The following is a 117,500-nucleotide window of genomic DNA, read 5'->3' on the forward strand; positions in this document are numbered from 1 at the left end:
TAAAATGCATTATTGTCTCCACCAGCCGAAGGCTGAGGGAGAGTATGTTTTCCCCTCCGTCCGTCCGTCCGTCCGTCCGTCCGTGCGTGCGTCCGTGCGTCCGTCCGTGCGTCCTCGCAGTTTGTGAGCGCCTAATCTCAGTCGCCGTTGGCCCGGACGCTGCCAAAGTGAGCACACACACTCCCTGGATGTCAATCTAGAACCTCTGCCCTAAATCTTTCAAATGGGCCTTTCCTAGCGCCACCTAGTGGCCGATGTTCGCAAAACACATTTCGGTGCACTACTCTTCCAGATTTTGTCCAAAAATCCTACAAATCGGTAGGCAGTTTCTCGACAGTCATGTGATCGACACGGATCTGTCCGATTTTTCATATTCCATCCTGATTGGCTAAGATTGGCTTCCAAAGTTTGTAGGATTGAGCCGTTTTGAACAAAATGCCTCAAATCACAAACGCAAAGTGCAATTATCATGAAATCGCGCACACACGTTCCCACTAGGCCGAGGAAGAAATGCCACTTAATTTTTTTTAAATCAGCCTCATGGTGGCGCTATAACAGGCCGATTTGTGGTTTTACCTATAACTCCACCGATCAGTTTCAAACTTTGTAAGCGCACTCCCTAGAGGCTAAGGATAAACCTTTGCCCTGCATTTTTCACATCAGCCTTTTATAGCGCCACCTTTGGGCCGACATATGTAAAACACATTTTTGGATATTACTCCTTGAGATTTTATGCAAAAATCACGCAAATCGGTACACAGTATCTCTATAGTCATGTGATCAAGTCCGATCAGTCTGATATTTCATATTCCATCCTGATTGGCTAATATTAGCTTCCAAATTTTGCAGGATTGCTCCGCTTTTGAACAAAATGCCTCAAATCATCAACGCAGCTTGCGATTACCGTGAAATTTGACACACATATTCCCACTAGGTCAAGGAACAAATGCTACCTTTTTCACATTGGCCTGTTATAGCGCCACCATTAGGTAGACTTTAGCAAAACACATTTTTGGAACACAATGCTTCAAATCATGCATGCAGCGTCCGATTGCCATGAAAGATCTAAGGTGAGGAACATATGCCACCCTTTTTACATTGGCCTATTATACAGTAACACCACCAGTACGCACGGCCTGGTGGAGACCTGTGCTCGGAAGAGCACTGCTTCTAGTTATATGTGTATAACACTGTATGATTATAGTTACAGTATAAGCACTCATAAGTACATAATGCAATCATAATCATGTGTGTGTGTGTGTGTGTGTGTGTGTGTGTGTGTGTGTGTGTGTGTGTGTGTGTGTGTGTGTGTGTGTGTGTGTGTGTGTGTGTGTGTGTACCTGTCTGGTTTGTCTCTATGCGGGTGTAGTTGTTTTGGAGCTGGGGTCCGATTAGCATCACAGCATCCTCCACTACCTGAAGCAACTCAGTCACCATGTCACTGTTGTCACTGTTGTCACTGTTGCTGAAGTATCTGGGGGACTCCAGCAGGTCTTCCACTGCTGTAAACATCTACACAACAGAGGCGGAAACAACAAGGAGATGTGAGAGAAGATGTGTGTGTGTGTGTGTGTGTGTGTGTGTGTGTGTGTGTGCGTGCGTGCGTGCGTGCGTGCGTGCGTGCGTGCATGCGTGCGTGCGTGCGTGCGTGCGTGCGTGCGTGCGTGCGTGCGTGTGTGTGTGCGTGCGCGTGTGTGTTTCATCCATGACTGCTACCTCCAGTAGTACATCTCCATGACTTGGCTTTCCTTCAGACAGGTCAGTGCAGCTGTTCCTCATCAGAGACAAGATATTAGACAGAACTGATGAAGACTGGATGGATGGATGGGAGACAGAGAGAGAGAGAGCAAACATGTTTTGACATACTTCAAGTACTATAGTTACACTGACCAGTGACTGTACTACTTATGCAGCAGAGCTACAGTATAATATTTGTCCACAAAAGTTAGACATTTTATTTATTTATGTTGTTTATTTGGGTTCATGCCATCTATTCTGATCTTGCCATTTCTGGCAGGCAGGCAGGCACGCAACACTATTGGCATGGCCAGAATTTATATTTGCAGCGACCATGAAAATAAAAATTAAAACCTGTAGTGCCCTGGGTACCAAACAAACGTCCAGTTGCCCCTAGCAGACCCTCAGACCTGTATCAGGCTACCTCAGACCAGGCACAGGCACACAAACTAGAACAGATGGTGGTAGTAGAGGAAGGCATAGGTGTAAGCCAAGGGCTAGGGAGGAAGGGTGGCCGGTCCCAAGAAGGTTACGCATCCCTCTTACAGATGAAGAATGAAATTAATGAAAGAAGAGGGAGCGGGACCGGTGTTTGATTCCCCAATGGGAATGGGGAGCCAAGAGAGAGTTTCAGCCCATGTAAGGGCTGGCCATCTGTTACCTATACTGTATGTTCTGACTTCTGTATAAAAACCTGACATTTGTAAGGAGGCTTGAGGATGCTGCTTGATGATGACTACAAATAAGGAATGGATTGATCCCCAAACATGGGTTTGCTGCGTGCATCTTCCGATCTCTGTGTTTGAGAACGGGGAAGATAACGATGTGACGTGAACTGACAGGGGTAGGGTTGGATGCATACACAGGGGTTACTGGAGTTCAGAGGGGAGGAAAGTTATTTAAACCCAATGCTTGGTAAACTTGACTTTTAGCTCTGTACTGGTCTAGTTCTTTTCCCCTCTACACAAAACCAAACATTGCGATGTGATGCAAATGCCCCCCCAAACATTGCGATGTGATGCAAATGCCCCCCCCCCCCCACGCTAGAGTTCAAGTGAAAAAAGGTCTTATGACACAAACAGCTTAGCAGGAAATTGACTGTAGATAACAGGAAACCACAGGCAGGGTCGCACCCACAAGTGCCAGACACTTAAACAATCACCATAGAATAAAATAGAAATACATAGAAGACTATAACATGATACATGGAAGGTATGGCCTATGACTCTTTATGGCAAGCTGAATGACACTTCCAAAGTCACATAGATGGTTGTGATTAAATGTCAAATTAATAATAATCAAACCGTGAAAGATGAAAATGTAGCCTATATAATGAAGTTGAAGAAAAAATATTACAATCGTATGTCTACATTTTGCAAGTGGTTAATGTTGATAATATCTTTGTTTATTCTGAAAACAATGCCAAGTTAATCAAGAAATGGAAAGATTGATATAGATTTGACTAGCACCAGTTTAAAATAATGAAAGCTATACACATAGCAAATCATTCATTATGATCTATACTACAGTAGAGTCTATTACAGCCCACAAAAGAGCTTATGCTGTAAGAACTGCAGTATAGACCAGGACTATAGAATCTGAATAAGGTGTGTGTCTAGGAATCATCTAGGAGAAGCTGACATAAGTGTAGTGTTGTCAACAATATTATTGTCCTCGTTGCGTAAGGTCTGAGTGACAGTAACGTAAAGTAGATTATAGGTTTCATCAGTAATTGTCAGCAAATTATTTGATAACATTTAGTTTAAAAAAGGGAGGTGTATCATTATTATTGCTAATGATTCTAGGTGGGAAAAGAAGGCATTCATTTCCAGTAAAGAACACTATAAGGGGACAGAGCATGGCAAGATAGGTCAAAGAGTTAGAGGGAGGTGATAATAGGCCGGGTCAAATAAATCAGACCCTTAAAAAGTTGTGCACGAAAGGAAGTTTGGGCTCTTGCACACCGAAGTTAGATAACTATTTATCTGTTAGGAGTAGTCTTAGCCATATTACTCAGAATAGGGACATATCTTGAGTTGTGCGTGCGTGCGTGCGTGCGTGCGTGCGTGCGTGCGTGTGTGTGTGCGGAAGAGCACACACACACGCACACAGACAGGGCTCCCAATGTATTGATAGGCAGGATAATCATAACCGATTATTAGGTGGTAAACAGGTGAGGAAAAGATTGATCCCCTTATACCTCCTCCTCAGGTAAAGAGTTGAGGAAAGTAAGGGAGATTAAGAGGGTAATGATTTGATTTTCATTACTTTCAACTTAAAGGTAGGGTAAGTGATTTCATTCTAATAACTAGAAGCAGTGCTCTTCCGAGCACAGGTCTCCACCAGGCCGTGCGTCCTGGTGGTGCTACTGTATAATAGGCCAATGTAAAAAGGGTGGCATATGTTCTTCACCTTAGATCTTTCATGGCAATCGGACGCTGCATGCATGATTTCAAGCATTGTGTTCCAAAAATGTGTTTTGCTAAAGTCTACCTGCTGGTGGCGCTATAACAGGACAATGTTAAAAAGGTAGCATTTGTTCCTTGACCTAGTGGGAATATGTGTGGCAAATGTCACGGTAATCGCAAGCTGCGTTGATGATTTGAGGCATTTTGTTCAAAAACGGAGCAATCCTGCAAACTTTGGAAGCTAATATTAGCCAATCAGGATGGAATGTGAAATATCAGACGGATCGGACTTGATCACATGACTATAGAGATACTGTGTACCGATTTGCATGATTTTTGGATAAAATCTCAAGGAGTAATATCCAAAAATGTGTTTTACATAAGTCGGCCCAAAGGTGGCGCTATAAAAGGCTGATGTGAAAAATGCAGGGCAAAGGTTTATCCTTAGCCTCTAGGGAGTGCGCTTACAAAGTTTGAAACTGATCGGTGGAGTTATAGGTAAAACCACAAATCGGGCTGTTATAGCGCCACCATGAGGCTGATTAAAAAAAAATTAAGTGGCATTTCTTCCTCGGCCTAGTGGGAACGTGTGTGCGCGATTTCATGATAATTGCACTTTGCGTTTGTGATTTGAGGCATTTTGTTCAAAACGGCTCAATCCCACAAACTTTGGAAGCCAATCTTAGCCAATCAGGATGGAATATGCAAAATCGGACAGATCCGTGTCGATCACATGACTGTCGAGATATTGCCTACCGATTTGTAGGATTTCTGGCCAAAATCTGTAAGAGTAGTGCACAGAAATGTGTTTAGCAAACATCGGCCACTAGTTGGCGCTAGAAAAGGCCCATTTGAAAAATTTAGGGCAGAGGTTCTAGATTGGCATCCAGGGAATGTGTGTGCTCACTTTGGCAGCGACCGGGCCAACGGCGACTGAGATTTGGCGCTCACAAACTGCGAGGACGCACGGACGCACGCACGGACGGACGCACGGACGGACGCACGGACGGACACACGGACGGAGGGGAAAACATACTCTCCCTCAGCCTTCGGCTGGTGGAGACAATAACAAAACAGGTCTATGTTCTGATAGTACTAGTAAATATATGCATGCATGCATGCATGCATACATGCATGCATACATGCATACATGCATACATACATGCATACATGCATACATGCATACATGCATACATGCATACATACATACATACACACACATACACACATACATACATACATACATACACACATACATACTAGTAAGACGCCTCAGGGCCATCTGGCCAGTGATGTATATCGGACCAGTTACCCATGGAGACCCCTGGTACCCATATATGGAGATCCATGTACTGTATATGGAGATATGCTGTGAGATCCCAAACATGCTCACTCAGTTATTCGTTATGTGAAAGTCCTATGACATCTATGACATCTGACATCATACATACAATCCCTCTTATGCCCATACATGGAGATCCCTGTCTGTAGAACCAGCCACACAGATATGGGCTGTCTTGGCCATCTGTCTTGGCATATATGGATTCTGTTAGTGTGGTATGTGGCCAATGTGGCCTTCATATGGGCATTCCCTTATGAAGTCCTGTTACAGTAGATATGGGCTTAATATTGATGACATCAGGGAACTCCATATGTGGGCATAAAAGGGATTCTGTTAGGTGTGGTTCCCCTGACATCATAGTGATGTCAGAGGGTAATGTCAGAGCAGCAAACCCATTCTGTTAGAGTGGTTCCCCTGACATCACAGTGATGTCAGAGTGGCAAACGCGTGAATCAAAACAGCGGCGGAGTTCGGACAATGGAAGCTTGTGATTAGCTGAACCGGAGGTAGGGAGCGCTCCGTTGCATTCGCCTGGACCGTGCGGAGGTACCGATTGAGAGCTCACTCTTGTATAGGTTATAATACAGGCCTCCATGCGATCTTTCATGACATATAACACAATAAATAATCATAAACATTTTATATTTATAAGGTCAAGTATTATACTTAATAATTGGGACTTACAAGAAGTTAAGAACCATTATCATAATAGGCCTAAATCTTTGCAGTAGTTTAGGCATTTTGGTTTGATAAGGTTGTGGGTAGAACAATTTGTCCTTGCTTGTTATTTACTTTAATTATAATTAAAGACACTTCATAGTGAACTAGTGATTATAATAAATAGCCTATGTCGTGATTGTTGTTATAATTATAGCTACATCAGATTGTGTTTATAATACAACGCCGGCGCGCCTCCGTCACCTCCACAGAAAACAAGCGCTCCCCCCTTGTTCCATTGTCCGAACTGCGCCGCTGTTTTGATTCACGCGTGGCAAACCCATAGACCGTAAAAAAGTGTACACGTAGAGGCAACTCACCTGTGTACTATCTGCTTTGAACTGGTCACACTGCAACTCTGCATGGAAGAGAAGGGGAACAAACTGATTAGAGCTATACTGTAACACATCAATATATGATCATACAATTAACATACAATACAAGACTAATACAATAAAATGAATAATACAAATAAAGTCACACTGTGTAAAATTATTATTATTATTATTATTTTCTTTTCTGGGTAACACCTCTGGTAGCTCTCCTATTATGGAAGTACCGCTCAAAAAGGAATGCTACAGGGTCCTAGAGCCAAGCCCCCTGGACCGGGGGGGGGGGGGGGGGGGGGGGGGGCTTTTGACAAGTGGTCGACTCTTTATATTGCAAGTTTTACCAAAGGCCTTGCCACACAGGCTCGTGGACTTAGTTGGTGACGTATAGGATGCATAAAGTACACTTAAGCGCATGCATTACAACAGGGGCGCAGGAGGCATTTTAAAAGTGAAGGGGACATATCTGGGAGGTATGTGCGCGCGCATAGCGCGCGCGAACATTTTTGGGGTATCCCCCCACTTTTGGTGATATCCCCCCACTTTTGCCCCGAGGAGGGGGGGACATATCCCCTCCACTTGAGCTGAATTACACAGTTGTTTTACGCAGATTTCAAGGCAGGCAGGCCACTGCCTGCCTGCTTGTCACTATCGCGTCGCATTAATTAAACTCATTCAGAACAGCTGAGCTGAGCTGCCGACTGCACTGCACTGGTGGGACTGTGCCTCTAGAGGGCAGTAATACGCCTTGAAATGAGAACTACTCAGTGTGTACAGTATAATCGATCATATTTGCGGCTTTTTCTTGGACCTGAACACTGGGGGCAGGGGCGTCACTAGCAATTCTGGGCCTCTAGGCCAGAAATCTGTATGGGCCCCCCCATGCAAGCGGAGAACCGGCCAACCGGGAACACTTTGTTACTGTTTGAATGACATGTCTCACAATGATACGGTAGCCGTGATCGCCTCAGCAATCATGTTCACCTTATTTGTCAAATTGTAACACCATTTACCATTTTTTCTCACTCTTTTAGTTTTACTATTGTAGCCTAAGCAGGCTATAAACAGCAATGTGGTGTCTGGTGTAACAATTTGACAATGCTAGCTCTTGAAACAAAGTCCAGGAATTCTAGCTTGATCTAACCATGATCACTACACATAATCATCCATTACATGCACACTCAGATACAGCTACTGTATTATTAATGCAGTATAATAAAAAGTGCAGACCACCATCATCACCAGCAAGTGAATGAGACACCAGAACTCTGACTTGAGCCCAGCCTCCCATGCAAGCCAATATAAAACAGTATAACAATAAAACACTACATTGTATTTTTAGTAGCAGCTTAAATATGTGCAGGTGTTGTGCAGAATATACAATCACTAATCAATAGCAGCAGTGCTCAAGCAAATGCACATGAGGAGTGAAGCATATAGGCTATACATAGGAAATAGAATAGGAGGAAAAATAAGCAGTATAGGACTATTCAGATTGGGTGAAGTATGAAAATGATTAGCCTACATGCAAAAATGAGTCTGCATGCAATCAGAACTTTGGCTAGTTAGCTAAGCTATGGAAAACAAGGGTTGGCTATAATGATCTGAGAATACATCTACTGTATAACAGGCTAGATCATATAAGGCTATATGAGAATGGCATAACATGACATTCTTGTGTGTACTGTGTGTATGCACATACATTGTTTTAACAGCAAAGTCAGTCAGTGCGTTTAATCTACAGCAAGATCCTGTGAACATTTTGGGAGTTCACAAAACAATAATACTGTGACTGACTGAAACAAAAATATTGTGATGCCTAGATTGTTAATTTTGTATGACATAATCATATGACTACTAGATAGATGATGGGATATTATACAATTATTGTTATTACTAGGGACATCCAGCAGTTTAGTTTCTAGTATCTCCATCTATCTCTCTGGAAGAGGTTGCACATGAACTCTGCAGCGGCCGCACTGAGGCGCTCAAACACAAACACTCTAACATTAATCCTCACACTACTTGACACTATTACCATACTTTAGATAACTAGTCATTGTTGCAACAAACCAAACCATTTTTCACTTTTCACAATTTGGGAACCTACATACATTCATAACGTGATGTGATTGTTATCAACTGATCATGTCACTAGTTTGGGAGTGCTTCCTTCCAGAACTTAGCAAACAGGTGTTTCGTTCGAAACACTTGCGTTTGTGCTTAAAACGTTATCCATGCTTATTGCTTAATGGTGTTGGATAAAGAAGGAAGAAGGAAGAGGGGAGAAGATTTTCTGTTGCATGCTTACCCACAGACATCAGCTGCTTCCTTGAGTGTAAACAGTCAAGCTCTCCTCTCAGTTTACAGTAATGAAACATGCTGCTCTATGTTACATTACGTCTTTTTTTCTCTCTCTCCCTGTCTCTGTTCAATGCGTGTTGTGTGTGGAAGAAGCCGGGGGAGGGTGGAGCGAACAGAACCTGAAAGTTGATCTTATGTTTGCAGTCTTTTTTTTTTTTTTTTTCTCCCTGTCTCTGTTCAATGCATGCTGTTGTGTGCTGAAGAAGCTGCTTTACAGTCAGGACCGGGGGAGGGTGGGGCGAACAGAACCTGAGAGTTGATATTATGTTTGCAGGACCAATGAAAAGACTTTTCCATTTACTTCAGATGATCATAATTATCCTTTATAGCACACCTAAGTTTCACAACCATAACATGATGCAAGCGGACACACAAACCGCAAAGCTACTATAGTTCTCAAAACAACGTGAAAGCAGGAGAAACCATTTTAGCTTTATAAGGGGTGAGTATATAATATAGGTACCCTCAATTATTTAAATTGTATCGCTCATTGGTTTTATTCCAGCAGTAATTTTAAGTTTTTAGACACAATAAACATAATAATAATAATTATTATTATTGGGGGAAAAAGAGTTTTAATCCAGACTTTTTGACTGGGGGGGATATCCCCTCCACCCAAAAAAAGTGGAGGTGTTAATCCCCCCCGTCCCCTCCTATCTCCTGCGCGCATGCATTACAACCCTGGTGACACGACAAATATACCACAATGAGGCATATATTTGTGCTGGGTGAGCAATTTTCCTTGAAATGAGTCAGAGGGGATGTTCTGGCGCTTATATCATTTTGGTACCAGTGTTGAGGCAGACACTCATAAATAAAAATATTGTCAGGTACAAAGACTTATGACTTGGTTCTGCAATAGTTTCTCATTTCAAAAAAAGCATGTGTTCATAAACATTAAAACACTCAGGTCAACTGTGTTATTGCCTGTAGCCTTAAACTACCCAAAGGAAGAACCTGTATACCAATTAAAACAGTGGTTCACCAAAGAGGTTACACAGAGGTACTACAGGGGCTATGTGTGAGAAAATGGAATATGGGAAAATGTGTTTTACTCTTATGTTTCAATGATAAAGAATTGACAAGCTTTCTGTGACCCTCTAGACTAGAGATCTGTAAAGAGACTTGCACATACATTCCAGTACATATTTGTCCTAAACATTGGACTACCTTGGTGACCATAATTTAAATAAACCTGCTCAGAGTCAGGAGGCACTAAATGCAATAGGAATTGAAATCATTGTTTGTGTCATGGATCTCACCTGAGCATGGGGTCCTTTCGTTGCCGTAGTTACTGTACCCAGCTGAACAATTGCACCAGTAGCTTCCTCCACGGTTTTCACAAGTCCCCTTCACGCCACAAATGTCTCCATCTTTCTGACATTCATCTATGTCTGGATGGTGCAGGAGGGGGTGGAGGTAATGGGTGGTGGGGGTTGAAGACAGAGAACATTAGGTGCTGTGCCGTTTAGGACAATATTCAACTGACAACAATGCAGTAAAGTTTTATCATCATGGCAAAACAAATTAATTAATTAACTTAATGTTTTTGTAAGTGATTTATTTTAAATAAGTGCTAAATAGCTCTGTATTAGATAGCAAATCAAATATTGTTGTTTTGTTTGTTTGAAAACGATAACAAAAAAGAAATCTAACAGCACATCAGTCTGCCTGCTGAAGTGTACTTGTGTTTTGAATACGGTTGAGGCAATGCTGTTGTACTATTATTTTAACATGTCAATCTTTGTCCAGTCCAGCAACAGCGACCAAGATGTGCGCTACCTTCATTTTTTAGACAGAGACTTGAACAGAAAACCGGTTGCTGTGTGTAGAATAGTATTCAAGCTGCAATATGTAACTTTTTATCTTCCAGGTTTGAACCCCGGTTTCCTGTGCACGTGCTGTGTGTATTCTGAAAGACTAACATTAATTTTAATAATTTTCGTCCATGCCGTACCCCTCAAATTCTTTGCCTTTTCTTACTATTTAGAAAAACCTCTTAAAATACTTGAAATAGCCGATCTACATAGTTAAAAAAAAAAAAAAAAAAAAAAAAACGAAAAGAGTTTAGGGATAAGGGGTAAGGCCAGGACGAAAATAGGGCCCATAGTCTTCCTATTTTGGCAATTTACTGTATATAAACTGTGATCCAAGGGAATACTGTGAGTCCGTAACATCAACTGTCATCAAGTGAATGACATGAAACATAACAAATGATCCATGGTAGACAATAAAACATGAAGCTTACTTGAACAGTTCACACCAGCATCCTTAGCATGGGTGCAGTTATGAACCCTGTGATATCCCCTGTGATGGCAGGCAGCAAGGGATGTCTCGTTTCCCCAACACTGCATCTGATCCAACCAGATTTGACCAAGGCCTTCACCAAAGAATGCCTTCGATTTGGCTTCCAGAGCTGTTCCACAGCCCACCTGTCTACACACTACTTGAGTATCATTGAGATCCCAGAGATCATCACATATTGTTCCCCACTGGCCGTCATGATAAACCTCCACTCTACCAGAGCATCCATCAGTGCCATTCACAAGTTTTACCTGCAGAGGAACTGAGGACAGAAATATAAAGTTAACAGATATTACAGCATGAAAGCTATTAATGTTATATTTATTATTAGTATTGGACACACAGCCTTTCAGAATTGCCTAAAAATAAATAAGCAAAAACTGGATAAACATACAGATCAACACACATTTTCCTTTACCATTTACTTTCCCAATGCCACTGCTGGAGTCACTTCTTTTCAGCAAACACAGTAAACCTGTGGAATAAGACACTATTAATCTGTGATGTTTTTCACAACACATGACAAGCAGTCAGTGCAGTATATCCACACCACAAACATTATAATCACAAAGTGATGACAACTACATACGGGTACATTTAAGTTACAGTATCACCCTGCCTTCCTCCCCATCTTTTAAGCTCTGAAGATACTATTACTCTCTCCCCCTTCTTAAACGGACTGTTTCTGTATATTCACTGTAAGATAAGGTGCTACGTTGAATGGGTATAGTGTGTGCAGGGGCGCTGGAAGTGGGGTGCTGAGGGAGCTGCAGCTCCCCTGGTGGTGGGGGAGCTGCAGCTTTTTTTTCTTTTTAATAAGCCTATATATACACACACACAGAGCTATATTAAAACAATAATGTGTTTGACTTTGGGGAATAAAATATGTTGAAAAAAGGTATTTGATTATCACATGGTGACCTAATCACATGGTCACCTTGCCACTTCCGGTCAGAAGGGAAGTCAAATTTAAATCCCGCTTTGATGGCACACCAAAGTCTATTTATTTGAGAACTAGAAACCGTCTATAGCAGTGGTGTCCAAAGTGCGGCCCGGGGGCCAAATGCGGCCCGATGACAACTTTTATGCGGCCCCCAGCTTCATTCCTAAATTGTCAAACAGTCAAAAACAATATTTTATAGTATGATTTGTCAGGATGCCTTGTTCCTTGTTACTTATCTCATTCTGAAGGGGTCAAAGAAAGGCTATTTTGTTGTATTCTTTACCTTGCACGTCTGGTTACATTTGTATTTTGTTCAGAGCAAATACTTGACAAAAGACCATTGATATTAATTATTGATGATAGTTAAATCAAATATTGTAATTGTGATGCATAGCCTATATGACTTTGTTACGCTCCGACTGAAAGTACATTTTGCCTGGAGATGTAGTCGGCCCTTTGGTGTTTTATTATTTTCTAATGTGGCCCCCTTTGAAAAAAGTTTGGACACCCCTGGTCTATAGGCTCATTGTTGCAAACTAACACCGTTGTATATGGGGAATAAAAAACAGTAGAAAACTGTTACAAAAATAATACCCGATGTTGTAGTGTGTGCGTGAGTGACTGTGTGTGTGCATGCGTGCTGTGTGTTGCACTGTGTGCTAAAATAACTAGTAACTATACAGCTCCTTGTTATACCGTTGTGCGGGGAATAAGCACCCGAAACCGTAATAAAAATAACCCAAAACCGGATAAAAAAACGTGAATTTTTCGGCGTCGCATGAACTCCTCCAGGCTCAGCTCCCCTTGGGATTTGGGAGTTCCAGCGCCCCTGAGTGTGTGACATTTTTATAACTATTCTATTTAATCTATAATAAAAAAAATATTGATTTGAATCATTATTGATTTTGGAGGGGGAAAACTTTCCCCCAAAATGTTCTCCGAAAAATACAGAAAAAGCAGATCTACAAGCTCAGCACCTTTATCGAAGTATAAAATAGGGCTCAAGTGTTTAATTATTAGACTAATCGATTTAGTCAATTATATACAATAAAAATCTATTCAAAATCTCAGTTGATGTAGGCTATAATAGCTCTTTATGATTATTTAGTTAAAAACGACTGGATTGAATAATCGGTAACTTAAAAAAATAACCAATAGATGCATCTAATTGATAGACTCACCCATAATCAGTAAGGCCTTCCAAAGCCCCATGTTGAGTTACTCAACTGTTTACTGTATCAGAATCCTACCACAGCCTCTGTCCCTCTGACAAGATGACTAGCTCTAAACATATATATGGAAAAAATATATATGGTTTGTATTTGTATAGAATCCTAACTACTGTGCAGCTACAAATTCAGTGTCCATAAAATGTCAGATGACACAGTGGAAGAGAAAGCGAGAAGTTACCAGGAAGACGTATGACACCCACATACTGTAAACCACACCCAAACACACCCAAACACAACCCCTGTCAAAGATGTCTTTTTCACAAATGATTTGTGATTTGTCCAAGTTCCCTTTCTTCTCCATGCATCACTATTCTGTGCACTTATGACTCATGATGAGACAAAATCATTTCCCATTTCACATTATGACAAAACAAAAAACTGTCTTTTGTCTCGTGGCAGCCGTTCCCAATCTCATTTACTGATGTGTTGTGTTATTAGTTGTGATTTAAAAGTAGCAGCAACCTATTAGGCTACTAACTGTTCATTTACCTGGACTATTGATATTCTGCCAGGGTCCTGGGTTTTTGTTTACTTTATTTGAAAAGTCATAACAAAAGTTAAAATAATTCTAGGATATGACACAATAAAGTCCAGGACTTATTTCCATTGTGATCCATACACATAACAAGCCAGAGGATATGGAAAGCCTTGGTAACACCCAGTCTAGTTCATATCGTCACTGTCTGGTCAAAACCTCTTTTTGAGGTTTTTGATTTTTTGGCATAAATCAGGGCTATTGAACACTTACATCTGAGTGTTGGTTAAAATAATATTGAACCAATGAAAAGTAGTAAAGAGCCCTTCGGTCAAAACCTCCTAACTCCACTTGAGCTAATTTCCCAGAAAATTTACATTTTGGAGTTAGGAGGTTTCAGCCCGACAGAAGAGATATAGTAATTGCAAATATGAATGATAATGATTGACAGATAAGCCCTAATAATTGTGTTCAAAAACCTGTTAAAAAGCGTGTTACTTGCATAATGTCCTGTAGAGTAATTCACACTCCACATACAGTATGACAAATGTTTATATTTCCTTCTTCTGCTGTGTCAGTGTGTTTTTAAAAGTGTTGCATTGCTAGTGCTGACAACTTAATTTGCTATGTTCGTGCCTTTTATACTCTGGTTTTAACAAGAAACATTGAGACTGCCATGCTCAACTGAAACATTTTCAGACCTGACCTAATCTAACCTAGATAGACATTGTATTGAATGAGAGCAGGGTGGAGAGACCAATATGAAAGCAAACAGGCAGGTGCTTGAGCAGTGTTTGGCTCCTATGATGGAGACAATGCATGCTACACGGTGTACAAACTGCATGCTACACAGTTTACAAACGTCATGCTACGAAATTACTTGTCTGAATTGCTGAATTGTCAGATGTCATGGGACCCAAACAGTGGCCCAGAGGTTTAAGAAGTGGGTTAAACATTGTCGTTGTTTACAGGAAGACATGGTCCATGAGGGACAGTCCCTTCAGGTCTGGGGACAGTCTGCTGGTGCCACTGTGACCCAGCAGGACACTGAGGATGTGATGGGACAGATCAGAGCGCTTCAGCTTAGCGCAGCATGCAGAGATCTCTTCCCAAACCTCCACCGAACCCCTACTGTCTGACACTATGGTCTGCTCCAACACACCTGGGGAGGAGGAGAGAGAGAAAGAGAGAGAGAGAGAGAGAGAGAGAGAGAGAGAGAGAGGTTAGTTTGTGTAGCCAGACTATATCACTGCGTGGATATCAGTCTGGTATTTCTTTATGGAAGTTTTTTTTCCAAGGGGCGGGTTAAAAAAATGGCTCTGGACACAAACCAATACTGGGCCCTGATTGTTCACCCAACTCTTTGGGTGAGGAAATGGATTCACAATTGAGCAGGGCCAGAACCGAATCTGCCAAGGGCAAATGTTTTTTTGCACCGGCAGATTCGTCTGATTCCAGTTTAAGTTTGTGTGTGCGTGCATGTGTGGTTGAGTAAATTCAATAAAGTTCAAGAAACAATAGGCTCACACAGCAAGCAGATTAAGAAGCAAACCATGTCTTTTTGCTCATGGAGAAAACAAATACTAGCGCACAGATTTGTGTGTGTGTGTGTGTGTGTGTGTGTGTGTGTGTGTGTGTGTGTGTGTGGGTGTGTGTGTGTGTGTGTGTGTGTGTGTGTGTGTGTGTGTGTGTGTGTGTGTGTGTGTGCGTGCGTGCATGCATGTTTGACAGCAAAAGCACAATATTCTTCTGTTTGCATTTTAAGTTAATTTTACCTGCGATATTTGATTGTTGTTGTTACACAACTATGGTTACACATTTTATTTAAGTATGACTCCTTAATTGTACACACATGTTTGTCTTTGCTTTTATTACACACTTGCTTCAGCAATGTATGGAGTCAGATCAGTGATCAGTCTCAAAATGAACGTTTCCTCATGTCAATAAATCATCCAAATAAATTGGATGAGACAGAGACAAAAGGGCATATAGATGATAACATAATTAAATTAAAGACAGTAATTAACTAATTTAATATGCCGCTATAAATAATATTCAACAACCTCTCTAAGCTTCAAAGAGTCTTCAAACTATAATTATGTTGCAATCCAGAACATATTTGAATGAATACAAGATTATGTTAACCTATGTGTATGGTAGCGGTTGTGAGTTTGTGTGTGTGTGTGTGTGTGTGTGTGTGTGTGTGTGTGTGTGTGTGTGTGTGTGTGTGTGTGTGTGTGTGTGCGCGCGCGTGTGTGTGTGTGTACTCTCGCATTGGACTTTACAGTCATTCCAAAACTCACCAATAGAAGAAGTAAAAGTCATCATCGGATACAATGGACTACCATAAGTAAGCAAGAGTGTGTGTGTGTGTGTGTGTGTGTGTGTGTGTGTGTGTGTGTGTGTGTGTGTGTGTGTGTGTGTGTGTGTGTGTGTCTGCCAGTGTGTCTGCCAGTGTGCCTGCGTGCCTGACTGCATGTGTGCCTGCCTGTGTGTGCAGACCTGTTCCCTTGCTGCAGAGGGTGTCCAGTAGCTGTACGGCCAGCAGGTGGTGCTGTTGGTCCAGCAGCAGACTGTAGCAGGTGTGTCCCACAGACAGCATGGCCTGTTGACCCTGGAAGCTCTCTGTCAACATCTGGAGGAGAGGCAGGCTGGGACACATGGACAGACACCACATACTGTCCTCTGGATGGATGGAGGGAGGGAAGGAGAGTTTGAGCTTGTCGATCTGTTACTTTTGCAATTTCTTGAACCGTTTTGGACCACAATACGACAGTAGCAGATCTATAAGTTCAAAACTTGTGGCTTCGTGCCATGTTTCGAGCTTGTGGATCTGATACTTTTGATGCTGTAGTATGATCGAGTAGTCTGTATTCACTGGGAGGCCATGTTTGCAATTTGCATTGAAAAACCATGGCGGCAACGGGGTGGTTTAACTTAATGGCAACATGGCCACCGTCACGTGTGAAGGTCTATCTATGGCATTCATTTACAAAAAATCACACCCAATGTGAAGTGAGCGGTGGTCGTGCTTGCATAACGTCAGACTAGGATTTGAGTCTAGGATGTACAGGCTATGCTACACACACACACGTTTTGCTATGGCAAAACGCTGAGGAAAAAGGCTACAGACATACGACATATGACATCACTAGACAAACATGATGCTACGTACACACACATTTCTATGGCAAAACGCTGAGGAAAAAGGCTACAGACACACGCACAGCCACTCTATGGAGCGGTTTACCACCGCTCAAAAATACACAAAAGGTTAGATAGAATATGGAGATAGGGGGTTTCTGCCCGACAGCGACAATACAGTTGCTCAGTGTTTGTTCTTGCATACTAGTGATTGGTCCTTGGTGATTGACTTCAGAGAACTCTGACCATGTGTATAAAATGAGTTGAATCTATGTGATGTGAAGGCTTATGAGAGCTCATAGTGTGTGCCAATAAAATATAAATGGAAATGTGAGTGAGTACCTTGTCCTCCTTTGATTACAAATGTGGGATCCGAATGTGCTACCTTTGGGGATTCTTTTAATTCCTGTTTTTGATATACCGGGATTGTGGGTCTAACACTCCACTGAGAAGTGAGAATACCAATGTTTATGAGCAACCTCTTTTTAAAATGTAGATAGAGTGTGTGTGTGTGTGTGTGTGTGTGTGTGTGTGTGTGTGTGTGTGTGTGTGTGTGTGTGCGCGTATTTACGTGTTTACCAGTGGTGAAGTGAGGACACTGGTACATGTAGTCCACGGCCGCGTGGAGCATGCCCCTCCTGCACATGCTCAGTGCGGCCTTCCTGTGGTGGCGGCAGGCTGAGTAGACGGCGTGGGCCAGGGTCAGACACATGTCCGCCGTCCCGGGGTGCGTCTGAGCACGCTCCGTCAACACGTCCCCCAGGGCCTCCGAGAATGCCAGCCTATGACAGATAATGTAGCATCGTCGTGATACATTTATGTCATAGGCACGTCTATGACGTCAGCTGTCTGTGACATCTATGACGTATGACTCCACATTTGGTCAAAGGTTGATCCAGTGCAATCAGAGCCCCAGTGACTTCCATTATGAAATGAAAGTTAAATATTTCAAAAACTATCAAATAAATGTGGGGGGGATAGTGGAGGTAATCATAGTAGTTGGACCCTTTTGGGGTAATTGTCGTATCTCATTTGTCCATTCAGTAGCATCTTGACCTTAAAGTGTTAGTCTGGATTTTTATTAGACCTAAAGCTGTAGGAAATACTTGCCATTAACTGGTTGCCTGAGTTTTAATCATGTATTTTATTTTAATAAAAACTATTAAATAAAACTAGTCACAATAGCAGATTATACAAATTCACTATTTGTACAAACTTGTGAACTTCCCTTGCAGGTCAGACGCAGTGTGAAAGGAGCCCTGCTGCCACCCAGTACACAATATAGCCACCGCAAACCAGTAAGACCCCCTAATCGGGAGATAGTGACCAAAACATCTGTAGGAACAGTGTCCAAAAATGTGTTTGAAAAAACCGGCCTGATGGTGGCGCTAGCCACCGCAAATTACACTTGAGTCGGAGTCGGACTGCGTGAAGAAGGGCCGTCAGTCGGGGCGGAGGACGCGTACAGATCGTCACCCATTCTCATGAACTCCACCCAGTTCTGCCGTAAACCTTGGGAGTGGACCCCCGTGTCCACAACGAGTCCCCAGCAGCCGACACGGGCGGTTTTCTCTCGGGCGGCGGCACGCGCCTCGCGCCCCGTCACGTTGTGGCTGATGTTGATGACCTGCTGTACCAGCAGGTGGAGCAGCCCTGCCGCCGCCATGCTGCCGTACCAGGCGCAGGTGAAGCCCAGCGCCGCGGCGCGCTGCTCGTACACGCCGGGGCAGTGGAGCAGGGCGGTGAGGAAGCTCTGCCGGGGACACACGCTCCGCAGCGCCAGGCCGATCCCGTACAGCCACGTCATCAGGAAGAGGAGGAGCATCAGCAGGTAGCTGCGGTGATTGGCCTGCCCCACGCAGCCGTCGATCCAGACGCAGTGGTGGTCGAGGCGCCGCACGCACGCGCCGCAGATCCGGCAGTGGCCCGCCCTAGGGGGGCGTTGCCCCCCGCACGCCGAGCACCAGTCCCTCCTGCCGCCGCCGCCGCCTTCCGCCTGTCCCGCGCCCGACAAATCCGCCCACTTGGTCACCGAGGTGGCCGCTTCCCGCCAAGCCCCGTTGACGGAGACCTCCGTCTTGGCCGAAGAGCTGCAGGAGGTCAGTGTCCGATCTTGGATGTCCCCCTGACTCGGCCGCACGACGCCCGGTTCCTTCCTGGTGTGGGCGAGCGCAAAAAGGCCGAGGATCATCCCGGCGGTGAAAACCGCCGAGCGCGCCGACCCCACAACGCCCCCGTGTGGAAACACCTCCGCGACAAACACGTAGGACACGTAGCTGACGGAAAAGAGCGCCAGGCTCAGGAAGAAGCGCGTGCGTCCCTTCTTCTGCCGGTGGGTGAAGTGGTGATACCACGCCACGGCGACCGGCAGGGCCGCCAGAACGGCCACTCCGAGGAGGACGTGGAGAGCCGCCACGTGCAGCAGGACGGGAAGCAGAACGAGCGGTGGGATTGTGGACGGGTCCACCTTCTGGGCGCCTCCCCACAGCCAGGGTATGCGAGCGCGGTCCGACACGGTGGCGAGCAGCCGCGCCTCCGTGCCGGGTTTCTGCGGCCGGCGCTTCAGCCATCTGTCGCAGGCCTCGTCCAGGTCCTCGCAGTCGCAGCAGGAGGCCGCCGCGTGGCTCCGCTCCCCGTGCATGTTCACGTATTCGCAACAGCACAGGCCGTCTTCGTCGTCGTCCTCCGTCGGCAACGGTTTTTGGGCTCGCTTTGTCTTGGCAGGCAGCCTCACAGCCGATTGGCTGCGAGCCTGTCCGTCACCACCAAACGAGTCGGCAGGCGGCATGGCGGCTAACGGCGAAAGGTTTCCCGCCTCCCCACAGAACAGACGCGTTTCACGATTCAAACCTCGCAGGGATTGTCGAGTTACTCGTTTTGTGTTGTGAGCAATGTCGCTTTGTGGATTTTGGGTTTCATGTGGCCAGTCTGTTGTTTATGATGTGTATAAGACGTATGACTCCATATTTGGGGTTTCAACCTGATCCAACCCCCATTGACCTCCCATTGACCTCTATGGTAAAATTAATGTTAAGAAATCACAATAAACGATAATATCGCTTATCGTCCCATCCCGAGACTTATCTATCACTGACACACACACACACACACACTCTCACAATTTGTTGTACGTACTTGTTCAGCGTGATGCCATGGATGACCAGCTCCATGACGTTGTGCTGGAGTGCACACCGGACCCCCTCCACGGACACACTCTCCCCGAGGAGCGGCCTCTCTCCCTGGGTGCCCTGGGTACCCGACACCATCAGAGCCTGGAAGAAGTGGAGGAAGGGAGGCATCCTGCCATCATACTCTTTCACCACTGGGGGGAGCAGGAGAGCAGAGGATTAGAACAGACAATGTTAGTACCACATTAACTCTTCTTTTTCACATGCTTAACTTGTTGATTTTGGTATCAGCGCTTCTTATCTGGTGACTTTTTGTGCATTATTTATATGGCATAGACACAGATAGCCTACACACAGACACACACACACACACACATAGACATAGTCGAATCTATATATGGCCCTGTTATTGATATCAGGTCACACTTGTTGATGGCGATGTCAATAAGAATGCTGGTCGCTCATTGGCTGTTGATGGTGATGATGGTTTCGTCATCATCCCATCATGTGTGTGTGTGTGTGTGTGTGTGTGTGTGTGTGTGTGTGTGTGTGTGTGTGTGTGTGTGTGTGTGTGTGTGTGTGTGTGCGTGCGTGCGCGTGTGTGCGTGTGTGTGTGCATGTGGAGGGTTACATTTAAATTTCTCCATGGTGTGCTGGTTGCACAGAACTCCATGAGGAGACCTGACCGCATGGAACGCTGCTGCTTCATAGTCACCTGACTCAAACAACTCTGTAAACCTAGAGAGAGAGAGAGAGAGAGAGAGAGAGAGAGAGAGAGAGAGAGAGAGAGAGAGAGAGAATAGATTGAGGTCCCAGAGATAATAATCATATCTTAAGTGTGTCCTTGAAAGAATATACAGTATATCCACCTGTTTCCACAGGAATTTACTGTAGCATTATTTGCGGTACACTTCCGGTGAACAGCAGACATACAAGCTCACGTCGCGTCGCAGTTGCAGCCGCTGTGAGCTTGTAGATCACACTTGGCTGCGGCGCCGGAAAGCTGCCTGCACCTTCTGCGCAGTGCACGATGGGACTTTGGAAAGTTGTGGATATATATATTTACTTAGAGAATGTCCTAAAACAGTGTGGATCAGTACCTGTCGACATAATCCACCAGCAGCTTTGACTCCTCCACTTTAGCTGGATCTTCATCTTCCAACAGCACACGATCAGTACTGTCACAGTCAGAATCTGTTCACACACACGCACGCACGCACGCACGCACGCACGCACGCACGCACGCACGCACGCACGCACGCACACACACACACACACACACACACACAGTCAGCACTGTCAGAGAGAGTATGTATTCTTACACATACCGGTACACAACACACAGGGAATGAAGCTTAGGTGAAAGTTCAATAAGGCACGCTTTCTTTCATTGTGGCTTTTTTTTTACCAAGCAGTCAAAACATTTCATTCACAACTCTAAGCATAAGAACCACGACTACAAGCCAATCAGATTATTTTCCAGTCAGGTGATTTTACTAACATTTCTGCTTCTACTGTAATTCTCATTCTCTTTTCAGTGAGCTCAGACTCAGCAGGAAGTAGGTTTGATACAATAAATTGTTTTGCCTCTACTTTAAACTTTAAAAAATAGTGAACATAGCAGATCTACAAGCTCACAACAAGCGTTTATGGGCAAAGGAAAATTTAAATCATACATCTATTGTATGGTGGAAATGTAATAACTTTTGTACAGTGTTGAAGGCGGTATGCACTCTACTGAGACCGAAAGCAATCATTGATTCTATTGAAAGGGACAAGGCTCAAATCATTTATAAAGGCAGCTCTCCACCAACAACCTTTTTCAACAACGAGCACGCTGCTATGCGACGGTCAAAAGCCGATCGAGCTTGCTCCCCAATGCGACAATGCACCCACCGCCCATTCAACAGCAGACTTTCTGCAACAGACGTTTTCCCAACACTTAGCCTATACCGCTGCCAACGTCGGTGCGGTGGAGAGCTACCGTAACACTGGTTCTAAAAGTGTTTTAAGGGTTTTCAGATGGGGATCCACGGCCAAATACATATTCATTTGGTGGTCCTTGAGATGTTTGAGAATAAATGAACGATGGTGATGTGTGAACTCCTGCCTGAGATGTGACTGATGTTCTCCAAGGTGGAGGTGAGGAGCTCTGCCAGAGGAACCGGCCTTCCTGAATCCTTCCACCGGCTCAGCGAGTCACCGACAACCTTCAGACGCCTGTACCTGTACAACAGAGCAGGGGGTTCCATCACACAGACAGAGATTAGACTCACACCTCCTAGTTTTTACCATTTATAAAAGGGAAGATAACAAGATAAGATCACATTCTAGATCAATTGTTCTCAAAGTGGGGTTCCAGGGGGTCCAGTTAATACAGCATCACAATCATTGTGAGGCCTTTTCCATGTATATGTTGGCTATTCAAAAATAGCATATATGTGAGCTATCTGCTTTTTTCATTTTTGAAAATTGTTGAAGGTGTTTGAAAAACGTTGAATAATTTTGAATCTTTTAAAATAAATCTTCTCTTCTGGGGGTCCCTGGCACAAAACATTTTCAGATGGGAGTCGCAGACAAATATATAACAATTTGTGTGTCCTTGGCACGAAAATTGTTAATTTCAAAGATTAAGGAGGATATACGTACAGTATGTCCAGGATGTTTACTTCCATACATACTCTCAACATGAAATCTAAACTCTCACTAGAAATTAAAAATAAGCTTCTTACTGTAGACGTAGGCGGTCATTTTCAGCGGCCAGTGGGTGTGTCTGTGTCTGGGCAGCCTCCAGTTGACTGTCCAGCTGCTGCTTGACCTCCAGAGGAACGTACTGAGTCCTCTTACTGTCCTGCAGCCTGTCTCTCCTGCGCTCCAGACACTGCAGGTGTCCCTCCAACGCCTCCAGGTCCAGAGACTCCTCCAGCGACAGGCCTGGGAGGAGAACAGAAGTGAGGTGGAGTGGTGGAAAGAAATTGTAAAAATGATCCCGTACCGTAATACAGTTTGCATTAGCAAAAATCCTACTCCTTTTCGAACATTGATGTTGCTATGCTATGTTCAAAATAAATTCATATAAATGCCCTAAAGCATGCATGTGCATAAACCGGGCCAGATGTACAGTGTCGGCCAGCATACACACACAATATAATATCGGATCCATATTTCAACTCAACATAAATGAATGCCCTACTCGTGCTACAGCGTCACACAAAAGCATCCAAAGTAGCAGATCCACAAGCTCGAAGTAGATCTGCTACTTTTGATGCTTTTGAATTTGAATTCTGAAAAGTAACAGTTTTGTCTTTTTCCACCCAACAAAGAAGATATTAATTGATACATTCAAAACAGTGCGAGTAATGAGCCTATAATGGTGAATCTTAAATGACTTTAGTATTACTGATCAGTAGATGAATTAATCATGATTTAACAGTGTTTTATAGGCCTATTAGCCTACCAGGTATCTGTTTGGGCAGCCGCCTCTCTGCTTCATCCACACTCTTCCTCTCTGAGGAGGAAGTCTTGTCTCCGCTGGACTCCTGCAGTCTGTCCAACTTGGCCTGGACCTCTGCTGTGTCTCTCTGGATGATGGCAATCCTATATAGAGAGAGGAAGAGAGAGAGGGCGTGAGAGAGGGAGTGTGTGTGTGTGTGTGTGTGTGTGTGTGTGTGTGTGTGTGTGTGTGTGTGTGTGTGTGTGTGTGTGTGTGTGTGTGTGTGTGTGTGTGTGCCTGTGTGTCCTTGCATGCGGGTGTGTTTGTGTGTTCTTCAGACACATTAAACAATTGATCCCTCAAAACATGCGCATAGAAATGTTATTGGCTATTTTGAAAACATTTAATGTCCAAAATTGGGACACCGGGTGGAAGGTGCAGTGAGTGATATTTCGTTGCTCTATAAGCTATTCTGATAGTAAACATTCAAAGTTTGTTCAATACTAGGAGTACCTCTGTCTCTCCAGCTCTTTTAGTAGACAGAAAATGCATTTTCAGGTCGCAATAAAAATATATAGGTCAGGATATAGTGAAAGTGGAAGTGGTGACACAAAGAAATGGGCAAACTAAATTGGAAAACACCACCTGAATGTATTTTCAGTTTACTAAAGAACTGGAGAGACGGGCAGACATCAGAAAATAGAGCTTTAACTTTTAACAAATCCTTTTTGTTTTAACCAAAATATCACTTACACCACCTTTACGACATACACCAATTCATGTTGTCCGTGCTCTCTCACCTGTGCTTCAGTTGTGCGGCTCGTCTCTGGTAGTTGACCAGAGACAGTGCTTGTGCCTGCATGGCGTTGTGTTTGCGTTGAGCCACCTGGGCTTCGTACTGACACTTCTTCACAGCACTGATGGTGTCATCGTACTCCTTCTTTATGGCGGACAGCAGGCCTTTGTACGCTGTGGTGCGCTGAATGACCTGGTGAGCACAGCAAAGCATCATTCATTCATGTGATACGTTAACCTGGTTCTAAAAACTGGGAATTCATCAACAAACATTGGCCAAATTGTCAAATATTACCTAGGAAAGAGGCAAATATTTTGAAAATAGCCGATCTACAAGGTCACAACACCTCGCAACTAGAGGCGTTGTGAGCTTGTAGATTGACTATTTTCACAATAGTTGTCTGTGGAACCGAGTCAAACTATACAACTCCTGCATTCCAAGTGTCAGGGTGGGGCCGCGGGGGGTCCCCAGTTCAAATATGATTATTCGTTATTTGGGGGGGTTGCGGCACTGAAAAGTTTGGGAACCTTTCTATTGTGGTTCTTTCAGTGAGTCCTGGCCCACCCAGGGGTCCTTGAGAGAGTTCCAGAGGGACCCCAGCAAAAATGATGAACAAATAATACATTTCACCATTATTTCACCGGCTAGATGAAGTTAGTTAGTTAACTCAACGAGAGAATGTATAGGCTATAAGAATTAATATTCAGATTTTAGGTTTCACTCTCCACCACTCCAAAGTTGTAGAATTTCCCACTAAATCTAGTCTAATGGCTATAAAATCTTCTCTTATGGGGGTCCCTGGCACAAAATCTTTTTAAATGGGGGTTGGAGGCATATAGCCTACTGTATCAGTGACATTTGTAAAAATATGTGCACTATTAAGTCTATTATTATAGGGCAACTTTGCTAAGTTAGGGTAGCCTACCTCAATTAATATCCAGTGATTTACAAGAATGTGTTTCATACAAGATCACATGTTTAATTAATGCCAATGTATTTTACATTTAATAATAATAATAACAATCTACCTCATCAAATGCATTACTGTAAATAATGTATCGATGCACATCAGGTCCTTGGTCTGGACATTGGAGATGCTCTTTATCACGTTTGATGTTTTCAGAAAGAGATTCCAAAAACCGTCTGTCACTTTCACACAAATCAAGTTCAGTCTCATCTTCATATCTGGACATTCTCCTTTCAGACATTTTAATTTAGTATTACTTTTTATTTATTTATTTAACTTTCCTTGCAAATGAACGTCCGCTTCTACGAGGCCATTTGTAAGAAAAAAGAAAAATTGTACGCACACAAATAGTTGCTAGAGGGGTTGCTATGGCGCTCGAGATGTGACGCCTGGGAAATGTAGTTTTGTAATGGCCAAGAGTGTAGTTCTTAAATAACAATAGTCACAATAATGTATAAACTAGAAAAATATTGTTCCTTCGAAACAATTGTGGGCTCGCTTCAAGCCAGAAAACAATGGCTATAAAAGCACAAAATGTCAAGATCGCAGGCAGTGCTCTCTTTGACGTTACTGACGTCAAAGATTGGTCCATTTTGTTCCAAAAATGTGTTGTGCAAAAGTTGACCCGCTGGTGGCGCTATAACAGGCCAATGTGAGAAGGTTGGTATCTGTTCCTTGACCTATTGGGAATGTGCTTGCAAGATTTCACGCACATCCCAGGCTGTGTTCATGATTTGAGGTGTTTTTGGCTTTGGACACTTTATCGCTGCTTGCAGCTATATTTATTATTATTATTTTATAATTTTTTTGTGTGCACTTCATAGGCATGTTAGATAAAGGTCCTTAGATTGCGTGTAGAATGTTTCATGCAAATTGCAAAAAAAATCCTAGAATAAAAACGGGTTTAAGCGTTTTACAAACTGCTCAAAATTATATAGCGCCCCCCTTTGGCCATTTGGGGTAAGATTGGTTTCAGTGATATTTGAACTAACCCTCTACACTATTTTGTCATGAAAATGTGACTTTGCTTGTATGTTTTAGAGGCAGAAGAATAATTTGCATAAAAATGCAATATTGTTTGAATTATTTAAAAAAGCATGTTTCAATGTTAAAGAAATCCGATCTGACAGATCTTTAGATATCGGTCCAAAGTTCACGTAAAAAAAGTTTTGTGCACGTGACGCGAAAATTCCAGAATAAAAGCGGGTTTACGCGTTTTACAAACTGCTCAAAGTGGCGGAAAATCGAAGGGCGGAGCTTACTTAACAACGACACAGATGTCTTCCGCTTGAGTCAAAGCACGCGTGTAACAAGTTGCATGTCTTCAAACGAAACGAGTCATGACTTATGCCCGTTTGAAGTTTGAATTTTCAGACGCTTCGTATAGCGCCCCCCTTTGGCCGATTGGAATAAAATTGGTTTCAGTGATACCTTGACTAACCCTCCACATCTTTGCCAAATGCCATGAACGTGTAACTTTGCATGTATGATTTAGAGGCCGAAGAATAATTTGCATAAAACTGCAATATTTATTGAATTATTAAAAAATTATATTTCACTTTAAAAGAAATCCGCCGAGATTAGTTTGACCGTATTGGTCCAAAGTTCATGTGAAAAAAGTTTTGTGCGCGTATCGAAAAAAACCCAGGAGGAGATAGATTTTTACTGTTTTTCATATAATTCCGAATTGTGGGAGACCTAAAGGTCAGAGGTCAAAAGTTAGAGGGTAAAAGTTGTTCGGCATGAGGAGAGGCATAAGTGTATACAGGTTTCATGGCTGTAACTCAAACACAGCATGAGCTATACCTGTTCAAAGTTCGCACTTTCGAAGGCTTCCTGCAGCGCCACCATTTGGCCGATTGCTGTAAAAAGTAATAGCACGCGTCGCCACAGTAAGCTGAACACATTGATGTTTTTATTTTCATTTTCTCACTAAGTATGTAGGAGTAGAAAGGAACCGAAATCCCGTCTACTGTTGATTGCCTGCCTGATAGATAAATAATGACAATATCTAAAGTGTGCTCGCCTTATAGGCGAGCCCACAATTACACACAGTCAGTCGAGTTACATAAATATAATATTTACTTTACCTGTAATAATCAGCATGAGCAACATGTCAATAACAAACAAATGTGAGCTTCTAGTCTGATATTAATAAATAATAATAGTTGATTGATTGAAATAATGTATTAGAAGATGATGATTCCTCGCGCCATTCATTCGCACACTGATTGGCAGTGGTGGAAAAACTACTCACATTTTATAATTAAGTAAAAGTATCAATACTGCAATGTAGAAATACGGAAAAAGTCCGGAATTCAAAATGTACTTGAGTAAAAGTACAAAAGTATTGGTATCAAAATGTACTTAAAGTACCAAAAGTAAAAGTACAAAATTGAGCTTGTGGATCGGCTATTTTCAAATAGCCAAGGTATAAAATAGGGTCAAAGTGATTTATGTATGTTTTATATTATAATTTATATCTGCAAAGTAAAGAGTAAAGTTTTCAAATAATTAAGTACATGTGTACTTACTTACTTACTTACTTTCAGAGGCGTCAATTGGGTATGGCAAGCTGTGGCAGCTGCCATACCTTGGCTACAGGGGGAAAATAATGAAATGTACTTTTCATCGCGCCTGTTGCTAAGGTATGGCAACATGACTGTCTTGCACGCGCGCGAGGGCGCGCGTGCAAGACACCAGTCATGTTGCCATACCTCGCGCGTGCAAGACACCAGTCATGTTGCCATACCTTTAGCTTTTGCTGAACTGACGCCACTGCACCACTGCTGATTGGTCTTTACTCTTTTGGATCAGGCATGTTCCACGGCCACCTAACCCCGTGCAAACCGGGGCAGAAAACCCCGTGCGCAGCTCAGAAAGCCCTCTTCTCATGATCCGCCATTAGGAACATACCAGTGGTAATGTCGTGCTCTCTGATTTCACCTATTTTGTCATTCAAATAACACATTTTACACGTTTATGAACATTAAAACACATCTGTATCATGTCTGTTCGCAGGTGGGTTGAACGCCAAGATGCAGATTTTCGTGAAAACCCTAACGGGGAAGACTATAACCCTCGAGGTGGGTGAGACGGCGTTAGCCAGTTAGCATCGTGCTAACGTTACACTTCCCGTGCCTTCATGCTGGGAGTGAGCAGTGAGCACGTTGTATCTTAACCTCTTCATTTACCAACGTTAATAATATAATATGACGATAAACTGGGCTTAACGTATCTACAGTGTTGATGGAAACGTGAAGCGAAGCAGCTACCGGCTATCTAACTCTAACATAACATGCACATGTGGCCGGCTACACTGTATATATCCCGAGTGTTTTTAATGCAAGTGAAGTCGCATCATGCTATGCTCTACTGTTAAATAATTGCATTGAATGTAACTTTGGCTTAAGTCTTATGCTCGTAAGTGGTCAAATGAAAATGTGATTATTTCAAATGGATAATGGCACGGACTTTACAAATGTATGAATTGACTGAGGATGTTAGTGTTCAAAGCTAATGAGCCATCCCTCATTTAGAATCCAAGGCTTTGATTACAATTTGGGCATTTAGCAGACGCTCTTAATCCAGAGCAATTTACAATAACAAGGGAAGCACAAGGTACAATACAATTGGTGGAGTTTAATTTGATAAATGTTGGTTGAATTTGGTCAGATCGTTGAACAACATGTCAAGAAGTCAGTTGTCAGTGAAGATGAAATGACTAGTAGGGTAACTACCTTTCATCCTCTCCTCAGGTTGAGCCTTCAGATACCATTGAAAATGTCAAGGCTAAGATCCAAGACAAAGAGGGTAAGTTTACTTTTGATTAAGGGATGTTAATACGAGGTAGTGGCATTTAACTGATTGTAATTCCAGGAAATGGATACATATTTAAAGTGCAAAATCACTATAAAATCTTGACTTCAATCTGTATTTCAATAGACTATAATTATCATTTATACAGGGTTTGTTCAGTAACAGGGCTCTCCCTGTCTCCAGGACAGAACAATACAGAAAATATTGGAAGTGATGTATTTTTTTGATTGGCTTAAATTGGCACCCGTACCTGAAGTATTTTCTATAAAGAGCTGGAGTGATGAGGAAGATCCATGTTGCAATTAAACACAATAGTAATGATAATTGTCAGAATATAGAGCTGTAACTGACATTATTGAAAAAGATGTCAACACTTTAAAACCCGGAAATAATCTGTCTGTTTAGCAGTGAATCATTCAAAAATGACAATTGTACAAGCTCACAGGGCTGCAAGCTTGTCAATCTACTTTTTAACATTTTTAACTACTGTTTAGAAGTTGTAGTTTTAGCCTTAGCTTAGGGTTAAGTGAAAGCTATATTATGACATGTTGCATCATCCATGTGTGCAAGTGACTGATAGGCTACCACTAATGTCATTTGTATAGCACATTGTATAGCACATCAACAAATGCAAACAAAACAAATTCTGACTATATAACACACATAAACACACAACTCCTTGCATCAACATGTCAACTTCATTTTGACTTTGCTTAACTAATAGAATTTGGAATAAGATGGATCTTCAACTCAACAGGATGTTGGCATTTTTATGAAAAATACATCAAAGCAGTATTGGATTTGTTATCAGAGTAGGCTTTGTTTGCATAGATACATTTTTATTTGCAGTGACTTTTCAGAAGAGTTCACTGTAATGCAAGTCCATGATGAAACAATCTTTTGGAATATCAATTTCTAACTGAAGATGTATCAGTATTTGATGTTAAATAATGGCAAGGTAACTAGACAACCCAAACAACACTACCAAAGTTGTATGTTTTTTTTGTTATCTAAAAAGCAGAATTGTCATTGCTTGTTGAGATCTTGTCTGAGCAAAGATGAATCTTTTGAATGGTCCTTAAAAGATTCCTGCTCATTTGTCTGCAGGTATCCCTCCCGATCAGCAGAGGTTGATCTTCGCTGGTAAGCAGCTGGAAGATGGACGTACCCTGTCCGACTACAACATCCAGAAGGTGAGGAACATTCAACGCTCGGTCTTCCTAATTTAGTCCACTTGTCACAGTACATTTGCAGATCCTATACCATGTTAAATTTAACCTGTTGAGAGCAATGGAAAAATGCCCCACAAGACTGACTGTCATTTTAGATTTTAGCTATATATCGTCTGTCTGGTGGGAACTTCATGTCCAAAACGTAATATTTCTGGATTCCAATAAAAGTAGTAGATCTACAAACTCAAAACTTGTTTCTTCATGCCACGTTTGGGGCTTGTGGATCTGCTACTTGATGCTTTGTGTGACGCTTTCTGCCCGACCAATGTTTTTTTCAGAAGACATATTTTGATTTGGCCTCAGGTCTTAATGGGTCAATACCAGCACCTTGGAACAGTTAAAGTGACAGCTGATATTTTGATTTGGCCTCAGGTCTTAATGGGTCAATACCAGCACCTTGGAACAGTTAAAGTGACAGCTGAGTGTCGGGGCTCTGGGAAGCACAGACTGGTCAAATTAAAAACAAGAGTCATAATTGCAAATAATAGTTTGTATTAAATCTCAAACCTCTGTGTGTTGTAGGAGTCCACTCTGCACTTGGTGCTGAGACTGCGTGGTGGTGCTAAGAAGAGGAAGAAGAAGTCTTACACCACCCCCAAGAAGAACAAGCACAAGAGGAAGAAGGTCAAGCTCGCTGTGCTCAAGTACTACAAGGTAAAATCTGATCTATAACCTCCTAGAATAAAGATGCCACGGATAGGGCACTGCTGTCACAAGTTGACTGTAGTTTAGGTCTGGACCGTAGTTAATGGATTTCCTTTTCTATTTTATTATTCAGCTATTTGAAAATACTCAAATCTTTATTTCTAGAGAAAGTACAGATACCAAGGTTAAAGTGGGTCATGTGAAGGGTTTCACATGACACCCCATAGGTCTGAAACACTGTTAGATGAAACTTAGATCTTGATATCACAGATAAATCCATGTAATCTTTGATTATGCAGAATTCCCAACTTTACCACAACGTAAGCGCTTTAAACCTAGGTCCCTATTTTAGGCATGTCATTCCATACAAAAAATGACGTGGATTATGTGCAACTTTGTAAGCTTGTTGGTAGATCGGCTGTTTCGTTATGAGAAGTATATAGGGCAGGCAGGCCCCTGGAAAGTTTTTTCAGGCCAAGGACCCCTTGGCTGAGAGCTGAAGTAGGGACCCTCACTACATATTGGATTCATGTTAAATGTGTTTTCAAACGTTAGATGTGAGGATTCAAGTGGTTAATGTAAAAAAAGAAAAGTCCCTTTCACAGATTTTGTGCCCCCCCCCTGCAGTATCTCAGTTCCCACTGGTAAAGACCACTGATATAGGGCGCATCATTCCTTAACCAGTACTATAACATAATATTGCATGTCACTTGTCTTCACCCAGGTTGACGAGAATGGCAAAATCCACCGCCTGAGGCGTGAGTGTCCAGCTGACGAGTGCGGCGCTGGTGTGTTCATGGCCAGCCACTTCGACAGGCACTACTGTGGAAAATGCTGCCTCACTTACTGCTTCAACAAACCCGAGGACAAGTAAACCACATGGCATGGTCAGAATGGTGTTAAACTGTTAATAAAAAAATGTTTGACAAAAACCTCTGATCTTGTATCGTCTCTATAATTGGATGTGTAATGTAATGTAAAAACTGTCAGGTGGTGTGAACTGGAAAGCATAGATGATAACTAATAGTTAAACTTAGTTTACACATTGTCGTTCGGATGGAAACCTCATGTCCAAAACTTACTTTTCAGGATTCAAACTTTGGAAGAAAGCTGATGCACACCTTAAAGGGTGCGTAAGACAAAAAGTGCATATAATCAGAAGGGATCTCTGATAAACATGAAAGAAAAAGGCAGCACACTGTCTGGTACCATTAAAAATGTTACTCTTTATTTCGATGTTTTAGACAATCAGGTCCGTCCTTGGCTTGTGTATCCATATTTGGACTTTCTCTTGGCAAATGATTGGCCTAATTTATCATTAGGCTGAAGTGTCAGAAGCAGCAGAAATGGCTGCTTCTGTCAGCCTGATCTGAAAATGTTTAAATTGAAAGTATGTTTTATTTTTATTTTTTGCAATAAGCAATTTTGTACATGGTATTTGCTTCTGGATAAGCCTTTCTGCCAAATTTGAAAAGGGTGGCCCTTGTTGGCTGACATGATGGAATCATTGGGCTGCTGCACAGTCGTTTGAGCATTGTCTTGAAAAAAGGGGAGGCACCAGCCTTGATGGGTTCGATTTCATAATGCTGCTTTGCCATCGCAGCAAAAGCCTATTGGATTATTTCTCCAATGTCTACTCTAACCATGCTCTCCATAAGGTCTGTTTAAACTGTCAAATTTAGTGTAGATAGTAGCAGGATCTTAGCATTTACACATTTGTTGATTTGCTTAATGTGTGCAACATCATTTTATCACTGAACAATAAACAAACCTACACACAGTGTAAGTGTATATGCTTACAAGGTATGCCATCATAACATTTCTAATGTGTGTGTATTTGTATATATCGTCGCTGTCGGGCAGAATCCTTATCTCCAAGTTTCAAATTTGTGATATTTTTTCGCAAAGCAAAGCCCTGCTTCACCATACAAGGCTGTCCCACAAATGTAGTGAAAACGGCAGATCTACAAGCACACGTGAGGCGTTGTGTGCTTGTAGATCGGCTGTTTTCACTTGTTTAAATCATTTTTTTAAATGATAAATACAAAACAAACTGTTTTGGACATATAAGGTTTCCACCCGACAAAAACGACATATATATAGAGAGAGAGAAAGATACTTCTGGAGCAGATGTGGGCAAGTGATGATGGAGAGGACCACTACATATCCATGCAGACTCCAGGGGGCCACCTTGCGTTTTGCATAATTATCCTACCTGCATCACCACCAGTATTTGTAAACCCCATCTATCATAATATTATAGCTTAAAATAGTCTTGTCATTTTATAACGGAGGCATGATATAATAGAGGCATATGACCGATTATTCAGTGTAACATCTTTGGAATTGGAATAGTTGAAATCATGCCAGTATTCACATATTATGGACCTGCAGGCCGCACTAAAGTGAAGGTTGCAAGCAGGCAGAATTTCTACATTTTAGGGGCAAGGCCACTTGGCCTTTGGTGTGTTAAGTTTTTTGTCCATTCAAATAATTCATTTAATTTAAGGGTTAAGGATGAAATTTAATTTGTGGACCATCTGCAGTGAAATAAATTATGGTATTTACATGTGATCTATGCTCAGCCTATGCTCAGCCTTGCACCAATCAAAGTTACTGGATTGGTTTAAAGATGGGGACTCATGGGAGTTAAGAATTCAGAATCTGAATGACGAGACACTGGTGTCTACATATTGACTAGAAAGAGACTGAGGAGAAAGTGCTAAAATCAGCTGGGGCCACTGTGGCCTCAGGGATTAAGGCCAAACTGAGGGGCGACGAATCTGGCCATGGCCTTCGTGGCTTCCCTGAAATTCCTGCCCTAGTTGCAAGCCTCGCAAAGCAAGGTGTTGTGAGCTTATACTGTAGATTGGCAATTTTCACAATGATTGCCTCTTATTTACACAATATTTGATCATTTTGTCTTAAAAGTCCTTGTAACTTTAGAAAGATACCCTGTATACTCTTAAACTGTAGATTGGTTTGTTTAACAAATTGATATGTAATAATCCACAGACCACCCATTTGAAATGTTTTAGTGCCAGGGACCCACATAAGAGAAGATCTATTACATTAATAGATTATAGAATTAACCTCTTTGAACCTGACATCCATATTTTCTGCAGGCAAAACAAAATAGCAAAAATTGCAGATCTACAAGTTCAACGTGTCACATTGTAAATAGTGCTTATGTGGTCATAGCAGCATACAACACTTTTGATTTGTCTGCAGGAGCTTTACATATATCAACACGTTGCATCGTAAATAGTGCTTTACGTGGTTATCCCCATTTTCTGAGCATTGAGATATTGAATATTCTGATTCACAATGGATTTATAGTGAGCCTTGAGATGTTCAGATAAAATAAAGATTGACTGATATTTTTTCAATAGATTTAGGATTTGACACAAACACCTGTAGACAGAGAACATGTACATGGACAGAACACATTAGTGTTTTATGTTTATGGAAATAAATACTTGAAATAATATCTTTCACCTAAAGATACACGTATCCACTGATCTTAAGCACAAAGAATGTTGGACAATGTAAAAATAAAACAGCATCTTGTTAAAGTTCTTACATCTTTCAATGAGTGTGTATTTCTTCAATAATCCAGATCGTCTTCTTACAATACTGAATATTGTGATACTGTGATACACATGGATATTGGTTTTCTGATGTGACATAATCAATAAAGCTTACAATCGACAGACAGGAGTACTTTTGAATTGACCATGTGTTTATTGACAGGCTGAATTTGAACATCATCTGGGCCAACAAACGCTCATCTCTTTAATGTAATGGTAGTACCAATGTTACATAGGATACAGCAGAAAGCCACTGAATGTGTTGCGGTTGTCTGTGTTATCATGGAGCCAGTACGAACCAGGTATACGCATGTAAACTATGTCTCCCACCTCCAGCTCAATATTGATTCCATTAGATACAGATTCATAACCAGCTTGATTGTATGCTCTGTTATAAAACAGTCTCTGGTCATTCTTATACATCATGACATACACATATTTTGTTGATGAAATGTGACATGCAGTGAATCTGAAGAAATAGACTCCTTTTACTGGCGCTGAAAAGACACCTACGAGGGAATAAAATAATGTATTATTATTATTATTAATATTATCATTACACATACACATACACTTATAGGTTCTCTCATACCTACCTGCCTATTGCTTTAAATGGGAAACAGTTAAATATGTATTTAGATTACTGTAATTTTGTAATGTTTGACAGCCTGATATATGGAAGTTGTGGAATTGATGAGAGCTAATTCATTCTGTAAAGTTCTTTGACATACCCGTAGCTGGATTGTATGCCTTGCCGATGTTAGTGATGGCCTTGGTGTAGACCAGAGTGGTTTCTGCATCATATGGTCCAACTTGTCCAGAATCAGTCAAAGCTGCGTAGAAGGCCACTTTTGGTTTGTCTACAGGAGCATTACAAATTGTTTGTAATAATATTTCAACATTGTACAGTATATAATATTATATTAATACACCAATCAAATCTATAGTACAAGATATGGTATCGATAGGAATTCCCTATTCTTTTATTTTAGAGTGAGATCTGAAATCCAAATCATCAGTACATACATTTCAAGTTTTGTCACAGAGCTTATGTAACACCCAGAATCAGGCATCGAATGGGATTGGCACCTGACCCATATTGCACTTTTTGTGCCCCGGGAACATTAGGCTCATTTGTTCATATGGTATGGGAATGTCCAGGAATTTCTGAGTTTTGGGGAAAGGTTATAAGGACTATATCGGACCTAGCAGAGGTACAGTTTCCAGTAGACCCATTTGTGCACCTTTTGAACGATGACTCTTATGGAAAAGACCCGGAAAGTTTGGCTTGCAGGATTGACAGCAGCCAAAAAGTTTATCGTTCAAAGATGGACATGACATTTCAGAAACTCATTGGCTGAGGAGCTTTTTGGATATTTCTTATCTGGAGCTTTCTTCTGCGAGGATTAATCAAGCACAACAAGGAACATTAACATTGTGGACAGACCTGATATCTGAACTGAAAAACCTGCTGAATAGATAATTCTATGGATCGAATGTGTGAATTATATTTGAACGATGGAGGGGTGGGTGGGGAGGGGATTATATTTGAACGATGGAGGGGTGGGTGGGGAGGGGGGATTGAAGTTGACTGATTATTATATGATGATGTATGTTGTTGTTATTATTGTTTTATATAATGTGCAAAAAAAATTAATGATGAAATAATGAAAATCTATAGCAGTAGTGGAAAAAAGAAATGATGAAAAAAGGTCACACCCTGTGTGTGTGGATATATAACATACATACAGTACATACATACATAAATACATAATATACCTGCGTTCTGTCTCTTCAGTTCGTCTACTTCGTTCCCAGTACCAGTCAGCCTTGTTTCCATGGTGGACAGCTGAGCAACGTGGGCTGAAATCAGCAAAACATTAGTATTAGTCTATTTGAGTTCCATTTCATCTATTATCTGAGCTCAACTGAATATCAAATTACCTTCACTTTCTTTCTTCAAGTCCAACACTTCAGCCTCACTAGCACCCAGTCTGGTCTTAAGGTTCTGCACCTCGGTCTCACTAGCACCCAGTCTGGTCTTAAGCTCTTGCACTTGGACTTGACTGGAATGCAAATTGGCAGCCATTTCTGAAAAATATCACAAACCTGTTAAACAATGTGCAGAATAATGTTTTGAACAACACGCATGTAGCCTCTTGATCATCTTCCTAACCTGCACTTTCTTTCACCATTCCTTCCATCTCCTTTTTGGCGACGCTCAGCTCCACCCGAAGATCGGTCACCAAGTTCCTCTGCTCCTTGACCTCTCCCTCGCTGGCTGCCAACCTGGCCTCCATGCTCCTCAGCCTCTCTTTCGTCTCTGCTCTCATTTCTACCATGGTGGATCCCATGCTATGCACCATGTCTCTAAGCACGTTGAGCTCAGCCCAGATGTCAGGTGGTGAAGGGATACCTGTGTCAGCCTTGTTCTCCCTTTCCTTGACCCACCCATTCTCTCCCTGAGCCCCAGCCTGAGACAGGCAGAGCAGCAAGATGAGCAAAGCCCCACGACAACCCTTCATTCTGAAACAGAGTGACTGCAGATACTGGGCAAAAATTCATGTCCTTATATACCCACCGACCTAAGAAACAAACATTGGACACGTCATTGTACCCAGTGAAAAGTGACAAAGCAAATTAAAGTCCAGGACCATCTGAGAGCTCCAACATGTGGTACTCTGTAAGAGCTGGCAAGGTTGAATGTCCTGGCTCTGGACAGAGTGTGAGAATATATTTCATGTAATCAGCTGTTGTTATTTCAAAAGAAAATGTGTGGTGTGGTGAACCTTACTGAGTTTAGAGTGTGAATTGATATTATGATCAGATAAAGGAATTGATCACTTAAAAATACATATTCTTTCAATAGACACATTCACATGTCTGTAAAGGTGTTAGTGTCAAGTCCAGAATTCGTTCTCTTCACTGACAAAGATGACAGGTGCATCTTATGAAAGTTATTTCAGTGTTAGATAATTCAGTTGTCCCAGAGATTGGGATCCTGTTCCTCATCTAGTGCATTCACTGTTCATTTCAATTGGCCACGAGATTGGGATGTCATGGTCAAATCATGTATCACTATCTTGTGACCATGACATAACTGAACCACACAATGTCACCTCACCTCTTCTCTGTGTGTGTTGAGCTGCTGCTGCACTTAGCAGGTTAGATGCAATCCAACCTTACCTTGTTGCTTTTGTATTGTAATATAACATCGTCATAACAGCGCTAATGTATTATTTAACATTCAAAAATGTTTAGGGTTCAAAAGAGAATTGCTAGGACTCACAGTAATGCTAGAACGATACAGAATTGAATTGATGCACAAATATAGACATGTAGAATACATCAATAAATCAAGTTTATTTTGAGGCATTGGGTCTACGGCTGTGTATAAGTATAAAATGTAATGCATAAATGAACTTGACTTATAGCTGGTAGAGTGGCCAGGTGAGTGCATATCTCTGCCAGGAGGCATGTCCTAATAATAATAGTTAAGTCTATGTATGCAGTGAGTGTATGTTCCATATACCGTGGCGTACAGGGACTGGAGGTTAATCATCAACCAAAAAGAAACACCCTTATACTTTATAATACTACTAATAGTCAATCAAAGGTTGCAATTCTGCTATGTGGGAGTCCTGACCTTTGGGAGAGGGCGTTAAGTAACACAAGGCAGTGCACCTGAGAGCTCCAACATGTGGCACTGTACGTGATAAGAGCTGCAAGACTGAATGTCCTGGCTCTGAAAAGAGTGGGTGAGAATATGGTTCATGTAATCGTCGCCTGCTGTTATTTGAAATAAATGTAGAAGGGTTGTTTTATTCTGGTGTGATATGCCTATTAACTGAGTTTAGAGTGTGCCTTGAGATGTTCATTATCAGATAACAGAAAGTACCGGTAGCCACATCACTTAAAAATAACATATATTCGATAGACAGACACAGGCATCATAGCCAAGTATGTGGTATGCGCCTTGACCACCAGGCCCGCGGGCGCCCCCTTTAAGTATATTTTGATAACAATACATTTGTACTTACTCAAGAACATTTTGATTACGGAACTTCTACTTGTAACAGAGTACGGTATATGCAGTATTGAGCAGAAGTGAAACAAGGAGAGTCTTGCATTGATTGATTGATTGGATTCTTTGCACACATCTTCCCCGTCCTGGCTTCATTAATCATTTGTCCCCTCAAGGTCATTACTTGCGCAAGCAGAGAGCGCAAGTCGGCTGGGAATGTATGTATGTCGGTGTTCTCTCTAGTTTAATACTGTAGCCCAATCAGGGACCAGCATCTCTGGCAAAGTCATCATTATCAGGCAATGAGGGACCAGTATTCCTGGTGATGCCAGTGGTGAAGTCATTGGCTCTGGCATATATCATAATGTATAAATGTCTTTTCTTTTTGGATGCGGTGATGCCAGTGGTGAGTGCACCTCATGGCATGCTCCGCTGGCCACCTTGACAGAGTGCATTTCTAGTTTAGATCTGCAGCAGGCAAGCTTGTAAGCGCAGGGGTATCGACTCTTCTCTGGAATGACATCTGAAATGTATTGTTTTGGTTATATGTTTTAGGCGGCGATGGAGACAGACCAAAGATTTGCATGAGGGATGGCAAATAGCTATAAGGAGAAGTAAGCAGGGTTGTTAGGGTTACTTTTAAAAAGGAATCCCCTACAGTTACAAGTTACTTGCAAAGATAATGTAGTCAGTAACGTAATCTGATTATCACAATTTAAAAAGTAACTACTAGTTACTTTCAGTTACTTTTGGATTACTGTTTAGCAAAACTCTTTAATTAAATAAAACAAGTTTTACCATTGATAACTAGACAAGAATATTGAGCCAATGAAATTAGGAAAAGGACAACAGAATTTTACTTGAGCGAAGTGGCAGTACTTTACGCTGATTCGACTTGATTATTTCATTGCTTGGCGTTATAACTTATTTGTAAAATTTATGAGGGTAAGGGGAGAATGTGATCCAGCATGTAACCCCCATCATTCAGATCCGTTACTGTAATCCAGATTACACATTTTAAAATGTAACCTGAGACTTTACAAGTTACCTGTTTTTTGTAATCTGATTACGTAATCCCGTTACATGTAATCCGTTACTTAACAACCCTGGAAGTAAACAAGGTCAGTATAAGAACAAAGGAAGCAAGGAACCTAAGTTCCTATCATTATGGTGGTTTTATCGATTTACTGACGCTGGTGAATGAGGATTTACAATATTGCAATGAAGTAATTTATTACACAAATGATGTAGGCAGTCTTTTCACCCTAGTCGCATACTGTATGTGACGCCTGGGACTCAAACACGGGTTTCCCATGTGAGAGTCTAACATCTTAACCACCAGACCAACAGTCAGTGGACTGAGGCAGATACTTTAGACTTTTAAGGCAATCAGGCTGAGTGTGAGCCACTTTGCTACACATACAATTTATAAAGCTGAAGTTGTGGGTCTGTCTTGGGTGTCTAGATTATTCTCAAATATGTGTATGTGAGAGTACTGAACTCATATATTAATGTATATCATAGCCACACTGACCTTAAACTTAAATTATCCTGGGTACTACTACTGAAGTCTTAGTGCTGACTTCACAGTACTGATGTTATACTGGCCAAACTAAGTCCAAGATTCGATTAGACCCTGTCATGGGTGTTCTTGGATCTTTTACAGTGCAACTTCATTTATTGGGATTAAGCACTATAAACACATTCACCAGACTGTAAAAAGTTTCAGTAATTAAAGCAAAACTGAGCCAAAAAGACACACCTGTGTGAAGTGAGTGCTGGTGCTGATGATGACGACAATTGCCATAGAGTAGAGTCAGTATAGACTCACATGACATCACAGGATAGGGACATACTGTACAATATCAGTATTTGATACAAAGGATAAACACTTGAAAAACTTACAACATCAGTATTTGATACCATAGGAAACATTTGGAAAAACACATGGACATACACAGTCACATATTGGAGGCCAGGGGAATTAACAAAGTAAAAAAAAATAATCCCATTATATTATAACCCACTAAGCAATTTGGGGGTTAAAACGCGTTCATTGCACGTCTTCGCCGTGACGGGACGTCTAGCTAGATCCGGTCTGTGACGAGTTTAAATTTTAAAGTTTTTTCAACGTTAGCGGCCGCCGAAAGTAGTGAAAATGATGGCAGCCAGCAGGGTTTAAAATCACTATTCCTTGGTTCTGAGAGCCGTATGCTACCTGAACCACCACAGCTGATCGTATTTGTATTGCATTCTTGCACTGTTATTATTTGACACTGGGAGCCGACGGGGTTCGAACTCGAGAACTTCTGTTAATGAGACCTTTGCGTTACCGCTGGACCACGGTACAGCTTGTAACTTGCATGTGTTCCAGCAGCTATTAGTAGTTGATATCGCCTCCCGCTGTTCGTTTTAGGTCGGTGCATTTTGTTTGACAACACAAACTAACTTTATATTGATGCATAGCTATAAAACGATTTTATTTAATCATTATCGTATGGTGGGGGTGGGGATGTGGCCGGGGAGACATGCAGTCTTGTGTGTTTGTGTCTGTTGGTGTCAGAATGAATTATGTAATTCAGAGAAGTAATAGTATGCTGTCATGAGCAGCACCACGGCATTATGCCATTATTTATTACACTTTTAGAATTTTTCAAAGGTATTGCCCAGCACGTCTTTTAGTCGGCTAAAAGATGTGCAAATATGGCCAGAAAACTGCTCAGTGGATGCAATTAAACTACAACTATTAAGGTAGAACAGGGAGATACTGTTAGCATCCGATAATGAACAACTTGATAAAAATGTATAAAAAAAAAAAGATGGTCTAACACACGTTTGTCCTAAACGGTGATATATCGTTTAAATGGAAGCGTTCAGATGACGGCTACAACTATACTAGACTATATAGTGAAATTGGCTCTTAAAATTACTTTAGTCCAATATTTGAAAACCAGGTGTGGATATTAAAGCTGTTTTTTTAATCAACAAGTATGGAATAATGGATTAAATGTAATCAGCTACAATCGGTCTATAGACAGACTGACGATAGACGGTTCAAATGAGGGCTAAACATAACCATAGGTCTAAATGACGTCTTGTGTTTACTGGGAAGGGCCGTTCTGTCCATGACATCAGCTGTCTGTCGGACTGTTGGTCGTCCAAAACCAAAAATGTTTGTCTGTCTTGTCTGCAGGTCTATCTGTCAGTGCTTCCCTGATTGAATCAAGCTTTGACCAATAAGAGGCATGTAGCTACAATCGAATGGCATATGTTTACAGAGCAAGAGCTGAACAATCTACCTAGATCCACAGTGTTGTTGCTGTGAAAAATGTTATGCTGGGCAGTGCATAAAAGCACCAATCAACTAGATATGGGAGACGAGGGTGATGCAAGCAAGGTCCAAGTACTGTCTACCCATATGTGGGAGATCCCTGATACCATCATAGTATTGATGTCATAGTTCTAAGTATGGTAATGTGTACTCTGACAACGAGTAGCGGGTTGCGCATGCATTCCCTGCTTGCATCATTCCCTGCTTGCATCATTCCCGAATAGTAACAAAAATCATACCCAGTGTGAAGTGAGCGGTGCTAATGACAGTATGAGTTAATTTCATTAAGCATCCTACGAAGCTTGGCCAATTTGACCCTGGGCGTACAAACATACACCAATTGAGCAATCAGTCTGGACAGACGCAGGACAAACAAAGCCAGATGTACAATAGGAGCGGTTAGCACTGCTCAAAAATTATTCAAGCATGAGCCATTAAATATCTCTAGGTTAGAATCGAGTTAGGGTGGGTGCAAGTTACTGTGTTCGGCTGCATATGTAGGGTGGGGCTGCCTACCCCTGAAAGAAGTCCCAGTTGTACTGTGTCGTCGACGTCATATACACTAGGTGCCCAAGCATCGGGAGGCTCTCTCCATTCCGACATGTCGCCACTCCGAAATGGACTTCTTATTGTCGGAGTGGCGACACTCCCATGGGCCTAAGGTTTAGGGTTAGGGTTAGAGATAGGGTTAGTGTCGGAATGGAGACATGTCGGAAAGGAGACATGTCGGAGTGGAGAGATTGAACCCCAAGCATCACATCCAACGTCACCATCTCCTCATCGTCAGGGGTTCTGTGCTCTGCCGCTGGTTGAAGAGGTCCTACAGGGGTGTTAGCCTCAAGTCGTGTGTGTGTGTGTGTGTGTGTGTGTGTGTGTGTGTGTGTCCGGAGCTAATTTCGCAAAACAGCCCCAAAATGTGCATGCATGCAGCCAGTAGGCCACAGAAGTACCTCTTATTTTGCACATTATGTTGCTATGCTTTTGGTAATATAACTTATTACGTTTCAGGAATCACGCTGAAGTGTCAGATACATTATAGACTGCCTATGTGGTGTTGATCAACCTTGTGATTTGAAGACACACCAAGACAGAAAGACATTATGGATAGCTTCCTACAGTACATGTCCACATCTTAAGAAAATAGAATGGGGATCTCAGGATCCACTTGGCTTCAGTGTGAACGACATGGCTCCAGTGTGGATCGCCTGTGACATGCTGTATCACTTCCTCGAATTTGCCTCTGGGTCACCACCCGCTTCCACTTATAGAGACCGGATGTCAGCTGTTCACTCTCCTTTAGCACTCCACTTCCGGTCGCACACCTTTGTTTACATTCCTAACACTCCTAACTCTGCACGGGAGCTGCCGACAGTTTCAGCTGCGGAGCCTTGAAGCCGTCTTGAGATTAGCTACGGACAGACTAACAAACCCTCTTCTCGACGGCTGTCGAGAAGAGGGTTATAGAGCCATGCCGTAAAATAGAATATGCATACAATATTCACCCAAATTATAATAGCTGTAGAGGATAAGTGGCATCATTGTGTAGCTATACAGAGACAGTAATTCACAAACTCAAATTGACTATGATGTTGTCTCTCTAGTCTCTCGACTGTTTTATTTCTCTATTTTGTTAGATGTGTTGTTAATAACACCAACATCGCGGCTGAGGTAGATGCAGAGGGAGTTAGTTGCACCTGTCTCAGCAGATGTGAGCTCCTGGAGTCAATGGATGGGGTGGGGGGGCACTAGGAGGTTGCTTGCCTCCAGCAGCATGGGCAGCAGACCTTTCTCAGTCAGATGTGCTTTGAGGGAGTTGTAGATGAACATCTGCTGATTTGGAGAGAGGGCCTGGAGCTGCTGGAGCACTTTAGTAGGGTTGGGACCCCTGATGAAACTGGCGATGTACACATTTACAAAAGTGGCCATGAGGTACTGGCAGTCAAATCGATCCATGATCCCACCGTGACCGGGGATCGTGTTTGCGAAATCCTTGATTTTGAAAGCCCTTTTGAAACCACTGGCGAAGAAACCACCAAAGGGTCCCAAGATGGAGGCGAAGGCAGAGAGGGCTATGCTGTGGATCTGAAATGGGTAGAGACGTACCGTGCTCCATCCAGTCACAGTCTTCACTATGCTAGGCAGAGTATAGTTCTGCAGTTGGAAGAGCTCCGAGGGCTCACAGTCCACCTGGAAATGATTGGATTCGTTGTTAAACTCCAGCGGACACACAAAGTAGCGGAAGCCTGACATCGCATAGGATAACAAGAGTCCAAACACAATGGTGGAGACCAAGCCACCGATGAAGCCCTCCCACGTCTTCTTAGGTGACAACTTGATGAGTGGGGTGCGTCCACAGAAGAAGCCAAACATGTAGGCCATGACGTCGTTGCAGATCACGCAGGATATGGGCACAATGAACCAGATCATTCCCTCAAACAGGTTGTGGATGATGAGGTGAGACTGGGTCACGATTATGAGCAGAGTCACGTGAGTCCAGCCGAACATGTAGAACTGCAGGCGGTAATGCTTCTTCTTCAGACTCAGCACGAACAGGCAGAAGCCGGCGAGGTAGAGGGTGAAGGAGATGAAGCGGTGGTATTGGATGAGGATGCGCAGTAGCTCCTCCCTCTGCACCCAGGTGGAGAAGTAATCGGTCACCGTCTCGCCGTAGAAGAAGTAGTTCACACACAGCAGGAAGTACCAGCTGAGTGTTCTGAACCAGGGCAGGTGGTAGGAGTGGTACACGCTGTATCCAATGGTGATGATCTCGTGGAAGCACGTGATCTGGACGACCAGCACGGACAGCATGAATGCAACGGGACCCAGGTAGGTTGTTAGGAAGAACATGAACATCAGAAGCCAGGCCACAATGCCTCGCACCCACCACTCCCTCCATCGTGGGGTGAGTCCAGACAGGGCCTTGTTCAGAACCTTGGGGGTGCTGTCAGCGGGTTCGTTCTGCTCCTGTTGGTGCCTTCGATCTGTCATCTTAGCATCTACACGCAACATGGGTGGTTTAAGCAGTAGTCACTGATTCACGGATATGCCACTTCCTCGAAGGTGTTGGTACATATATGCCTTGCCTGTATGCCGTGGCCGTGACGTAACACTGATGTGGCTTGTGGCACACATCGTTGCCCGAATATGTAGACTGAACAAACCTTTGTTGCACGGCCGAACCAACTGATATGGGCATATATGGAGATCTCTGTATCAGTCAAGCCTTGTCCCTTTGGTGGGCATAAATCGAGGTCTCTGATATCATTATTAGTGTGGCCACACCAATAGTACACTAATATATAGTACTTTATTCCATCGTCCATCTTCCAAGTAAACTTTCTTTTGCTGCCAGCAGAGCGCGCCATGAGGTGCGCTCACCACTGGCGATACTAGTGACACCACCACTGACATCACTAGGAATGCTGGTCCCTCATTGGCTATTAATGATGACGTTGCCAGAAATGCTGGTCCCTGATTGGGCTAAGGCTTAAACACACACAGCTACCTACCTACATACGCAGCCGAACACAGTACTTGCACGCTCTGCTGGCGCAAGTAATAAACCTTTCCCAGATATGGCAACCACACATTTCCAATTGCATCTTTGCATTGCATCAGATTATGAAAAGGGGGAGGGGCTGTTGGAAATGTGCATGAGGACAAAGAACAGATCTGGGGGTGTTTGTTACTTGCGCCAGCAGAGCGCGCAAGTACTGCGTTCGGCTGCGTTATGTTCTGTATGTATGTCGGTGTCTGTTTAAGCCCGTAGCCCAATCAGGGACCAGCATTTCTGGCAACGTCATCATTAACAGCCAAAGAGGGACCAGCATTCCTGGTGATGTCACTCACCTCATGGTGCGCTCTGCTGGCGCACAAGTAAGCCATCCATGGCCTACTTGTGCACAAGGAGCAAGTTGGCACCTCGACAGAGTGCAGTTCTAGTTTGGATTGTACACAGATAGGAGTTTGTTTGAATGGAATGGAAAGATGTTCATGTCTGTCTGTCTGTCTGTCTGTCTGTCTGTATTCTGACATCATAGTACTGACGTCCCAGACGGGGCACCATATATGGGCATAAAAGATAGCCAGACAGCAATAAGAGACAGCGATAAGAATCCAAGATCTCCATATAATGTATGGGCATGAAAGGGACACAGACGGATACAACGTATTGCACAACTGGACTTCAACGGTGACTATTCTGCCCAAAGGGCACCGGTCTAGTAACTATTAATCGACCGAATGGCTGACTGACATGTCTGAGCATAGACATAGACAATAGGCAATGCACACAAGCCTGATGATGTCATATTACTGAATGCCATAGTACACATGCTAGTATGCAATAACAATGGGTACTGCACTAGTATAGCTCTCTAAATGTGTGGAATCTGTGAGCGTGTCCTTCGCGCATCAAATCTAATCAAATCAAACTTGTAAAGCACATTTACAACAACCAAAATTTACCAAAAACAACAAAAGAGCAACAACAACTAGAAAGATGCAAGTCTGGGGAATTGTGAGTGTGGTTTGGATAGGCAAAATGTCATGTGAAGCTTGACCAAACCTCAGGAGTTTAGCCAATGAGGAAACAACAAAAACTGCTTTTAGCCAATGAGGAAGCTGCATAAAGGTGATGTCATGAGAATGCTGGTTCCTCATTGGGTAAATGTTACTCCATAAACTCAGACCAAAAGGTGCAATTCTGGGAAATTGCGAGTCGTGAGGAATCCGTGTACTATTTACATTACATTGTCCAATCAGAAAAGTAAAGCATGACCAATCCTGTCTGATTGGATATTATATTGTAGGAGTTTGGGGTTACAGAAAAGGTTACAATACGTCCATTGAACTCAATGGACTTTTGGGATTACAGAGAAGTTAAATGAAAACAGCTTTAGTTTAAGGTGACACAAAAGTTTACATAAAAAAGTTAAATGAAAAAGGGTTTACTTTAGTTGACATAAAAGTCTACAGAAAACTTTAGGACTAGAACAATAGTACTGGTTGCCTAGCAGCCACACTAACAAAGTCACACATACAACAAACAGATCAAGATATACACTTAGTGTTTAAAAGTTACAGAATAAAAGTGTGTTTTAAGAAGGGCTTTAAAAGCCTTGATAGAATTAGCAATTCTATACAAGAACTTTTCAACCACTGTGCAGTGTCCAGTGGGAAGTCAGTCAGATCAACGGTTCTGTTAATCCACAGGTCTGTGTACCTGTCTGTGTAATTCACCTTAGTTGAGTTTCTGACACACACATGCACGCTCACTCACTCACTCACTATAATGTTATTAATATTGATGACATCAGGTATCTACATATAAGGTGAACTAAAATTCTAAAAACTCGAACCCCAAACTCAAGAAAAGAATTGAAAGTAGACTATAGACTTTACTTGGATAGACATAAACAAGAACATATTGAAAGAACTTACACCCAATAAAGAAATACTAAAAATGGCAACCAGGCTGAGATGGACCTCACAGGTGAGTCCCTTTGTCAGACTTCTGATTGGTCCCTGGCAGACCAATCAGCAGGCTCCTGAGCTCCTTGTAAAACGTGTAAAAAAATATCCAGTTTTAGGAAAATAGACACGTTATACCCTGACACAACACTGCACCCGAAACATTTCTCTTTACTGAGACCAAGTTTAAAAATACGCTTAAAACACGCAAAATTCCACTTTTGCTAACCACTCCCATCAGCCCTACGAACAGAGCCAACTCTTGGTTATCATCACATCCCTAGCTGTCACGCTTTGGACTGAAACCTGTGGTCGGACACAGGACATCATATTGCTGTTCCGTGGTGAAACCATTCCATTCTCATTTCTCAAGACAAAGAATATGTTGAGAAACAGTGACCCCTGAGGGTCCTTTAGGGGGTTTCAGGTGGCAAAAAGATTGATAGTTAGGGTACCAAATGAACCTTTACAGATAAGTAACTCCGAGAGTGTACGAATGGAACCAAATGGACCCGCAAGGATCCATTTGGTTCCATTCGTACACTCTGAGTTCAAATAAGCGTTGTTTGTAGTCCCAAGAATAAGTGTAGGCTGAGGTCCCAGAAATCTAAATCGTCTCAAAAGTGGGTCCTATCCTAATGCATTACTGCATTTCAAAACGGTGGTCCTTGAGATGGAAAAAATGTTGAGAATCGCTGTTGTATTGATGGACATCCAGATGAAACTGCACCAACACACGGAGCCTTCCGTTCCCGGGTTCACAACGTTCGTTCGGTGTTAAGGTATAATAATCAAAATGTTCTCCACTGCCCACAGGTGAGTATATTAGCCTTGTGCAGTTTTACCAGAGCCCTGTTAGTCAGCGTTACCTGCTTCCAACTCTCACGACGGGGACGTAGGGCTGGATTTTGAGAGGCGATATTTTTTTGGGGGTATTTTTTGTTTTGTTAAAAAAGTTAAATAAATACAATTCATGTATCTATGTTTTGCAAATCCCCAGTGTTGGCCTGGGGAGGGTGTAGACTAGAGTAACGGTTGGTACCATGTGCATCCTCCGATTCACATAGAGCTAGCTCTGTTTTACTAAATGCTGCTTTACTTTCTTATGTACAATTGAATCAACTTGCTTCTAGAGGGTGGCTTTCTTTTTCTTTTTTTTACAGCCCAACTTCATTTATTTGGATTATGCACTATAACACATTAAGCAGAATGTACAACATAAGTCACAAGTCAAATAAATTGATTAAAACCAAATAAAAGCATATCTGACAAATAAACAATGAACAATGCTGTCCCATTATGTATAGGCAATAACAAAAATGATTCAAGCCTTGCTACCTTCCAGACTCAGGGTGCCGGGTTGAAGGTGGTTAATATGGTGCTATTGTCCAGATCTCCTCGTGGAACAAGTCACATTCATACTCGCAATCCGTGTCATCATCGGTGCCCACGGCCAGAAGCATGAGAAGCATCTCATCCAACGTCACCATCTCCTCGTCGTACCACATCGTTGTTCGCCTCGAGTTCTGCCTCCTTCTGTTGGATCCCGGCGGCTTCCACCTGGGTTGATCTTCCTCCAGGCGACCGTCAGAGAAGGCGTGCTTGTAGAAACAGTTTGAGCGGAACGGGCAGGATCCCCGGCCCTCTGCAAAATACCAACATGGTTTTCTCCCCATGCTGTCCTTGTACTTCTGGATGAGTTTCTCCTTGTCGTCCTTGTCTTTGACCCAGTACTCGCTGGGGATGACAAAGTTGGACGTGATCCGACACTCGGGGCAAGACTTGACAACCTTCCTCTTGAACCACTTGCTGATGCACCGGAGACAGTAGCAGTGGTTGCAGTTGGAGAGGATTCCGAAGCGGCGCTCGCTGGCCCTGGCCTTCTCGAACACCACCTCCATGCACACGCCGCACGTCATGTCCCTGCTGAGCTCCATGGCGAAGGAAATCCTGTCCTTTTCGTGGGCCTCGATGCAAGCCTTGGTGTGCTCCGAACGCCGGGCGTGGTCGGTGGGGTGGAGCGCTTGAAGTCCACACATGTCACAGACGTCGCCATGGAGGTAAGCACAGCCGAGGCCGAAGCAGCACTCGCCCAGCGCGGCGTGCGGACACAGCTGGTTCTTCGGGTCCGTGTCCTTCACAGCCCGGTCCTTCTCGGAAACCTTCGCATGCTTAGCCCGTCCGCAGTAAGGCTGCCCGGGTACAAATTCAGCAGCGTAAGGACACAGCCGGGTCCTCAGTTCGTTGTCGCCAACGGCCCGGTCCGTCTCAAAATCCTCAACGAGAGGGACAGGACTTTTGGCTTTCACAGGGCCAGCCCGTTTGGTGTAGGGCCGCCCTGGCACAAACTCTGCAGCATTGGCCCAGTCCACAGCCCCTAAGCCATGGGGTGGCGCACTGGGCATGAGGTCTGAGGTGCAAGTGAGCACTGTATTATAAAATGTAGAAATAACTACAATTAAACTGTACTATAATATAAAATGAGTATGCACACCCAGCTGGACGTTATATATGCACTAGGCGTGACGTAACAGACTTAGCACAAACCGTTGCTCAGAAAGACTTCCGGGCAGCCTACGATGGTGTGATATAGGTGGAAGGGAACGTATATTCAGCGCATTTGATTGTACAAACAGACGCTACGCTACCAACCACGTCCACCGAGTGATGTTATAAATTGGTAAATTTATATACTGTAGTACCTTTAACCAAGGCACTTTACAGAGATTGTGCAATACATTCACCCATTCACATACACATTCAGGCGGAGGAAACCATGCAAGGCACCAACCTGCTCACCGGGAGCAACTAGGGGTTCAGAGTCTTGCTCAAGGACTCTTTGACACGAACTCTGGGGGAGCCCGGAATCGAACTGGGAACCTTTCGGGAACCTTCTGTGTTCTAATGAGGGGTTTTTCTCTACCCGAGCCACTGCCGCCCCCCTGAAGAAGCAGACTTTGTTGAGATAGGCCTGTCACAATTACTTTTTCATAATTGTCATTATCGTTGCCACGTTGATTTTTTTTAATATATTTTCAAATATTTAAAACAATGGTGGAAATGGCAGATCTACAAGCTCACAACGTGATGTGACTCGTGAACTTGTATGAGGTTTCCACCCGACAGAGAAGATACTGTACTATGATGATAACTGATAATAACAGAACAAAGTGAAAATTAAATGTTATTATAAAGGTGTAATAACAATGACATTAGAATGGATTTTCTTTTACATCCGTTTATTTATTTTTGCTGCTGCTTAGTCATAATGACTCAAACAATTAAAAACACATGTGGCGGACAGTAACAAAGTACATTTACTTGAGTATTGTACTTAAGTGACTTTTGAGTATCTGACTGTACTTGAGTATACTCATGTTTTTGGATAAGACTTTTTCAACATTTCTAAGGCTAATGTTGTACTTTTTGACTCCACAGTACATTTCTAGGAAAGGAAAAAAGTACATTATGATTTAATGAGTTAAACACATGCCCGATTTCAAATAACTGTAATGAAAACCACAGATCTACAAGCTGAAGCTGAAGAAAATGTCAAAGTTTATAATAAAATAAATGTATAATATCCTCTGATAACACAGAACTCGACAGCTCTAGGACAGCGGTTCTCAACCTTCTCTGGATCAGGGCTCACTTGAAAATCTTGGGCCGGGTGCATTTTCAGAGCACGTTTACCGGTATGTTAATAATCAAACGACTGTGTTCCAGCTTGGACCAGTGGAACTAAACGACAACGTAGCATACTTTAAGTTCCTATTTATTGGTATCAGTATCACAATGAAATCGTGAAATCAACATTAATGTTTTGCCAATTGTTTGGAGCCCCAATTGAAGTATTCTCACAGTCCACAGGTTGAAAATCACTGCCCTAGGAGATATGAAAAAAAGAAGAAAAAGGAAAACTACTTCAGAAACAACAAAATGCAAAGCTCTCTGGACAGTCAGTCCTTCACATTCCTCTTTTTCGAGAAAAAAAACAAACAAACAAAAAACTAATAGCAGTTTGACCCAACGACTTAATTTTGTTTTAAACTGTTCATTTGGTTTTCAATACATTTGTCAAATATGGACAGCGTTAGGTCCAACATTTTGGACATAAATCCGTGAGAGGCCAGGTCCACATCGTGGGCCTTGCCTTTAATGGCTTCCACGCCTCTCCTCAGGTTGGACCTGTAATGAATATAATACAGTAATGACTGTGAGAAGCATTGTACACCACACACTGAATTATGTTGATAAACTTGGAGCAAGGAATTCAGTGATTTGTACACTGTGTGTGTGTGTGTGTGTGTGTGTGTGCGTGCGTGCGTGCGTGTGTGTGTGTGTAGACAGCGACAATATACTGTTAGTTGGTAGCTGGGGGGTGATTTATGCATTGTTTAAAGCTTCAGGAACTGGATTGTAATGCCATCCAGTATTTAAGCATGTCTATTCCATGCTTTATTCATGTTATTCTGAAGCAATGAGTGCATACTTTTTTTTGCTTACTCATTGACTGCCAAAGATGTAATATGGCAAGTCAATCCTTTGCCCAGATCACCCAAAACGTAATATATAACTGTAGCTGTAACTTTCCATTGGATTATCGCCCCCGGACAAATTAGTTTTCCCGACTTCATGGGAGCCATGCGCGTCTTTTGAGGCCATTGGTGGGAGGATCGGGTCCACACATAATATTTTATGATTTTTAAAATGATAGTGAAAAACTGTCTGAATCCTGGCAGGAGCGGATTTGATGATCTTTTAACTCTGGTGGTCAAGGGTTAATGTAGCATCACAATGATTTTAACCGCTTTATCGATTCATATGTTTTCTATTCAAAAATAGCAGATCTACAAGCTTGTACATTTAATATTTTTGAAAAGCTCATAATATAGCCTATATTGAAAATGTGTGGGACATTTTGAATAGTTTAGATTTTGTTTTTACATAAATCTTCTCTTCTGGGGCACAAAACATTTTCCGATGGGGGTCCTCTGCAAACTAGAATTGAATATTTCAATAATAACATTTTGTTGCTTGTTGTTTTCTTAATGTGTTAAGTCGCAGGGGGTCCGGGGGGGTAATCTGCCTAAAATGTATGGCACAAAATGACAATGATTGTGCCTAGTGTTCACCCACCAAATGTCAGCTAACCCCTGGAAATGCACAAATGATATGTATTTGGTCCACGGAGCGGCTCCATGGCCTGCCCATCCCAAAATATTTTGTTCCAGGGACCCCCAGAAGTAAATATTTGAGTTAACAAGACTGACCTATGACTGTCTTGATCCAAGGCTAAACAAGCGAAGCTTAAACCAGCGCCCTCCAAGTTACACCACTTTTTATGTCAAGGACCCCTAAATTGACACTTATTAGCCAATGGACCACCATGAATCACTGCTGAATCACCATGCCCATGTTAGTAAAAAAAAAAAAAAAAATCTCATGAGGCCCCCAGCCTGTGTGGGGCCCCAGGCGGCTGCCTATTTTGCCTGTATGGGCTGCACGGCCCTGAAACTAAGACTAGCCTACCTCCTTTATTTATTATGCACCCAAATACCCTTCATGAATTATTTTATTTCATGATGGCCCTACACTGTATCTTTTTTGCAATTATTCTTGAGTTAAATTGTCCCATTAGAAATCTAATCCACATGACTGGCATAGCACAAATAATAGAACAGAGAGAGGGGAAGAGAAGGGGAGACTTGTGGATATAATTATGCTCAGCTGCAGTTATTTTGTTACTAGTGACAAGAGGAAAACCTAAACATGCATTGCGTTCTACCTTTTCTTTGCTGACATCATTCCTGAAATTGTGGGGCCCCCCTGCGAGGAGGGGGGTGGGGGCCCTTTTGCAAATGATGACGGAGTTATATCTGTTCAATGTTATATGAGTCATACATAAAGGTTTCCTATGTAAATAAGCTGAAAAGCTTACTAGGATCTCCTTTTAGTTGACCTTGTACCAGTGAACTGTACTGTCATGAAACTGTACCCTTTCCTATGCAAACTTCTAATAAAGTCTTCAATCAATCAATCTCTAAGGAAGAAGTTGCACATGAACTCTGCTGGCGGACTGAGGCGCTCCAACACGACCACTAGCTAAATGCTGGGTGCAGTAAATGTATATTCCTTTCTTGGTAAGGGAAAGCTAAAGGAGTGCTCATTAACTACATTCCACACAGCTGTGTGGAGACTGGGCCAGCAGGCGGGGGAGGGGGAGAGAGAATTAGACTGGAGCAGTAGGGAGCATTTGGGTGTGTGCTGTGTGGGGGCCCCCTCTGCATTGCGGGGGTTGCGTGCCCCTCCCCTACGCCACTGCACACAGTGCTGCAAAGTGCATGATAATACTCGTCAATTCTGCGCTTCTTTATTAACTAATTTACTTTGCTCCATTGTTGGCTAAATGACGTTTCGTTTCGGCGTTTTTTGGGCAAATCTGAGCTGCAGTTCATCTAACTACTTTCGCCGTGGTTCATCCACAATAAGCGTGGGAGGACGGAGGAGTGACGGTGGACCGGAGCGTTCAGTGTAAGCGATGACTGCCGAGCGAGCTCTATAAATGAAATGCACACACGTGTGTGTCTGTGAGCTTGTGTATCTGCTATTTTTCTATACCAATGAAACGGGAGATTAGCAGAGATATGTAAATGTAACCATTAAAGCAATAACACCACTCTGAAAACCGGACAATTAGGTGTCCGGCCAGAGGCTGAGCTGGGCAGAGGACAGCAGGGTCGGAAAAAAAACAGATCGCCCTGTGGGCGCTCAGGCACGACTGCTCTATATTTGATCAACATAAGGGGTTTAGTGGTGCTCAGGCAAGGGATGGGTATCGTTTGGATTTTTACGATTCCGGTTCCGGTTCTGCTTATCGGTTCCGGTTCCTAACGGTTCCTATTTCGGTTCCAAAATGGTTAAAAATATATATTTTTAGCTGAAACTGAATAGAGATTTTTTTTTTTAATTATATATACACACACATTATTTTTAAACATTCTTTATTTATTTATTTATTGGGTAATAAAAGGTATTATGTCTCCAGTTGCATAATTGCACATTTATGGCCTAATTGTGTTATTATTATTACTATAATAGGCCTGCCAATGTTTGGGGAGAATTCACTTTCAGTTTCATTTTAGCAACACACACACACACACACACACACACACACACACACACACACACACACACACACACACACACACACACACACACACACACACACACACACACACACACACACACACACAGTATCTTGCTGTGAACTCTAGAAGTGGCCCGAACTCTAGAGGTGAGTGGCCCGAAGGACCGCCGAACTTCAACACAGAGACGCTCCAGCGTTATGCTTCGATGCATCGCGGTGCTTGGATTGTGCAATTTGTGCTGTTTGTGCTGTCTTTTTTTTTTTGCGCATCACATCTAGGAACCGATAGGCAGTACCGACATTACATATATTTTTTGGGTACCCAGGAACTGTCATGTGTAAGGTGTCCAGTGTAGTCTGGGCTGACAGTCTTTCAGCAAAAACTGTACTGGGACAAAAGATTTGACAGTAGGCTAACAATTAATTGCCTATGAAATCAAGTCAATACTTTTGTACTTTTACTGACGTAGCCTATATGTTGAATTGAGGACTTTTGCGTGGTGTGGGGGTGGGGGCTGTATAGGCAAATTCGCGAGGTTGTTGTATAGACTGATTGATTGATTGAAGAGTTTAGCACTGTTTGCAATAGAAGACGCAGTTACAATACACAACATTGGCACACACACACGTCACAGTCCCATTCCGCGACCCACCCGTGGGTCGAGACCCAGTACTTGGGAAACAACAATGCTTAAAACATCATACACACGCAGTTTTTATAGACGCTGTCTGTATCTGTCGCTCTCTCTAACGCACACTCACTCACTCTCACACACACACACACACACGCGACGCGAGCGAAAAGCGGTTGTCCGTGGTGTAGTGTAACACGTTGAAAAATTAAAAATATCCGAGCACATGGGTGCTTAATAATAAGTGAACTTTCCGACGGCGAAGTCCTTCTGATGGATTTTTCTTGGCTGTCAATGTCTCTATAGTCCAAAAAATCGCTCTGAACGTGAGTAAAACTACAGTGTACTGTGTACGCTATATTATAGAACCGTAGAGGAGAAAGGAAGACCACTCCCCCTATGAAACCAAGGCACAAAAGAGGGAAGGCTGGTGGGCTGTGGCGCTCGATTCCACATATTTGCTATAGCGAGGGCACTGCATAGGAGGAGAAAGCCTCGTGCCGCCCGCCCATCCACCTTCTGACACATTTATCGCCTTTCCCAAACCAAAGAAGGGGGGCAATGCCCACGGAAGGAGGAGCAGTTGATTCCACATGATCTACACGCTGAGCGGGGCGGCGCCCACTGACTTCAATAGAATACGTGGAGCCAGCCGAGAGAACCGCCCGCGTTTATCATCAAGGGACATTTATCCACTTTCCATTCTGACGTCACTGCCAAAGTGACTTCCAGGGGCTAGTTAAAGACATTTTGCTATCACAAAATGTAAAAAGAGGGTAGTTTTTTTGAGGGTCCTTGACACTAGAAAGTTGCACTGTTTTAGCTAAAGTGTACATAATGTATACTTGTGAAACATACTTGAACACCAACAGGCTCCCCAGAGTCAGATCCTCATCCTCTGCCTCTGGAATGACATGGAGGTCATCAAAAGGAAGATGGCTTTGCACCAGGCCAGCCAGGCTTTGGCTTAAAGCATCTACCTCTTCTGAAAATAAAAATAAATAAAATAAAATTCGGTACGTTTATGAAGATTACGGGGTAAAAAACTAAACAAATATATAGCTGCCAAGCAGGAAAAATAATAAAATAAATAAAAACACGCTGTGATTGGCAAAGAAATGGTCTTTGTACAATGGTTGTGAGTTTCGTGTTTTCGCCGTTTAGCCCTCTACCATACTGCCAAGTTTCGTACCAAGGCCCCTTAACAAGACAACTTGCCTTCACAAAGCTGAGAGAACATGGACGTCTCGGCTGTGGTCGTGTTGGGCTTTATCCCAGCTGCCTGCAGCTGGGCTTGGAGCTCCTTCCTCATGTTGTTGTCGGCCCTGAGGTACCCCACGAGGGATGTGAAGGACATGCGTTCCGGATAACCAACCCGCCGCCCCAACTCCTCCACGGTGATGTCGCATCTGCGTGTGTGGGACAAATATATGATGATCGCATTACATCACATGCAAAACAGTAACAACACACATGAAAGACAAGGCATTGTGTCAAATAAGAACCAGCGATTCTCAAGCTTTTCTGAAAAAAGGCGAGTGTTCATTTTTATGATCCGACAGTCAATCGATTGTAATGAATGATTGCTTTATTATCAGTAAAATCGAGGTGTTTTGCAAATTATTTGAGGGCCCACCCACTTGCAATATCCTCTTTGCCCAAATTTTGAGAAACACTAATGGTCTAATACATTCTCTGTGCCTTGTCCAAGTCCAAAGTTTGCAGTTTTGAGGACAGAGCTGTCTCCACGGCAGGTACCGTGCTCTGCAAGATGGAGGAACCGGAACCGGTTATCATCACATTTGGAAATGGAAATTTGGAAAGGCTTCATGTCTGTGCAATTACAATACCGGTGGTTCTCAAACCTTTTCATTTCAAGGACCACCATAACTCTGTGAGTGTACAAATGGGACCATTTGGTTTCATTTGTACACTCTCGTTCACTTTCCTTTGGAATCCCCCGTAGGAATCATTAAAGGGAAGGGAACCTTTAAGGAATCTGAACTGTTAAAATCCTTAAGGATCCCAACCCTATTAGGGACTGTCAGAGTCTCTCAATTTTCCAATTCCACCTCAAGATCCTTCTCTTGTCCAATACCTTCTCTTAGCCCCCTTTGTTTTTCCTGTTATGCTTCTCTCACTGTATTGGCTTAGGCAGTGTTAAAGGATAGTTCACCAAAATAAATACTTTTCCCCCCTATAGATTACTCACCCCATGGTGACTTGAATTTACTCCAAATTGTTTGTTTTTGTTGCATTCCATTTGATGACCAGCAGTGGTTCACTATGGAGACACAAAGAGCCTGCTTTGTTCCATATGTAGAGTTGGAGACACCAAGAGTCTCTTCAAATGATGTATTATTGTCTTAGTAATGAGACAAAAACTAACTAATAATCCATGAATTCAAGTCTCCATGGGGTGAGTAATTGATAGAAAAGTTCTAAGTACTATTACTAAGAGCCCTATTTCCTGCGTACCGAACAATGATGGAGGGAGGGTATCAAGTATCAATATTCTGATTGACAAGACGTAGGATGGATAATAGAAGGTAGGACATTTATTGTGAAATAGTGCTAGAGATCCAACATTCTGAACGTAATACTTTATAATATGAACATACAGTTATAGAAATCATACCTTCTCTTTTTGCCGCCGGATAAACAAGGGAGAACCATGGCGATTTCTTTAAAAACGGTAGGGGTGGAGGTGTTAGGAGTAGCAGTGTGACGATGTGTGGAGGGATCGGGGAGGGCGAGCGCTGTCGTTGTGGCAGTGGTGACAGCAGTGGTGTCGTCGGCAGTGTCGGCCGAGGCAGAGTGCTGCTGCTCTGTGGAGATTTCCCCATTGGAATCTCCCGGCCGATGAGCAGTGGCATTGCCAATCACATCGCCGACGATCCGATCCGAACAACCCTCCTGGGGATTGTTGACAACGACACTGTGATGTCCAGAGTGTTTGTCCATTAGGCGCACGACGCAGCTGTTGAAAGTGTTCCTGTCGACGAACGTGAACGACACGTAGGCTCCGCAGCCGTTGGCCTTGGTGGTCGCGGGGTCTCCCGTCGACTTGCCTTTGCATTTGTTGGCCCTCTCGCAACGCCACCGGATCTGGTGCGTTCCCTTTTTGTTCATCGCGGAGAACCTCCCCACACCCTTGTCTTGCAACTGAGTCAGGTGTCTGTCAGGTCTCGAGTCTCGTTCTGGCGCAAGATGTGCACCGTCCTTTTAATGTCGAGGTTTCGTTCTCTGCGGAGGGAGCGTTCGATCCCCTGCTGCCAGTGAGACTCCATTTCACTGAAATCAAATGCAAAAGAAAATAAGAAGTCAAATAATGATGATACAACAACCACGACACTAAGGCATTTTAGGTGATTCAATACTACGGTACAATAGAATGTGGTGTGTCATGGTAAGAGAAAGGAAGCATGTGACATTTGACAACTATTATGAGCTCATTACAATGGTCTGACTGGCAGAGGGGCCCGAGGGGCTATATGATATACATATTGATCATTGTGGGCTCGCCTATAGGCGAGCACACTTTAGTTATTGTCATTATTGTGGGCTCGCCTATAAGGCGAGCACACTTTAGATATTGTCATTATTTCTTTATTGTGGGCTCGCCTATAAGGCGAGCACACTTTAGATATTGTCATTGTGGGCTCGCCAGTACCTGGCGAGCACACTTTAGATATTGTCATTATTGTGGGCTCGCCTATAAGGCGAGCACACTTTAGATATTGTCATTATTTACTAGGCAGGCAGTCAGTGCAAGTATCAAAAAACTTCGGTTCCTTTCTACTCCTACATACTTAGTGAGAAAATGAAAATAAAAACATCAATGTGTTCAGTTTACAGTGGCGAAGTGTGCTATTATTTTTTATAGCAATCGGCCAAATGGTGGCGCTGTAGGAAGCCTTCGAAAGTGCGATCTTTGAACAGGTATAGCTCATGCTGTGTTATACATACAGCCATGAAACCTGTATACACTTATGCGTCTCCTCATGCCGAACAACTTTTACCCTCTAACTTTTGACCTCTGACCTTTAGGTCTCCCACAATTCGGAATTATATGAAAAACAGTAAAAATCTATCTCCTCCTGGGATTTTCGCGTCAAGTGCACAAAACTTTTTTCACATGAACTTTGGACCAATACCTATACAGTCTATGTGGTGAGAAGTTTGTACGTTAAACCATTAATTTTTAATAATTCAATTCATATTGCGGTTTTATGCAAATTATTATTCTGCCTCTAAATCAAACATGCAAAGTGTTACTTTCATGGCATTTGGCAAACATGTAGAGGGTTAGTCCAAATATCACTGAAACCAATCTTATTCCAATTGGCCAAAGGGGGGCGCTATACGAAGCGTTTGAAAATTCAAACTTCAAACGGGCATAAGTCATGACTCGTTTTGTTTGAAGACATGCAACTTGTTACACGCGTGCTTTGACTCAAGCGGAACACATCTGTGTCGTTGTTAAGTAAGCTCCGCCCTTAGATTTTCTGCCAATTTGAGCAGTTTGTAAAACGCGTAAACCCGCTTTTATTCTGAAATTTTCGCGTCAAGTGCACAAAACTTTTTTTACGTGAACTTTGGACCGATATCTAAAAATCTGTCAGATCGGATTTCTTTAAAATTGAAACATGCTTTTTTAAATAATTCAATGAATATTGCATTTTTATGCAAATTATTCTTCTGCCTCTAAATCATACATACAACGTAGCATGTTCATGGCATTTGGCAAAGATGTAGAGTGTTATTCCAAATATCACTAAAACCAATCATACCCCAATTGGCCAAAGGGGGGCGCTATATCATTTTGAGCAGTTTGTGAAACGCTTAAAACCGTTTTTATTCTAGGATTTCTTTTTAGCAATTTGCATGAAACATTCTACACGCAATCTAAGGACCTTTATCTAACATGCCTATGAAGTGCATACAATAAAATAATAAAATAATAATAATAAATATAGCTGCAAGCAGCGATAAAGTGGCCAAAGCCAAAAACACCTCAAATCATGAACACAGCCTGGGATGTGCGTGAAATCTTGCAAGCACATTCCCAATAGGTCAAGGAACAGATACCACCCTTCTATCATTGGCCTGTTATAGCGCCACCAGCGGGTCAACTTTTGCATAACATTTTTGGAAAAAATGGACCAATCTTTGACGTCAGTAACGTCAAAGAGAGCACTGCCTGCGATCTTGACATTTTGTACTTTTATAGCCATTGTTTTCTGGCTAGAAGCGAGCCCACAATTGTTTCGAAGGAACAATATTTTTCTAGTTTATCTATCAGGCAGGCAGGCAGTCATATCAAGTATCAAAAAACTTCGGTTCCTTTCTACTCCTACATACTTAGTGAGAAAATGAAAATAAAAACATCAATGTGTTCAGTTTACAGTGGCGAAGTGTGCTATTATTTTATATAGCAATCGGCCAAATGGTGGCGCTGTAGGAAGCCTTCGAAAGTGCGATCTTTGAACAGGTATAGCTCATGCTGTGTTTGAGGTACAGCCATGAAACCTGTATACACTTATGCGTCTCCTCATGCCGAACAACTTTTACCCTCTAACTTTTGACCTCTGACCTTTAGGTCTCCCACAATTCAGAATAATATGAAAAACAGTAAAAATCTATCTCCTCCTGGGTTTTTTTCGTTACGCGCACAAAACTTTTTTTACATGAACTTTGGACCAATACGGTCAGATTTATCTCGGCGGATTTCTTTTAAAGTGAAATATAATTTTTTAATAATTCTATCAATATTGCGGTTTTATGCAAATTATTCTTCTGCCTCTAAAACATACATGCAAAGTTACACGTTCATGGCATTTGGCAAAGATGTGGAGGGTTAGTCAAAGTATCACTGAAACCAATTTTATTCCAATCGGCCAAAGGGGGGCGCTATACGAAGCGTTTGAAAATTCAAACTTCAAACGGGCATAAGTCATGACTCGTTTCGTTTGAAGACATGCAACTTGTTACACGCGTGCTTTGACTCGAGCGGAAGACATCTGTGTCGTTGTTAAGTAAGCTCCGCCCTTCGATTTTCCGCCACTTTGAGCAGTTTGTAAAACGCGTAAACCCGCTTTTATTCTGGAATTTTCGCGTCACGTGCACAAAACTTTTTTTACGTGAACTTTGGACCGATATCTAAAGATCTGTCAGATCGGATTTCTTTAACATTGAAACATGCTATTTTAAATAATTCAAACAATATTGCATTTTTATGCAAATTATTCTTCTGCCTCTAAAACATACAAGCAAAGTCACATTTTCATGACAAAATAGTGTAGAGGGTTAGTTCAAATATCACTGAAACCAATCTTACCCCAAATGGCCAAAGGGGGGCGCTATATAATTTTGAGCAGTTTGTAAAACGCTTAAACCCGTTTTTATTCTAGGATTTTTTTTGCAATTTGCATGAAACATTCTACACGCAATCTAAGGACCTTTATCTAACATGCCTATGAAGTGCACACAAAAAAATTATAAAATAATAATAATAAATATAGCTGCAAGCAGCGATAAAGTGTCCAAAGCCAAAAACACCTCAAATCATGAACACAGCCTGGGATGTGCGTGAAATCTTGCAAGCACATTCCCAATAGGTCAAGGAACAGATACCAACCTTCTCACATTGGCCTGTTATAGCGCCACCAGCGGGTCAACTTTTGCACAACACATTTTTGGAACAAAATGGACCAATCTTTGACGTCAGTAACGTCAAAGAGAGCACTGCCTGCGATCTTGACATTTTGTGCTTTTATAGCCATTGTTTTCCGGCTTGAAGCGAGCCCACAATTGTTTCGAAGGAACAATATTTTTCTAGTTATTGTGGGCTCGCCTATAAGGCGAGCACACTTTAGATATTGTCATTATTTATTTATTTATCTATCAGGCAGGCATATCAAGTATCAAAAAACTTCGGTTCCTTTCTACTCCTACATACTTAGTGAGAAAATGAAAATAAAAACATCAATGTGTTCAGTTTACAGTGGCGAAGTGTGCTATTACTTTTTACAGCAATCGGCCAAATGGTGGCGCTGTAGGAAGCCTTCGAAAGTGCGAACTTTGAACAGGTATAGCTCATGCTGTGTTTGAGGTACAGGCATGAAACCTGTATACACGTATGCGTCTCCTCATGCCGAACAACTTTTAGCCTCTGACTTTTGACCTCTGACCTTTAGATCTCCCACAATTCGGAATTATATGAAAAACAGTAAAAATCTATCTCCTCCTGGTTTTTTTTCGATACGCGCACAAAACTTTTTTCACATGAACTTTGGACCAATACGGTCAAACTAATCTCGGCGGATTTCTTTTAAAGTGAAATATAATTTTTTAATAATTCAATAAATATTGCAGTTTTATGCAAATTATTCTTCGGCCTCTAAATCATACATGCAAAGTTACACGTTCATGGCATTTGGCAAAGATGTAGAGGGTTAGTCAAGGTATCACTGAAACCAATTTTATTCCAATCGGCCAAAGGGGGGCGCTATACGAAGCGTCTGAAAATTCAAACTTCAAACGGGCATAAGTCATGACTCGTTTCGTTTGAAGACATGCAACTTGTTACACGCGTGCTTTGACTCAAGCGGAAGACATCTGTGTCGTTGTTAAGTAAGCTCCGCCCTTCGATTTTCCGCCACTTTGAGCAGTTTGTAAAACGCGTAAACCCGCTTTTATTCTGGAATTTTCGCGTCACGTGCACAAAACTTTTTTTACGTGAACTTTGGACCGATATCTAAAGATCTGTCAGATCGGATTTCTTTAACATTGAAACATGCTTTTTTAAATAATTCAAACAATATTGCATTTTTATGCAAATTATTCTTCTGCCTCTAAAACATACAAGCAAAGTCACATTTTCATGACAAAATAGTGTAGAGGGTTAGTTCAAATATCACTGAAACCAATCTTACCCCAAATGGCCAAAGGGGGGCGCTATATAATTTTGAGCAGTTTGTAAAACGCTTAAACCCGTTTTTATTCTAGGATTTTTTTTGCAATTTGCATGAAACATTCTACACGCAATCTAAGGACCTTTATCTAACATGCCTATGAAGTGCACACAAAAAAATTATAAAATAATAATAATAAATATAGCTGCAAGCAGCGATAAAGTGTCCAAAGCCAAAAACACCTCAAATCATGAACACAGCCTGGGATGTGCGTGAAATCTTGCAAGCACATTCCCAATAGGTCAAGGAACAGATACCAACCTTCTCACATTGGCCTGTTATAGCGCCACCAGCGGGTCAACTTTTGCACAACACATTTTTGGAACAAAATGGACCAATCTTTGACGTCAGTAACGTCAAAGAGAGCACTGCCTGCGATCTTGACATTTTGTGCTTTTATAGCCATTGTTTTCTGGCTTGAAGCGAGCCCACAATTGTTTCGAAGGAACAATATTTTTCTAGTTTATTTATCTATCAGTCATACAGTAGACGGGAACTTCGGTTCCTTTCTACTCCTACATACTTAGTGAGAAAATGAAAATAAAAACATCAATGTGTTCAGTTTACAGTGGCGAAGTGTGCTATTATTTTCTATAGCAATCGGCCAAATGGTGGCGCTGTAGGAAGCCTTCGAAAGTGCGATCTTTGAACAGGTATAGCTCATGCTGTGTTATACATACAGCCATGAAACCTGTATACACTTATGCGTCTCCTCATGCCGAACAACTTTTACCCTCTAACTTTTGACCTCTGACCTTTAGGTCTCCCACAATTCGGAATTATATGAAAAACAGTAAAAATCTATCTCCTCCTGGGATTTTTGCGATACGCGCATGAAACTTTTTTCACATGAACTTTGGACCAATACGGTCAAACTAGTCTCGGCGGATTTCTTTTAAAGTTAAATATAATTTTTTAATAATTCAATCAATATTGCGGTTTTATGCAAATTATTCTTCGGCCTCTAAATCATACATGCAAAGTTACACGTTCATGGCATTTGGCAAAGATGTGGAGGGTTAGTCAAAGTATCACTGAAACCAATTTTATTCCAATCGGCCAAAGGGGGGCGCTATACGAAGCGTTTGAAAATTCAAACTTCAAACGGGCATAAGTCATGACTCGTTTCGTTTGAAGACATGCAACTTGTTACACGCGTGCTTTGACTCAAGCGGAAGACATCTGTGTCGTTGTTAAGTAAGCTCCGCCCTTCGATTTTCCGCCATTTTGAGCAGTTTGTAAAACGCGTAAACCCGCTTTTATTCTGGAATTTTCGCTCCAGTGGCACAAAACTTTTTTTACGTGAACTTTGGACCGATATCTAAAGATCTGTCAGATCGGATTTCTTTAAAATTGAAACATGCTTTTTTAAATAAATTCAATGAATATTGCAGTTTTATGCAAATTATTCTTCTGCCTCTAAATCATACATGCAAAGTAACATGTTCATGGCATTTGGCAAAGATGTAGAGTGTTAGTCCAAATATCACTAAAACCAATCTTACCCCAATTGGCCAAAGGGGGGCGCTATATAATTTTGAGCAGTTTGTGAAACGCTTAAACCCGTTAGGATTTTTTTTGCAATTTGCATGAAACATTCTACACACAATCTAAGGACCTTTATCTAATATGCCTATGAAGTGCACACACACAAAAAAAATAATAATAATGAATATAGCTGCAAGCAGCGATAAAGTGGCCAAAGCCAAAAACACCTCAAATCATGAACACAGCTTGCAACGTGCGTGAAATCTTGCAAGCACATTCCCAATAGGTCAAGGAACAGATACCACCCTTCTTACATTGGCCTGTTATAGCGCCACCAGCGGGTCAACTTTTGCACAACACATTTTTGGAACAAAATGGACCAATCTTTGACGTCAGTAACGTCAAAGAGAGCACTGCCTGCGATCTTGACATTTTGTACTTTTATAGCCATTGTTTTCTGGCTTGAAGCGAGCCCACAATTGTTTCGAAGGAACAATATTTTTCTAGTTGTGGGCTCGCCTATAAGGCGAGCACACTTTAGATATTGTCATTATTGTGGGCTCGCCTATAAGGCGAGCACACTTTAGATATTGTCATTATTTATTTATTTATTTATCTATCAGGCAGGCATATCAAGTATCAAAAAACTTCGGTTCCTTTCTACTCCTACATACTTAGTGAGAAAATGAAAATAAAAACATCAATGTGTTCAGTTTACAGTGGCGAAGTGTGCTATTACTTTTTACAGCAATCGGCCAAATGGTGGCGCTGTAGGAAGCCTTCGAAAGTGCGAACTTTGAACAGGTATAGCTCATGCTGTGTTTGAGGTACAGGCATGAAACCTGTATACACGTATGCGTCTCCTCATGCCGAACAACTTTTAGCCTCTGACTTTTGACCTCTGACCTTTAGATCTCCCACAATTCGGAATTATATGAAAAACAGTAAAAATCTATCTCCTCCTGGGTTTTTTTCGATACGCGCACAAAACTTTTTTCACATGAACTTTGGACCAATACGGTCAAACTAATCTCGGCGGATTTCTTTTAAAGTGAAATATAATTTTTTAATAATTCAATAAATATTGCAGTTTTATGCAAATTATTCTTCGGCCTCTAAATCATACATGCAAAGTTACACGTTCATGGCATTTGGCAAAGATGTAGAGGGTTAGTCAAGGTATCACTGAAACCAATTTTATTCCAATCGGCCAAAGGGGGGCGCTATACGAAGCGTCTGAAAATTCAAACTTCAAACGGGCATAAGTCATGACTCGTTTCGTTTGAAGACATGCAACTTGTTACACGCGTGCTTTGACTCAAGCGGAAGACATCTGTGTCGTTGTTAAGTAAGCTCCGCCCTTCGATTTTCCGCCACTTTGAGCAGTTTGTAAAACGCGTAAACCCGCTTTTATTCTGGAATTTTCGCGTCACGTGCACAAAACTTTTTTTACGTGAACTTTGGACCGATATCTAAAGATCTGTCAGATCGGATTTCTTTAACATTGAAACATGCTTTTTTAAATAATTCAAACAATATTGCATTTTTATGCAAATTATTCTTCTGCCTCTAAAACATACATGCAAAGTCACATTTTCATGACAAAATAGTGTAGAGGGTTAGTTCAAATATCACTGAAACCAATCTTACCCCAAATGGCCAAAGGGGGGCGCTATATAATTTTGAGCAGTTTGTAAAACGCTTAAACCCGTTTTTATTCTAGGATTTTTTTTGCAATTTGCATGAAACATTCTACACGCAATCTAAGGACCTTTATCTAACATGCCTATGAAGTGCACACAAAAAAATTATAAAATAATAATAATAAATATAGCTGCAAGCAGCGATAAAGTGTCCAAAGCCAAAAACACCTCAAATCATGAACACAGCCTGGGATGTGCGTGAAATCTTGCAAGCACATTCCCAATAGGTCAAGGAACAGATACCAACCTTCTCACATTGGCCTGTTATAGCGCCACCAGCGGGTCAACTTTTGCACAACACATTTTTGGAACAAAATGGACCAATCTTTGACGTCAGTAACGTCAAAGAGAGCACTGCCTGCGATCTTGACATTTTGTGCTTTTATAGCCATTGTTTTCCGGCTTGAAGCGAGCCCACAATTGTTTCGAAGGAACAATATTTTTCTAGTGACAATATCTAACCGTCATATCAAGTTCTCCTCAAAACTTCGGTTCCTTTCTACTCCTACATACTTAGACAGAAAATGAAAATAAAAACATCAATGTGTTCAGCTTACAGTGGCGAAGTGTGCTATTATTTTTTACAGCAATCGGCCAAATGGTGGCGCTGTAGGAAGCCTTCGAAAGTGCGAACTTTGAACAGATAGAGCTCATGCTCTGTTATACGTACAGTCATGAAACTTGTATACACGTATGCGTCTCCTCATGCCGAACAACTTTTGCACTCTGACTTTTGACCTCTGACCTTTAGATCCCCCAGAATTTTGAATTATATAAAAAACAGTAAAAATCTATCTCCTCCTGGGATTTTTGCGTTACGCGCACAAAACTTTTTTCACATGAACTTTGGACCAATACGGTCAAACTAGTCTCGGCGGATTTCTTTTAAAGTGAAATATAATTTTTTAATACTTCAATCAATATTGCGGTTTTATGCAAATTATTCTTCTGCCTCTAAATCATACATGCAAAGTTACACGTTCATGGCATTTGGCAAAGATGTGGAGGGTTAGTCAAAGTATCACTGAAACCAATTTTATTCCAATCGGCCAAAGGGGGGCGCTATACGAAGCGTTTGAAAATTCAAACTTCAAACGGGCATAAGTCATGACTCGTTTCGTTTGAAGACATGCAACTTGTTACACGCGTGCTTTGACTCAAGCGGAAGACATCTGTGTCGTTGTTAAGTAAGCTCCGCCCTTCGATTTTCCGCCTTTTTGAGCAGTTTGTAAAACGCGTAAACCCGCTTTTATTCTGGAATTTTCGCTCCACGTGCACAAAACTTTTTTTACGTGAACTTTGGACCGATATCTAAAGATCTGTCAGATCGGATTTCTTTAAAATTGAAACATGCTTTTTTTAAATAAATTCAATGAATATTGCAGTTTTATGCAAATTATTCTTCTGCCTCTAAATCATACATGCAAAGTAACATGTTCATGGTATTTGGCAAAGATGTAGAGTGTTAGTCCAAATATCACTAAAACCAATCTTACCCCAATTGGCCAAAGGGGGGCGCTATATCATTTTGAGCAGTTTGTGAAACGCTTAAACCCGTTAGGATTTCTTTTTGCAATTTGCATGAAACATTCTACACACAATCTAAGGACCTTTATATAATATGCCTATGAAGTGCACACACACACAAAAAAATAATAATAATGAATATAGCTGCAAGCAGCGATAAAGTGGCCAAAGCCAAAAACACCTCAAATCATGAACACAGCCTGCAATGTGCGTGAAATCTTACAAGCACATTCCCAATAGGTCAAGGAACAGATACCACCCTTCTTACATTGGCCTGTTATAGCGCCACCAGCGGGTCAACTTTTGCACAACACATTTTTGGAACAAAATGGACCAATCTTTGACGTCAGTAACGTCAAAGAGAGCACTGCCTGCGATCTTGACATTTTGTACTTTTATAGCCATTGTTTTCTGGCTTGAAGCGAGCCCACAATTGTTTCGAAGGAACAATATTTTTCTAGTGACAATATCTAACCGTCATATCAAGTTCTCCTCAAAACTTCGGTTCCTTTCTACTCCTACATACTTAGTGAGAAAATGAAAATAAAAACATCAATGTGTTCAGCTTACTGTGGCGACGTGTGCTATTACTTTTTACAGCAATCGGCCAAATGGTGGCGCTGTAGGAAGCCTTCGAAAGTGCGAACTTTGAACAGGTATAGCTCATGCTCTGTTATACGTACAGCCATGAAACCTGTATACACGTATGCGTCTCCTCATGCCGAACAACTTTTACGCTCTGACTTTTGACCTCTGACCTTTAGATCCCTCAGAATTTGGAATTATATGAAAAACAGTAAAAATCTATCTCCTCCTGGGATCTTTGCGATACGCGCATGAAACTTTTTTCACATGAACTTTGGACCAATACGGTCAAACTAGTCTCGGCAGATTTCTTTTAAAGTGAAATATATTGTATTAATAATTCAATCAATGTTGCGGTTTTATGCAAATTATTCTTCGGCCTCTAAATCATACATGCAAAGTTACACGTTCATGGCATTTGGCAAAGATGTGGAGGGTTAGTCAAAGTATCACTGAAACCAATTTTATTCCAATCGGACAAAGGGGGGCGCTATACGAAGCGTTTGAAAATTCAAACTTCAAACGGGCATAAGTCATGACTCGTTTCGTTTGAAGACATGCAACTTGTTACACGCGTGCTTTGACTCGAGCGGAAGACATCTGTGTCGTTGTTAAGTAAGCTCCGCCCCCCGATTTTCCGCCATATTGAGCAGTTTGTAAAACGCGTAAACCCGCTTTTATTCTGGAATTTTCGCTCCACGTGCACAAAACTTTTTTTACTTGAACTTTGGACCGATATCTAAAGATCTGTCAGATCGGATTTCTTTAAAATTGAAACATGCTTTTTAAAATAAATTCAATGAATATTGCAGTTTTATGCAAATTATTCTTCTGCCTCTAAATCATACATGCAAAGTAACATGTTCATGGCATTTGGCAAAGATGTAGAGTGTTAGTCCAAATATCACTAAAACCAATCTTACCCCAATTGGCCAAAGGGGGGCGCTATATCATTTTGAGCAGTTTGTGAAACGCTTAAACCCGTTAGGATTTATTTTTGCAATTTGCATGAAACATTCTACACACAATCTAAGGACCTTTATCTAATATGCCTATGAAGTGCACACACACAAAAAAATTAATAATAATGAATATAGCTGCAAGCAGCGATAAAGTGGCCAAAGCCAAAAACACCTCAAATCATGAACACAGCCTGCAATGTGCGTGAAATCTTGCAAGCACATTCCCAATAGGTCAAGGAGCAGATACCACCCTTCTTACATTGGCCTGTTATAGCGCCACCAGCGGGTCAACTTTTGCACAACACATTTTTGGAACAAAATGGACCAATCTTTGACGTCAGTAACGTCAAAGAGAGCACTGCCTGCGATCTTGACATTTTGTACTTTTATAGCCATTGTTTTCTGGCTTGAAGCGAGCCCACAATTGTTTCGAAGGAACAATATTTTTCTAGTTACGCCATCATGCTAGATAGTGAGGTTCCATTTGCAGGTGCCTGGGGTCCCACCAGGGACTTACATTGCTCAAATTGTTGCCACTGCCCGTGTGCACATCTGGGCCCGTGGTCCAGATGTGGCTCTGTTATACGTACAGCCATGAAACCTGTATACACGTATGCGTCTCCTCATGCCGAACAACTTTTACGCTCTGACTTTTGACCTCTGACCTTTAGATCCCTCAGAATTTGGAATTATATGAAAAACAGTAAAAATCTATCTCCTCCTGGGATCTTTGCGATACGCGCATGAAACTTTTTTCACATGAACTTTGGACCAATACGGTCAAACTAGTCTCGGCAGATTTCTTTTAAAGTGAAATATATTGTATTAATAATTCAATCAATGTTGCGGTTTTATGCAAATTATTCTTCGGCCTCTAAATCATACATGCAAAGTTACACGTTCATGGCATTTGGCAAAGATGTGGAGGGTTAGTCAAAGTATCACTGAAACCAATTTTATTCCAATCGGACAAAGGGGGGCGCTATACGAAGCGTTTGAAAATTCAAACTTCAAACGGGCATAAGTCATGACTCGTTTCGTTTGAAGACATGCAACTTGTTACACGCGTGCTTTGACTCGAGCGGAAGACATCTGTGTCGTTGTTAAGTAAGCTCCGCCCCCCGATTTTCCGCCATATTGAGCAGTTTGTAAAACGCGTAAACCCGCTTTTATTCTGGAATTTTCGCTCCACGTGCACAAAACTTTTTTTACTTGAACTTTGGACCGATATCTAAAGATCTGTCAGATCGGATTTCTTTAAAATTGAAACATGCTTTTTAAAATAAATTCAATGAATATTGCAGTTTTATGCAAATTATTCTTCTGCCTCTAAATCATACATGCAAAGTAACATGTTCATGGCATTTGGCAAAGATGTAGAGTGTTAGTCCAAATATCACTAAAACCAATCTTACCCCAATTGGCCAAAGGGGGGCGCTATATCATTTTGAGCAGTTTGTGAAACGCTTAAACCCGTTAGGATTTATTTTTGCAATTTGCATGAAACATTCTACACACAATCTAAGGACCTTTATCTAATATGCCTATGAAGTGCACACACACAAAAAAATTAATAATAATGAATATAGCTGCAAGCAGCGATAAAGTGGCCAAAGCCAAAAACACCTCAAATCATGAACACAGCCTGCAATGTGCGTGAAATCTTGCAAGCACATTCCCAATAGGTCAAGGAGCAGATACCACCCTTCTTACATTGGCCTGTTATAGCGCCACCAGCGGGTCAACTTTTGCACAACACATTTTTGGAACAAAATGGACCAATCTTTGACGTCAGTAACGTCAAAGAGAGCACTGCCTGCGATCTTGACATTTTGTACTTTTATAGCCATTGTTTTCTGGCTTGAAGCGAGCCCACAATTGTTTCGAAGGAACAATATTTTTCTAGTTTATCTATCAGGCAGGCAATCAACAGTAGACGGGATTTCGGTTCCTTTCTACTCCTACATACTTAGTGAGAAAATGAAAATAAAAACATCAATGTGTTCAGTTTACAGTGGCGAAGTGTGCTATTATTTTCAATAGCAATCGGCCAAATGGTGGCGCTGTAGGAAGCCTTCGAAAGTGCGATCTTTGAACAGGTATAGCTCATGCTGTGTTATACATACAGCCATGAAACCTTTAAACACTTATGCGTCTCCTCATGCCGAACAACTTTTACCCTCTAACTTTTGACCTCTGACCTTTAGGTCTCCCACAATTCGGAATTGTATGAAAAACAGTAAAAATCTATCTCCTCCTGGGTTTTTTTCGTTACGCGCACGAAACTTTTTTCACATGAACTTTGGACCAATACGGTCAAACTAGTCTCGGCGGATGTCTTTTAAAGGGAAATATAATTTTTTAATAATTCAATCAATATTGCGGTTTTATGCAAATTATTCTTCGGCCTCTAAATCATACATGCAAAGTTACACGTTCATGGCATTTGGCAAAGATGTGGAGGGTTAGTCAAAGTATCACTGAAACCAATTTTATTCCAATCGGCCAAAGGGGGGCGCTATACGAAGCGTCGGAAAATTCAAACTTCAAACGGGCATAAGTCATGACTCGTTTCGTTTGAAGACATGCAACTTGTTACACGCGTGCTTTGACTCAAGCGGAAGACATCTGTGTCGTTGTTAAGTAAGCTCCGCCCTTCGATTTTCCGCCACTTTGAGCAGTTTGTAAAACGCGTAAACCCGCTTTTATTCTGGAATTTTCGCGTCACGTGCACAAAACATTTTTTTACATGAACTTTGGACCGATATCTAAAGATCTGTCAGATCGGATTTCTTTAACATTGAAACATGCTTTTTTAAATAATTCAAACAATATTGCATTTTTATGCAAATTATTCTTCTGCCTCTAAAACATACAAGCAAAGTCACATTTTCATGACAAAATAGTGTAGAGGGTTAGTTCAAATATCACTGAAACCAATCTTACCCCAAATGGCCAAAGGGGGGCGCTATATAATTTTGAGCAGTTTGTAAAACGCTTAAACCCGTTTTTATTCTAGGATTTTTTTTGCAATTTGCATGAAACATTCTACACGCAATCTAAGGACCTTTATCTAACATGCCTATGAAGTGCACACAAAAAATTATAAAATAATAATAATAAATATAGCTGCAAGCAGCGATAAAGTGTCCAAAGCCAAAAACACCTCAAATCATGAACACAGCCTGGGATGTGCGTGAAATCTTGCAAGCACATTCCCAATAGGTCAAGGAACAGATACCAACCTTCTCACATTGGCCTGTTATAGCGCCACCAGCGGGTCAACTTTTGCACAACACATTTTTGGAACAAAATGGACCAATCTTTGACGTCAGTAACGTCAAAGAGAGCACTGCCTGCGATCTTGACATTTTGTGCTTTTATAGCCATTGTTTTCCGGCTTGAAGCGAGCCCACAATTGTTTCGAAGGAACAATATTTTTCTAGTTTATATACTAGTGCAAGTATCAAAAACTTCGGTTCCTTTCTACTCCTACATACTTAGTGAGAAAATGAAAATAAAAACATCAATGTGTTCAGTTTACAGTGGCGAAGTGTGCTATTATTTTTTATAGCAATCGGCCAAATGGTGGCGCTGTAGGAAGCCTTCGAAAGTGCGATCTTTGAACAGGTATAGCTCATGCTGTGTTATACATACAGCCATGAAACCTGTATACACTTATGCGTCTCCTCATGCCGAACAACTTTTACCCTCTAACTTTTGACCTCTGACCTTTAGGTCTCCCACAATTCGGAATTATATGAAAAACAGTAAAAATCTATCTCCTCCTGGGATTTTCGCGTCAAGTGCACGAAACTTTTTTCACATGAACTTTGGACCAATACGGTCAGATTGATCAACCAGATTTTTTTTAAAGTGAAATATAATTTTTTAATAATTCAACCAATATTGCGGTTTTATGCAAATTATTCTTCGGCCTCTAAATCATACATGCAAAGTTACACGTTCATGGCATTTGGCAAAGATGTGGAGGGTTAGTCAAAGTATCACTGAAACCAATTTTATTCCAATCGGCCAAAGGGGGGCGCTATACGAAGCGTCTGAAAATTCAAACTTCAAACGGGCACAAGTCATGACTCGTTTCGTTTGAAGACATGCAACTTGTTACACGCGTGCTTTGACTCAAGCGGAAGACATCTGTGTCGTTGTTAAGTAAGCTCCGCCCTTCGATTTTCCGCCACTTTGAGCAGTTTGTAAAACGCGTAAACCCGCTTTTATTCTGGAATTTTCGCGTCACGTGCACAAAACTTTTTTTACGTGAACTTTGGACCGATATCTAAAGATCTGTCAGATCGGATTTCTTTAACATTGAAACATGCTTTTTTAAATAATTCAAACAATATTGCATTTTTATGCAAATTATTCTTCTGCCTCTAAAACATACAAGCAAAGTCACATTTTCATGACAAAATAGTGTAGAGGGTTAGTTCAAATATCACTGAAACCAATCTTACCCCAAATGGCCAAAGGGGGGCGCTATATAATTTTGAGCAGTTTGTAAAACGCTTAAACCCGTTTTTATTCTAGGATTTTTTTTGCAATTTGCATGAAACATTCTACACGCAATATAAGGACCTTTATCTAACATGCCTATGAAGTGCACACAAAAAAATTATAAAATAATAATAATAAATATAGCTGCAAGCAGCGATAAAGTGTCCAAAGCCAAAAACACCTCAAATCATGAACACAGCCTGGGATGTGCGTGAAATCTTGCAAGCACATTCCCAATAGGTCAAGGAACAGATACCAACCTTCTCACATTGGCCTGTTATAGCGCCACCAGCGGGTCAACTTTTGCACAACACATTTTTGGAACAAAATGGACAAACTTTGATGTCAGTAACGTCAAAGAGAGCACTGCCTGCGATCTTGACATTTTGTACTTTTATAGCCATTGTTTTCTGGCTTGAAGCGAGCCCACAATTGTTTCGAAGGAACAATATTTTTCTAGTTGTGGGCTCGCCAGTACCTGGCGAGCACACTTTAGATATTGTCATTATTTATTTATTTATTTATCTAGTAAGTAGACGGGATTTTCGGTTCCTTTCTACTCCTACATACTTAGTGAGAAAATGAAAATAAAAACATCAATGTGTTCAGCTTACTGTGGCGACGCGTGCTATTACTTTTTACAGCAATCGGCCAAATGGTGGCGCTGCAGGAAGCCTTCGAAAGTGCGATCTTTGAACAGGTATAGCTCATGCTGTGTTATACATACAGCCATGAAACCTGTATACACTTATGCGTCTCCTCATGCCGAACAACTTTTACCCTCTAACTTTTGACCTCTGACCTTTAGGTCTCCCACAATTCGGAATTATATGAAAAACAGTAAAAATCTATCTCCTCCTGGGATCTTTGCGATACGCGCATGAAACTTTTTTCACATGAACTTTGGACCAATACGGTCAAACTAGTCTCGGCGGATTTCTTTTAAAGTGAAATATATTTTATTAATAATTCAATCAATGTTGCGGTTTTATGCAAATTATTCTTCGGCCTCTAAATCATACATGCAAAGTTACACGTTCATGGCATTTGGCAAAGATGTGGAGGGTTAGTCAAAGTATCACTGAAACCAATTTTATTCCAATCGGCCAAAGGGGGGCGCTATACGAAGCGTTTGAAAATTCAAACTTCAAACGGGCATAAGTCATGACTCGTTTCGTTTGAAGACATGCAACTTGTTACACGCGTGCTTTGACTCGAGCGGAAGACATCTGTGTCGTTGTTAAGTAAGCTCCGCCCCCCGATTTTCCGCCATATTGAGCAGTTTGTAAAACGCGTAAACCCGCTTTTATTCTGGAATTTTCACTCCACGTGCACAAAACTTTTTTTACGTGAACTTTGGACCGATATCTAAAGATCTGTCAGATCGGATTTCTTTAAAATTGAAACATGCTTTTTAAAATAAATTCAATGAATATTGCAGTTTTATGCAAATTATTCTTCTGCCTCTAAATCATACATGCAAAGTAACATGTTCATGGCATTTGGCAAAGATGTAGAGTGTTAGTCCAAATATCACTAAAACCAATCTTACCCCAATTGGCCAAAGGGGGGCGCTATATCATTTTGAGCAGTTTGTGAAACGCTTAAACCCGTTAGGATTTATTTTTGCAATTTGCATGAAACATTCTACACACAATCTAAGGACCTTTATCTAATATGCCTATGAAGTGCACACACACAAAAAAAATAATAATAATGAATATAGCTGCAAGCAGCGATAAAGTGGCCAAAGCCAAAAACACCTCAAATCATGAACACAGCCTGCAATGTGCGTGAAATCTTGCAAGCACATTCCCAATAGGTCAAGGAGCAGATACCACCCTTCTTACATTGGCCTGTTATAGCGCCACCAGCGGGTCAACTTTTGCACAACACATTTTTGGAACAAAATGGACCAATCTTTGACGTCAGTAACGTCAAAGAGAGCACTGCCTGCGATCTTGACATTTTGTACTTTTATAGCCATTGTTTTCTGGCTTGAAGCGAGCCCACAATTGTTTCGAAGGAACAATATTTTTCTAGTTTATTTATCTATCAGGCAGGCAATCAGTAGACGGGAACTTCGGTTCCTTTCTACTCCTACATACTTAGTGAGAAAATGAAAATAAAAACATCAATGTGTTCAGTTTACAGTGGCGAAGTGTGCTATTATTTTCTATAGCAATCGGCCAAATGGTGGCGCTGTAGGAAGCCTTCGAAAGTGCGAACTTTGAACAGGTATAGCTCATGCTGTGTTTGAGGTACAGGCATGAAACCTGTATACACGTATGCGTCTCCTCATGCCGAACAACTTTTAGCCTCTGACTTTTGACCTCTGACCTTTAGGTCTCCCACAATTCGGAATTATATGAAAAACAGTAAAAATCTATCTCCTCCTGGGTTTTTTTCGTTACGCGCACGAAACTTTTTTCACATGAACTTTGGACCAATACGGTCAGATTGATCAACCAGATTTTTTTTAAAGTGAAATATAATTTTTTAATAATTAAATCAATATTGCGGTTTTATGCAAATTATTCTTCGGCCTCTAAATCATACATGCAAAGTTACACGTTCATGGCATTTGGCAAAGATGTGGAGGGTTAGTCAAAGTATCACTGAAACCAATTTTATTCCAATCGGCCAAAGGGGGGCGCTATACGAAGCGTCTGAAAATTCAAACTTCAAACGGGCATAAGTCATGACTCGTTTCGTTTGAAGACATGCAACTTGTTACACGCGTGCTTTGACTCAAGCGGAAGACATATGTGTCGTTGTTAAGTAAGCTCCGCCCTTCAATTTTCCGCCATTTTGAGCAGTTTGTAAAACGCGTAAACCCGCTTTTATTCTGGAATTTTCGCGTCACGTGCACAAAACTTTTTTTACGTGAACTTTGGACCGATATCTAAAGATCTGTCAGATCGGATTTCTTTAACATTGAAACATGCTTTTTTGAATAATTCAAACAATATTGCATTTTTATGCAAATTATTCTTCTGCCTCTAAAACATACATGCAAAGTCACATTTTCATGACAAAATAGTGTAGAGGGTTAGTTCAAATATCACTGAAACCAATCTTACCCCAAATGGCCAAAGGGGGGCGCTATATAATTTTGAGCAGTTTGTAAAACGCTTAAACCCGTTTTTATTCTAGGATTTTTTTTGCAATTTGCATGAAACATTCTACACGCAATCTAAGGACCTTTATCTAACATGCCTATGAAGTGCACACAAAAAAATTATAAAATAATAATAATAAATATAGCTGCAAGCAGCGATAAAGTGGCCAAAGCCAAAAACACCTCAAATCATGAACACAGCCTGGGATGTGCGTGAAATCTTGCAAGCACATTCCCAATAGGTCAAGGAACAGATACCAACCTTCTCACATTGGCCTGTTATAGCGCCACCAGCGGGTCAACTTTTGCACAACACAGTTTTGGAACAAAATGGACCAATCTTTGACGTCAGTAACGTCAAAGAGAGCACTGCCTGCGATCTTGACATTTTGTGCTTTTATAGCCATTGTTTTCCGGCTTGAAGCGAGCCCACAATTGTTTCGAAGGAACAATATTTTTCTAGTTTATACATATAATTGTTGACGTCTGGCAGGCTGACAGGCAATCAGGCCAGGTAGACAGACAGGCAGGCGGGTGGAACAGAATGATGAAGTGATTTAAAACAGATCGATTGTTATATATTATACAGCTTGTTAACCGAGAGGCTGCTGATTCGCTAATCGTGATGATAAGCCAAGTTAACTGCGTAACGATAAAGTGTTACAATTTACAAACCAACAACCATCTGGCATCCTGATGGCGAGGTACTTAAATAGGCTTGTATTGTAGCGACATCATTCTTGTGTCTATAATTGATTGATACCTATAACTGTCTATCATTGATGTTATGTATTTAAGACAGAAATACAGTAGACTGTACTACCTGTACTGTTAACTAACCCAGCTGTAACTGACACATGTCTTCCTGACAGAAATGCAGTAAATATCATGGGTCTGGGACCCATAAGGGGTCCATAAGAGTTACTACAAGGCAGGGTCCTGCTGAATCTCTGTACGATAAGAACCCTTTTTTACATGAACTACTTGGAACTATTCTGAGGGAACATTCACCAAAAATAGCCAACCTACAAGCTCACAATTACATATCTTTAAATTACACACACACACACACACACACACACACACACACACACACACACACACACACACACACACACACACACACACACAAATATTGCCTCCATCACCAACTTGCCTTAAAGTGATCCCTGACTAATACGACAAATATGTCTTAATAAATTATAATTGTCCTCTGTAACTACAATGTAAAATTAAAAACACCTTAAATATTTGATTTCTTCTAGAAATAGCTAATCTTTCACGAAATGCCTGTCGCAAGTTGATGATGTCACTAGAAAAATATTGTTCCTTCGAAACAATTGTGGGCTCGCTTCAAGCCAGAAAACAATGGCTATAAAAGCACAAAATGTCAAGATCGCAGGCAGTGCTCTCTTTGACGTTACTGACGTCAAAGATTGGTCCATTTTGTTCCAAAAATGTGTTGTGCATAAGTTGACCCGCTGGTGGCGCTATAACAGGCCAATGTGAGAAGGTTGGTATTTGTTCCTTGACCTATTGGGAATGTGCTTGCAAGATTTCACGCACATCCCAGGCTGTGTTCATGATTTGAGGTGTTTTTGGCTTTGGACACTTTATCGCTGCTTGCAGCTATATTTATTATTATTATTTTATAATTTTTTTGTGTGCACTTCATAGGCATGTTAGATAAAGGTCCTTAGATTGCGTGTAGAATGTTTCATGCAAATTGCAAAAAAAATCCTAGAATAAAAACGGGTTTAAGCGTTTTACAAACTGCTCAAAATTATATAGCGCCCCCCTTTGGCCATTTGGGGTAAGATTGGTTTCAGTGATATTTGAACTAACCCTCTACACTATCTAGGGGGTCCGCGGAGGTACTGCAGGGGGTCCGCGAAATTATTGGTAAAAAAAAAAAAAAGATTTCAAAAAATGTTTTTTTTTTCTTTTTTTTCACATTTATGTTAAAAAATAAATCATGATTCTATCCATTTTGAATAGCTTGAATACATGATTACTATGCAATTGACAGATTGTTCTCAGTTAATAAGTAGTATGTTTAGAAATGGTAGTGGTACGGCCCACCCTGCTCGCTGTAACTTGTACATGTTTAAAATAAAAAATATGTCGTAGCCCCGACCCCCCCACCCTACGAGGTGGTAGGGGGTCCCTGCTCCATCTCCCCATCAGTTTGGGGGTCCCCAGCCTGAAAACGTTGAAGACCCCTGTTTTAGAGGCAGAAGAATAATTTGCATAAAAATGCAATATTGTTTGAATTATTTAAAAAAGCATGTTTCAATGTTAAAGAAATCCGATCTGACAGATCTTTAGATATCGGTCCAAAGTTCACGTAAAAAAAGTTGTGTGCACGTGACGCGAAAATTCCAGAATAAAAGCGGGTTTACGCGTTTTACAAACTGCTCAAAGTGGCGGAAAATCAAAGGGCGGAGCTTACTTAACAACGACACAGATGTCTTCCGCTTGAGTCAAAGCACGCGTGTAACAAGTTGCATGTCTTCAAACGAAACGAGTCATGACTTATGCCCGTTTGAAGTTTGAATTTTCAGACGCTTCGTATAGCGCCCCCCTTTGGCCGATTGGAATAAAATTGGTTTCAGTGATACTTTGACTAACCCTCCACATCTTTGCCAAATGCCATGAACGTGTAACTTTGCATGTATGATTTAGAGGCCGAAGAATAATTTGCATAAAACCGCAATATATAATGAATTATTAAAAAATTATATTTCACTTTAAAAGAAATCCAACCAGACAGTTTGACCGTATTGGTCCAAAGTTCATGTGAAAAAAGTTTCGTGCACTTGACGCGAAAATCCCAGGAGGAGATAGATTTTTACTGTTTTTCATATAATTCCGAATTGTGGGAGACCTAAAGGTCAGAGGTCAAAAGTTAGAGGGTAAAAGTTGTTCGGCATGAGGAGACGCATACGTGTATACAGGTTTCATGACTGTAACTCAAACACAGCATGAGCTATACCTGTTCAAAGATCGCACTTTCGAAGGCTTCCTACAGCGCCACCATTTGGCCGATTGCTATAGAAAATAATAGCACACTTCGCCACTGTAAACTGAACACATTGATGTTTTTATTTTCATTTTCTCACTAAGTATGTAGGAGTAGAAAGGAACCGAAATCCCGTCTACTGTTGATTGCCTGCCTGATAGATAAATAACTAGAAAATATTGTTCCTTCGAAACAATTGTGGGCTCGCTTCAAGCCAGAAAACAATCGCTATAAAAGTACAAAATGTCAAGATCGCAGGCAGTGCTCTCTTTGACGTTACCGACGTCAAAGATCGGTCCATATTGTTCCAAAAATGTGTTGTGGAAAAGTTGACCCGCTGGTGGCGCTATAACAGGCCAATGTAAGAAGGGTGGTATCTGTTCCTTGACCTATTGGGAATGTGCTTGCAAGATTTCACGCACATTGCAGGCTGTGTTCATGATTTGAGGTGTTTTTGGCTTTGGCCACTTTATCGCTGCTTGCAGCTATATTCATTATTATTTTTATTTTTTTTTGTGTGTATGCACTTCATAGGCATATTAGATAAAGGTCCTTAGATTGTGTGTAGAATGTTTCATGCAAATTGCAAAAAAAATCCTAACGGGTTTAAGCGTTTCACAAACTGCTCAAAATGATATAGCGCCCCCCTTTGGCCAATTGGGGTAAGATTGGTTTTAGTGATATTTGGACTAACACTCTACATCTTTGCCAAATGCCATGAACATGTTACTTTGCATGTATGATTTAGAGGCAGAAGAATAATTTGCATAAAACTGCAATATTCATTGAATTTATTTAAAAAAGCATGTTTCAATTTTAAAGAAATCCGATCCGACAGATCTTTAGATATCGGTCCAAAGTTCACGTAAAAAAAGTTTTGTGCACGTGGAGCGAAAATTCCAGAATAAAAGCGGGTTTACGCGTTTTACAAACTGCTCAAAATGGCGGAAAATCGAAGGGCGGAGCTTACTTAACAACGACACAGATGTCTTCCGCTCGAGTCAAAGCACGCGTGTAACAAGTTGCATGTCTTCAAACGAAACGAGTCATGACTTATGCCCGTTTGAAGTTTGAATTTTCAAACGCTTCGTATAGCGCCCCCCTTTGGCCGATTGGAATAAAATTGGTTTCAGTGATACTTTGACTAACCCTCCACATCTTTGCCAAATGCCATGAACGTGTAACTTTGCATGTATGATTTAGAGGCCGAAGAATAATTTGCATAAAACCGCAATATTGATTGAATTATTAAAAATTTATATTTCACTTTAAAAGAAATCCGACCAGACAGTTTGACCGTATTGGTCCAAAGTTCATGTGAAAAAGGTTTCGTGCGCGTAACGAAAAAAACCCAGGAGGAGATAGATTTTTACTGTTTTTCATATTATTCAGAATTGTGGGAGACCTAAAGGTCAGAGGTCAAAAGTTAGAGGGTAAAAGTTGTTCGGCATGAGGAGACGCATAAGTGTATACAGGTCTCATGGTCATGGCTGTATGTATAACACAGCATGAGCTATACCTGTTCAAAGATCGCACTTTCGAAGGCTTCCTACAGCGCCACCATTTGGCCGATTGCTGTAAAAAGTAATAGCACACTTCGCCACAGTAAACTGAACACATTGATGTTTTTATTTTCATTTTCTCACTACGTATGTAGGAGTTATAGGAAACCGAAGTTTGAAGGAGAACTTGCTCTAGTATAGTATAGTATAGTATAGTATAGAAATAATGACAACTAGAATTGACAGAGTCAATTTTGACAAGTGTGCCTGCAGCTCGCTAAATGCGCGACTTCGTGCAGCGGTTTGGACCGTGAGACCGTCCGCAGAGTCGTCTGTGTTTCTTTTTGAGAGGGTCGGTCCCCCTGAAAAACGCGTTTTGGCACGAAACGGTTACGTTTTGCGCGTTTGTGACGCCCCCTAGGGGTCGAAGTGGAAATGCCTTTGGGGATTCGTTGAGTATGCCACCCCCGACCTGTGGTTGAAATTCAGTGTTGACTCGACCTATTGTTTGTGATTTATGGCTATTGTTTGCGAAACGTGCCCCTCCCGCTAACTTTGGAAGCGCGTTACGAACAAACGGTATGGACTATCGAAATATCCTTTGACTATGTTTATCGCATGGCTTCTTAGATCATGTGTACCGCTTTTTAAGACATTTGAAGAAAATATGTAGGAAAAGGAGCAAAAAGTGTGTTTTGGAGAAAATTCAAGATGGCGGAAAATCTAGCCTGGCGCAAATGGGCGTGGCCTATATGGGGAGATGCGTCTCGACCCAAGGAATCCAGGGAAAAAATAATTTTAATTGTCCGACCTACGGTTCAAGAGTTACGGGCCAAAACGTAAAGTGGGCTGTTATAGCGCCACCATGAGGCCAAATTACACTATTATTTTTTATTTAATCCTTGAAATCATTATGAACCTCCTCTCCAAGTCTTGAAACTGTAGCCCCTATGGTTTGCGAGAGAAAAATAATTGAATGTGAGTTTTTGCGATTCCCATTATAAGTCAATGGGGAAAATTAATTCACTAATAAATTAATATCAATTAAACGATACAACTTTTCTCTTAGAAAAGTAATAGCACACGATTCCCGAGTAAGCCGGTCGATTTGACGTATGGCGCGAGTGTGTGGTGCAAAAACTGTGGGAGGAGTAGCGTGCCAAACTTTGGGGAAAAGTATGGACAGAAAGAAAGACTGACTTAAATAAATATGAGCGAGAACAAGAAGTGTCCCCATGCTATGCATAGGCACACTTAATAACTAAAGTGTGCTCGCCTATAGGCGAGCCCACAATGACAATATCTAAAGTGTGCTCGCCTTATAGGCGAGCCCACAATAAATGTCATGTGTCATTTTTATGGCATGCATGTGCAAAAAAACAAAACACACACATTTGAAATATTGATTTGATGCTCATATTAACCATAGGAAGTATTACGTTTGTTTTTATTTTCACATGCATGCCATAAATTCCATAGGGATAGATCACACTTGACATTTAAGACATCATCAACTTGCGACGGGCATTCCCCTATTGAGTGAAAGATTAGCTATTTCTAGAAGAAATAAAATAATTCAGGTGTTTTTAATTTTACATTGTAGTTATAGAGGACAATTATAATGTATTAAGGCATATTTGTCCTATTAGTCAGGGATCACTTTAAAACAAATATTTATCTCAGAACACTTTTAATTCAGCAAACTGATCAAAGAGTGGCTAAATCTAACACACCCAATGATAACTGAGCATTTTCTGCAAATATGTATCTAAGCTAAAGTTAGCTTAACCTTCCAGACAGAAAGAGAATTCCTACATATAGCACTTCTTATAAAAGAACCTGGTCGAAATGTTTGTTTACAGTACCACATTGGCCTTCAACTGCTATAGGGACTATATAATGATGTTAATATAAATTGTAATATTTCTCCAAACACGTACTTACCAATTAATAAAGCTTGTAAGGGCCGAATCCTATGGCCGAATCACTCGAGGTTAGAGTAAAAGGAAGTGTTGTAGTGCTTGTTTTGTTTTTGGAAGGGAAGCAAGGCAACGTGCTTGCGTAACCAATAGGACGCCGCCACGTCATATCCCTGCGACGTTGGAGGGAAGTTTGTTTACAATTGCAGCTGAAGTCAGATATCAGATCTCGCAGTTTATCACCGTGTTTACTGTAGTTACGAACACATAAACCAACACACAACAGCTGTGCGTTTCTGCTGTCATTTGGTGAGTCTGACTTTGCAATACAAGACGCGAACGAACAGTTTGCATGATTGAATTACGAAACATGTACAGTGATTATAGTTATAAAATAGTAATACCACACAGTGGACATTCTCTTTTAAAAGCATACGTCCTGTAGTCAACATGTCTCTTTTTGAGAAACGTACAAAAGTATTACTATAATGTAATTATGGGGGAACCAGAACAAATACATTTACCTCTTAATAGACACCATGTACAGTACACAGAAACAGAACGGCCCATTTCACACACAATGGATTGTAATAATGAATGCATTGTGTTCATCACTTTAATGTTTGAGCTCAGCTGGTAAAGTTGGGGGTGGGTTTGATTACTTGATTTGCTTCTGTTGTGTTATGTGTAGCTTAACTTAACCTATTCTAAACATTAAACCTTTATAATTGTGACATATATATTTCTGCAGTGTCTTAAATAAAATACTTCAAATAGCAAGAAGAAAATGTTTGGGAATGGGAATGATTTGGAAAATCAGATAAGATAGCAAGAAATAAGACATGGACAGCCAGATATAGTACTGTGTTCTTATCTAATGGGTGCTTACACAAATATGACACAATTGTTATAACAATAATAGATGACAACTAGAAAATATTGTTCCTTCGAAACAATTGTGGGCTCGCTTCAAGCCAGAAAACAATGGCTATAAAAGTACAAAATGTCAAGATCACAGGCAGTGCTCTCTTTGACGTTACTGACGTCAAAGATTGGTCCATTTTGTTCCAAAAATGTGTTGTGCAAAAGTCGACCCGCTGGTGGCGCTATAACAGGCCAATGTAAGAAGGGTGGTATCTGTTCCTTGACCTATTGGGGATGTGCTTGCAAGATTTCACACACATTGCAGGCTGTGTTCATGATTTGAGGTGTTTTTGGCTTTGGCCACTTTATCGCTGCTTGCAGCTATATTTATTATTATTTTTTTTTTGTTTTGTGTGTGTGCACTTCATAGGCATATTAGATAAAGGTCCTTAGATTGTGTGTAGAATGTTTCATGCAAATTGCTAAAAAAATCCTAACTGGTTTAAGCGTTTCACAAACTGCTCAAAATGATATAGCGCCCCCCTTTGGCCAATTGGGGTAAGATTGGTTTTAGTGATATTTGGACTAACACTCTACATCTTTGCCAAATGCCATGAACATGTTACTTTGCATGTATGATTTAGAGGCAGAAGAATAATTTGCATAAAACTGCAATATTCATTGAATTTATTTAAAAAAGCATGTTTCAATTTTAAAGAAATCCGATCTGACAGATCTTTAGATATCGGTCCAAAGTTCACGTAAAAAAAGTTTTGTGCACGTGGAGCGAAAATTCCAGAATATAAGCGGGTTTACGCGTTTTACAAACTGCTCAAAATGGCGGAAAATCTTACTTAACAACTTACTTAACAACGACATAGATGTCTTCCGCTCGAGTCAAAGCACGCGTGTAACAAGTTGCATGTCTTCAAACGAAACGAGTCATGACTTATGCCCGTTTGAAGTTTGAATTTTCAGACGCTTCGTATAGCGCCCCCCTTTGGCCGATTGGAATAAAATTGGTTTCAGTGATACTTTGACTAACCCTCCACATCTTTGCCAAATGCCATGAACGTGTAACTTTGCATGTATGATTTAGAGGCCGAAGAATAATTTGCATAAAACCGCAATATTGATTGAATTATTAAAAAAATATATTTCACTTTAAAAGAAATCCGCCGGGACTAGTTTGACCGTATTGGTCCAAAGTTCATGTGAAAAAAGTTTCGTGCGCGTAACGAAAAAAACCCAGGAGGAGATAGATTTTTACTGTTTTTCATATTATTCCGAATTGTGGGAGACCTAAAGGTCAGAGGTCAAAAGTTAGAGGGTAAAAGTTGTTCGGCATGAGGAGACGCATAAGTGTAATATACAGGTTTCATGCCTGTACCTCAAACACAGCATGAGCTATACCTGTTCAAAGTTCGCACTTTCGAAGGCTTCCTACAGCGCCACCATTTGGCCGATTGCTATAGAAAATAATAGCACACTTCGCCACTGTAAACTGAACACATTGATGTTTTTATTTTCATTTTCTCACTAAGTATGTAGGAGTAGAAAGGAACCGAAGTTCCCGTCTACTGACCGCCTGCCTGATAGATAAATAAACCTGTACAATATCTAAAGTGTGCTCGCCTTATAGGCGAGCCCACAATTATGACAGTTCAGCGTGGAGCCAGCTCATAGGTTGAGATGACAATATGGCGAAGATGGTTGAGCAGGCTGTTGTAAATCAAAAACTCTTTCCCTTTTTCCCTTTTCCCCTTCTCTCCTGTCATCCTCCCCCTCTGTTGTTCCTCCCTTTCTGCATCCCTGGCTCTCTGCTTTCTCCTCTCAGGCTCAAGATGAGCGGAGGAGAGCCGTCCAGGAGAGGCTCGACGACGTGGAGGGGTTCGAGCGGAGGATGGAGGAATGGCGGTGGAAGAGGAGGGTGGAGGGGAGGCTCTGGAGCAGGATGGAGAGGAGGAGGTGGAGGAGGAGGAGGATGGAGAGGAGGAGGAGGTGGAGGGAGAGGGAGTGAGTGGAGAGGAGGGAGGAGTAGACCGTGGAGAGGTGGAGGAGCAGGAGGAGGAGGAGGAGGAGGAGGGAGAGGAGGTGGTGGTGGTGGTCAATATTTAAGCAGCCAGCGAGGTGAGTTCAGTCTTCCCACAGTTCTTGCTTGGGCTGGGCAATATATCAATTGTTGAAGTATTGATGTATTATCTTGCTTATTACCTTGCTTATTGTATTTATGTATTACCCAGTGCTTATTGTAAGTCGCTCTGGATTAAGAGTGTCTGCTAAATGCCTAAAATATAAATTGATATTGCGATATGAGAATAGATATGGTCTGGGAATTAATATATTGTCGTAATGTTGTAATATGGCACAAGTGCTGTCTTATCCTAGCCTGATTTCAGACTCAGTGCTGGAGCTTGAGTCTGACATTAGCCACTTCCAATTTGTTGCAATTAATGGTTCAATCTACTTTGACGTGAGTGTTCCTGACTGAAGTGATAGAGCTCGCCCTTGCTGTGTTGAATAGCTCTATATTCCCCTAGTACATTTCTAGATCGGAAAATAAATTTGACCCAGTCAGTAGAATTTGAAACTAGCCGGTCTATTGTGAGCTTGCAGCAGATTGGCTCTTTTCTAATAGCCAAATTATGAAATAGGGCTAAGGTCTTAAATCCATGTAAATCCAGTTCCATTGAATTGTACGATATTACATGATATTCAGCTGTTGACAGTTGACACTAAGGTATCAGAGGCACTTGCCCGTCGGGCAAGTACAGGTCATGTTCTACTTGCCCAAAGGTCATGCCCACTTGCCCGAAAAGTAAATCGTCCATTATAAAATGATAGGTACGATTTAAAAATTAAAAATTATATATTTTTTCTTTACTTTCTGGGGCCGTGCGATAAAAAATGTCATACCTCAATACCTCCAAATCCAAATACCAAATACCTACATAGCTATGATTGAATATGTCTATGGTTTCACACTTGTTATTTAATATTTTTAAGCAACAGTAAAAACAGCACATTATAGGTCAACAGTGCTCTTATTTTACATTCCACAGACCAGAAGACAGCTTGCTGGCCACGTTCAAGTGTTTAGACAGATATCTCGTATCATGTTTATAGACGGTTGCGTCTCCTCTCAAATGAGCACTTGCCCGGTAGGGCAACCTGAAAGCAAACTTCACCTGCCCGAAAGTTTTATTTACCTGCCGGGAGCAGGTGGGCAGCCTTAGTGTCAATGCCTGATATTACACAACTGTCACAAGTTAATCTTCTGCCTGGGCTCCTTCTCTGTCACCCTCTTCTTCTAGGTGTGTGCCAGTCCACACTAGACCGGCTGTGTCCCTATAAAGGATGGGCCCTCTACTTTACTGAAGGTACTGTAGACCTGTTTGTGAGTGGCTGTTGTCTTCTGCATCACTATGGTTGATCAGATTTAGTTTAGATGCTTTGTCGTCCTTGCATATTAAAACAACAAAACTTAGTTTGGCAGCAATCCACTCCACTAAACTACTAGTAAAATGATTATATAAAATGCTCTTTCAAGATTAAGGGCTGTATTTTGATTGCCTTAACTTAAAGGTCTGTCCATACTGTCTCTGACAACCAAACCTTTCGTCGGAGAGTTCCGTCCGACCTTTCTGACGAAAGGTTTGGTGGTCGGAGACAGTCTGAATTATTTAGGGCTCATCATAATTATTTTTGCATAACAATTGTTTCCTTCATCTGTATGAAAATCCATCCATCATTATTTCTACGTCTTAAACACTTTCAACCTGATGTCCCTATTTTGGGCATTTAAGCTCTCACGCGACACTTTCTCTGCTACTTTTTCTGTGACACTGTTGACACTGGCATTACAGTATTTACGCTAAAACCTAAAAAAGTGATTTATAGGTTGGGTCAGAAATCAAAACGAGGGATGATGATGATGATGTGTTTGGTTTTGTTTCTGTGCAGGCTTCATTGAGAGCGCACCATGTGTGGAGAAGATCAAAGTCTTTGAAAAATATTTCACCTCCAAGATTCACCTTTATGACAAGGTGTGTCTCTCAACAGTTTTTCGTCTGTCTGCCTACCTATCTGTATTACTGTCTGTCTGTTGGTATGTATGACTAACTGCTTGATCTGCTAGCCGCCATGATTCTGGACCAACATTTCTTAATGGAAGAGTATTGAGACCACTTCCAACCACTGCACATGTACTTGTTATATTGTATTAACACTGTATTATAAATAAATAACATACTGTGTGTGTGTGTGTGTGTGTGTGTGTGTGTGTGTGTGTGTGTGTGTGTGTGTGTGTGTGTGTGTGTGTGTGTGTGTGTGTGTGTGTGTGTGTGTGTGTGTGTGTGTGTGTGTGTGTGTGTGTGTGTGTGTGTGTGTGTGTGTGTGTGTGCGTGCGTGCGTGCGTGCGTGCGTGCGTGCGTGCGTGCGTGCGTGCGTGCGTGCGTGCGTGCGTGCGTGCGTGCGTGCGTGCGTGCGTGCGTGCGTGCGTGTCAGGATGAGATAGAGCGTCAGGGCAGTGTGCTGGTGGATTTCCAGGACCTGACACAGAACAAGTTGGTGTGTGACGCGCTACCAGAACTGGCCAAACAGTTGAATGAGCAGCCAGACAACATCCTCAACTGTCTGGGACTGGCTGTTAACCAAGTATGCACACACGCACACACACTATATAATAAGTAACACAGATGTACAGTTTATATGTTGTAGGATATTCCAAATACCCCAGATATTGTTAATTAATTGAAATTGTCAGCCTATTTGATCTGGAGTTCTCAAACTCTGCCCGAGCCCGACCCGACCCAACGTATTCGGGCCGAGCCGGGCTCAAAATGTATGCTAATTAGTCGAGCCGAGCCTCGGGTTCTGTGAAAAAAGAAACAAAAAAAAACATTTTTTTCTTCATATTTAACTCATACCTCGCGATCCCCGTAGAAACCGTAGATTTCCCGCTGTACCGCGCTGCCATGCCCGTAGAGCCCGTAAAGTTTAATTAGCTTTAATCATTATGAAAGGATTAAAAGTATTAGCGCAGATTTTCGCTGATTCTGGCTCTTTAGGCCCGCCCCCCTAACTGTATCCGGTCATTTCCGGTCTGGACCGGATCCAGCTTTCCGTATCCAGTCTGAGCCTGGGCCATAGTCCCGCCTCCATTGGTTTACTGTGTAACAGAAGTGGAAGCTACTCGGCGATGGAACGCTCGTTTTTCAATCGGATTTTTGCGTTTGGAAACTTTGATCCAGTCTCTACACGCCTGGATTATGATCCCCGCACATATCGTGCGTTTTGTGCGCGAACGTGTCCACGTGTTACCATAGCGCATGCCTGGCTTTTTTTCAATGTTTTTTCATGTAAACACTGGCGGATAAGAAGGAATACAGCGTGGCAACGGATATGTCTTTTTCAATGGGGTTTTTTGTATTCGAAAGCTTGTCACCGAGTCTACACGTCTACTAGATGAGTCGCGCACAGATTGTGCACGATGCGTGCGCGTGCCCACGCTAAAAGGTAAGGACAATTTGGCAGCTGCTTACTACAGCTATGTTTAAAATGGCAGAGAAATTGTTAATAAAGAACATGGCGCTGACTGGTGTTTCACTCGCTTGTTTACTATGTGACCTCTAGCGCACCATCGGCAGCAGACAAGCAGAGTGAGAGACAGAGTGGAGAATTGTGTTGCTACTGTGGTCAGTCAGAGACAGTGCGATGCTGGCAGCAGGCTGCTGATATATACTTAATAGCAGGCTGGTGTTGCGCACCAAAATACCATTGAATCTACAAACCTACTGAAGTCTGCTTTGCATCACGATCGGACATGTTTACAACTTGCAGATCAGTGCTTCTTATCCAAGCCAGGGCCATAAATCAGACAGCGGCAGCCAGCTTTGATGCATAGTGGGGTTAACAACAGGTCAGACTCCAAAACGGAGGAGGAGAGAAAGAGACGATCGACTGAGTTGAGCGACACGGCAGACCTGCGGCACATGCAGACAGATATGCGTTGCAGGGTGTGAACAAGATGAGGAGGATTAAGAATTAAACTTTTTTTTGCTAACATTGCTGAACCAAAAGTGGAAAGGTAGGCTAATCTCTCTCAGTCTCTCAGCCTACTACCCCGCTATAATAACACATGGTACCGTCACCGCGGTGGCGGCGTGGCGCCACCTGGAGGCGTTTTTTTAATTCATTTATTTTCCTTCACTCTGGCTTTTTAGGGCTTCGGGCTTAAAATGATGAAACTTGTTAGGGTCGGGCCGAGCCTCGGGCCTGAAAATTAAGGCCCGGCCCTAACTGGGCCCTACGGGGAAGGCCAGAGGCTGAGAACTCTAATTTGATCTCTACGTTTCACATCCAAACTCATAAAATATCAGCCTTTGGTAGAGCGTGTTATTATCGGTGTAAGATATAACTGTTATCTTATTGTTCACCCAGTTTCATCTGGTTTGATCATAAGTATAACATTCTTCTGACCATTGTTTGGATTTATTATGTTGCACTTCATGTACAGATCCAAATAAATTAATGTGCGTGTGTGTGTGTGTGTGTGTGTGTGTGTGTGTGTGTGTGTGTGTGTGTGTGTGTGTGTGTGTGTGTGTGTGTGTGTGTGTGTGTGTGTGTGTGTGTGTTTTCTCAGGTGTTGACGTCAGACCTTGAGAAACAGGCTGCAGAGCTGCAAGGGGAGGAGGAGCTACCTGGAGCCACGCCCATCATCAGCATACCTCACGTCAGTGCCAGGTGAAAAAAAAAAACCTACCCATGCACACCAATTAACCTCTTCCTGGCCCGCCTCCCTATTTTGACCATGTTATTATATTGTTGCTGTTGGGCAGAAACCTCATGTGTTCATATTCTAACTTTTTTTGTTTGTTCGTAAATTAATGCCCCTACTTTGATCATACAACAGCGTCACACGAAAGCATCGAAAGTAACATATCTACATGCCACGTTTCGAGCTTGTAGATCTGCTGCTACTCGTCGTTTAATACTTGCAGTTTTGGAATTTGAATCCTGAAAAGTAACTGTTTTGGACCTATGAGGAGAGGAGACGATATCATTTTCTGTCCAAAATGTATTATCTTTAACATTTTACAAAATAAATCTTCTGGTCTGCGGCCAAAGACATATCATTTTGGGGGTCCTTGATATGAAAAAGTTTCAGAACCAATGCTCTAGGTGTCTCTCTCTCTCTTTCTATTTCTCTCTCTCTCTCTCTCTCTCTCTCTCTCTCTCTCTCTCTCTTTCTCTCTCTCTCCAGGCTGTATAACTACGAGCCGCTGACGGCCCTGCGGACGCTGCGTGCCAGCGTGTTCGGCCGCTTCGTGTGCGTGAGGGGCACCGTGGTCAGAGTGAGCAACATCAGACCTCTGTGTGCCCGCCTGGCCTTCAGGTGCCAAGGCTGCTCACACACACAGGCCGTCACACTCCCACATGGCAGATACACACTGCCCACCAAGGTGCACACACACACACACACACACACACACACACACACACACACACACACACACACACACACTGAGATGTGCTGTAGTTTCATAGAAGTATAAAGTATCACACATGTGTACTTACACTACTGCATGCAGTGTAGTTGACAGAGGATTGAATGCATGCTGGATTTATTTTAACGTGTGTGTGTGTGTGTGTGTGTGTGTGTGTGTGTGTGTGTGTGTGTGTGTGTGTGTGTGTGTGTGTGTGTGTGTGTGTGTGTGTGTGTGTGTGTGTGTGTGTGTGTGTGTGTGTGTGTGTGTGTGTGTGTGTGTGTGTGTGCGTGCTGCTAGTGTCTCGGGCATGAGTGTCGCAGCCGTTCCTTCATTCCCAATAGAAGTTCCCCTCTCACACACACTGTCGACTGGCAGACCATCAAGTAGGTGTGCACACCACACACACACACACACGCACGCACACACACTACACACACACACACACACACACACACACACATGGATTAAAGTTCTCTATCGCTACGACTGATTTCAGTCATTTGGATTCTTTATAGTCAGCATGACTTCTATGGAATCGAAACTAGGCTATCTACAAGCTTACAACGTGTCAATAGAGTATTTGAAGTGGTCAAGCTAGCGATAGAATACATGTCCAATCTTCCAGAAAATCCATAATGATATCTTGGTATTTTATAAAAGCAAAGACTCAACCTGTGATTTCTTCAACTGGCTGCCTGGCTGTATGGCTACCAAAACATAATTATTTTACACATTTTGCTTGTTGTTTAGGAAACACCGCGCTTTCACGCTGTTTCACTTTCGCGCTGTTTCACAAATAGCAGATTAGGACTAGGCCTTTCAGGTGTGAGATGTTATTGCGTTTATCCACGCACGCACGCACGCACGCACGCACGCACACGCGCACACACACACACACACACACACACACGCACAGTTTCATACTATACTATATGTCTCTCTGTCTACCCGTTGTGTAATTCTACCTTCCATGCCCACACAGGGTGCAGGAGCTGATTGGTGGAGAGCGGAGGGAGGCTGGACGAATCCCGCGCACCGTGGAGTGTCACCTGACGTCCGACCTGTGTGACAGCTGTGTCCCCGGTGACACGGTGACGGTGACGGGGATAGTGAGAGTCACCAACGACGGTACATGTCTATACGCTGTCGCCTCTCCAGACCCCACCTCACCCTCTTGCACAGAGGTTCTCAAACTGTCGGTCAGGACCCCCAAGGTCGCATTTGTGATGCGCTGTGATGGGAGCCAGCGGCTAAATATACATGAATTAAGCGCAGTGGTTCCCAAACTTTTTAGACGGTGACCCAAAAGAGAAATTCAACGTTTGCCCGGGACACAAACTAGTGAAAACAGCAGATCTACAAGCTCACAAGGCGGCGTGAGTGTGAGCTTGTAGATCGGCTATTTTCACTACTTATTAAACATTTAGTAGTTTTCCAATTTATGGAAAAAAAATCTTTGATTTCTTTAAGAAATTATTGGGGGAAAAAAATCATTGCATTTTGTTTTGAATTAATGAAAAACTTAAAGGGATATTACACTTTCAAAAAACTTTTGGTCATTGTATGGTCTAATCAGGCTTGTATGAACACCCTGAACAGTTTTTAATTTGCTTCATTCAGTATTTAGATATTTGATGTAAATGTTACCAGCTCCAACATGCACACCCATTGTAACTTCAAACTCCATTTTAACCATGATAGATTCATTAAAAACACACATTATTTTTTCTGGTGACTCATAATACCCTCCTAATACGTGAGCAGACCGTGTTTTTTCAATAACTTTTTTCATTTATTTTCAATAAAATATTATTGTATTTAATGTTTTCCATTTTCCCAAAGAATTATTAAAAATAAAAGAAAAAGGTTATTGAAAAAACACGGTCTGCTCACGTATTAGGAGGGTATTATGAGTCACCAGAAAAAATAATGTGTGTTTTTAATGAATCTATCATGGTTAAAATGGAGTTTGAAGTTACAATGGGTGTGTATGTGGAGAGGGCCTGGGCGTGTTGGAGCTGGTAACATTTACATCAAATATCTAAATACTGAATGAAGCAAATTAAAAACTGTTCAGGGTGTTCATACAAGCCTGATTAGACCTAAAAGTTTTTTTGAAAGTGGAATATCCCTTTAAGCCTTTTTGGGAAAGATCTTTGTTTAGAAATAATAATAATTGAAAATGTAGGAAATCAAAAATGATGGGACCCATAAAAATGTGTCCGTGTTTGGGAAACAGTGAATTAAGGTGTAGTAAAGTTTGAAAGCACTGATTTAATATATAGTGTGTGTGCTGTGTGGACAGGCAGCTCCAGGGGAAAGAAGGACCAGTGTATGTTCCTCCTCTACATCGAAGCCAACTCAGTCAGCAACAGTAAAGGTGTGTGTTCCTTTTCTCTTATATAGTCTCCCTCTCCTGTCCTCTCAGAGACCTCTTCTCATCGTCTGTCTGTCAATAAATCCTCAGCTTTCAATATTTTTTTATGGTTGCTTAGGTTGCTTTAATGAAGTTGGACATTAAAGGGAATTTGCGGAATGACTCGGTTTTGTCAGCATGGAGGTACACCAGAAACCACATATGGCAGTTTTTCCCACACTAAGAATCTGAATCTGTTTTATTTGTCACATTACTGGTTTACAGGGGTAAAGCAGTCAGTGAAATTCTGGAACTTTTTTGCAGTTCCATTGTTTTGTTGAGAGAGGACTCTGTCAGGGGGCAGGGGGAAGGAGGTAGAAAACAGGATAAATAGAACAAATAAAGATTTATACTGTACATGCAGATGGCATGGCAGATGCAGTATGTGAAAGCAGGTATATAGATACTGTACATGGTGTTTAGAACATTGCCATCATATGCAGGTGTGTTCATAACGTAGCAGCAGGTACAATGTTTCTTAAACCCATTAAGACGTGAGGCCGATTCAACACATGCCCTCTAAGTCAGTAGCTCTCACACTTTGAAGAATTTGGTCACTTTGTGCCGCGAGCTTATACATTTTTGTACAGTGTGTGCATCATGGAAAGGTAAACCCACATATTATGTGTATATCCATACAGTTTGTCTATGTATGATCGCCTCATATCAGAACAATGGTATTTTATGTTCAAACATGGCTCAAAGTTTGCTTTTAATTGTGTGCTAAACTATTATTTTAGTTGTGAGTATTGTGTGCTTGGTTTAATATCCCCGTCGTTATTGAAATCTCTAGGTCCTCGGTCGGCTGCAGGAGGAAAGGGGGAGTCGTGCGACAGTGCTTCGGGGTCGTTTGGAGGCCATGCCGGAGGGGAGGAGTTTAGTTTGAAGGAGCTGTACGCCATCCAGGAGATCCAGGCCCAGCCTGACCTGCTGAGGCTTGTAGTACAGTAAGACACCTGTTGCTACCGTATCATAGCACCATAATATCGTTGCTGTCGGACAGTAACTCCATATTATTCAAACTTTTTTGTATTTTCTTAGTAAATTAACGCCCTACTTGATCATACTAAAGCGTCACACAAAAGCAACACAAGTAGCAGATCTGCAAGCTCGAAGCGTGGCGTAAAGCGACACGTTTTGAGCTTGCAGATCTGCTACTTTTGATGCTTTTGTACTTACTGGTCCATGGGAACCACTTACTGTCACCATGGGAACCACTTACTGGTCCATTTTGTTACATTTGTACACAATCAGAGTTACACACCCGTAAGGTTCCATTTGGTTCCTAACTCTACACGTGATTTAGCTTGGGACCACATGGAACACTCTCAAGGATCCCTTGGGTGTCCCTGGACCCCACTTTGAGAACCACTGACATAGGTGTTGATTTTATAATGTGAAACTTTGTGTAACCTGTCAAAGGTGTACACATAACATTTTTAGATCATGAGAAGTATCAACTGGATTTTTTAACTAATAATAATGACATATTATCTAACGTTTATGGTTAGATTAAATTGTAATGAGTTAACTGATCATTATTAGAAAAGGAAGCTTTATGATAATGCTAAGACTGTTGTTAACTCATTGAGTGCCAGCGCCCTCTAGGGGCCATAGAATACCAGCGCATCTCTCATAGGCGAGCGCTTTAGCTTCCAGGACCTCACCTTCCAGGACCTCACGTGTGCACGTTCATGCACGTCATGGAAATGTCCCGGATGATAATGCTAACAGAATGGCTATTCCCATTTTGTCATCTAAAAGATCATTTTTGGGCGATTTCGCCGTAAATAAACCTCGCGCCGCTTCCCTAAAGACACAATCCAGAGATATAAGCCTTCAAAGATTGGTCTTTCATTGGATTAGGCGGAGATTGGCGATTTCGTTCGCAAATGACGGCCGGCCGGGAGGTTGCTAGCTTTCGGCTAGTAGCTAGAAAAGCTAGCAAGGCCTCTTATCATTTTATTCATGTAATTAAAAAAAGCCGGACTACTTCGGGATCGGCACACTCGTGTACTCATCGGAAGCGGCGCCGAACATCGGGTGAACATTGGGGAGCTCAAAAATGTATTTTAAACCATTTTTAATGGAATATATCGTCGGACAGAGTAGAATGGCTAACTGGCTAGCGGCTAGCGAGCCAGGACCACCCACGACTCTACAAGCAGCTCGGGGTAAGTGAATTAATAAAAAAAAAATTGTATTGGATTGAAATAAAGCCGAACTAGTTCGGGATCGGCACAGTATGAGTTAAAACAAAACGTGTTAATTTAACTAAACATTCTTTTTTCTGTTTCAACTATTTCAGCTCTCTGTGCCCTGCAATCTATGGACATCTGGTAATTTGTTTTTTGTATTAATAGGCTTGAGATTATTTAAGAATACACCTTCAGATTCAGTACAGATGTGATGATTAGGTTTATGATTTTACTTTTTGGTTACCACCGCGCTCTGACTCTGCTGGTGCGGTATCCCTTTAAATCAACATGTAGAAGGAGGAGGATGGATCGCACACAGTGGCAAGAGTTGTTTTTTTCTTTATTGTTGCATTTGCATGAGAAACAAACGTTTCGGCTGTAAGCCTTCTTCAGTGTATCAGATACACTGAAGAAGGCTTACAGCCGAAACGTTTGTTTCTCATGCAAATGCAACAATAAAGAAAAAAACAACTCTTGCCACTGTGTGCGATCCATCCTCCTCCTTCTATAGGTTTATGATTTTAAAATTAGTGGGTGGATAGTACTGGCGTTATTCTTTTTGGAAAATGTTTTCTCCTTTAAACATGATAACCATAGTTCAATGTATACTTTCTCCATAGTACTTTCACAGAATTGATAATTCATCACATTTTGTCACTCAACGGACAGTTTTATCTATCTTGTCAAAGCCTCAACTTGGTTTTGTGCGTGCGTATGTGCGTGTTTTAAGCTGGTGAAAGCAGGCCTAGCGTTGGCCTTGTTTGGAGGCAGACAGAAGCAGATGGAGAGGAGTGGCGTCTCTGTCAGAGCAGACCCTCACATCCTGGTGGTGGGAGACCCAGGCCTGGGAAAGAGTCAGATGTTACAGGTAACACACTGAATAGACCCTAGCCCATTTAAGTCCGGGAATGCATTATTACATGTTATTTTATGCTTACTTTTCTTTTCTCTCTTTTTTGTGACTTTTCAAAAATAGCAGATCTACAACCTCGCAGCTGTGAGCTTGTATATCTGCTATTTTTCAATAGCTAAAGAATAAAATACTGTAATTCCAGGTCTTAATGGGTTGAACATGCATGAAGACACGCTACAAACACATAATTAGTAGCAGCTGTGCCTATAGTATTTGATCCATTATTGGAAGAGACACCCATTATGTCCTGCTTTTGAAACTCTGCTCCGGGAAACAATCCAAACAAAAAGTTAGGGCTACAGATAAGGGATAACTACGTTTATTTAGTTTTTATATGAGATGTAGTATATGTTGTAGTCCATATCTAGACAACAATATCAGCGCTTTTTAAAACAAAATTATATGGAAATGACTTCAAATATTAGACCAGTTGTCCATAACTGCTGAAAGAGCAGCTGTATATCCTTTTTGGAACTTGGGGGAGTTCACCAGGGTGGATTTTATTCTACTCCTGACATTGCATTTACTAGATGCTCAAACACTGATTTCCAAAATGTACATAATTATGTATTGTTCATGAGAATTCATGAGAAAGTTAGGCACAGTTTTCACTTTATGTAAAATATCTGTTGCCCATCCTCAGTATATTCTATGTTCTGTGTGTGTGCATAGGCAGTATGCAATGTGGCTCCCAGAGGAATCTATGTGTGTGGAAACAGCACCACCACATCAGGTAAATGCAGTTACACTATGTTGTAATAATATTTCCATCAGATAATTGCATGGTATATGCTGACAGTATTATTCTATACCAATATCATAAGGTTTGGAAATTACGATGATCAATTAGTGCTTTTTAAAACACTTGTAAAAATCTGCTTTGTAAAAAGTCAATTGCCGTAGAGAGTCTGTCTGTCTTTAGCCTCGGAAACCCAGGCTTCTTTTGGCGATCGGAAGAAAAAGAAGCCTGGGCGATCGCGTTATAATTACTGTTGAAGGAAGTGTAGAATTTCCCTAACCAGTCAGAGTGCAGAGAGCGTCGCACCGAATGTGTTGACGTCATGACGCAGCAGCGTTCTCTGCGCTGAGCAGAGGAGCAGAGGGGGGTGGGGGGAGGAGAACACATGCTATTGGCCAGAGACTCGCGGAGAGATTCGCCGCGCCCGCCCATCTGCCTACACAAACTGGTCCGCGTTAGGTTAGAGTGGTCTGTCTTTAATATAAATGTATATTATTACGTTATTATTACTATTTATTTATTATCTTAATGTGACATAAACATGACCTGAAGTAAAATGTAAATGTCCATAACTGTTACTTTCATATAATGAAGAATGTGTGTGAGGAAATGTGTGTCTGTGTGTGGCACTAACAGTGTGTTTCTGTGTGTGTAGGACTCACTGTGAGTTTATCCAGAGATCCAGGGTCGGGGGATTATGCTTTGGAGGCTGGAGCCTTGGTACTGGCTGACCAAGGTAGGAACAATGGACACTGCAAGTGTGTGTGTGTGTGTGTGTGTGTGTGTGTGTGTGTGTGTGTGTGTGTGTGTGTGTGTGTGTGTGTGTGTGTGTGTTGTGTTGTGTTGTGTTGTGTGTGTGTGTGTGTGTGTGTGTGTGTGTGTGTGTGTGTGTGTGTGTGTGTGTGTGTGTGTGTGTGTGTGTGTGTGTGTGTGTGTGTGTGTGTGTGTGTGTTCGTGTCAATGTCCGTGTGTGTAGCATGTAGCCCCTTTATACAGAATATCCCGCAACATTGCCGCAAACAAGATACATCATTATGCTGGATTGCTTTTTTAATTTTTAAGCAAAGCGAACACAATGCTTCCCCTGTGTGGGCTTTTACATTCATAGCAGGCCAGCATTCTGTAATGTGACACAACATCATCAGTGTGTCTAGTGTTACACTATGCTGTTTAAGGTGACTTGCTGACAGCACATTTTTAACCACTTATTGTGGGGAAAGCTTTAGCTGAAATAGCAGATCGACAAGCTCATAACCAGAACACATGAGCGGAGTGGCTGGGAAAATTCCGCTTCTCGCTCCAGGGGGCTGTTGTAACGCTCACTATTCGCTCACTTTGACACCTTTTGAGCTTGTAGATCTGCTTTGCTGTTTTTAAATCCTGAAAGGTCAGTTTTGGATATTATGAGGTTTCCACCCGACATAGACGATATACTTGATCTGTACCCTTCTCACTCTCTCTCTCTCTCTCTCTGGTGTGTGCAGGTCTGTGCTGCATTGATGAGTTTGATAAGCTGGGGCAGCAGCAGCAGGCTCTGCTAGAAGCCATGGAGCAGCAGTCGGTGAGTCTGGCCAAGGCTGGGATCGTGTCGTCTCTGCCTGCCAGGACCTCGGTGATTGCTGCCGCCAACCCCACCGGAGGACACTACAACAGAGCCAAGACCGTCTCGGAAAATCTAAAGTAAGTAGTTAGTTAAGTGAGTCAAAACCCCACTCTTCTATCGCTATGACAGGCTGAGGGAGTGCCCGTTTTGGTTCACGTTGTACCCATTCCACCACGGCTTGCCACCACGGCTTGCCACCACGGCTGCTCAGCGGAGGCAGTCGCTCGAAATCCCTTTTATGCCCATATATGGAGATATGGAGATCCCTGTGATGCCAGGGGAACAAATCCCTTGCTCATATATGGAGATCCCTGATGTCCACATCCCTACATCTGTGATGCCAGGGGAACAAATCCCTTATCCATTTTATGCCCATATATGGAGATCCCTGATGTCCACATGCCTGATGTCCACATCACTGTGGCGCGACTTGTCACTCTGAGGCATCTTACTAGTTAGTAAATTTATGTATGGAAGTGAGTTTGTGTACGCTCTACGCTGGTGTTGGATCTTCTTCTATTCACTATCCTCTAGAATGGGCTCGGCTCTCCTCTCCCGCTTCGACATCGTCTTCCTCCTATTGGACGTCCCAGAGGAGTCACATGACCGCCGGCTGTCGGAGCACGTCATGGCGGCCAGGACGGGGAGAGGAGGCGGAGTCTGCAGCAGCGCCGTGGTGACCAGGGCCGGCGTCAGCCAATCGGAGACCTCCGTGCTGTTGGAGGCCTCGGACGCGCCCTTGTCTGAACGTCTGCAGGTTTGAAATGTCGTAACCTTACACGCCTTCTATTCTTAAAACGCTAAATTAGCAGAAAATAGACGAGCTACAAGGTCTGTTGTGTGCTTGTAGATTGTCTCTTTTCCTGCGATGAAGTATGCTGAAGCTGTAATCTGTAACATTTTATGTTTTACTCAGGTTTCTGATTTCTATAGCTAAGACAGAAATGCAGTACATCTTTTCAACCAGTAGGTGTCCTATCTGACCACTGGATCTAAACTGTCTCAATGGAAGAGAGCATGTCCTCCATCCACTGCACATGTATTAGTTAAACTGTATAAAGTACTGTTCAATGTACTGTACACTACATACTAGGGGTGGAAAATAAAACCGTTTCATAGATTAATCGCGATGCGGATATAGACGATTATAAATCAATTCACAAATGTCAAACATTGTTTTTTTTCTTTTTTTATAATTTTGTTTTGTATGTTGGTACAGAATTAGATTTTCTTTGTTTTTTTTAATGAAAGCTGCTTAATGTTTTTGTTTGTTTGTTGTGTAATACAATATAATGGAAGTAAATTCATCTGTTTTCATTATGGACCATTAGTAAGCACTTAGTTTATTAGTCACACAGCGAGGGGGAAATAAATTATGTGTTGGAATCTAGATGCATCGTGATGCAATGGTAATTGATTTATAATCAAATTGTAGCTCTCTGAATCGAAATCGAACATCAAGAAGACTGGAACCTAGAGATGTCCACCCCTACTATATAAGTCTATGTATGGTAGAGTAACATACTCTACCACAGTGGTTCTCAAACCTTTTCATTTCAAGACTCCCAGTTTGATATGAATTAGGCCATGGCCCCCCAATTGAAACAATTTTCGATCTCAGGGACATATTATATTATAAAATCCTAACTCTTGAGAGTGTACAAATGGAACCAAGTGGAACCGGGTTCCATTTGTGCACTCTTGGAGTTACTGTCCCGTGACTCCTCAAGGACCACCTGGGGGTCCCCCGGAACCCCAGTTAGAGAACCACCATATATATTGTTCAAAATAATTGCCAAGAAGTAAGTAACCCTAGATGGCGTGTTTTATTTTTGCAGATCTCTGCCACTGAGGCCGTGGACCCGATTCCCGCGTGCCTGCTGCGGAAGTACGTCAGCTACGCTCGCCAGTACGTGCACCCGCGCCTCTCTGTGGAGGCGGCGCAGACGCTGCAGGAGTTCTACCTGACGCTCAGGTCCCAGGCCCAGTCTGCAGACGCCACGCCCATCACCACACGCCAGCTGGAGTCTCTGATCAGACTGACCGAGGTAACGGGAGCAGGGGTCATCGTCATGCTGGCATGACATGGACATACAAAATGAGTAGATAAACACATAGAGAGATAGACCTAAATGACCTTTACAGGTGGGTCCATTTGGTTCCATTGGTACACATTTAAGTGTTATGGGGGTCCTTGACAGTGGTTTGAGAACCACTGTACAAGTGGACTCCTAATGTACCATACATAGTGTTGAGCTTGTAGATCAGGCTATTTTCCGCCTTCATGTGGGCATAGAGGCCACCTGAAGGAAGGTGACCCACAAGGACCAAGAAGCAGGACAGTTATACAAGTCATGCGACTATACGAGTGACCGCCAAATGCACTGGTGACGATGGTGAAGCGTGTGTGTGCGTGTGTGTGTGTGTGTGTGTGTGTGTGTGTGTGTGTGTGTGTGTGTGCGCACGTGTAGGCCAGAGCCAGGTTGGAACTGAGAGAAAGCGCCTCCAAGAGTGATGCAGAAGATGTGGTGGAGATCATGAAACACAGGTAATTAATAGCAAGTCATGTCACAAAGACCTAGTGTGAGTATTTCTGTGTGTACAGTATGAGATGGATGGATGGAGTCCATCCATCTCTCTCTCTTATTATCTCTACCTCTATGGTTCTATTCATCTAACAATCTTGGTAGAAAGTTTTTCCCTTTTTCAACATGTACAGTACTTACATTTTGTTGTATTATCTTGCATTGTATTGGCAATTCTAGGTCTAGTTTAACAACTTGCTCAGTGTCTTGATATAATTGGTCCTCACTAATGCTCATTATAAAATAGCACCATATATATATATATATATTGTTTGAAATTACCCAAACTGCCTACCAATGTCACTGGTATAGCAGGTTTCTGTCCACTGCCCTCCTCTGAGACACAGACCTAATAGACAAAATGGTACCATCTTTGAATAGAAAAGAACAATAAAGCTCACGCATCCACCCACTAAAAACCGGGTGCCGGGCTGAGGTCGGAATCCATAAAAAGAAGTAAGGTCTGCACACTGGATCGATGTGGATCATGCTCCAAAAGCACAGGATGTCCTAAATCCCAGGGGGAGCTGTGCGCGTGCAAAATCACAACAGCAGTCTAGCGTGTGCAACCAAAAATGGGTTGTAAATGGGTTCTAGATCTGAAATAGAAATATCCTTTTCTTTTATAATCACAATAAACACAAGTGTATAATAAACAGTAAACAGTCCAAGCAAGCAGTCAGTGAGTTACACCAGTGGTTCAACCACACATGATTTTTGGGGGTCCTCAGATGATGTGACACTTTAAGGACCTTTCAGGTCAAACATTGGCCAAATTGTCAAATTATATAAGAAAGAGGCAAAAATAATAATTAAACATCTGATATTTTCACAATATTTGTCTGTGGAACTGAGTCGAACTAAATGTAATGTCTCAACTCCTACAATTGACCATATTCACCTGGCGGCCATGTTTGAAATTTGCATTGAAAACTGTACCTACAATACATAGGGTGGCAACTAGGGTGGCAATTCATTGTCTTAATGGCAAGATGGCCACTGTGTGAATATGGTCAATATACCTACTCACGTTTTTTTTTTCTCTTTTTTTTTTCATGTTGTAGCCTAGCTGATACCTACTCGGACGGATTGGGAGGCCTGGATTTCCAGCGTTCTCAGTTGGGCTCGGGCATGAGTCAGCGGAGTGTTGCCAAGCGATTGGTCAACGCACTGCATTCACACGCCCAGAGGACCAATCAAAAGCTGTTTGACTTGCAGCAACTCCGATCAGTGGCCGAGAAACTGAACATACAGGTATCAGTAAAACAGTGAAATGCTTTTTTTTTATTGTGTGAGTTTGAAGGTATTAATCTGTTGGTTATTGAGTGTTTTTGTGGCTTTGTGTTTGTGTTTCAGGTGATGGATTTTGAAGGGCTGGTGTGTTCTCTGAATGAGCAGGGTTTCCTGCTGAAGAGAGGGGCCAAGTTGTACCAGCTACAGACTGTCTGAACACGCGCACGCGCGCACACACACACACACACACACACACACACACACACACACACACACACACACACACACACACACACACACACTAAACCACCTGTTGAAGAGAGGAGCCAAGCTGTACCAGCTACAGACTGTCTGAATACAACAGTACAGAGTACAGCCACACACTGTTTCCCAAACAGTGGGTCCTGGGTGAATATTTTTTTGTAAGTTACAAACGTTAAGAAATAGTGAAAATAGCATATCTCTAAGCTCACAACACGTTGCATCTACCATTTTTATTTCAAGTGTGTGTGTGTGTGTGTGTGTGTGTGTGTGTGTGTGTGTGTGTGTGTGTGTGTGTGTGTGTGTGTGTGTGCGCGCGCGTGTGTGTGCGTGTGCGTGCACGCCTTGAGTGCCTTGAGTGCTTGTGACACTTTTGGGTCCATTTGGTTCCATTTGTACATTGTCAAAGTTACAATAAACGTAGGATTTTACAGTAGACTGGACTAGGCATGGAATGTATCAAATGTGGGTCGGTGGTCTGATGCATCTCAAAATGACTGTTGTGGAATATGTTGAATCCCAGACAAACTTGAAGGATGTTTAACAAGACACGTATTAAGACTTGACCTCATGTTATTTGACATTACTAGCTGTACTGCTGTGGAGTCAATAGAGGTGAAGTTGGTTTAGGTTGTGTACATCTATTCCCTCTGACAACATTTGTATACGCTGGTTTGATTAAGTTACAGTAGTTAGCAGGGTTTATCTATTTTTTTGCCTTCTCTCAAACCTACTGTAGTCTGTATACAACACTGGAACAAACTACAAACTGCAATAACTTTGTTTTTCTGTTGATGCCTCACATTCTGTGTGATTACATGGGAGATGTATCAATTAAAAGACGCTTTTTTGTTTGTTTTTGGTCTGCATTGTCCATCGTATCAAAGACGACATATCAACATTCCAACATGGAATGTTATTGATTGTAGGAGAACCTGTCCTGTTGCAACTACCAGCATCACATTGCAGCAAAATAAGCTACACATTCCACAAGATGTTTTTTTTTCTAAGTCAAAGGTTTCATTTCAAACTGGGTTTCTTGTTTGTATAAAAATGCAGTTTGATTGAAAAACGTGGAAATACTAGGGTTCTCTGTACGGCCAGGTTGGCATGAAATAGTTACTACACAAGTATATTCAACATAGCATGTTAAAATATGAATATGTTGTGTAGAGTTATATGGTAGAGGGTTAATTGATTTGCAGATATCTCAGAAAACATCCCTCTGTTTCACATACCTAACGTTGAGGTATATGAATCTTGGAGCATTGGCCAGGGTCTCATAGGGACAATATCTTTACCATACAACTTGGTTCAATGACGTGTCTAGTGTTCGTGTACGAGGTGGGAGAGTATAAAAGGTACTGTATCTGCAGTGAGTGACTGCTTCAGAATGAAGGGCTTTGCTTGTTTTACTGTTCTGGGGCCGGGGCTCAGAAACAGAATGGACTGGTCAATGAGCGACAAAGAAATGATGAACCAGGTGCCCTCTTACAACTACACAGTTATTATTGCTTGTAAATGAATTCTGTCTTACCATTTATATTACTGCTTGTGCTTGAGCTGAATCGAAAGTCTGTCTTAGGAGGGCCATTTTCTACTGTGGGGTGTGGTGAAGGGTCTTCAGACCACCTAACAGACTGAAACTTCAGATCAACTAACTGACTAAGCGATGAAGATTTTGTCACACTGTTTACGGTAGAATGTTTTTTCCTCCGGTGTGGATACAATGATGTCTCTTCAGACAAGCTAAATCAATTAAACTCTTGTCACATTGTTTACAGCGGAAAGGTTTCTCTCTGTGTGGATACACTGGTGCTTCTTCAGACTGCGTAACTGACTGAAACTCTTGCCACATTGTTTACAGACGAAAGGTTTTTCTCCTGTGTGAATACGCTGATGACTCTTCAGATTACTCATGTTACTGAAACTCTTGCCACATTGTTTACAGATGAAAGGTTTTTCTCCTGTGTGGATACGCTGGTGTACCTTCAGGCTACCTGAGTGACAGAAACATTTGTCACACTGTTTACAGACAAAAGGTTTTTCTCCTGTGTGGATACGCTGGTGTGTCTTCAGGTCACCTGACTGACTGAAACTCTTGTCACATTGTTTACAGAGGAAAGGTTTTTCTCCTGTGTGGAGAAGCTGATGTGACTTCAGGCCGCCTGAATGACAGAAACTCTTGTTGCAGTGTTTACAGACGAAAGGTTTTTCTCCTGTGTGGATACGCTGGTGTCTTTTAAGATTAACTATGTCACTGAAACTCCTGTCACACTGTTTACAGACGAAAGGTTTTTCTCCTGTGTGGATACGCTGGTGTCTTTTAAGATTAACTATGTCACTGAAACTCTTGTCACACTGTTTACAGACGAAAGGTTTTTCTCCTGTGTGGAATGGCTGATGTCTCTTCAGGTCACCTGACTGACTGAAACTCTTGTCACATTGTTTACAGGGGAAAGGTTTTTCTCCTGTGTGGACACGGTGATGTCTCTTCAAGCCACCTAACCCACTGAAACTCTTGTCACATTGTTTACAGACAAAAGGTTTTTCCCCTGTGTGGATACGTTGATGTATCTTCAGGTTATCTAACTGACTGAAACGCTTGTCGCAATGTTTACAGAGGAAAGGATTTTCTCCTGTGTGGACATGCTGGTGTCTCTTAAGATTGCATAACAGACTAAAACTGTTGTCACACTGTTTACATTGGAAAGGTTTATCGAAGTCACCTAAAGTGAGGCTCTCATCACACGGCTTACAGGTTTCCTTTCCCGTGCAAGTCATCTGTTGTTTCTTTAGCTGCTCCCCAAGTTGAGTCGAAGTCTCGCTCAACCGGTGATGACCATAATAAGATATTGTTGTTTCGTCAGCATCTCCTTGTCTCTGGCCGGTTAAAGAGGTGGTTAGAATCTGACAGCTGGTGGCTGATGGGATCTGTCCATTCCTCAGTGTTTGGCAGTTGTCGTAGACGTGGCTCCTCTTCATACGTCCATGGAGGAAGACCTGAGGCGTGAAGGCATATGGACACTCAGAATTGGGGACCTGAGTCTGGGAACATCGGGACATCACTCCTTCCAGGAGCGGTGGTTCATCGTCAAAGATGCTTCTAGACATGGGCTGTGATGTGCACAGTGTGTGTCTATGGGAGTTAAAGATGTGTCCTTATATGCTCTCTATCTCTCGGTTCTCACTCTATATCTCCACTTCTCACTAGGTGTTACAGGTATGAAGTGGAAGTGCAAAGGCATTTTCACACCTTATATAGGTTGACCAGAGCTCTTCTCCGATGTCACACACAACACAAACTGTTGGCATGTATGCCGTTAATGTTTCAACACAGGAGAAACCATTTAATAATTGGAGAGATGGAATTTGTTTTACAATAAATGCGAGAATTCTCTGTGAGCGTGCATGCGTGTGTGCATGTATGTAATCCGCGTATCTCAAGAACCGTTCGTCCCACTGGCTTCAGATTGCCTGGCCTTGATCCGACCTGATGCGCGGTTTTCCGGAACCGCCGCGGAACGTTCGGAATCTCCATATGTATGAGTCAACAAAAAATCTCTGTGATGTATGTTATCCGCGTATCTCGAGAACCTTGCAACTACAGTCTGTCTTTCAATGTTATATGAGATACATAAAGTGGTTCCTGCGTACCGTAAATAAGCCGTAAAGCTTACTAGGATCTCCTTTCTCATTTGTGCTGTCATGATGAAACTGTACTTTTTCCTATTGCACTATAGACCTATATAACTTCTAATAAATTCTTCAATCAATCAATCAATCCGTCTTGATCACTTGACTAGAGATACTGTGTAGCCATTTGCTTGATATTTGGATAAAATCGTTTTTGAAAAAAATCTACCTCCTAGTGGTCCTTCGACAGCCTGATGTGAAACATTGGGGGCAGGCCTGCTCTGGCCTCCAGGGAGTGTGCGTGCACAGTTTTACCGTGGATCGGGCCAGTGGTAGCATTATAAACCGCCTCCTCCTGCAGCTACATTCCATGGCATTTGCTCCTAGAAATCGGATCAGACTTTCAGGAGGAGGCAATTTACGAGGCCAAGCAGAGAAAAGAAGAGTGTTCATGAGAAACAAGTCCGACCATGCAAACCCCCTCCCCTGCCACCATACCACCCACACCACTGCCCCCCACCTCCCTAACCACACATCCTGTGCTTAGCTCTAGTTTCGATATTGCTCACACAGAGTCAGTTCGATAGAAAATAAAACATGGTCACACTCACAGCCCAGGGGTTCCAATAAGGTGGGAGTGGGAGCACCTGACCAGTGTTCCCCAAGTCCTCCCTTTTAAGGTGTCTCCACACCATTATAAGCAACGTTGATCCTGTTTTCCTATAATTTTGCTAGTTGTGGGTTACCTTCGTTTGGGCTTGTTTCTGAAGTGTATTTGCTTATTTGGCCTTGCTTTCAACATTATTTTATAAAATAACTAATGTAATAGAGCTCAGAGGTTTGCTTGTACAAGCAATATTCAGCAGACAAAGGGAGCAGATAACATTAAAACAGACTAGTCCTATTAAACAAAATGAGCGGGGAGTGCATTAACAATTTAACAGATTAAAAATGGCTAGTTTGTGGTTTACAGTCTGGTAAATCAGAAAATATCTATATTCAAAAAAATTCAAATATGGATTTAGACTGTTATTCGTCTCAGGTCAATTGACAAAAGTAACAAATATTGTCCGGGTTTCCCAAAGCGACTTTAGCCCATATAGCTCATGCGTGGTCGTAGAGACCAAACCCCGACCATCATGTTCCCGGGTTTACATGGGTTCGGGCAGAGCGACTTATTTAGCCCCCTACAACTACACCATCATTCAGATTTCACAAAAAAAAGTGCTTAATAACACCTGTCTAAATACGGTACGGTATTCTATAATTACCCGTATCCTCTGTGTTCTTTAATAAGAAGCCTTTTACCCGCTTTCTGTTTGATCCGATCGCTTTCTGTTTGGGGTTGGTGCAGGAAATACATGGGAAAACAGTATTTCCATCAGCCTGATGGAAATACTGTTTTTTCCATTGCCTAAAGGGCGACCTCGCCCTTTAGGGTGAGGTCGCAATTCTTGGCCATCTGGCCAGTGATGTACTATATCGGATCAGTTAGCCATAAATTAGGGTGACCATATTTCCAGCCACTCAAACCGGGACACAAAACACTGTTGCCTAAAACTGGGACCCTAAAAGCACGTTACCGCGCACGCACATGCCCATTCTCTAACGTTTGTGCACGTGCACACACGCAACGCAGGGTTGTGAGTGATTGACAAACAGCCTCAGCGTTGAATTCAGACACGCAATGAATTTGTTCCTGTTTTCTGATTGGTTAGGTGAGCATGTTTTCATGAAAAGAACATGATAAATGTATATGCAACCACTGAAAACAGCTACTATTATTTTAATTCTGGCAAAAACCGGGACAATTTTGCAGTGAATGTTGAAAAGCGGGACATATTAGTGTTTTAGAGATATTTGTCGGGACACCGGGACACGCAGCTTGAAAACGGGACTGTCCCGGGTAAACCGGGACGTCTGGTCACCCTACCATAAATAAGTAAGTAAGTAAGTACCCATAAATGGAGATACATGTACTGTCTAGTTAGTACATCCCTGTCTGAACGAGCCGATATGGGCTGTCTTCCTCCATATATGAGCATTCCCATATGAATATTGATTATATCAGGGATCTCCATATATGGGCATAAAAGGGGTTCTGTTAGAGTGGTTCCCATGACATCACGACATACAATACATTTTATGCCCATACATGGAGATCTCTATCTGAACCAGCCAACACAGATATGGGCCATGTCTTGGCCATCTGGCCAGTGATATATATCGATGACATCAGAGATCTTCATATATGGGCATAAAAGGGATTCTGTGGAATACCCATATATGGACTTTTTACATAGGTGATGTCACCTGTGATATCACCTGTGATGTCGTGTGTGTGTGTGTGTGTGTGTGTGTGTGTGTGTGTGTGTGTGTGTGTGTGTGTGTGTGTGTGTGTGTGTGTCTGTCCGCATGTCCGTCTGCGTGTCCTTGTGTGTGTACGTCTAAACACCATTTATAACTGCTTATGTAGATCTGTTCTTGATTGTCCTTACATGACCCATCACTGCACATTATATGAAAATCTCAAATTACCATCTCCCACAGTAAGACGACAGCAACTGGTTACAGTTTCATTTCAACTGTCCTCAGTATTTAAACATCTGGACTCAAACACTTCTGATCACAATCTGAGACATTGTGCACAGACGTACTTTAAGGTCCCATCAAACATATCCAATGCAGTTGGCAAAAAATCTTTCATGTTTAAAGCTCCCTCTGACTGGAACAACTTACCTGCTCACATTCGGTCAATAACTTCTTTTAAGCTGCGCTGTCCTCTTACCCCGAGATTACCTGCTCATGCTTTGACTAATTTATCATCATATAACCAAACGATCCATTATGTGCTCTGCATGTATGCTCTGTACATTTGTATTACTGTTGTAAGTGTTGTCCTTGTTTATGTTTTGTTGCTTTGTTTTGTTTTTTGTTGTGTCTCTCTGTCCTGATGATGTTGTCTTAACTATATATGAAAAGATGTGTATATGTATGAAAATGTATGACCTTTGTAAATCTGTGGGAGCTCCTCCATAACGAGATCTCAAGGGGTTATTCCTAATAAAATAATTTCTATAAGCCTGTCAAGCTGTCACACACACACACACACACACACACACACACACACACACACACACACACACACACACACACACACACACACACACACACACACACACACACGCACACACACACACACACACACACACACACACACACACACACCTGCTGAGAAAAAAACACTAAACTCTTGTCATGTCCAAATGGCATGCGATACTTGAAGCACACATACAGGAAAAACCACTACACACACCACCTGTGTGTGTGTGTGTGTGTGTGTGTGTGTGTGTGTGTGTGTGTGTGTGTGTGCGTGCGTGCGTGCGTGCGTGCGTGCGTGTGTGTGGTTGAGATTGCAACATGCATTGTTTTCACTGAGGCGAAAAAGAAAAGGGTGTGAAAATCCACTCTGAATGACGTTAGTACAGGGAACACGCTACAATATGCTACATACCTCAACTGTGTTGATTCAAAAAAGGTCTCCATTACAGGATGTCATTTTACTTTTAATGGCAATATTTTATAGATGTTTACTCACATGTCGTTGGTACATTCACAAAACTAAACCATTTTAATTAAATTAAACACTCAAACAACTGGACAAACCACAGTGCAACAAACATATTACTAATTATGATCCACCTCAGAAAATACATATTTTCTCCTTGTGTAAGGGGATCAAATTGACATTATATAATTGTGTTTTAAAAGGATATTAATTCACCCAGTTTCTATCAATTACACACCTCATGAAGCTCTGGATTCATGGAGATTTATTTTGTTTTTGTCACTTTCCTGAAACAATCATTTAATGATCGGGTCATCGGTCAATAGGAGACTCAGTAGGACTCCACTGGTCATCAAATGATTGGCTCTATAGAATGCAAAAACATAAAATACAAATGAAATAAAGTTTCCTTGATTCAAGGCTTCATGGGGTGTGCAAATGATAGAAAATAAGTCATTGGGTGAACTACTCCTTTAAAGAACCACAATGAAAACAGGTATTTAGTGTTTGTTAGACAGGTCAGTCATCTATGACAGTTTAACCACTTTAGACCCTCTGGACTGCATTTGATCTGCTGTTTTTCAATCTACGACAAATCTCTTTGCCAAGAATAGCCAATCCGTTGTGAGCTTGCAGATCTGCTATTTTTGGCGAATGTTCACCCCACAATAGGGATATTGGGGTTCAAGTGGTTAAACGTTATTTTCAATCTGTCCTATAATGGAAACAGATGTTTCTCATGACACGCCATATTTTAGGAGAAAATATTGACATATTTACCCAGCATAATCACGGTTCAAGGTTGTACTTTATTGTTACATCTTTTGTACAGGTAGGCTAGATAAGAGTAAAACGTATTTTGGTTTGGCTTCCTTCAGACAATGCAGTGGTATATACAGTATAATAACAGCAGAACAAATAGAATTAAAAAATAAATAGTAATAATAATAACTTAAAGGCATAGAAAGATTTTGGGAAAAGAAAGAAAGTGTAAAATATGACATAAATGTAGACCAGACAGATCCATCTTGATCACATGACTATATAGATGCTGAGTACCGATTTGCTTGATGTTTGGAAATATGCTCTGGCATCCACGGAGTGTGCGTGCACAGTTTCACTGTGGATTGGGCCAACGGTGCCACAGGTTAGCTGATCACAAACGTACAGACGGACAGACGGAGGACTGACAGGGTGCAGAACATAGTCTACTCTAGTCCACGCCCTCAGCCTGGCAGAGAAAAGAAGAGTGTTCACGAGAAACAAGTCCAACCATGCAAACCCCCTCCCCTGCCACCATACCACCCACACCACTGCCCCCCACCTCCCTAACCACACATCCTGTGCTTAGCTCTAGTTTCGATATTGCTCACACAGAGTCAGTTCGATAGAAAATAAAACATGGTCACACTCACAGCCCATGGGGTTCCAATAAGGTGGGAGTGGGAGCACCTGACCAGTGTTCCCAAGTCCTCCCTTTAAAGACCAAGGCTCCATTGCTGCCAATGTTGCACTTGGTTCGGTGAGGGCGTCCAACCTTAAAATTTGCCTGGATTCATTTTTGACGTCGTCCGACACCAGCATGACGCCCGATGGCTGCAGTGGAGCCCTGGCGTTAGGAGTTCAGCTGTTCATTCTAACTGCCTCTCCCTCCCTGCATGATGGCAGCAGCATTGGGCCCACTTTAGTTTAGCCTTTGGTTTGTTACATTCAACAGACACCCCACACTACATGTACCATATTGACACCATACTTACACTATTGATTCCACTGAACACACTTGTGTGCCAACCCTATTGATCCTGCTTATTGAGCCAGGCTTTTATCAATTACACTATTGAGCGTTTTCTAATATTTTGTGGAAAGACCTAAGACAAATTCTGAAAAGAACTAGTATCTGTTTTTATTAGCTAGTTGTTACTAGCGAATTGAATTTGTGGCTGTCCACCATCTATGAAGATGATAATTGACAATTCATTAGTGTGCAATAATTGTTAGATGGCTTTATATTATGAATAGTACTGTATTAATTTATTGATCACCTTTTGTCTTGATTGTTTAAACACACGTCATGGGCCGCTATGCTCGATGACAAGCTTGATCAGAACAAAGCTTAATGATACCGGGTACTCAATACATTTGTTAATGAGTTTGTAGCGGGCCCTTCCCTAGTCATGAGTCCATCGCGTGTCTAAATGGCACGTGATGCTTGAGGCACACATACACAGAAAAACCACTATACACACCACCTCTGTGTGTGTGTGTGTGTGTGTGTGTGTGTGTGTGTGTGTGTGTGTGTGTGTGTGTGTGTGTGTGTGTGTGTGTGTGTGTGTGTGTGTGTGTGTGGTTGCATTGTTTTCACTGAGGTGAAAAGGAAAGAAAAGTGTGAAAATCCACCCTGAGTGAAGCTAATACAGAGAACTTGTTATAACAATATGACATTGACATTATATAATTGTGTTTTAAAAGGATATTATTTCACCCAGTTTCTATCAATTACACACCTCATGAAGCTCTGGATTCATGGAGATTTATTTTGTTTTTGTCACTTTCCTGAAACAATCATTTAATGATCGGGTCATCGGTCAATAGGAGACTCAGTAGAACTCCACTGGTCATCAAATGATTGGCTCTATAGAATGCAAAAACATAAAATACAAATGAAATAAAGTTTCCTTGATTCAAGGCTTCATGGGGTGTGCAAATGATAGAAAATAAGTCATTAGGTGAACTACTCCTTTAAAGAACCACAATGAAAACAGGTCTTTAGTGTTTGTTAGACAGGTCAGTCATCTATGACAGTTTAACCACTTTAGACCCTCTGGACTGCATTTGATCTGCTGTTTTTCAATCTACGACAAATCTCTTTGCCAAGAATAGCCAATCCGTTGTGAGCTTGCAGATCTGCTATTTTTGGCGAATGTTCACCCCACAATAGGGATATTGGGGTTCAAGTGGTTAAACGTTATTTTCAATCTGTCCTATAATGGAAACAGATGTTTCTCATGACACGCCATATTTTAGGAGAAAATATTGACATATTTACCCAGCATAATCACGGTTCAAGGTTGTGCTTTATTGTTACATCTTTTGTACAGGTAGGCTAGATAAGAGTAAAACGTATTTTGGTTTGGCTTCCTTCAGACAATGCAGTGGTATATACAGTATAATAACAGCAGAACAAATAGAATTAAAAAATAAATAGTAATAATAATAACTTAAAGGCATAGAAAGATTTTGGGAAAAGAAAGAAAGTGTAAAATATGACATAAATGTAGACCAGACAGATCCATCTTGATCACATGACTATATAGATGCTGAGTACCGATTTGCTTGATGTTTGGAAATATGCTCTGGCATCCACGGAGTGTGCGTGCACAGTTTCACTGTGGATTGGGCCAACGGTGCCACAGGTTAGCTGATCACAAACGTACAGACGGACAGACGGAGGACTGACAGGGTGCAGAACATAATCTACTCTAGTCCACGCCCTCAGCCTGGCAGAGAAAAGAAGAGTGTTCACGAGAAACAAGTCCAACCATGCAAACCCCCTCCCCTGCCACCATACCACCCACACCACTGCCCCCCACCTCCCTAACCACACATCCTGTGCTTAGCTCTAGTTTCGATATTGCTCACACAGAGTCAGTTCGATAGAAAATAAAACATGGTCACACTCACAGCCCATGGGGTTCCAATAAGGTGGGAGTGGGAGCACCTGACCAGTGTTCCCAAGTCCTCCCTTTAAAGACCAAGGCTCCATTGCTGCCAATGTTGCACTTGGTTCGGTGAGGGCGTCCAACCTTAAAATTTGCCTGGATTCATTTTTGACGTCGTCCGACACCAGCATGACGCCCGATGGCTGCAGTGGAGCCCTGGCGTTAGGAGTTCAGCTGTTCATTCTAACTGCCTCTCCCTCCCTGCATGATGGCAGCAGCATTGGGCCCACTTTAGTTTAGCCTTTGGTTTGTTACATTCAACAGACACCCCACACTACATGTACCATATTGACACCATACTTACACTATTGATTCCACTGAACACACTTGTGTGCCAACCCTATTGATCCTGCTTATTGAGCCAGGCTTTTATCAATTACACTATTGAGCGTTTTCTAATATTTTGTGGAAAGACCTAAGACAAATTCTGAAAAGAACTAGTATCTGTTTTTATTAGCTAGTTGTTACTAGCGAATTGAATTTGTGGCTGTCCACCATCTATGAAGATGATAATTGACAATTCATTAGTGTGCAATTGTTAGATGGCTTTATATTATGAATAGTACTGTATTAATTTATTGATCACCTTTTGTCTTGATTGTTTAAACACACGTCATGGGCCGCTATGCTCGATGACAAGCTTGATCAGAACAAAGCTTAATGATACCGGGTACTCAATACATTTGTTAATGAGTTTGTAGCGGGCCCTTCCCTAGTCATGAGTCCATCGCGTGTCTAAATGGCACGTGATGCTTGAGGCACACATACACAGAAAAACCACTATACACACCACCTCTGTGTGTGTGTGTGTGTGTGTGTGTGTGTGTGTGTGTGTGTGTGTGTGTGTGTGTGTGTGTGTGTGTGTGTGTGTGTGTGTGTGTGTGTGTGTGTGTGTGTGTGTGTGTGTGTGTGTGTGGTTGCATTGTTTTCACTGAGGTGAAAAGGAAAGAAAAGTGTGAAAATCCACCCTGAGTGAAGCTAATACAGAGAACTTGTTATAACAATATGAAAACCCTCCACTGTAATGATTTAAAAAATACTCCATTGCACTGCTACACAATGAAAACAGTCCTTTAGTGTTTGTTAGACAGGTCAGTCATCCATGACAGAGGTGCCTCAGAATACTTTGATGATATTTGGAATTTATCAATATAACTTCAGTTTAATCACTTAGACCCTCTAGACCTATTACTTGAACCTTATTTGATGTGTTCTTTTTCAATCTACGACAAATCTTTTTGTCAAAACATTTGCCGTTGTGAGCTTGTAGATCTGCTAATGTTGGTGAATGTTCACCACATAATAGGGATACTGGGGTTAAACATCAAGAATACATTTATTTTCAATCTGTCCTATAATGGAAACACATGTTACTCATGACACACTGTATTTTAGGGAAAATATTTACATATTTATGTAGCATAATATGAAATAAAGGTAAGGTTCTATAAAGTAACAATGTAATTCAGGGGTGTCATGGATGAAAACATTATGGGTGACCTGAGACCTTGAGAAACACTGCTCTATGAGTTATGTTTGTAATGGATCATATAAAAACATTAACCCTGTAAGACCCACCCATTTTATCCAAAAAAGGTTTAAATTATTTTATTTTTGCTCCCCCTACCACGACCGCAGTTTTCCCGGTGAACCTGAGCGCAAAGGCGGGAGTGTGGGGAACACACACCACTGACTATTGCCGATGATGGAGAGGGTATATAGCTTTAGGCCTATGTATTGAGAGGCACTCTTGCCGATTTCGGAAGAGACTCGTCGCCAATCCACCGTTTGTCAGCCTTCTGACTCCCTGACTGGCCAACCAGAAAAAATCATTCACTTTTTGCTATCGGGGGTGGAGTTTGTGCAGTGGAGAATGTTGCTTTAGGCTTTCATCACCGTAGGCACTGCGTGACACGGCGAGCGTGCAGTACGGCCCCGCGAGGTGATAGCGATTTCGCTCATTATAATGAATAAGCTTCAACAGACTAGTTCACATGGACCTTATCAATGTAACTAAGAGTTACGATTGGGTACATATATTTTAAATGGGCAGAATTACGAAAGCCAGCCTATTATGTGAGTAGAACTATAATCTGGCTGTCATTTTCCTACCCAAGATGCACTGCGCTTTCTCTTTCTATTTCTCTTCTCTGTCTGATCCAGAGGATTAAACTAATTAAAACATATATTTTCGGGGGAAAACTACTGTTTTGCTATGTAACTACTATACTTTTTTCTTCCCTTTTTATTAATATCACGTAGATGTGTTTTTTTGGTACTTTATATAGCTGTAATGAGGCTATGAACAATCTTTTTCCCCCATCCACTTCCACTTCCACTTCCAAAATAATCTGCAATGGTGATTCTGTCCCACTGGGATTAAACTATTTTTTTGGTGATCATTAGAATGTCTAGAACCTGTACATGTTATTATTGTGAAAAATACATATGTAAATTAGAGCATGATTTATGATTTATGGCTATAAAACCTTACAAAAACATTTAAAAAATACTCCTAAAACATCATCTGACAGGTAAACATTTTTTGGGGGTCTTACAGGGTTTAAGAGAGAGGAGGAGAGAGAGGAGACAAATCATAAAGTAACAGCAAACTAAGAAATGCTGCTTCACTGCCTTCCAATTCCCCTGCTTCAAATTGTTCTTCATAATTTACAATAGACCAGAGGCTGGAACTACACCAGGAAGATCCATCTTGATCACATGACTATATAGATAGCCTA

The 117,500-nt window shown here is 41.8% G+C and overlaps 7 protein-coding genes across 7 annotated transcripts; 2 read left to right on the top strand and 5 right to left on the bottom strand.

Annotated features, from left to right (window-relative positions):
- Positions 1 to 14,816: 14,816 nt before the first annotated feature.
- Positions 14,817 to 24,565, bottom strand: LOC308297360 (clathrin heavy chain linker domain-containing protein 1-like; the record flags this gene model as incomplete). Its single annotated transcript, XM_080740772.1, has 10 exons — positions 14,817 to 15,013; positions 16,354 to 16,536; positions 17,575 to 17,777; positions 20,131 to 20,317; positions 20,755 to 20,861; positions 21,224 to 21,278; positions 22,234 to 22,349; positions 22,856 to 23,057; positions 23,581 to 23,720; positions 24,357 to 24,565. The coding sequence occupies 10 exons, from the start codon at positions 24,563 to 24,565 to the stop codon at positions 14,817 to 14,819; spliced, it is 1,599 nt and encodes a 532-aa protein (XP_080596898.1).
- Positions 18,398 to 19,783, bottom strand: LOC308296703 (palmitoyltransferase ZDHHC23-B-like; the record flags this gene model as incomplete). Its single annotated transcript, XM_080740031.1, has 1 exon — positions 18,398 to 19,783. One exon carries the CDS (start codon positions 19,781 to 19,783, stop codon positions 18,398 to 18,400), a length of 1,386 nt encoding a protein of 461 aa, XP_080596157.1.
- Positions 24,566 to 28,198: 3,633 nt separating the features above from the next.
- On the top strand, positions 28,199 to 31,947 carry rps27a (ribosomal protein S27a). The gene is made up of 6 exons (XM_080739844.1): positions 28,199 to 28,240; positions 28,341 to 28,405; positions 29,078 to 29,132; positions 30,246 to 30,331; positions 30,893 to 31,024; positions 31,740 to 31,947. The coding sequence occupies exons 2-6, from the start codon at positions 28,358 to 28,360 to the stop codon at positions 31,887 to 31,889; spliced, it is 471 nt and encodes a 156-aa protein (XP_080595970.1). The 5' UTR covers positions 28,199 to 28,240; positions 28,341 to 28,357; the 3' UTR covers positions 31,890 to 31,947.
- A 2,886-nt stretch (positions 31,948 to 34,833) lies between these two features.
- On the bottom strand, positions 34,834 to 37,130 carry LOC308297361 (uncharacterized protein; the record flags this gene model as incomplete). Its single annotated transcript, XM_080740773.1, has 5 exons — positions 34,834 to 35,114; positions 35,337 to 35,465; positions 36,385 to 36,468; positions 36,550 to 36,696; positions 36,782 to 37,130. 5 exons carry the CDS (start codon positions 37,128 to 37,130, stop codon positions 34,834 to 34,836), a joined length of 990 nt encoding a protein of 329 aa, XP_080596899.1.
- A 6,552-nt stretch (positions 37,131 to 43,682) lies between these two features.
- LOC308297363 (phosphatidate cytidylyltransferase 2-like) lies at positions 43,683 to 44,948 on the bottom strand (the record flags this gene model as incomplete). Its single annotated transcript, XM_080740775.1, has 1 exon — positions 43,683 to 44,948. The coding sequence occupies one exon, from the start codon at positions 44,946 to 44,948 to the stop codon at positions 43,683 to 43,685; it is 1,266 nt and encodes a 421-aa protein (XP_080596901.1).
- Positions 44,949 to 48,802: 3,854 nt separating this feature from the next.
- LOC308297364 (uncharacterized protein) lies at positions 48,803 to 83,613 on the bottom strand (the record flags this gene model as incomplete). The annotated part of the gene is made up of 7 exons (XM_080740776.1): positions 83,560 to 83,613; positions 57,853 to 58,508; positions 56,433 to 56,623; positions 56,073 to 56,199; positions 51,505 to 51,620; positions 49,688 to 49,809; positions 48,803 to 49,567 (listed from the first exon to the last, which is right to left on the bottom strand). Exons 2-7 carry the CDS (start codon positions 58,344 to 58,346, stop codon positions 48,803 to 48,805), a joined length of 1,815 nt encoding a protein of 604 aa, XP_080596902.1. The 5' UTR covers positions 58,347 to 58,508; positions 83,560 to 83,613.
- Positions 83,614 to 87,131: 3,518 nt separating this feature from the next.
- Positions 87,132 to 104,580, top strand: mcm8 (minichromosome maintenance 8 homologous recombination repair factor). Its single transcript, XM_080740140.1, has 19 exons — positions 87,132 to 87,778; positions 88,362 to 88,444; positions 88,905 to 89,054; positions 91,042 to 91,142; positions 91,663 to 91,861; positions 92,186 to 92,271; positions 92,871 to 93,016; positions 94,194 to 94,268; positions 95,098 to 95,251; positions 96,613 to 96,643; positions 97,233 to 97,370; positions 98,088 to 98,148; positions 98,810 to 98,890; positions 99,639 to 99,834; positions 100,292 to 100,514; positions 101,596 to 101,805; positions 102,229 to 102,305; positions 103,407 to 103,596; positions 103,699 to 104,580. Exons 1-19 carry the CDS (start codon positions 87,640 to 87,642, stop codon positions 103,789 to 103,791), a joined length of 2,433 nt encoding a protein of 810 aa, XP_080596266.1. The 5' UTR covers positions 87,132 to 87,639; the 3' UTR covers positions 103,792 to 104,580.
- The last annotated feature ends 12,920 nt before the right edge of the window (positions 104,581 to 117,500 follow it).

This window comes from Nannobrachium achirus (genome assembly GCF_963921795.1).
Source record: "Nannobrachium achirus genome assembly, chromosome: 13".
Classification (NCBI taxonomy): Eukaryota; Metazoa; Chordata; class Actinopteri; order Myctophiformes; family Myctophidae; genus Nannobrachium; species Nannobrachium achirus.

Excerpts from the sequence above, each read along its gene's own strand:
- rps27a (XM_080739844.1), top strand. The coding sequence starts at position 28,358 with ATGCAGATTTTCGTGAAAACCCTAACGGGGAAGACTATAACCCTCGAG. Across the intron at positions 30,332-30,892 it reads CCGACTACAACATCCAGAAG|GAGTCCACTCTGCACTTGGT; the intron begins GTGAGGAACATT and ends TGTGTGTTGTAG. Across the intron at positions 31,025-31,739 it reads CTGTGCTCAAGTACTACAAG|GTTGACGAGAATGGCAAAAT; the intron begins GTAAAATCTGAT and ends GTCTTCACCCAG.
- mcm8 (XM_080740140.1), top strand. The coding sequence starts at position 87,640 with ATGCCTGATATTACACAACTGTCACAAGTTAATCTTCTGCCTGGGCTC. Across the intron at positions 94,269-95,097 it reads CTCAGTCAGCAACAGTAAAG|GTCCTCGGTCGGCTGCAGGA; the intron begins GTGTGTGTTCCT and ends TGAAATCTCTAG. Across the intron at positions 99,835-100,291 it reads ACCGTCTCGGAAAATCTAAA|AATGGGCTCGGCTCTCCTCT; the intron begins GTAAGTAGTTAG and ends ACTATCCTCTAG.